The 143,387-nt window shown below is 39.9% G+C and overlaps 11 protein-coding genes across 16 annotated transcripts in view; 8 read left to right on the top strand and 3 right to left on the bottom strand.

Annotated features, from left to right (window-relative positions):
* The window catches only part of mast3a (microtubule associated serine/threonine kinase 3a), a 23,417-nt gene extending 21,317 nt beyond the window's left edge, over positions 1-2,100 (bottom strand). For all 4 annotated transcript variants that reach the window (XM_054622947.1, XM_054622956.1, XM_054622962.1 and 1 more), the window contains exon 1: positions 1,697-2,100. In XM_054622947.1, the coding sequence (XP_054478922.1) occupies positions 1,697-1,782 (86 nt within the window). In that variant the 5' untranslated portion in view covers positions 1,783-2,100. The remainder of the gene's footprint in view (positions 1-1,696) is intronic.
* An 8,905-nt stretch (positions 2,101-11,005) lies between these two features.
* On the top strand, positions 11,006-13,098 carry LOC129089184 (growth/differentiation factor 15). The gene is made up of 2 exons (XM_054596567.1): positions 11,006-11,393; positions 11,940-13,098. The coding sequence occupies exons 1-2, from the start codon at positions 11,045-11,047 to the stop codon at positions 12,737-12,739; spliced, it is 1,149 nt and encodes a 382-aa protein (XP_054452542.1). The 5' UTR covers positions 11,006-11,044; the 3' UTR covers positions 12,740-13,098.
* A 9,812-nt stretch (positions 13,099-22,910) lies between these two features.
* On the top strand, positions 22,911-42,736 carry crtc1a (CREB regulated transcription coactivator 1a). Its single transcript, XM_054596498.1, has 15 exons — positions 22,911-23,036; positions 25,240-25,356; positions 26,487-26,612; positions 27,512-27,573; positions 28,314-28,408; positions 29,108-29,193; positions 29,279-29,319; positions 29,742-29,932; positions 30,406-30,551; positions 30,840-30,932; positions 32,023-32,121; positions 33,604-33,708; positions 36,193-36,276; positions 36,397-36,574; positions 37,267-42,736. Exons 1-15 carry the CDS (start codon positions 22,911-22,913, stop codon positions 37,470-37,472), a joined length of 1,755 nt encoding a protein of 584 aa, XP_054452473.1. The 3' UTR covers positions 37,473-42,736.
* Positions 42,737-44,585: 1,849 nt separating this feature from the next.
* Positions 44,586-50,119, top strand: crsp7 (cofactor required for Sp1 transcriptional activation, subunit 7). The gene is made up of 3 exons (XM_054626932.1): positions 44,586-44,983; positions 45,947-46,021; positions 46,104-50,119. Exons 1-3 carry the CDS (start codon positions 44,912-44,914, stop codon positions 47,820-47,822), a joined length of 1,866 nt encoding a protein of 621 aa, XP_054482907.1. The 5' UTR covers positions 44,586-44,911; the 3' UTR covers positions 47,823-50,119.
* Positions 50,120-52,820: 2,701 nt separating this feature from the next.
* Positions 52,821-59,214, top strand: cnn2 (calponin 2). Its single transcript, XM_054596423.1, has 7 exons — positions 52,821-53,020; positions 55,509-55,630; positions 55,742-55,805; positions 56,247-56,384; positions 56,529-56,645; positions 57,387-57,533; positions 57,816-59,214. The coding sequence occupies exons 1-7, from the start codon at positions 52,967-52,969 to the stop codon at positions 58,119-58,121; spliced, it is 948 nt and encodes a 315-aa protein (XP_054452398.1). The 5' UTR covers positions 52,821-52,966; the 3' UTR covers positions 58,122-59,214.
* Positions 59,215-60,543: 1,329 nt separating this feature from the next.
* Positions 60,544-63,079, top strand: rps15 (ribosomal protein S15). Its single transcript, XM_054596040.1, has 4 exons — positions 60,544-60,630; positions 61,023-61,108; positions 61,556-61,790; positions 62,919-63,079. Exons 1-4 carry the CDS (start codon positions 60,628-60,630, stop codon positions 63,030-63,032), a joined length of 438 nt encoding a protein of 145 aa, XP_054452015.1. The 5' UTR covers positions 60,544-60,627; the 3' UTR covers positions 63,033-63,079.
* Positions 63,080-63,666: 587 nt separating this feature from the next.
* On the top strand, positions 63,667-75,643 carry LOC129112293 (dipeptidyl peptidase 9-like). Of its 3 annotated transcripts, none has more exons than XM_054624347.1 (21): positions 63,667-63,825; positions 65,108-65,198; positions 65,355-65,593; positions 65,824-65,936; positions 66,282-66,455; positions 67,276-67,447; positions 67,768-67,878; positions 68,033-68,161; positions 68,272-68,333; positions 68,426-68,526; positions 69,333-69,510; positions 69,607-69,766; positions 69,875-69,954; positions 70,485-70,637; positions 70,926-71,061; positions 72,114-72,259; positions 72,400-72,546; positions 72,666-72,818; positions 73,309-73,451; positions 74,076-74,187; positions 74,522-75,643. In XM_054624347.1, exons 2-21 carry the CDS (start codon positions 65,143-65,145, stop codon positions 74,612-74,614), a joined length of 2,658 nt encoding a protein of 885 aa, XP_054480322.1. In that variant the 5' UTR covers positions 63,667-63,825; positions 65,108-65,142; the 3' UTR covers positions 74,615-75,643. The 3 variants fall into 3 exon arrangements, with proteins under 3 accessions (XP_054480322.1, XP_054480310.1, XP_054480302.1); XM_054624335.1 differs by having other exon boundaries at positions 65,108-65,210; positions 67,279-67,447; XM_054624327.1 differs by having other exon boundaries at positions 65,108-65,210.
* Positions 75,644-78,584: 2,941 nt separating this feature from the next.
* On the bottom strand, positions 78,585-83,632 carry angptl4 (angiopoietin-like 4). The gene is made up of 7 exons (XM_054626861.1): positions 83,017-83,632; positions 82,163-82,273; positions 81,969-82,044; positions 79,688-79,801; positions 79,469-79,564; positions 78,919-79,203; positions 78,585-78,811 (listed from the first exon to the last, which is right to left on the bottom strand). The coding sequence occupies exons 1-7, from the start codon at positions 83,542-83,544 to the stop codon at positions 78,627-78,629; spliced, it is 1,395 nt and encodes a 464-aa protein (XP_054482836.1). The 5' UTR covers positions 83,545-83,632; the 3' UTR covers positions 78,585-78,626.
* Positions 83,633-100,939: 17,307 nt separating this feature from the next.
* On the bottom strand, positions 100,940-103,510 carry rps28 (ribosomal protein S28). Its single transcript, XM_054596341.1, has 4 exons — positions 103,422-103,510; positions 103,103-103,150; positions 102,271-102,393; positions 100,940-101,059 (listed from the first exon to the last, which is right to left on the bottom strand). The coding sequence occupies exons 1-3, from the start codon at positions 103,458-103,460 to the stop codon at positions 102,271-102,273; spliced, it is 210 nt and encodes a 69-aa protein (XP_054452316.1). The 5' UTR covers positions 103,461-103,510; the 3' UTR covers positions 100,940-101,059.
* Positions 103,511-105,336: 1,826 nt separating this feature from the next.
* Positions 105,337-110,148, top strand: si:rp71-39b20.4 (potassium voltage-gated channel subfamily V member 2). Its single transcript, XM_054596757.1, has 4 exons — positions 105,337-105,875; positions 105,993-106,626; positions 107,119-107,244; positions 109,819-110,148. The coding sequence occupies exons 1-4, from the start codon at positions 105,337-105,339 to the stop codon at positions 110,146-110,148; spliced, it is 1,629 nt and encodes a 542-aa protein (XP_054452732.1).
* A 4,252-nt stretch (positions 110,149-114,400) lies between these two features.
* insl3 (insulin-like 3 (Leydig cell)) lies at positions 114,401-115,170 on the top strand. The gene is made up of 2 exons (XM_054622665.1): positions 114,401-114,605; positions 114,980-115,170. The coding sequence occupies exons 1-2, from the start codon at positions 114,413-114,415 to the stop codon at positions 115,168-115,170; spliced, it is 384 nt and encodes a 127-aa protein (XP_054478640.1). The 5' UTR covers positions 114,401-114,412.
* The last annotated feature ends 28,217 nt before the right edge of the window (positions 115,171-143,387 follow it).

Raw genomic sequence — 143,387 nt, 5'->3', positions numbered from 1 at the left:
CAGCCTTTCTGATGAATGCAAACATCAGACAATCACTCTTTGGAGCTCCTGCTAGGAAACATTTTCCTTAAAAGATGTCCTGGATAAAAGTGATGACTAGCAGACCTGTTTAACAGCTGGCAGACACTGCTAGGTGGCATTTCTCTGAGCATGAGTCACCCAAACACATGCCAGTGTAATTAGGATGTTGTTACTTTTATTTTTGAAGGATATTTTTCTCCATTTCCTGTATAAGTGTGCATATATGGTGTCTGGAGGCCGTTGCATGCCTGGTGCTCACTATATATGTGCCAAAGTCTTCATACAGAATAGAATTGGGCTCTGTTTTTCTATTTACTTTTCCCTTCCCCACTAAACTGGATGTAATCCCATCATGCTCTCCGTTTCATCCAAATGATGTTGATGCCATCTCTCTTTATCTCTGGCAATGACCTAAAATAATCGAGGGTTTGAGACAACAACAAAGCCTGACGTTTCTGGGTCAATGCGAGGCAGATTCAAACAGTATATGGCCCCCAACCCAAAAAGACTCAAAGTAGCAGCGACTGCACAGCAACAGAGAGAGAAGGGAGAGCCAATAAATGCTTGACTTTGGCTTCAACTACACAACAACCACCCAAAGATATTTTTCCTATACGAAAATAAATAAACAGACACCCTTTTCATACTAAAGAGCCCGGGCAAAAAACAAATTTGCATGAAATTTAAGCACCAATTCATCACACCATGACCACGAGGGAACTTTATCAACACTTGGCAGTGATCAGGCCACTCATATTTGGGACCAACAATAGTGGTTTGTAGGGACCGTGCAGGCAGCCGTGTAGCATGATGAATGTAGGCCACTGAGATGCAGGCCTGCATGTTTCACATGGCTGCTGATGGTGAAGGGCTGCATTTATACACTGAGCTCCATTTAAAGTCACGTTGTGTTGAATGAGTTACATGACTGAACCAAAGCTACATGGAAAAAGTGGACAGTCTGCTACTCCACTGAATGTCGTTAATGGTAAGAACAAATATATGGCATACATTTAAAAGATGAGGTTTTTCTTACAATTTAGCTGCAGTGTATTGTCATTGACAGCAGCTACACAAGACACACATTGTACTATGCAGTAGAATATTGAGATTATGACAAAGGGAATAAAGGAATCCATAAATCACCATTAAGTCACTGTGAACGCATTGATTGCCAAAGACACATTGAGTCCTTACAGGGCATGAAAGGCTAATGATACAGCCCCACTATGTGAGGGCTGATTCAATTAATCTCGCAGATAAAAAGCACATCTACAACACCACAGTCCCACTGAGCACATCATGGCTTTATGCGACAGCTGGTAGCAGACAATGCGGTCTCTGCCCATACACAACACTCTGCAATGGCCACGTTTCTCTGTCGGAAACAAAAACTAGGGCGGATGTAGCAGCAGACACACACACACAGTAACGTACGGCCATCACAGACACCACACTGCTGTACGATGGTGGTGTGACCACACACACACTGTGTCAGGGGGATTTGAACACACTGTGTCAGGGGGATTTGAACACACAGATCAACACATTGCTGTTTGTCAGACAGTGGATGTCTCAGCTGGTGTCAACTCATTGCAGGCGGAGCAGACGTCTTCGCTTTGCGGCAGACAGGACTCATGCAGCCACAGATTCATCCAGACAACGTTGTCTTTACCTTTTCGATCTTTTCATCATGGCCCCGGTCACAAAACTAGTTTTGTAGCTCGGCAGCACGGTCCAGTAGTAGTTCTGGTCGGACATGTTGATGGCTGATAGATCCAATCCAGATGTGAGAGTCGTCCTCTTGCTAGAGAGGCAGCATCATGTCAAACAGGCTGTCTTGGGGTTGTTATCATTGGTGGCGGCTAGGCCAGTACGCAGCGTCCAACGGCTGAAACTCCATTTAGCTCGGGTACAATCTGACCCCAGACCCTCTGCAAGGCAGCTCCATGATGCTGAGCGACCTCATTGACCATGTCCACCCGGCACCCTTCTCCCCGTTACCAGCAGGATGTCCGAGACCGTCCGTGCACCGCGGGATATGACATTATCGAGTGATATCTTCGCCAAAATAGAGAGTGATACAAACTTTCCAGTCGCACCAGCAGCGCTGTACTGCGCAGGCGCGTCAGCGAGAGCCGGAGGGAGGAGGGGCTAGTGATGCGTTCACGCACTACCGGAAATATAGGTGTTAACGACTAAAACACAAATAAACCATCCGGGGAAAAACAGAAAGAGGACTGAGGAATTGTGTCATTCCAGCGATGTCGGCATTCAAACACCGAAAACATAACTGCAGCTTAATATCTTTCACAACATCTATTCCTGTAAAACTTGTTTTGAAAGTTGTGTCTAGGCTACAATTTCACGAGTAGTCATGAAGGACACATTTTTGTAATCAGGTAATAGTGAGATCCTGAAATTCTAAAATTGTAAAACACAGACACTGTTTGTGATAAAACTGAATCATCTTTTTTTCTGGGTCACGGTGGCAGCAGGCTAAGCATTACATTACATTACATTACAGTCATTTAGCAGACGCTTTTCTCCAAAGCGACTTACAGTCAGTAGTATATTACATATCATTCACCCATTCACACACTGATGACAGGCTACCATGCAAGGTGCCACCATCAGACTCTAACTAACATTCATGCAACATCCAGTCCACACCGATGGCAAGCCTTCAGGAGCAACTTGGTAAGCAAGTTGGTCTAGACGTCCTTCACTTTGCATCTCCTCCTGGGGGCCAAGAGGCGTTCCTTGTGATCCCAAATCACAAGGGATAAACAATCTCTCCAGCTTGTTCTGGGTCTCCAACCAGTTGGACTTGCCTAGAAAACCTCCAAATGGAATGCACCCAGAAGTCAAACCACCTCAACTAGCTGCTATTGATGTGAGGGGGCAGCGGCTCCGCTCAACCACATCATCTGCAAAGAGCAGAAAAGCCATTCTGAGGCCCAAACCAGACACTGTTTTCCATAGGCTTGCGCCTTGAGATCCTATCCGTGAAAATCACAACAGAATTGGTGACAAGGGACAAACTTGGCAGAGCACAAAATGCCTTAAAAATGTGTCTGACTTCCTGCCGAGATTACGGACACAGCTCTCAGTCCAGTTTTATAAGAACAAACGGCTCATTGCAACGGCCCCAGTAACCCATACTTCCGTACCCCGGCCCAACAGGAATCCCCAGGGAACACGGATGTAAGCCCTCTCCAAGTCCACAAAATACACGTAGACTGGATGGGCAAACTGCGATGACCCCTCTAGTAACCTTTTAGGGTAAAGAGCTGGTCCACTTTTTCATGACCAGGACAGAATCTGCATTGCTTCTCCTTGATCTGAGCTTCGACAATATGTCAAAGCCTTTCAAGCTCCAAACCATAGAAAGAAACTGAAATGAACAGTTTTACAAGCAGGGCTTTTACTAGTTTTTTTAAACTTAATTAATACAAACAGGGGGTCAAAGGGGGCACACAGCTGATTTAGCCCCCTAGTGAGCGAATGCAGTCCTGGTAGGCTATTATAGCCACATTATATAGCAGTTTAATACACAATCCTAGCAACTCACTTAGACCATAAACCTTCTCCAGAAACACTAAAAGTCCCTACAGAACTATTCAAGTGATTTGTTCTTAGAGAAACCATTCACCTTTATAAATGATATATTAATGAAGTAAGATATTTAAAATCAATTACATTTTTGATCACACAAACATAAAGGGTGCAACACAGAAATACTGGCCTTGATACAACTAAATTAACATTTCCCTTGTTGGTTTTGGACACCTTGACTGGCAGAAGTAAAACAGTATGTGAGCGGCACAAACGTATGTTTATTTTTTAAATCCATAACCTGTAATCTGCTGTTATTATTTCCAGTGATTGCAATTATTCCATCTGACTCACAGATGGTGAAACTACACTAGAATGTCTTCGTCTCTTGTCTAAAGATTGGGGGAAGTCCCTGAACAGGTTAGAGACAGGGAAGAGATTTATCTGCTGACTGGGGAGCCTCCTATTTTAGCAGGAAATTAACAAGCAAACTCCATATGAACCCTCACTATTGTGTAAAAAAGTCCAATTAATCATCAAACTTTTACCTCTGATTCCTGGACAGGAAATAGATTTAGAAAAAAACAAACAAACACCGCTGAGCAGTTTATAGCTGGCCCAGCTTCTCTTAATTCAGACATTAAATGTATATTCACAATAAGCATGATTTTTTTTAGCTGGAACATTCATGCATAAAGTAACTCTTCCACTGTCGTCAGATCAGAGAGTTGTGCAGATTATCTCTATCTCTGCTCTCCCTCTCTAAATTCAGGTAAAACCTGTCTGAGCGGTGAGACGGCTCTGACTTCAGGATAATCCTCATTGACAGTTTCAAATGTTCCTACCTCTCAGGAAAGAGTCAAGTAAAGGTACACTGGTGTCAAATGTGGCATGCATGCACAATACAGCTGACAAGTGACAGGCACCTGGCTGGTCTGCAGGTTTGAGGAGGAGGAAGAGAGGTGGATTATTAAATCATACTTACACGTTTCCCCTGCGAGGAAGACTCAGTTCTTTCTAGAAAAGAAAAGATGGGAAATATTGAAATGAGAATATCTTCTTCTTTATTTTCTTTTTCTGTTCATGGTAACAATGCTTTGAAATGCAGATATAAGCCATATTGCTGCTTGAGCAGAAAGGGTTTCAAAAGACTTCTTCACAAATCAATATTATTTTCTTTTAAGGGTACAGTTCTAATTTTGAATATCCTTGTATGTGACAGCTGTTATGAAAGCACATTCATCAGAATAAACAAGCAGGAATGGGAAGATGTTTAGCTGTCTCAAAACAGCACTTTACATTAATTAAATGTTTTTAACATCAAGGCTACAGCAGTTATTTAGATGGTTTTCCCTAAATACTAAAGATTCTCCCTCACTCCTACACATCGTCCATTCAATGCAGAGTGAATCTCATTAGATGCAGTATGGCCTGGTTTCTTGCATGACAAGTGGGTCTACAAGTCATTTCATGGCAATGTTACAAATCCCTACTGGCCCATGGCTATTGCTCTTGAGCTCAGGCAACTGCAAGACTACAATTTGCTAATCAGGATTTAAATGACAGGGAAGGGTGGCACTCTGTTAGACTGAGAGAAGACTGGTTAATGTCACAGACACATTTAAAAACAAGGTGGGTAAAAACAGACATAATCAACGACAGAGAAAATGTGTTTTAATTACTGTACTATAAGCTTCAGCACTAATCAGAACATATACATTTGTGGGCTTAACGAATACCAACACAATGTTGATGTTTTTTCACAACATAGTGGATTTAAGGGGAATAATTTCACCATAACCATCACTATCATTGTTAGTATAATGAAAGGGCTGCAATTACATTTAAATTGCAGATCAATGTAGGGCGGGAAAGAAACTAATAACAACAACTGAATGGGAACACCCAGTTTGGAGTCTTTTATCACAAACCCACCAACATCTCTTCCATAATACAAAAGGACTAGAAACAATGCAGCGTTTACTACTTCATTCATGCAAAAAAACATATACACATGCCACTAGCAGGAGAGAACATATAAATTATTATCATTGTTGTCATTCCTGAGTAATAAACATAGCAACCAGGAGAAGGGATGTTTCTGACAATCATACAGGCACCCCTTGGGTTTTGAGCGCCTATCACCAAGGCAACCAGCTTCAGAAAAGAACCAATGGACGGCTCCAAAATAAACACATAAAACCTACATTAACTAATTGCATTATGTGCACCAATGGTGTGCCACAATGCATTCATTCATTCATTCTTGTTTTAAAGAATGGAGACTAGACATGAGGGGAAATTATCAGTGGTTACAGATGATAAACATTGTCATATATTATATATATATATATATATACATATTTATCAGGAAGAACAAAGAATAATTTGAATGGAGAATAAAAACTGCTACACCCAAAGCAATTCCTGGTGGAATATCCTGCATCGTCTCCAATGGCTCATCATCATCACCAACATCATCCTCATCATCATATCATCCTGTTTGCCTGGAAACAGCCACATATCCGAGCTGACAGTCTCCATTAAGCCTACCTGCAGACCGCGACGTCTCAGGATATTCGGCTCATCCATCATTGAAGACGATCAAACCCCAAAGCGGATCTCCGACCAGTTAGCCCATACTGCGCTCCTTCCTCTCCCAAGGAGCATGGATAGAGTACTCCTCACTGCTGCTTCTCCAACACCACCACCACCACCACCACCACCACCAGCACCACCACCCCCTCCTCCGAGCTGCACAACCGGTCCCGAAAAGGTGGCCACTTCATCCAGCTGATGATGCTGATGGGAGGAAGAGGTTGGGTGGCTGGCTGGCTAACCTCGACCTATATTAATTAAGTGAGAAGGCTGGTTGACCCCACCCTTTTATTGATATTCTTTAAACAGTTGTCAAATGCGAAATAGGCTACAGGTTGGGTGCAATAGGCATTTTCAGATCATCAGACACACATATGCACAAAACATCTCGTCAATATCTCATCATTTCACCTTCTCTTAAGCTCCCTGGTTCCCATTTTGGCATCTTCTTCTTCTTCTTAACTGCAACTGTAAAGGCATCCATACATAAACCCTCTGAAAACGCATGCAATCTACTTGTTACCATATGTTGTGGTACATGCAGTTAATCTGAGTGTCTGTCTGGTGGAATAACAGAGAGGATGCAGAACAATTGTGCTTTCAAGTCAAGATGAATAGCAGTGATTGATCCGTCACTCAGTGGTACCATGATGTGTTTTTTTCCATACAGAACAATGGATTGTCTTTTGTCCCGTTATGTCACATGCTATGTGGGCCAGAGGGACGTGAATCCTTCATTGTTCTCTTGTGAAGTTCAGTGTTTATCTGAAGCTGTTTCAAATTTTGGAAATTAAGCATCTGCAGAGTGAGTGTTTTCCCAATTTTAATTGTATTTTATCAATCAAACCAGTTAGATACCAGTGGTTATCTAACTGAGTGACTAATTTGTATGAAATGCATTTGTGACCAAATGTATTTTGAGTATTATGGTAACAATAGGGCTTTGATAGTGGTAAATAATTAAGCCTTTTCCACTGTTTCTCTCCCTGTCTCTGGTTGTGTGTGTGGCCATACTTTATGGATTTATTGAATTACTGCACTGTAGAAATATGAATAAAATAATTTAACTAATATCTTTCTTCATTTTTACATTGCATTTTTGAAATGTGTTTTTTTTTATTGTGTGTTTAAAATACATTATTTATTTTGAATAACTGAAAAATGAAAAACATTTCAATTAATTCAGATAATTTGTTTGCTTGTTGGTTTGAAACATGTGTCTTCAACAATGTAGACTTAATAAAGTAAAATAAGTAAATGTTTTGTCATATTTGAAGCAAGCATGTGTTTATGTTAACGCTCCCTTTATTACATTTTTATGATTCATTTAGCTTGTTTTAGATGGATATTGTCACAAAGTGAGACAAAATTCTTAAAATAAAATGACCATGTGGTACATCTATCTAGAGTTTGCTCTTTACCAGACTGATGGTGGAGTTTGCAGCTACGAAAGGAAACACAGAGTTTCTATGTGTCCTTTTGTCATGCTCCAGAGTGATCCAGTATCGGTCATCTTTAAATTGTCCATGCTCATTTGTGAAACCAGTCAGGCATCAAAGTCAGTCCTCTTTTGGCTGCCCTTTTTAACAGTCATGAGATCCTTTTACCCCATATCTCTGACCTTAAGCTCATTTATCTGTATTGGAAGGCTGAAAGGTAGAAATAAGATTTTTCCAACAGTCCAGCTGCTCAGGATGTTGAACAATTTTTTTGTTCTGTGAACTGCAAATAAAGAACAAAATGAAGCAAATATGATAATGGAAAATAAAAACATACACAAAAACCAACTCTGATTAGAAATACCCCAACGTTACTGTTGTTTATCATTGAAATGATCTATGATTTATTTTGATCTATGATCAACAGCCACTGTTTCATAGTTGAGGGGTTAAATCAAAATCCAAGACCTGCTCTAACAAAATGGGAATCAATCAATCACACTCATACATCTGGCCTTTAATTAAGTTTCTGCAAACAATGGCTTTCCTCTTATTTGCTGCCTGGAGACTTCAGCTCAACTCAATATTTGAGATTCATCCTAATAATATGTTTTTCATGCTATTTCTGACTCTGAATAAAGCTGCCCTTAGCTTATTGAAGTCTGTACTGGAGCTTTGGAGCCACTAGAGGACGCAATTGAGCTATATGTCTGTTTATGTTAACCCTGTACAGGACAAGTTATCTTCTCTTCTGCTATGTGCACCCTGGGAATTGTTCATGCCCTGGCCAATCTGAATGCACTATATTAAAAGTAAAGGAAGTATAAAATGGCAAAAAACAACAACAATATGGTATAGTTTAATGGCAGTAAAACTTGCTTTCTCCATTATTTCCATTAACACGTTCATCTACGTTGGCAGAGAGTAAAAAAAGAAGGAACATGCAAGTAATACTTGTGAACTGTTGCAAGTGACATACACATTTGATTGCTTGTGACCCCTTAATACAAAGTAATGCTAATTGTGAACACTTGTCAAAGATTGCGTGTCGAGTTGTTAGCATTTCAATAAAAATGGGCTTTCAGTTCTTAGATTGTTGCATTTAAATAATTTTTACAGGCCTGGAGAGCGAAAACTAGAAAAAGCACAAAAAAAACTGAATGTGACGTTGCATTTTCTTTCATTGCTTTCCATCCTATCATCTGGTAACCTCTTAGATTCACCTCATAACCTGTTGCAGGGATCCAAACCCCCAGGTTGGAAGCCCCTGCATTATGCCTCGTGAATAGAGCTGTCATTTTCATCTTTATCATGATGTACGTTTATAAGGAAGAACAAACCGCTAGTGTCTCTGTCTGTTAGCAGTGTGCACTATGAAATTCCCTTTACCCAGAAACTTCTCTTTCTCATGGTGTCAGTTTATTTTCCTGTTTATCCCAATAAGGTGAGAAAAGAGATGATAAGAGAAGGAGAAAGAGCCAGGAGAAGAGAGTGAGAGTCTTGCGTGACAGTTTAAACAACAGTTCCAGTTTGCACAAGTTACTTTACACCTTTCACACACTTTCAACTTGCAAGGTGGGTTCACCTGCCAAAGCACATGATTGTTTCATCACCTCAGTGACTCACTGCTCAGAAATGCACACACATCTTCTTTGGTTCCTTCTCCACATGCTCAAATAATGCCCTGTCTCTTAATTTAATTTTCAACCCCCCAACACATGTTACATTATGTCTATGGCTCAACAAAAGATTTTGTTTCATTTAGTCCAAAAGAGGAAGTCTCCAGCATGTCACATGTAAAGAGAGAAAAGTCAGTAAAAATAACCATACTTCTGTGTAGCAGATATCATTTCTTTTTCATTTGTTCCTTTTTTGTTGGTCAACTCACTAATCCTCACATTTGTCTTGTGACCCCTCTACAGATTGTATTACAAGAGCTTTAAATGATGACATTTAATGTGAATTCAAATTTACATTGCTATTCACATTATAAATGTTGTAGCTGTGTGGCACTCATTTTTATTGTTTAATATAATGTAACTATTAGCATTTAGTACGATTTTTATTAAACCTTTAATGACTTCACAGTTTTACTATCTGGTTCTTCCATGCTAACAATTTTCAGAAAAAGTCCATAAATGCACTTTTAGATATATAGATATTTCCCATAAAACCTAATCTTTATCTGTCTTCAGGAAAGAAGGCATTCCTGCCTCTCTGTAATTTATCAGGGCACTGACCCTATTTATTGATAGAGGTGAGGGTTTTCACAAACTGATAACTGCTTGGCAACGCCCTGCAGACTGAAGAGCTATGTTTAGCTCTTCAGTCTGTCCCAACAACTGCAGATGAAAAAGCAGGAATGCTGCTCTTTTATCCAACCGTAGAGGACAGTAGCGTCTGAGATCAGATATGTTTTCAGTCTATTTTAATCATCAGAGAGCACAATCACAGGGCATCATTGTTGACAAGCTCCTAACATCACATTCATGAGGTGGTTACTGTAACAGATGACTGAGAGAGTTGACTCAGGACAGTTCCCTCTTTCAAAAGACAACTTCTTTGTTTGTTTATCTCTTTTTTTAACCTTGAGGCATTTCCTCTGTGGGTTTATTTCAGGAAGGAGCAGTAATACAGATAATTACTTCTCCATCTCTTTTTGTCTTTGCTTATTGTATGTTGTCAGAGAAAGCTGATGGAAAGCGAGGATGGACTGTTCTTATAGTGGCTTGCAGTAAATGGCTGGAAGATAGTCTATAGCATTTGGAGATAGGCCCTCAGGTTTCAGTGTCTATTCAGCGCCTGAACGAGACTCTAAACGCCTCTTTGGTCTGAACCTGTTCCTGACATCTGACCATATCTGTCAGAGTTGCAAGGGAACAGAGAGACGCAGCCTTATAGGGATCAATAAACTGTCACATTATCATTATTAGCCCTGGAGCAGCTAATGTAATTGCCCATTGTCCTCATCTTAAGGTTACTGTAAAACATATGATCATTTATTTGATTAAGTGACGCATTACTGAACAATCAGGGTGACGTACCATGCTGAGGTGCACACCATATACTTGTGAAGTAACCAAATCTCATTGAGAAACTCCTCAATTTCATGCCTCGCCTATCTCCAATCTGGATAATATCCAACGGATGTGCTAAAACATAAACAAAAAAAGCTATAAATGTTGAAATAAATTTACGGGTTTCTCCTTTCATTAGTCACATGTTGTTAACGCATAACACACTGCTTTCAAAATGTTGCCACATAATGACATTTGGCCCTAGCTGAGCCCATCATAGGCTCACCTGACTAACCAGGGGTGTGGCAACACAGAAGCTCTATAAATAAAAGCATGTCAAGAATTTCATTCATAACATGGACAAGCCCCAGCTGTGGCAGACTCAAACCAAACATACCTGTCGGGCTCACCATGCTCAGATCACGCACACTCCACCAACCCATCTCCTGCGTGCTGCTGCTCCTCGTCTCCATCTCAAGCTCAGCGGAGAGCCGGCCTCACGTGGCCCACGAAGCCACACCTGATGTGGACAGAACACACAGCCAGAGGGTGCTGCTTCTGGAGGCGGTGAAGACCGGGATCCTCGGCTCGCTGGGCATCGACAGGGAGCCAAGTCCGACCCGGAAAGCCTCGGAGGAAGAACTGAGGAGGATGTATCAGCTCTACAGGGAAAAAGTGAGCGAGATGAGAGGAAATTCCAGCCAGCTGATGAAGGAAACCTGGCAATCCACTATGTCTACTGTGCTCTTTCCAGCTACAGGTGAGGTATTTGTTAGACATCCCCTTAGGCCTAATTTAGTCATTGTCACAATTGATGTGAAAAGCCATTTTGGAAAGTTAGAGCGAGAGTAGCAAAGAACGTTAAATGACTAGTTCAAGAAATCTACCTCTGCAGATGCAGACAAAAGGTGTTGTACCAGTGTGGTTGTGAATAATCCCTATAGTTCATGCTCCAGGTAAAGAATCCGACTTCCTGGAAACTAGCCGTTCAAAGTTTGAACATATGTGAATGGCTGGAAATATGATCAAAGAGTCCTGTAGAGAAAGCAAACACATTCCTGCAAGCTTTTGGGAACCACAAGCATGACAGGCACGCCTTGTTCATGATGTTACACTTTGAGCACACGTTTCTTATCAATATCATCAATGATAAGTCAATCAATTTCAACAGAGCACTGGATTTCAAAGTAAAAGTCTATGATCCGTTTTTGCACTCTCAGTTGTTCCAAATCATTAAGTTTCCCAAATGTCAAATGTTGCCAACTTTGGCTCTAATTAAGCTTTTCTTTATTTATGTGTTTTTCAGTGGAGTCAATAAAGGTGGTTCGGAGGGGAGAACACCCACATCCACATCCAGGTCAACGCATGCAGTGGTACAGAGCTGTTTTCCACAAAAAAACCAATATCCAGACTGAACTGACACTAGCTCGAGCTGAGCTGAGGATTTCCAGGCAGATTTTAGATAAACCATCTTCAGTTCAGCTCGGGGCAAGACGAGAGATTAAAGTTAAAGTCAGCAGAATGACACAGATGAATTCTGCTGCATGGACACACATAAAGACTCGTGCCAATGTGTCAAGCACTGGAGATTTGATGCTGGACATCAGCCGTGAGGTGGAGAGGTGGTTCAGGACTGATGTTGGAGAGGCACTAGTTGTGGTTGTGGGGATCGCCATCGATGTAAAAGATGCCCCCATGGCAAACCCAACCATTTCTCTGGAGTTAGGCCTCACACAGCCCAAACCGGCCCGGAAGACGAGGCTGCCTCGCTCTAACAAGGAAGACATCTGCAGTGAACAAGGATGGTGCTGCCGGAAGTCTGTCACTGTGTCCTTCAAAGACATCGGCTGGACTGATTGGGTGGTGGCCCCGGCTGAGTACACAATGCATTTCTGCGACGGCACCTGCCCCCATAACTACAAGCCTGCAAGCATGCATACGCAGGTGAAGTCTCGGCTGCATCAGATTACCAAAGGAGGGTCACCCAACCCCTGCTGCGTGCCGGCGGCCTACGAGCCAATGGTCCTAATGCACTATGACAGTGGGGGAAAGTTGAAGCTGACTCCTTTCGATGACTTGATTGTCAGTAAATGTCACTGTGCCTGAGGAACTGTGTCTTTTTAAAGTTAAACCTTTGGGAGAGTTTAGCCACTAAAAAATATGTTACATGCTGATTGTGTTGTCTTAGAAACATTGTACATCAGCTGCATACTTATTGTATTTTACTGGTTAACAATATAAAAATTGCAATGATCCACTTTACTTTGAAGAAAGACATGTTACTGCTGCGCAGAGCCACTGTTTTGTTTCTGCATTGTGGATCAAGCAGTAGACCTGTTCATTCATGGTTTTATTTATGTTTATTTATGACCTAAACTTATATTATTGTCGTTGTTTTATGTTACAGCATATTTTGGTACTATTTAATTTTATTGTCATTGTCATTATTTGAAGTACTGTATTGTTTTATGAGGCACTTTGTTTTAATATTAAGTTTGTTGTCTTGTACATTTCAATAATGATATGAAAACATCAATAAATGTTTTGATTTATTTACACTAAACTGTTGCACTTGTATATTTCCACCTGTACATTTGATAATAAACACATGAGCATGATACTTTCTCACATTTGTCATCCATCCAGAAACATACAATCATCTGTAGATTACAAACGTCACTGAGTGACAGAGAAATAGGCCTGTAAAGATATGATAACTTCTATCTCCCATTAATGACCTTGAATTTGTGCTCAGTTGTGGCCTTGACCAGCTAATTAAGGGACAAAGCTTTGGTTTGATTTGAAAGGGAAAATAAGAAAAAACTTGCTGTGTAAACTCCAGACTGCTCAGATTACATATCAATGACGATACTGTAAATGCATTTTCATTACAGATTATCAAAGCTTCTTGTTGTAATATTTACTTTCAAGGGCTGTTGAGATAAGTTATTAGAAAAAGAACAAACGATTATGTGTGATATCCTTCGATAAGTATGATCGCCGTGACAAGAAAACCTAATTCACATTAGAAAAAGAAGCTCATAAATGGAGCTTGAAACGTGCCAAAGTGCAGCTCAAGATTTTGGTAATAAACGGATCACCATGATGAGAAGTGTGTTATTGAGTGAGTGAACTGAAGTGAACTGAAATTAGTGGCAAGCGTCTCTGGCATGCTTATAATTTTATTAGTCCAAGTAGTTGGGGTAAAGGTCACTTATATGAGCATGTGTTGTTTTACAATTAATAAAGTAGATGCATTAAAGAGTGGGGCGTATTGAGTGACCCTGGACGACTGAATAAATAGGCAGACGGATAAATAGGTGATTAATCATAGCTGCAGACACAAATGCTGAGTGTAGTTACACTTTTCTTATGGTAAATTCAGACCTGTGCCCAGAAACGGCTCACTCACTTCTTTGTTTCTATCCTGTTACTATTTGTTTCAGGGATGACATCCTCCATTATTACATAACTGTGGGTGGATGTAATGGTCCTCAATCTTAGATTCTGAAAGGTTCTGAGTTACAGTACCACCCAAAGTATACAAGTATAAAATAATTAGGGACAGTATTTATCAAGGACCTTCTTTGTGTGACAGCATGAACTCATTAGCCGCTATTTGGCTTTCTCCTGGTTTTAATTCTCACGTAGCCTTACTGGAAAACTATTGTTGGAAAAATTATGACAAAGAAAATGTCATGGCCTGCAAACCTCCCTGTCAGTCTCTTGTTATCACTCATCCAGAGAAGCATAACCTCTAATTTTGTAACATTTGGACAAAGCTTAATCTCTCTTCCCCTTTAAGATCTTTTAAGGAAAGAGACAGTAAAGGTTTTCAGATCCTCTCTCATGTCTGTTCTCAAAAACTAACGACAAAACCCATAAAGTGTTGCTGACATTGGATGTTTTACAATTCTTGATTGTGAAATTGTTAAACATGTTTGTGTGCAAGTACCACACAATTGTTTTTGCCATATTGTATATATAACCATATGGATATTTGCGGTGTTCATGTTGTTTGCATTTGCATTATTTGATTGAAAGTGATTTGATTGAAAGTGAGCAAGTAAATCATTTTTCTCTATTCTCACATTTCTTTTTTTAAAAACCTATAGACACACAGAACAGGGTGCTATTAGTTAAAGCCTTTAAAATGAACGGGATAGTTGAAATTAAAATGCACATGCAAATGTTATAAATATTGTGTTATTTGTTTTTCATCTTTATAAACTTGTGTAAATAATAAACCCTTGCTAATAGTCCATAACTATTCTGTAATTCTAATAGATGTATATTATTTGCGTAGTGGCTGGTAATAAAAAACAAGAACATGTCTAATGAGAGATCAAACAGAATTAATTTAATGAAATAATTGAAAAATGTATCAGTGATGCAGCTGGATTCCTACAACTTTTGATGCTGATAGTTATTATAAATGTGCTTATGGAAGAAGTATATAGGCCACATAAAGGAGATCTGTCACTTTTATATAAAACATAATGAATACTACAAATAAAAAAACCCACCTACTTAGACATGCATGCATGTGGAGCATTTCATATTGACATATAACCCTTCAATGCATCAAAAAAGTAATTAGTTTTTATAGATTTAATCAGTTAACTAGGAAAATAACTATACTTAAATATGAATTGTCCAAGCAGCTAAAATGTTTCTCAGTGTGAATCGGTAATTCTAGACGTATCAAGCGGAAGCCATAAAACAATCAAACCATATTTGGAAAGTTATTAAGTTGAATTGTTGTCAAAATGTGGTAATTTGCAGTACAGTGCGTTCAATATAACAGTGCCAAAAACAGTAGCAGTAAAATACCACAGTAAGCAGAATATACACAACAGCTTCTACATGAAATTCCATTCCTAACTTAAAACCTAAACAACATAAGATATAGCGATACAATTCATCTGTACATTATCTATACGCTAAAGGAACTACAGTATTTTTTGTTTGCTTACAGGCCAGCTCTATCAAAAAGTAGCAGCACCCTTGCAAAAATGCACATTCATAGCCTGAGAAAAAAAGAGATGTGTCCTATAATGAGTCTGGTACAATATACACGTCTTCTTCCTGGGAGTCTGGGAGAATGGAGAGGTTACACGCCGGATCATTGCTGTATATTGCATCATCTGGTGAATCACACTGCAGGTACACGTCCTCTTCAATTGGGCTGGGCAACCTGCAGAGAAACGATTAAGATGATAATGGAGCCTCTTTTCTGATGTAAAACCTAATGTGACACAAGGCAAATATTATGTAAACTGTTTGGATTTCTTCTCCCTGTTTCTATTCTTGCTCAGAGAACAAAACTCCAGCATTGAGTCATCAGCTGGAATGTTTGATCATTTGACTCTAAATTATAGGAAACTACAGGGGAAGCGATCACATCCAGACGGCAGCTGAATAATGGTCAAACATGATTGTGCAAAATGGGGAAATTCAAACCGCACACATGTTTCTTCATCTGTTTCCGTTCTTTGAAACGCTGCAGTTTCATTAATGTATTTTCCGCCTCAACATTTTTTTATAAAAATGGTGTAAAATGATCCTGCCTGTTAAGAAGTAAAAAAGTCAATTTATTGTGTGGGGAGAAATTTGTTTGGATCTGGGCAAAGCTGCATCACATCAGTATGAAACAACATACAACATACAACATACAATCAGTTCATCACATGGGCAAGTGCAAAATTGTTGTACATAGTATTGGCAAATAAGAAAAGTTTGACTTAAATTATAAAAACACTTCAAGCACAGCTTACTTGTTTACTGTTTACCTGTTGTGTCCAGTAGTTCGAGTTGTCAGGTTTTCATAAATAGGGGTATGTCCTGTTGACTGTTCTCTGATCATACTGATGTACTGATGGGAATCTTCTGGTGGCGTCTCTGTACAGTCCTGCTTTTTCTGGCTTCTCCTTTGTCCAAACTGCAACATACTCCTCATTTTACTTTGGTATTTGTACACGATCACACCAGCTACGATCAGCAGCAGTACAAAGAAGAACGTCAGTCCAACAGCCAGACCTGTGCGGGAGCTGCTGTCGGCCGAACATGTGACGGTGACATTTCCATGGAGACAAGTGGTATTGAGAATCATGATCTGCAAGTATAAAAGTTAAAGAATGAAACTGAGTGACTACATGGCCTTGCTCAAACTATTATATATAGTAATTTTAAACAATAAACATTTCTTGAAAAACTATTCAATAGTTTTTTTTAAATAATTCAATTTAAATAAAAAATGATTAACTTCACAATGAATTCCAGGAAATGATGAAAAAAAAACTAAATGTACTTTAAGCCAAGTCTAACAGTTTTCTGTCCAAGTGTAGGTCAATAAAAACAGTGAACGTACCATACAAGGCTTCAACGTTGTGGGTCAAGGTCTGAGTGGAGAATGAAGTCATGTAGTTTGTCTTTAACACCTCACACTTGCAACAGTGTAGTTCCCTTTTTTCAAAATCGTGGAAATAGACAATGAAAGCGCTAAAACCAGAAGATTTCCTGTAAAAACTCTTTCTGAAAATAGACAGATGCTGACAGGAGCTAAATTACTATTATATTAAACCCTATGACATATTTCCAGTCTGAGTAATGATCAAATCTGCCAACAGACAATGTTAATGGTCAAATAATCGATTATGAACCTAAACTGTATATATTACTTTCTCTGGTTGAAAGGTCTCAGATTAACCAAACAGAGAGTTACTTTTTTAAAGAATTTTGAAATGATACTCATTCTTGTGTGTGTCATAGTGCTAAGTAGTAAGTTTATAGCACACACACACACTCACTTTCTCACACACACACACACGCTCACGCACACACACACCAACACACAGATTAGTGTGGCGTCCCCCGGGGACACGATTCGGACCATGTCTTTTTCTATATATCTATTAATCATATGCCACTTGTTATAGATAAAGTCAATATTTGCTAACGATACGACTGTGTATATATTGTAAACTATAATTTTGCTGATTTAAATAATATGCTGAAGAATAGATCAGTTATGTCTCTCAGGTCATTGAGGTTAAACTATAGGGGGTCACGCTTGATGATCAACTGTCCTGGGGACGTCACATAAACAAAGTAGCTGAGAAAATTTGGAAGAGGGATATCTATTATAAGAAGGTGCTCTTCATGTCTTAGTCCAATTTGCACCTTGCAGGTGATACAGGCCATAGTTGTCTTATCTTTATTCCTGATCAGTAATCTGGTGAAGTGCTTCCAAAAAAGATCAAGCAAAGATTCAGTAGAGCAGCATGATTATCACTTTGCTGTTCAGTAAAAGCAAGTATACATGAAATTCAAACTGATCTCACTTTGTAGGTATTAACTTAGTTAAGATGTTTCATAGTTTTGAAAAAAACACACAAAGTTTTTAAGAAGCCAGTAAAGAGGTGATTGAAGACAGCACTGAAAAATAGATCAATAAAATATAGGCTTCCTTTGATTTTCTCTTTTGCAATATTGATGTTTAGATAAACTGACATTCATGTTGGTGTTTTGTTTTAGTCAATAAGATGTAATTTTATGATTGGACACAATGTTAAATGTAAATTATCTGATGTTTAATATCCCAATAAACACATAGGGATCAAAACAAGCTTAAATTAATCCAAAATTAAAGTAGCGTTATGTTTCATCTGCATGTCCATAAAGCTAAATTAATAAACTATATGAGAAACTGACAAGAAGCTATTAAAAGTGAAACTGCAGTATACTGAGCTGCTCACACACAAAGACATAAACAGAACTAAGCTTTCTGGTTGTTCAACTGGGACTTTACCTCCCCCTGCTGTCACTTTCACAGGCCACATGCAAGAATACGCCAAGTTATATTGTTAGATAACTTTTGGACTATTATTCCCCTCATATATGTTTTGCAGAATTTGGATAAAGGGGATTAATTAATGGTTGAAAGTTGTTTTCTCACTGCTGGTTAACAAAAGTCACACATCCGAGGGGTCAGGTGGTGTGACAGTTTTGATCTTGTTAAAGCGGTATCTCACACCACTAAACAGAATTAAAGTAGCTTGATGTGCAGGCATCCTGTATGGTGGGTCCATCTGTTACTTTTGCTCTTCACTAATCCTTCAAATAATGCCAAGACTAGAAGAGAGATGAGTCCTCTTTTGCTGAGGTTTTCCTCATGTATTTATTTTTTTACTGATATTGTTTTTATATGTATTATTGTATTTAGTGTTTTCTCTTATCCTTTTCCCGTATAGTGTATAGATAAACTTGACTTGACTCAATCCTATTTCAATTTTTTATTTACTTAGAACATAATTCATATTTGTATCTCTTGTATGTTATTAGTAGACTCAACGTAACATTATGATGATTAGCGAGAGAGAACAAAGTCAGCTATTGTTGATGACAAAAACATGTTTAGGAGAAAAGCATCTGGGTTTTCTGAACAAAGAAGGAAGGTGTGTCATGAAAATGAAAACGGTAACATTATGGGCTCATAGTGAAGAGTGTAATTCAAATGATGAAGATCTCACCAATGAACTTTCTTCCCTTTATACCACAAACAGCCACTATTGTTCCAACAACTTTCTGTCCACCGCCAATAACATTTTGTAAAAGCAAAGTGGCTAAAAACTGTGGTTTAGTGGTGCAAAAAGAAATATAAAGAACCAAGAGGGGAAAACCTTACAGGTTTACCTGAGAAAGTGAAGTGAAAGCTTCTCTCTCTGCTGCTAACTAACTGAAGCCTCTCAGCTGTTGCTGCTAATGTTAGCGCAGGATGTTTGCATATGAGATAAACATAAAAAAATATGTGGTGAAGGACAGCTGCAGAAGTGGTTTTCCTTATTTTTTACAGGGCGTTACAAACAAGCTCAACTTCAAGGATCCCCCCTCCCCCGAAGGCTTATTCAGCAATAGCAGAATGTGCACAGACTCCTTCCCTCCACCTGCCCTCGCTTGTTCTTCTATGTTACCTTGGTAACCTTACAACCAAATTACACTCCCCTGGATGGCAGGTTAAAAAGCTCCACTGTGCCTTCAGTGCCTGTGAGGACAACGAAAAAGAAACAATCATTGTAGGCGTGGCGTTTGGACTCCCTGCAAAACAAATTTTCATACATGTGTGTTGTTTTTACTGAGCTTGATAAATTATCATATATCAACCATATATTATCATATATAGAGCTCACTGGCCTCTTTCTGTCGTGCGTACAGCTGTTTTCATGGCTGACAAGCTGCTGCTGAAAGTGAAATTCTCACTGCAGTGAGGAAACAAGAACGGAGACACGAAGGCCTATTTCTCCCAATTGATTTATCATATAATTCATTAGGGGAAATGCTTATAAAATATGTGACAGAAATACCTCTTTCTCAATCATCTAAGAGCTCATCTGTCTCCAGTAAGTCTCTAACAGGGAGTCCGTTTACTTTTTGAATTTATTTATCTGGAAAGCAGTGGGAGACACTGTTGTGACAGTTTTTAATCTTCAGTCAGCAGTGGTGCACAAACAACTCCAGAGGAGGCAGACATTGCCACTTTCTGGCCTAAAACAGGGGGCCAACCCTTACAAGGGTTCAAAAATATAAAGGCAAGTAAACTGAATAAAGGTTATTTCTTAAACACATCCCTGAATTCCTCACAACCCGTGTTTAGGTGTTAAAAAAGTTTGACTGGATCCACCATCTGGTGACACTAATAACCATGTTAGACTTGTCACACTGGGTGAAGATGTCACCTCAGTGACTAAAAATACCTTCAATTTAAATGCTTCTACCAGTAATAATTAAAAATGAATACAGATAACAACAACAACAACAACAACAACAATAATAATAATAATAATAATAATAATAATAATAATAATAATAATAATGTTTATTCTGCTGTGGTGTGTGAACTAATTGCTATAAAATAAAAAAAAAAAAAAAACGCACACAAAAAAGTGAAATTTGCGGTTGTTCCGCAGCCCAGATGTGCAGTGCGCCTCCACTACACCCCCGCGCAGCAACGTGAGCACGCAAAGCCGAGGCAGCTGCGTCAAGTCGGCCAGAGACAACCTCGTAGATACAGGAAACTAAACGATTTAGCCTTCAAAATAAAAGAATGCCATGTTGCCGGAAAAAGTTGTTCAGTTTTAGGCAAAAATTTAGGCAAAAAAATGTAGGCAAAAAATGCTATCAGCTATTAGTTGACTAAATAATAACACAACCGACAGTCAACTGATCAGGTGCAGTGTTGATAGGTCTAGATATTTCATTATTGTATCAATATCTTCTGTATCAATCTATTGTATTGTATCACCTCTTCAAGAAGTACTACCCTGAGCCTTCCTCGTAGCACTTATTGCATTCGTATTAGTTGTTGCACTTACTGTATTTGTATCAGTTCGCTGCACTTATTGAATTTGTATTTGTTTATTGCACTTATCCTATTTGTAGTAGTTTGTAGCACTTATTATATTCGTATTAGTCTGTTGCAATTATTGTTTTCGTAGTAACTTGCCTCTGCACTATACTTTTGCTCTGGTTTATGCTTTAAGATGCTTGTTTAAGAAAGGAGATGCACTTATGACTTCTGGTGACTAGTAGTTCTCTTGAATACCTATGTTGAATACACTTCCTGTAAGTCGCTTTGGATAAAAGCGTCTGCTAAATGACTGTAATGTAATGTAATGTAATATCTGCATTTGCTGGTCACAGCTTCACTACTAAGTGTTGTAAAGGGCTGAAGGTTGCTTATGAATGAGCAAGCTAAACTATAAAAATATATTTGTCCCATAAAAGAAGGACAGGCCTACTGGGGAGAGTGCCTTCTCTTTTTATGCAACTCAATTTTGGAAAACACTGGCAAGCTGTCTCTTAAAAGGAAATTAAATATTTTTTTGTATCTGTATTTTGATTTTGAGCAATATAGCCTGAGTTATTTTTTTGAAGTGTTAAATTATTTTTTATTTTATTCTATTGAGTTTTATTTATTTTCAACATTTTATTGTTGTAATTGTCAGTCTTACAACATTGTATCTCTTGTTGTCTTTTTTTCATTCGTGTGTGTTGTTTTAATCTTGCTATATAAAGACCTTGGGGCTACATCTTTATCTGAAAGGTGTAATATAAAAGGTATAATAGAGCAAAGGCAAAGCATGTCAATGTTTCCTAGCAGCATTTTATGCACAACAACAATCCTGTCAGCATGGTCTGTCCCTCTATGGTGGTCAACAACCTTAAAACTTTAAATCACAACCACTGCTCCCAGCAGACCACATGACACATGACAATAAAAACACTGTGCAATAATAGTTAAAATAGTTTTTTTCTGTCTGTAAATATTATATTTCAGTTATTGTGTTTTTCTACTGTTTTTATTGCTTATTTATAATACTTGTTTTTTTATTTTTATTTTTTTAAATCACAACCACTGCTCCCAGCAGACCACATGACACATGACAATAAAAACACTGTGCAATAATAGTTAAAATTTCTGTCTGTAAATATTATATTTCAGTTATTGTGTTTTTCTACTGTTTTTATTGCTTATTTATAATACTTGTTTTTTTATTTTTATTTTTTTAAATCACAACCACTGCTCCCAGCAGACCACATGACACATGACAATAAAAACACTGTGCAATAATAGTTAAAATAGTTTTTTTCTGTCTGTAAATATTATATTTCAGTTATTGTGTTTTTCTACTGTTTTTATTGCTTATTTATAATACTTGTTTTTTTATTTTTTTTTTATTTTTTTAAATCACAACCACTGCTCCCAGCAGACCACATGACACATGACAATAAAAACACTGTGCAATAATAGTTAAAATAGTTTTTTTCTGTCTGTAAATATTATATTTCAGTTATTGTGTTTTTCTACTGTTTTTATTGCTTATTTATAATACTTGTTTTTTTATTTTTATTTTTTTAAATCACAACCACTGCTCCCAGCAGACCACATGACACATGACAATAAAAACACTGTGCAATAATAGTTATTGTGTTTTTCTACTGTTTTTATTGCTTAAAATTTTTTAAAATATTTGTTTTTTTTATAATACTATTTTTAGTTAATTTTTATTTTTATCTTGTCTTTCTTCTACTATGTCTCTTGTGTGCACTTTAACTCTATGCTGCTGTAATAAAGAATTATCTTATCTTATCTTATCTTATCTACTCTGTGCTGTTTTGTTCCACTTATTTTTACCCTCTCCAAACCGGAAGTGGTCCGTCCTCGTCCCGTGTGTCTTGACGCTGACCGTTGAAGGAAAACGGAGCAGACGAGCGAAACATGGCGACTTCGAACAATCCGCGGAAATTCAGCGAGAAAATCGCTTTGCATAACCAGAAGCAGGCGGAGGAGACGGCGGCGTTTGAAGAAGTGATGAAAGACCTCAGCATTACCCGGGCAGCGAGGGTAACGACGCCGCATCCCGTGTTTCCCCCCTTTTACCTCCCACCTCTTCTTCGTTTGTTTTCATCGAGCTGTCAAATATGCATTTGTAGCGCGGAGCCGCACGCAGCCTGGGCAGCGTAGGTAAACAATAACAAACGACCCTTCCTGCCAGCTGGAGCCGGTTTTTTACACCACAACTGCCCACCAACAGAGCTGGCAGGAGGTGACAGGCCTGTAATGTAGATATGGATGTTAGGATCCCTCTTCCGAAAAAGTTATTACATTATTTTGTCCCACTGCAGCGATGGTTTTTCCTCCTCATCTCGTTCTTTTAGAGATAAAGCCGATTAATACAGATGTTCCCCACTGTAATGTGAACGTATATATATGTGTAATGTCAAATACTTGGCTGTGTTTGTGGTGTGTACGGTAGTGATATGCGGTGAAGTGAACTTGTCTGACAGGTCTTCAGGCCTGTGTGCACTGCAACGTGACGATAGACATTTACACCAAAGATGAAGCTGGCAGATTATGTCGAAATTTAAGCCACATACAGTGCAGGCCTCCAAAATAAATCCTTCCGAGGCAGGGATTCAGTGCTGACTAGCTGCTGGGTGAAAGCACGATGGGTAGACAGATTATAACTCCACAGCAGACATGGAGCTATCGCAGTGCTTGTTGTGTGTTTTTTTAACTGTCAATATGTAGAAGAGGAATGTGCAAAAACATATCAGAATACATCTTATTGCCATCTTATGTTACCTTACTGCTACAGGGTTATTTTATTCTATTTCTATGTCTTAAAACTGCACATTTACTCTGACCAAAAGGCTAAAAATCTAATAAAAGTACATTCTTCCTCTGAGTCTTTTCCACAGAAAACATTTTGAATATCATAGTAGGAAATGCGCAGGTGTAAATAATACAATCAGTGATGGCTGGATTCCATTTAGCTGCTTTGGTGTCAGTGTCCTGGTGTGGTGCATGCCAGTGTGTTGTTGTTATTAGTGCCACCTGTGCCTTTTCCTACTATGACAAGTCAAAATGTCCTTCTAGTGAAGCTTCAGCAGATGTGTGGATTTCTTCCAGGTATACGACTACAACTATAAAATTGCAAAATTGTAGTTTATTTGTTTAATTTTCAACAAACTAACTGATGACTCAGTTACGTCAGAATGACCATGTATTTCAGGATACACGTCTTGTCAGAGAGTTCATATAGATTTAATTTTAATTGAATGCATTGTCAAATAGAAGGAAGCTCTTGTCTGTTCGACCTGTTGGAAGTGGGCTTCTGGTTTAGAGTTCTCATAATTTTCATACTGTCCCCTGCCTCTCCCCTCCACCTTCTCCCTGTCTTTCTTCTCTCTGTTCCTGTCTCGCTGTGGTTGAAAATATTTGCATTGTCCTCTTCCTGATCCCGAAATGTTACAATAATTAATAATTTGTCCTCAGAGTAGGTACAACTTGGCTAAAGAGATGCACTCTAAGGTCAAAGGCTTATCAAACTACACCAGTTATGCAGGTGTAGTAATTGTTATTATTTGATTTTCTGCCCTGCAAACAGTGAGCAGTGGGCTTGCGTGAGAAAATGTAATTGACCAGTTCTGAGTTCTCAAATGGGAAATGGAACTGGATGTTGCTTTAGGATAAGAACACTGTTGAAAGGCATGAGAACACTTTTGGAAATTCAACCATGTGCGTGTTTGGTCCATGTTGAATTATCTCTGACAAGCTTTGCTTCTGCCTAAAGAATCTCATATGTAGATGTAAAATGTATTCAATTCCCATTGCACCGCTGTGATGACTGCTGCAACTGTAGCATCCTGCATCAAACTTTGCCAGAAGATGTCTAGCAAAACAGAAAACATCAATAAGATAAGATAAGATAAGATAATCCTTTATTAGTCCCGCAGCGGGGAAATTCTCAAGCATGGTGGTTTCAGTTTTGCCGGCTGTAAAACACATCACACAATTATAAGACATGTGATTGAGGTTGGATTAATACAAAGGTGTATAAATGTCCCCCTCTGCAACATTTAGCTTAAGTTTTCCTGTCGTTATTAGTTATATTATTCACTTCATCTTGTTGATGTAGGCCTGTTGTGTGTTTCAAGCCAGTTTGTTGTTTTTCTGTCACTGGAGCCTGAACTTGCCTGAGAAACTGAATTTTTTCTTTTTTTAAAGTTCACACTTGTCTTACCTGGTGTTGCTCTGATTCCAGCTACAGTTGCAGAAAACTCAGTACTTGCAGCTGGGACCGAACCGTGTGCAGTACTATGGAGGATCTTTGCCAAATGTCAATCAGATTGGAAACAGCACTATGGATATGGCTTTTCAGGTGAGGGATTACTTGTGTTTTCTTTATTATTTTCCATCTTTTCAGCAGCTGCTGTGTTGGTGCAGAGTAATAGATTTGCATTGAATGTTGTCAAATGAACATTTAATTTGTACCAGGATTTGTTTTACAGTAATCACCCACAGCTGTGCCATATAAATGAATACCCATTCTGCCCATCTCTGTGGCTTAGTAATATCCTGCTTTATTTATTCAGCCCCGTGGCCGCTCTATAAAAATGTTTACATTTGCTTTTTTAAACAGCTGGTTAATGAGATTCTTGTTTCCTGGGTTAAGCACTCTACACAGGAAGTGACATACTTAATGTTTACATATGTAAGCAGCAAGAGCACTCTGTTTAGAATAAATGGCCGAAGGCAGAGTAAATATACAAACACACAGTCTACACTATATGTGTCTGTTTTACAAAAGAGCTCTATGTCAAAATAACACAGCATTTTTAATAAACATTGTGTCCAAAGTCTTGAAAAAGAGAATGTAACCATAACTATGAACTTCATATATTGCTTTCACAATCCACTTCCACTTATCAACCATGGATGATGCTGGTGTTACTATTTATGAAATAAAGGGTTGTTTTTTTTTTAACACAAAATGTTAATATTTCATGTGAAAGGGGCCACAGGTTTGTGCTTGTCTTCATTGTCTCTAAGCCACATTAAATGAACAAACAGCAGTTAAGATAATAGAAATACAGTTTTTTTTCTTTAGTGTTTTTTATTGTAGTTTCAAAGACAGAAGGAACAGTTAGCAAAATATATTTTTATCAAGTTTGTCAAGAAAAATAAAAAAAGAATAAGGATTTCAAGGTTGTATGTAATGACAATAATATGTATTATTTCATGGAAAAAAATAATGCAAACTGCTTTTCGTGATAAAATCCTCGTTATAGTGTTGCTGCATAATTTCCACATTTTTTTTAATTTTTACTCTATGTAATTATTACTCAAGAAATGTATCCTTTTTTAATAAAAAGGATTAAGTTGTGTTTGATTTCATATTCAGTACTGTCCAATACAGCGGACTGATGTTATTATGTACACGCAAAAAAAGGTGACTTGGAACTGGAATGTTATGCTGTTACGTATCATTTTTCTTTGTTTGTTTGTTAGAATTCAGGGCTGGACACGAACAGGTCGACGCGACACCACGGGCTGGTGGACAGAGTCTACCGGGACAGGAGCCGCATCACATCACCCCACCAGAAGCCCCTTTCTATTGACAAACATGGACGCCAGATATCCTTTAATACCGTCTGTTTATTATGCTGTTTATGAAGATACTGAGGTTAGATGCAGTATTTTAGGCAGAAAACTGTCCATGGTTCTGATTATTCTGGTTGAATAGACCTTTAATGTCACTCTTTCTTATAGTAAGAATAACAATGTTGTAAGTTGTACCGCCCTAAAATTAGCTTTAAGGAGATGTTAACCAAACTCAGTCTGTTCAAACCCACACAGTCTATAGAAGGGCTCTAATCAGGCAGCATAAGTGAAAACACCTGTGTGAATGTGAAGGATCTTTTGACTCATACCTGTGCTGTAGAACTAGGTTACCAATTAATATGAATATCCAAATATTGATATAGGAACAGTTATATTTAGATTTTGTCTGTGGATTGAATATGTTAAATTTAATCTAGTTAATGAGCAGGTGCTCCTTGTTTCTGCATAGGATTACTGGGCTAATATGAGATTATATAACTTTAGAAGATATAATATGTTGTTATGTAGGATTTCTTAACTCCAATCACACGCGTGCCTAAATGTTGCTCACAGATTACAGTATATATATACTGTATTATATGTTACAATTGTTTCTATAGCTTTAGAATTATTTAACTTGTGTATTGCCTGCTTGTTAACGACTTCGGCTTGCAATTAATTAAAGCCAAATTCTGACTGTATTTGTAATAAGCAGCATGTACTGAGCCAGTCAGTATTATAGATTAAGCCTCGACAAATATCAGAGCGGGATGTTAAGCTCACTGCTCATTATGTTTCACTTTTACAACTTACTGCTGGTTTATTTTAGAAACCACCAGCACTGTGCTTCTTAATTTCATCGCTTCTGTGAATGGATTGAATGTGCCAAGACTTCCAGTCTCCAGCTGTATTTTCTTAACCTGCGCTCTCACATTGACAGCTGTCCATATGGTTCAGTATATCTGTCACCACCACCTGATACCAGCTGGAGGAGGTAAGACAGCCTCAAGGGATGAAACATGGGGCCAGCCACGACTGTACATCCTATTCTATTCAATTCAATTTTATCTATATAGCCCAATATAACAAAATTGCCCCAGGGGTTTTTATAATCTGTACAACAGACAACATCTTCTGTCCTTGGACCCTCCTATCGGATAAGGAAGAATTCTTGTACTTTAGTGTTTTCTACTAATTATGATCATATTTAAACTTAATAATTCTGATTTGAACCACACTGCTTTGCACTGTTTGTTTATTTTGTTGATTATATGACTTTTGTATTTGCTTAAATTAATCAGCGCATAATATTCAACCTTAATCTGTTCGGTCTATCAAATGTCAGAAAATGGTGAAAAATGTCTATCTTTATGTATATAATGTTTTGTTTGGTCAGTCCGACACAAATCAGTTTAATATGACATAAGTCATACGATTAAAACACTTAAAAACACGCTTAAAACACCAAAAACTACTTGACCAATAAACAAAACAGTTGGTGATATTTTTCTTTCAATCAACTAATCGATTAGTCGACTATTTGTTACAACTCTAGTTTCTACCTGGTTTAAAACTTGAACTCATATAAGATTGTTTTTATGTGCTATTCATCACCCTATTAGTGCTATTCATCACTCTATTAGAGTGATAAATAGAAAGTATGTCTTTCTTAGATTTTACTATACAATGCAGTGTGTGATTTATTTTATTATTATTATTATTCTTGTGCTGCAGGACAAACTCTGACTCAGCACTGCACCAGAGCACATTAACTCCGGCCCAACAGGCCTCTTTCACTGGAGGATCACAGGAGTTCCAGCCAAAAAGAGGTAACTTCCAGGAAGTCTGGATATATAAAAACATGTTCAGTAACATGCTATTGGTGAAATGCAGACCAGTAGCTTGAGATTTGTGTAATGCCGTATTACTACAAGCTCAATAGTATTCAGTTAAAACATATTGTATGAACTGAGTTGTTAATCAGGTCTGTTTCTAAAGAGCCAGGTCTTAACCAGGCGGATCAGGTCTCGTCCTCTTATTATCTGCAGAAGCTGTTGGTGGGTGGGGCTGTTTTGTTGTACGCCTGTTCATTTTTTGTGGTATTTTGCTGCTTTCTCTTGGTGGTTTAGTTGAGTGCACCACCGTTTGTGATGACAGGGTCTGAATGTGGCTAAGAATGCAGAGGAGTAAAAGGAGGAGTTCATCCAAGTGTCGGGTGAATTTTACTACCAATGAATGATATTTCAATATCAGGAGCACTACGATTGACTATGATTTCTTTGGATACGTTTTTTTTCATTATTGCCATTCAATATTTATGTTTTTTATTTTTTTTATCTTTTTGCTATCGTAATATCACATTCATGTCCCTTTCATTTTTCTTCCTTGCTTTCATCTTAGTCCTCTTGTCTTGATCATATTAACCGAGGACATATGGGCTGTGATTATTATAAGCTCAAACAGTCTGGACATCCGTAAACCCAGGAGACTTAAGGAGACTTTTTTTTGTTATTTTTCCATCTCTCCAGTTCTCCTGCTCACTGTACCAGGGGCTGAAGCAATTAAACAAGAGTCTGAAGAAGATGGACAAAACCAGAACTGGGAGTGCAAAAAGGTGGTTGTTCTCCATGCACATACATGTTTTTCTCGATCAGCTTTCATCTATGTTCATCAAAATACTCAATTTATTTTCTCTGTAGAACATTTCAAGGTCCAAACAGTGCAAAGTCCCAGGGATCCAGTGAGTATTTTCTTGTTTTTCCTGTGTGGAACTAGTGTGAGGAAAGGTTTTCCTAAGTTTTTATCATGGATGGCGTAAATGGTGTTTAAGTATGCAAAGGCTGCTTCAAATTAAGATCCGATGAACGCAACCTATGAATACAAAATAGCTTTAAATTGAAACCATCTGACTAATTAAACATCATTTCCATTTACTCCGCCAAAGCAACAACAGCTTGGAGGCAAAGCGTTTGCAAAAAGCACCACTGGCCAAATGCATGATGTCCAAATATCTCTGGAGTTGTTTGTATTGGAAAACATTTCCAAGTGTTGCTCAGTAATAAGATGCTTAGTATTTAGGTTTCTGTGCCTTCATTTCGTCATTGACATCAGCCAGCTGGGTGTATTACCAACAAGATCACGGCAACCGTCTGTTTTCTGCAGCATATTCCCGTCTCCGGACCAGCAGCTGACCAATTCACTAAAACCAGTAGCCCACAACACTGGCGGTTCTCTCCCTGACCTGACCAACATCCAGTTTCCTCCTCCGCTGCCTACCCCGCTCGACTCAGATGATGCAGTTGGCACCACGTTCAGCTCCTCAAACAACACACAGACCATGGCTAGCACGCAAGGTAACAGTACTGACAGTGGTCACATCAGCTCACATTAAGGCTGTGGCGTAGTGGAGAGTAAGGTAGTTCTCCAATCAGAGGGTCGGTGGTTCGATACCCGGCTTCGGCAGTCGATGTGTCCTTGGGCGAGACACTTAACCCCAAGTTGCTCCCGAAGGCTTGCCGTCGGTGTGGACTGGATGTTGCATGAATGTTAGTTAAATGGTGGCACCTTGATGGTAGCCTGTCATCAGTGTGTGAATGGGTGAATGATATGTAATATACTACTGATTGTAAGTCGCTTTGGATAAAAGCATCTGCTAAATGACTGTAATGTAATGTAATTAAGCTATAACATAGAAAACTTTGGATTTTTCCAAAGATATGTACCGGATATGAATTACTTTCGTTTGAACATTTAGCACAATGCCAATGTCTTTATGACTCTTTGTGTGCTTTTAAAAATCTCTTTCCTTTTTCTGTGTGCTGGGTAGGAGTGAACACCTCTCAGCCCACAGTAACCATGGAAATGCAGTCTGGGCAGGACGACATGGTTCCTCTCATCCTGAATGCAGGAGACTCCCACCAGCACCAGAACCTGCAGCTCTCACCAACATCTCCGCCTCTCACTCTCTCTCAGGTACAGCTGAGTGCTCTGTGCCATGACCTCGGCTCTCCTACGAAAACCAATCAGGCACGTCTAATGGATTTCTGATACCATTTAGTTTAGACACTTCCCGGCGATTTACATTCACATTGATTTTGTTGTGTTAGGGTTATGAGGTTAAGTTTGTGCTGTACAAATGCCATGAATAAGCAATTTTTCAATAGGTCTGTATAAAATGAATGATTTTAAAGATAGATTTTTAGCTTATAAAGGGGAAATCAATCAACTGTGCACATCTTATATGTTGCTGTGCTCCCCCAGGCGGCCATCAACGCCATGAACCTTGAGCAGCAGCTGTCCCAGTATGCCTTCTTCAACCAGCAGCCGTCGTCCCAGAGCCACCAGAGCCAGCAAGTGAGTTTCTCTCCGGCACTCAATCATTCAGTTCCTTCATTCTTGCAATCACAACTATTCCGTTCAACTACGTTGTAAATTACATGCAACTACTTACGTGGCATAATTTCCAATTATTGCAGTGTTAATGCATCAACATTGTAGTTACTTTGGAAAGCTAAATTGTAATCACTGCTGTTTAATGCAAAATGGTATAATACAAACACACTGTTTTAAGTGCCAAAAATCATCCTCTTTGCAAATATATTCATGTGTAAGGGATTTTTATAACCCAAATGTAGATCTCAAATCCAAACGCTTTCAATAAATGCTTTTTATAGTTGCATCAACAGCATCCAGATGTGGGCAGATTGTGAATAAACAACAACAAAACAAAACTAAGAAATTGTACCCTACGGTCTTTCTCTCACTGACTACCTGCAGAGTTCCCACAAGAGAAAATTGATGTAGAAAGTAAAAGCAAAAAAATTGATCTGCTCATTAAGATGTAGCACTCAAATCCATCAATTTGCATTGGCGCTGTGGAAGCACTTAACTATCCTCGGATCAACATTTCATGAAAAAAAAAAAGCTTTGATGAAGATTTGCTCTGAAGTACAGCAGCAGCAGTTACATGAATAATAAAATAATGATTCGAAACATGATTTGTTGATTTGGTCGTGAGTTAAAACATGAGGCCTCTATGATGTTTTATTCTGAGTAATGTTATGTTCCCTTTATACAGTTATAAATATTTGAGCTTTAAAAATTCTACTAGTGACACATGTTGACATAAACACATAATGTAAACAACAGTTAAAAACTGGATTCCTCAAGTGTATTTATGAAAGCATTGTAGTCAAACACATGTACAAGATATTTAGGATATTGACACTGATAAACAATAAATTGTCAACAACAACAGTAGGAATACATGTATGATTACCCTGTAGCCATTTATGTATCGCTCATTTATTTTACATGCCTACATACTATAAAAGCAGATAGTGATGAACTTAATCTGTGATAAGCCAATATTAAAACTTTAAAGTCATACTTGATGACTACAACATGTCTGTATCTATTTATAACCCTGCTCTTTATTTCCCAGCAGACAGGTCTGGTCCAGCTGTCGTCCTCCATGAACTCCTGCTCCCCGTCAGACAACCAGACGTCGTCACAAGCCAACATGACCATGGACATGAACACGGTAAGCAGTGAACGCGTCTGTCTGTATCATATCAGTGCAATCAAAGTGATGACTGTTTTTTCCTGGTTGGTTTGCATTTCCTTCCTGAAATTGTGCCCTCTGATGGCATCAATGCGTTGGTCTCGTAGATACACACTGAACTGTCAAGGTATTCAACTGTGGTTCCAGAGTGAATTTATGGTGGAAAGTCGAAGTTGTATATATTTCTTTACTTTGCTTTTGTTTGCCCATATTTCTTTACTTGTTTGCAATGTACAAATTAATTAAATCAAAGCACAAAACAATGTGCAAAACATCAAGGAATCTAAATGCTCTTGCTAGGCACTGCGCGTCCTTCAGATTTTGGCTCGTGCTGCTCTTCTTCTGCTGCAGTGGGAACGTGTTTGGATTACTGCAGAAATAATGAAGTAGCCTACGCTCTCTTGGTCTCACTTACTGCAGCGTGGGGTCAAGTGAAACATTGTGAGAAAACACAGAAAGACACAAGATTAGTTCTGTTCATTTAACCACAAATTCAAAACTCCTCAGCTTTTATTACGTATCACTTTGTTTTTTTTAGAGGCGGGTTTAGATGTTTGACTCCATTTCTAAGATGTAGGTATGAGGTCTAAAGCAAATCCAGTCAGAGCAAGATAATGGAAAATACTTCTTTCAGTTTCATGAGAGTTCAAACAGGTCTGCTCCATAAATGATAATTGCTCTAGTTTATATATGTATCTAGAGGCCTTGAACTACTTTATCACTTCTCTATCACATGCTACAAATATTTTGATATCGTATCTCTATTAATTGATTAGGAATGGGGAGATTTGAACTTCTATTGGCTTTTGAGTGATAAGAGATTATCAATCTTGTTTGTGCATGTCTAAATCTAAGTGATTTGATAGTGTATCTTTTATTTGCTATGATAGTAACTTTATTTTCTTTCCACAGTTATGGTTGTGTATTGCTTAGGTCAAGTTGATATTGTGATGCGAATAGAAATCATTTTTTTAGTATATGCAAATATTATTATTTTGTTTTGTTGGATGAGAAGATTTAAAAGAGCAGACATGACAGAACAGAACAAAAGAGAGTGTTCTCTCTGATCATCCGGTTTTACAATATTCACTCCCTTAACTTGGTTTGTTGGCAACATTTTTCCTCTCCTAATTAATCCCCCGCAGCTTTCGGTGTGTCTCCCAGCTCTTTTTCAGTATTATTAATGCATTAATGTGACATGCGGTACATTGTGCTCATTACTTTAATTATTTTAATTTTGCTGTATATCAGCATTCGATACTAGTATGCTGGGTTACACCCGTTAAAAACAGTGAATCAATATATAAGTGATTCCTCAGGTCAGGCTGGCAAAAGGTATACCGGCTAACCTACAGTAATACAAGCAAAGCTCCATATCCAGTATGAGGACATTGACACACACGGACGCCAATAAAGAACATCCTCCAATGTGAATAACTCCAACGTATCCTCTTGTATCAGGCCTCGTCCCTTCAACAGTACCGCAGTAGGGTCGGATCCTCTGCCAATCAGTCTCCAACCTCCCCTGTCTCCAATCAAGGCTTCTCACCTGGAGGTTCCCCTCAAGTAAGGGCGTGTGAACCAGTGAGCTGCTGGCTCGCTCTGTTTAAACGTCACCGTCCCCTGCATCGTAGTCCTGTGGTTATCGTTGCCGAGTAGGACTCTGTGGCTGCCCTCCTACAGCTGCTTGTATTGTGTTGACATTAGCAGATCTGGGCAAAGAAAAAACCCCAAATCAAAACAGGCAATTTATTTATTTCCTTGTTTTAATTATTTACTTTACTTCTCTAAAAAGGACAATGAGATTTATTAGTATGCTTAACAGTAAACCCTTTTCACAGCTGTCATAGCAAGTAAATCACAGGTGTTTTTCTCAGTGGAAGTTTTGCAACATACATAACACCATAATTATTGTTATTGGTTAAACTATGATAAAAGAAAATCAAGCTTTACATTGTCAAGAATTGCAGGAAACATATCTGGAAGATAAATGATATAGAACAAATTAAAAATGTTTAAAACCATGTCATGCTATGATGACAGTAATAAATGCTATAAACATGAGGAAGTCCCTATTTTGCCCAGATCTGACCCCCAGTCTCTTGAAGCACTCAGTGTCATTGATGTGTTGTTCTGTAGCTGTGTCCCCAACCTTCCTTCTCTGCTGCTTTTGTGGTATTTGCGTTGCATCTCCACTGTTTCCTCCCCAGTTTTGCTTTCTAAGACACTGTATTGGAGTTTTTTTTATGTTCATCAGATCTTTGTGTTTTTTGTGGTTTAGCATCAGCATGGGGATTTAAAGTAGTGTGGGAAGAGAGATGGTAACCCACCCCCTTGAAGTGTTTTTTTTTAGGAGAAGCTGCTAATCATTCTCGTGGTTGAATCTCAACAAACTGAACCTTGCTTGCAGGGTGGTGCTTTAAGATAAACTAAACGCACCCAAGGTAAACATGGATCAGGGCTGTTATTCTGTGTCAGACTCAGTATTAGCATTTGAGATTTGAAACCCTGACATTGTAACTCATTAACTGCTTTCAGTTTAACATTTCCAAAATAAAACCTTGAATTACACGTTAAAATGTATATTATGTAGAGATTTAGATTCTGTGCTCAACCAAAGGGTTAGCTAGCATTTAAAATAAGCATTTTCTTCTACTGAAGTGTGACTTTGTGTGTGTTTGAGATGCAGTAAAAGAGAAATGTGGCGTGTGTGTGTGTGTGTGTGTGTGTGTGCGTGCATTTGTTTTTTACATGTTTGTCCAGTTGTTTGCTTGCCCAGCTCTGACCTGAGCTGAAGTGGCTCACTCGTAGCGCTACGGTTATCCATGGGCTAAACCACAGCTGACAGGCTGTGCGCTCTATTATCCTGCTCTGCCCTGTGGGGACATCTGCAGCACACACAGATAATTTGGTTTTGAACTAGGAGGAGCACGGGCTGAGAATATGATCCAATTACTTATACATTAAGAGGCCACGATGAAATAGGAGGATTTCTGTCGCTGGGTCAGTGAGGACATTGAAATGAGGAACTTGAAGAGAATTAGCTTGCACTGGATGAGTCGGTAGAGGGAGAATAAAGTCACAAAGGGGATTTTATTTTCTCTCCATTTTGGATTTTATTAATTAAAACACCAAGGCCAGAAGGCAGCAGAGGAAACTCATATGGAAGGAGTTGCCTTTTCAAAGTCTGCATCCTTATCTTAAGCTGACAGATTTTAGACATTTGGTGTTGAGTTGTTAGTCTGTACTGACCTTTGGGATGATGCTATGGAATGGTTCTTATTCATATAATTAATCAAGTCCCTTACTTTTTATTCATTTGTTTAGTCATTTATTTAGTCAGTTATTATCCACCAAAATATATATTTTTGCAGGTTTTCAATAATATTCTTATTATATTTAAGTGCAGAGATTGGACAATGCTGCAGAATTGACGCTTATCTTGTAAGTAGCTCTCTTTATGAAATATTCATGCACTACTTCTTGTGATAGTGGATGCCTGCTGATATCACAGCAAATTCTGTAAATACTGCAAGGTTTGCAAATATTGCAGGGACTGATTTAGTCTGCATTTATTATTAAAACAGCAGACTATAAATTCCTCAATGGGTTGTCACATGTTTGTCGTCTGTCTCTTGCTTTAAACACCCATTGAAAATGAAACAATTGAATTATGTGTTTATTACATGTTAACTGCTTCTTCTGTGTGTGTGCCATCGTTTTACATTCAAGCTGTTTTAACGTTTGCACAGCATCTCTGCAAAATATACACAAATATTGTATCGTACACAAACGGACGACTGTGAATTGGTAAACTCAAGCTACTCAACCCAAGGAATTCCATTTCCAGATGTTGTGAGGTGGTACTTGTTGTTCTAGTATTGTTGCTGCTTTGACTGTGTCTTTTACATATTCCCCATTGTATGTTAATTGTATAACTCCTGCAGCCTGGATGAAGTATGTTCATAGTTGATGCTCCACACTGGGAGATTTTTTTATTTTTTTTTATCAGAGTCTAAATAAACATATTTGGCATGTTTGTTGTTGCAGCATAACTCCATACTGGGCAGCGTGTTTGCAGACTTCTACGACCAGCAGCTCCCGTCCATTCAGGCCAGTGCTCTCTCACAACAGGTACAGACTCTGGCCGTGTCAGGCAAAGCCTAAATGTTTAGCTCTGCTCTCAGTCTGATCTTGCTTTGGATCTTTTACATGTGCAGCAGCTGTGATATTTCTTCATGTTTTGATTGCCAGTTGGAGCAGTTCAACATGATGGAAACCCCCATCAGCTCGGACAGCCTGTATAACCAGACCTCCACCCTCAACTACTCCCAGGCGCTTATGATGGGTTTGACTGGCCATTGCAACCTTCAGGACCAGCAGCAGCTGAGCTACAGCAGCCATGGCAACATCCCCAACATCATTCTCACAGGTGCTGCTTGGTCGTTTGATGTAGCTCACTTAAGGTGTACAGCAAGTGGCTTTAGCTTTGTCAAAAACCTTTCGTAGAGATTTCCAAAATCACATCCCAGAATAAAGCTTGTGCTTCATATTTGCTTGTATATCTTAATATAGTGACAGTTTCTCGGACACTGATTCATTGCAGGACTGTTAGAAATGCATTGGATTTTACCGTTATACCCAACAAACTAGCTTCAAATGTTCTGCCATTGTTTTAAATCTGCCTCTCCTTCAATAGGAGAGTAATACATTCGCAGGTAATCTCTAAATAGCTGTCATACTGACATACCCAACACTTGGCTGCATTTACCAGCTTGCTTCTAAGTGGGGGCACATGCAACATTCTGACCGAGCACTCAGTCAATCCACAATCACCCTCCTAAGTAAACAACATATAATAAACCTATTGAAATTGTATGTAAAAGGATTTTTCCCTTCAGTTGTTTGATAAAATTAGCGGCCTGTTGTTAACGGAAATGTGTAATTAAGATGTCGTGGCTCTGACAGAAAATTACAAAAACATTCTGTCTCTTCTTGCTGCCAATCATATCTTCTCTAATTTTAATCAGGAAGCCACCACTGTAACCCTTAGAAACATCAAAGAGATAAAAATAATAATAATGACATAACATTTTTTTTATGTTCTTTCTTGCCTCTGCTCAGTGAGCAGTGAGTCTCCCCCCAGCCTGCCCAAGGACCTGACCGGCTCGTTGTCCACAGATGTCAGCTTCGATATCGACTCCCAGTTCCCACTGGATGATCTTAAAATAGACCCGCTGACGCTTGATGGCCTGCACATGCTAAATGACCCGGACATGGTCCTTGCTGACCCCGCCACAGAGGACGCGTTTCGCCTTGACCGGCTCTAATCACCGCACCACCTCATGCTCAGGTGTGTGAATGCTGCTGCCCTGGGGCGGCGAGGGAGTGGGGGGGGGGCTTAGCATCTGAGAGGATGAAAACCAAGAGGAGCAGCTTTCTGGAGGGTGCTGGTCAAGTCCTCGTCCGGGCAGAGCATCGATTTCACGCCAACCAACTCAATCAAACCCCGCAAGAGAGCATTTAAAAGAAAAAGACTGGAAACCTTGAAAACTGGAAAGATGGGTTACGACTGATGAAAAGTTATGGTATGAATGATCTTCATTGTTGTGTCAACCACAAATGACACTTTGAATTTTGATTTATTTAGGTGTTTAGTTTTCATTTGAGGGAGCTTGATGAAAATATCATGAGGGCAGAGGGAGGCTGGTTTGATATTCTCCATCAATGACTGACTAAACCACGTCTGCAGAGCAAACCCTTAACAATCTGCAGTATCATACACCTGTTAACACAGAGTAGCTTGATGACTCAGAGAAAAACACAAGTTTAACCTCCCTTTGTGCCACACACACTCAGCAGTACACTCAGTTTGGATATCAATTTAGTGCTAATCCCTGTTTAGTTTGTCATAAAAGCCAAAGTAGGGCCTGGTTTGATTTGCTCGAAATTTCCTCTAAAGTTTTGAGTGATGATGAGTCACTATTTTGTTATTTTCAGGAGATGCTGAATTTTGATTTAACCATAGTAAATAGCAACCATCGGTTATGCATGAAATCACAAATCACTGTGCATACTTGTTTTGCCTTAAAAGCTTGACATTTTGGTTTTCATGCAAAGATTACTATTATGTAAATGAGAAAAAAAATAATTGTCAAGTCATTGTAACTGTTTTACAAGTGGTTTGGCTTACATAATTCACAGTTGCATTTTATTTTTGAGGTGCGCTGTTCTTAATCCATCACTTCATACATTGTCACTACCGTATGGTTTTTCATGCATCAGTCAAATCTTAACGACTAAGGAGTTCTTTGTTATGAAATAGATGTTTACATGCTTGTTTCGTTAGATATTTTACATGTACAGAATGTGATTAGATTTTGCGTAATGGTATCTATGCAAAACTACAGCGATTGGTTTAGGACTGTAAAGTGAAAAAGATAAATGAACCCTTTCAAAAGGAAGCCAACGTGCAAGTTTCTTATGGAATGCACAGCGATGGTGCCATGCTATATTTCTTTTGATACTTTTGAAACTCTTTACATTTTCTTTTCAGACCAGTAAGGTGTAGAGAAAATGCTGACAGTGCGTGTGTCATACAGTAGAAGCTCTCCTTGATTACTCCCAAAGATGTGACCTCAGTGTAGTTGAAATATATATATTTTTCCAGAAAATTGAACTGCCTCTATACTAAAACAGCATTGTTGATGCAATGAGAATGTATTTAGGTCACATCTGTACAGCTGTGTTGTTGCCATCTTGTCATCCTCATTGCCTCTTATATCTAGCCTTCATGTACTGAAAAATAATTTTCACCTGTTATTGTTTTCTCCCTGCAAAGGAGACGTGGCATACTGTTTTATATATTACTTTTTTGTTTCTTTGGCACTACAGTGACACTGAGTATCCGTTTTCTTGTCATGCTTGTGTGTGTCTGTGCCCTTTATCCTTCTGTTCCATGTTTCTCTGACCGTTGGTTCTATATTTTTATGGTTTCAAGCATTTGCTCTTTAAAAAACCCTCTTTGTTTTTGAGTGGATCATAGCTGTCTCATCTCTCATATTGCACTTTATGTATTAATTTAAAACACTGATTTATGAGAGTTTATATACCAAACCCCCCTGTGACTGTTATGTGCACTGGACCTGTGTGCCCTGTCTTTGACTAAACTTGCCTTCTTGTTAAAAAAAAAAAAAAAAATATGAAAAAAAGCTCTATTACATTATAGTTATTTTTAAAAAGAGTTTTTACTTAATCAGTGAATATTTTGTTAGTGGTCTACTGTTGCAGTTTTCCTGGATTTTGGAAAACATTTGTATTTTGGAACAGTGGTGATCAGAGGTGTGTCAGTCCAGTGCTGAAGCTCTTTATGCTACTGAGAGCAGGTTTGAGAAAATAGATCTAGAAAAATATGTGTAATTAATCACCGATTTGCAAATAAAAAGTTTATTATTAAAATATTTAAAGATGCAAGTAGAGTATAATGTGATTTCTCAGATGAGTACATTTAAAATGTACATATTATCACAATGTTGTGCCAGATAGGATAAATCAGTCACTGAAAAGCATTTTAAAGAATTTCTATGGTAATTCAGTCTAGATATAATTATTTCTAAAAGGCCCAATATAAGTTCATTTTCATGAATATTCCACACTATGAAAAAGGTAATTCTGTGGCTGCAACATTATTTCTGTCGATGTGCGTCAAGGTCCTCTAGTGCCAGCATATCCCACCATTATTCTCAGATAACGTAAATGTAAATCAAAAACGTCAGTTAACAAATCTGTTCAAATGAAACTTTTTTTTTTTTTTTAGATGAATCACATTTGTGAGTTTTGATCTTTTCTTTCCTCTTCCCCCTATTTAAATAATATTGTGACTGCACGAATAACTATACGTTTTCCCCTTTACAGCTTGGGTTTTATTTTCTTTCAAGGGTGGAGTACTTTGTTTGTCAAAGTGTTTTGTTTTTTCTTGTTTGGTAATGTTGTCCTTTGTTCTATCTTAATTCAGCGTCATGTGTAGGCTAATGTATCCGCTAAGTGAAGCCTAAAGCATCGGAAATATGGTAATCAGCCTTTTATGCACATGTAGGAGCTTTTGTTTGGTACTATGTTTGACACTGCAATATTCTGTATGTGCTTATTTTCTGTGCAACACCAACAGAGTTTTATTATGTCATGGTATATCTAGACTAGCTTTGTATATTGCTGTATGGTAGGCATAATGTTTTTCGTGCTTTATGTGATATGATGTCAAAGTGAGAAAATGCACTGAGAAATACTGTGCTGCAATATGTCATTGTGGCTCGATATTCTCTGCTGGACCTCAGACTTTATAGAGAGCCTGAAATCTTTGTAGGTCCATTTTCTGTTTTTCTAATTTTTTTGTGCTCATGTAGATAGCTCAGATGTGTCGCCTGTTACTGCCACCTTTTTATGCATCAACGTTCAGGCATCCATTGGTATTATACCAGTGTTTACAGTGACAAGAGTTTACAACAGAGCAATGTTTGTTTTACTCTCCATAAAAAAATGTCCGTTAAATACTGTATCTGGAATAACAGACTACATATGAACAACTTGCAGTGTAGAATAGCAAACTTATTTTGCTATTTAGATTTACCAGTGAATCAGTTATGTAATTCCAATACTATGCCCTAAATAATACATTATATTTGATGAGGTTTTGAAGTTATGTGAATTAATTCAATTTTTTTTCTTCATTTATAAGCATTTCGATGCCCTAAAAGCACCTTTTATTTCTCAGAAATTCCACTTTCTATGTACTTACTATGAGCAGCTACATGCTATCAGAGGTTGTTTGGTTTTTTAAACAGAATAGGTACTATTTAGATTTTATTCAATTTAGTTTTATAGTAAATCTGTCATTTGCGCTGTATATTCTTTTCCCTTTTAGTGTTAGTCAACAGTTGAACCAGAAAGCCAAAGTACAAAACAGCCATAAATGAGAGAATACTTAGACATTTTATCCCTCTAACTGTTGAAACACAACCTTTCCTTTTGTCTCCAAAATATTGTATTGGGGTACGAGTTATTTCATATATCAACTATGAACGTATCAATGCATTGTTTACATTGAACATTATTACAGAAACTATTTCAGCATAATTTAAAGAGATGCGACTGACATATCCTACCCACTTACTGGGGAATCTCTTTTCTGCATGATGCTGAATTTCAAAATATCTCAGAAAATACCTTGACATATTGTATTTTGCTTTAAATTAAGTATACAGTTTTGCTTTGTTTTGTTAATCTGCTGTCAAACACTAATTTTAGTGAATACCACTATATACATACTGTCTGCTAAAAGACAGATACAGTAAGACATAAAATGAGAAATATCAGATACAAATACTGTACAGTCAGGCTATATATCTATGTTTATAGATAAAGATATATATTTAGATTGACTTTGTGTCACAACATGTTAAAACATAAACAGAATCAGGAAGCTGAAGCAGAGTCATAGTGGTGCACAGTCACTCAGTGGGTTACCCACTCTATGAATCCTTTGTGTGCATTTTGAGGACAGCCCGCTGCTGGTTCAAGCCTCATACAATGGCAGCTAAATTGTTACACAATGTTTTTTTTGTGTCTGATAACAGTGATACTATTACACACACAGTTTACTGCCGTGAAGGGGTGCACTACGCTCCATTAGTACGCTCGCAGCAACAGGAAACATTATGCTCATAGAATATGCAAAATCTAGCATTCTGCAGCGCAGCTTGGCAAGTTGGTACTTTTTTGACCTGACCCTTTAAAAAATGACGTGGTTGAAACCTTGTTCTTCAAATTGTGTGTTTTCTATTTAAACTGTCAAATCTGACCAAAAGAATCCAAGTTGGCTGTACTGTGCTGTATAAAAGATGAATTACGCTTCTGTTCGAACTGTACCTGATGTATTTTTCTTGTGTGAAGGCTTCTGTCTTTGTATCTTTGCATTATTATTTGTAAATGAAATGAAATAAATATATCTGACAAAGCAACGATGCTTCTTAATCTTATTATTGTCATTGGGTGGACTACTAAAGGCAATAGAAAACAACAAACTAAAACAGTATTTAAATGATGATGATAACAGCCCCCATAACTGGCACAACTCAGACTTTCACACCCACTCCACAGCTTCACGCCCAGCATTTGCCCTGCCTCTCCCACTCTGTCCACACAAACCATTTTAATGAGTTGACACTGGACATTTTGCATGTGGGATGGGTATGACAAAAGCATACCCAAAATGACTGGTGGTAAGATTTCTGTCTTTTCTACACTAGATAGGGTTCATGATTATGTTGCCGTATCTATAACAACAGACAAATCCCAATATGGCTTTCCCCTTTTGCTTTATTGGCACTACTCATATGGCCAGTGACTTTTACCTCAGCAAATAATATGACAAATTGATTCTTTGATTTGCTTTCTCGCTCTGCAGGTTTCCATGAATCGTTGTGGTACCTGGACCGTAGTCGTGCCTCCTGCTGTGAGCCGACTGACACCCACTGCTACTTCCATTATTATTATTAATCACATTACTATCCCTATTTTCATAATTATAATTCTACTATAATAATTGCTGCTGTTATTATAAGTAGTCTTATTATATGAATCATTTATGTCATATACATTGAATGTGTTGTATCTCTGTTATGCTGCTCATTCTGTACACATGACATCTATTGCATTCTGTCCATCCTGGGAGAAGGATCCCTCCTCTGTCGTTCTCCCAGAGGTTTCTTCCTTTTTTCTCCCTGTTAAAGGGGTTTTTAGGGGAGTTTTTCCTGTGCTGATGTGAGGGAAGGACAGAGGATGTCGCATGTGTACAGATTGTAAAGCCCTCTGAGGCAAATTTGTAATTTGTGATTCTGGGCTAAACAAAATAAACTGAATTGAATTGAATTCTTCTTCAGCCACTTGAAAACCTTGCAAAAATATCTGAATGCACTAAAACTAAGCATGACTGATCCCCCCCAAAGAATCCATCCTGATCAAACTTCCCCCCTGCAGTCCACTGACTCAAATCTAAAGCTCCCGGGCTTCACCATCTCTGATGCCCTCAAATGGCTCAATAGTGTCTTACAGCCAATCTGCTCCAATGATGCAGCATCTTCTCTTTTAGTTGTTTTACCCTCTTTTTGGAACTGAATGACTCCATCTGCTGGTGGAATGCTGCAAAATAAAGTCACCAATGTTAAATTATAACAACTTGCATGTTGTGGGAGAAAAACATCTATATCATACTTTAATTTTAATGTCTGCCTCAAAAGTGATCTTTAGTTAGGCTCCAAAATTTGGCAATATGTATGTATAATTGCTGAGAGATTTTGCAAGTTGTGTGTGTGTGTTTTGTCATCCAGTTTAGACCTGAAACAGTTAGTCTACTCATCGATTATTTGATTGATACAAAGTTAATCACTAACATTTTTCATGACTTAAGAATTGTGTAAGTCCTTTAACAAGCAAAAAATGCCAAACAGTATCTTGTTCCAGCTTCTAAAATATGAGGATTTGCAGTTTTTCTGCTTTATGCCATCGTCCATTGAATACCTTTTTGAACGTTTGGTCTTACTTGGACTTTTACATTGCATTCCTCATTTATTTCAAAGGCTGCTTCAAATTCCATAACATACCACCAACACATACAGTACCAGTCAAAAGTTTGGACACACCTTCTCATTCAACTACTTTGAAGAATCTAAAATATAAAACATATTCTGGTTAGTTGAGCATTTGTTTGTTTACCACATAATTCCATATGTGTTCCTTCATAGTGTGGATGTCTTCAATATTAATCTACAATGTATACATTATATTTGGACTTTTACATTGCATTCCTCATTTATTTCAAAGGCTGCTTCAAATTCCATAACATACCACCAACATACAGTACCAGTCAAAAGTTTGGACACACCTTCTCATTCAACTACTTTGAATAATCTAAAATATAAAACATATTCTGGTTTGTTGAGCATTTTACCACATAATTCCATATGTGTTCCTTCATAGTGTGGATGTCTTCAATATTAATCTACAATGTATACATTATATTTGGACTTTTACATTGCATTCCTCATTTATTTCAAAGGCTGCTTCAAATTCCATAACATACCACCAACATACAGTACCAGTCAAAAGTTTGGACACACCTTCTCATTCAACTACTTTGAAGAATCTAAAATATAAAACATATTCTGGTTTGTTGAGCATTTTACCACATAATTCCATATGTGTTCCTTTCATAGTGTGGATGTCTTCAATATTAATCTACAATGTAGAAATAAAAAAATAAAGAAAAACCATTGAATGAGAAGGTGTGTCCAAACATTTGACTGGTACTGTATGATATAGTGACAACAACATCAGATCAGGAGAAAAGCACCAGAAATGACACCCTTAACACAGCACTGGGTTTACCTTGGAGTGTAGGTGAACTGCGGGGATGTTTACTTGGCTACGTGCACACGTCAAAGCGCACACATCGTATCCCGGCATGCAGCAGGAGGCCGTCGAGAGAGCCAGCAGCTGGTAGTGAGTTGCTAGAGCGCCCAGCAGGCAGCAGCCAACGGTCAACACAGAGCACACGTCTCCATGTGAGCAGACCGAGCCGTCCACCTTACAGGCGACAGAGCAGAATGCCGTTCGGACCGACGTGTCACCGCGGCGGCTTCTGAGTCCTCACCGTCACCAGGTTTTCCTTTCGGAGGATTCCTCCCTCCATCCTCCGGATCGCACCGAACAGGCAATGACAACGGTCTCGGCTACCCCGCAGCAGATGAGGGACCGGCTGCTGCAGGCCGTCGACAGTCACAGCAATGTGAGTGGAGCTAGCCGGCTAGGAGGCTAGGAGGCTAGCGTTAGCTTGTTTACCTGAACTCTGGCAAACTACGCCAGGCGGTTCACACATTAGCTGTCAATTAACGCTTTCGTTGTTTTGGAGTAATTGTTATTTTACCACATGTGTGGTCGGCACTGACCTGTCGAAAGGTGGAGAGACGCTGAGCTCACCATTTGACAGCTTGCAAGCTAGCTTAGCTGAAGTGCTACCTTGGTTGTAGCTACACCAGTCTTGCGTTAGCTTGTAGCATGCTAGCTGCTAGCCGTAACGCTAAAGCGGATATAGTGTGAGACTTGAATATAACGTATACATGTGCCCTGACCTTTACCCTGAAATTAACTGTGTTTCCCGCTAGCTGGCCGGGGTTTGGTTGTAGACAGTCTCACGCCGACACCTCATTGTTACTGAAGTGTGGGAGGCAGCTCAGCAACTCTCAGCTTCAATAGCTAGCTTACGTTTTAGGAAATAGTCTGAATGCTAGCGGTAGCCACATTAGCTAACACAAATCTGCCGACACTGAACCGCTGGTTGACTTATTGACAGAATAAGAAACTCGCTCAAATGTAAGCCTGTCGCTGTTGGCTTCAAGTTTTTTGCTCTTATGTTATACTTTTGTTTAAGAGTTTGCAATGATGAAGTTTTCTTGAGTTGACACTTTGCCATCGTTACTTTTTAACGTCGATTTGAAGCATACAGACTGAGCTAAGCTAACTTAGCTTAGTCCTCACACACGTTGCAGGCTCGATTCAGGAGCGTTTCCAGCCGAAACATGAATACATAACCCTTTGTTAATAATGTGAGTGTCCAACATTAACACTGTCTACATCATCATCATTTAAAATGCTGTCAATGGTGATATTAGGCTACCACTAAATATTTGCTTTATGCGAGCAACTGTGTGCATGTTAAGTAATACAAAATGTTTGTTTGTCATCCCTGCAGATATCCAATATGGTGGCTGTATTGGAGGTAATTACCGGTCTTGAAAAGTATCCTATCACCAAAGAAGCACTTGAGGTAAGACCGTGTGAACTGCTACTTCATGTTGAATTATATTGCTAAATTTGTTTCTAACTCTCAAGCATTTTTTTTTATTTAGGAAACTCGACTTGGAAAATTGATAAATGATGTAAGGAAGAAGACCAAGAATGAAGATCTTGCTAAGCGTGCTAAGAAACTCTTAAGGGCATGGCAAAAGCTGATTGAACCTGGGCCAGCGGTGGCTGCCAGTGCCCCTGGCTCTACCAATGGCAGTTCCCATCCCTGCAGAACAGATGCCTCTCCTCCTGACATTTCTGTGTCCGGGAAGGGTGTCCCTGAAGTCAAAATCAGAAACGATGTTCACAACACATACTCGCCAAAAGCAGAGAAATCAGGCAGCCGCAAACGACGAGCAGAGAACAGAGACAGTGGAGTGCACTTACCAGAAAAAATCTCCAAGATGTCTTCTTTCGATGTCTCTGTTTCCCCACCACCCACCAATGGGATTGCAGGCAGTCCTGATGCCCCGCCTGACCAGCAAGTCGTCTCGTCTCCTGACAGATCTCGGATAGAGCATCTTGATAATGATAAAATCAACAGAATTCCGGTTAATGCTGTCAAGCCTCGTCCTAGCTCCCCTGGAGTGGCCAAACTACCTAGCACTTCCTCTATGATTAAGGTTGCTGTGATGCAGCAACAAACCAGGTTGGATGAAGGAGGTGGAGGGGGGTATTATCAAGCCAAAAGTCCGCGTGGCCTCACTTCCAGTCCAAGGAGCGTGAAGCAAGAAACGGTGACCAAGCGCTCTTCAGCATATGCACCAAAAGGAACACCTGTCCCAAGCCCTTCCTGTATGGACTCTCCCCTGTCTCTGTCCCAGCCTGTATCCTCCCCAGCCCAAGCATCATCCGCTGACAAGCTGCCAAACTCTACTCATAGGTCTTCAATGCACTGGACCAGTTTGTCAGAAGTCCCTTCTCATTGTCCACCACAAGACATATCTTCAACACTGGAATCCCCATCCATCTCCCCTTCACCCTCTCATTCACAACATAACTCAGAACTACACAGACCAACATCTGAGGGGGCCATGCCTGTGTCTGAGGACACGGACGCAACAATGGTTCCCAACTTGGAGCATAAAAGGAGGAAGTACAGGTCGAGAGACTACTCTGTCAACCTAGATGGCCAGAAAATAGAGGACACGACTAAACCTGTACGGTTAAAAGAACGTAGATTAACATTTGATCCTGTCACAGGTCAGATCAAACATCTGGTACTTAGAGAGCCTTCTCAAACAGAGGAAGTCTCCACTCCAGACGTTGCTGCGTCTAGGCAGAGAACTGAAATCACTGTACAACAGCCCGCTGCTCCAACCCCAGTCCCATCCTCAGTTCCAACCATGGCCCCAATCCCAACCCAAGCCCCAGGTCCCAGCCCTAATCCTTTCCATCAAACAAACTGGAAGGAACTGTCCAGAAATGAAATCATCCAGTCCTACTTGAACCTTCAGAGTAATGTGCTCACCTCTTCTGGGGTCCAGGGCCATAGTGCACACTTTTTCATGTCAGAGTATCTGAAAAGGGAAGAACAGGATAGCAAGGACTCACGGAAGAAACATGTTCTGCAGACGGACAGCTCAGTAGGGGATCTACCGGGGTTGAGTCGGGAGGTGACGGACGCGGACCTGGACAGAGTTCATACACAGCACTGGCAGGGGGTGAATGGTTGCCATGACACCATGGGCACCTGGTATGATTGGACAGAGTGCATATCATTGGACCCGCATGGGGATGAAAGCAAATTGAACATCCTGCCATATGTTTGCCTAGACTGAGGGGTTTGGGAAGGCTGCTGTCTTGTTCCACTCCTTTCCTTTGTCTCCCCAAAGAGACGAGATGCTTTGTGGTTTGTCCACTGTGAGTTTGGCAAAAACCAGGCCTGCTAAACTCCCTCCCCCATGCCTCCTCCTCTTTCTGTGATAATCTAATTACATTTTGGTATAAAAAGAGTAAAGATTAAAATAATAGTTAAGTTTGTAATACCAAGGGCTGTTTCTGTTTTATTTTTCAAACTGAAAGCCACAGGAATGACGAGGCCCTAGTTGCAGTGTGCTGATACTAACACTGAAGGCCAGAAAGAGAGGACAGAACTATCCCAGACAACTAGAAATGGTGTTATGATGTGAATTTCTGATGTTCTGAATCGTACCTCTATTTCAGTCTTACTGGGATGGTACCGTTATTATTATTCTTTTTTTTTTTTTTTTTTTTTTTTTTTTTTTTAAACCTGTCTAGTTTCGTATGAGGATATTCCAATCTAGGGTTACGTTTGAGGAAAGGCCGGGGTTTAGCTGTCCTGTCCAGACTGCCATGTTGGTGCCCAGTAAGGTGTTGAAAGAGTTCATCTAGCACAGTTAGAGCCGAACATGTCCAGAGTATGAAATACTGGATCATATTTGGAAGTTACAAGAAGCTTTATGTGAGATATAAAGAGTAAATTATAAATTTCTTATCATGTATACATCTATTTATTTTGACCAGTTCATCAATGGGACGTTCAGAAACCATTAGATCTGTTATTTGTTTTTTCCTGTTAGCATCACAATGCTGTCTAATCTTCAATGTTAAAGGGGCATACAAATATTTTTGCTTGGTCTTACTTTAAGACTGGTCAATGCATTTGGTCATTAACATTCCATACTCCACCCTTCATCCTCTTTCTCTCTCTCTCTCACTCAACACACACCTCCTGTGCGACCATCCCATCTCCGTTCTCAATAAGAAATTTATTCAGAAAAATGTTTTGGTTTCAAAATGGTTTAATCATTAATATTGCGGTGCTTATTTAAAAAGAATTAATCTAAAAACTCTTCACAAATTCTCCCCTAAGCTTAAGATATTAAATAATGTCAAATTTGATGGTGCTGATTATTAATTGCATTTAGAGACAAAATCAAGGAGATATTTGAACGCTGGGACTCACTTTGTTTCCTTTCCTTTTTATATCGTTTGCCTTCTAGATTCCCATCACAATGTTTTTGTGAGTCGAACGGCCTTAGTGAATGTACGGGATTGAGACCTCTTATGCACTTGTTCATAAGTTGACAACTTGTTGGTCATTTCATCATTGACCGAATTCAAATGTGAGTAGTGACTGATGCTCCCACAAGCTATTTGCCCACAGTTTATTCAGAGTTTAAGACGCCTTAAAAGTTTTTGCAGCTGATTTCGAGAGTTTACAAAACATTTAGGATGCCGTTTGAGGAGCATTTCTTTTTGCTTCCTTTAATTCAATACATCAAACCTATACTAGTGAGAGAGAGCAAGCTGTGTGCATCAGATATTTCTGGCATTTTCCATGTACCGACTAATACTTACTTTAGATTTCCCTTTATACTTATCAGTCACTACCACTTTTTCTCACATGACTTAATTTGAGATTGGCTTCTGCGCAGCCTCTGTCTATTCATTCTTTCAGTCATTCATCCCTACCAATGTGCCTTGGTAAATGGTTAATCTGGATTTGCTTCCGCATAAATCACGCCTGTCTGTGGAGTTGCAAGAATTGCAAATCCCCAGGATCAATATGACGCTGGTATATGCACCGTTTCTGTTACTTTTTGTATACACTGATCCAGAGAGGGTGAAGCTGCAGACTGAGAAACTGCACAACAACGCAGCTGGCAATAAAGGAAAAGTGCTACAACTGGTTGATTAAAAAAAAAAATCTGTTTTCTGGAGTTTTGACTGGGGCATCCTTATTTGTTCAGTGTTTAACATCTCTACATTGTTTGAAAATAAAATGATCTAAATCTTCAGCGCAGTCGACTAAGTCGTGGGTCTTTTACGGTGCCTCTTGTGTTCAAACACCTTGGATCATGTTGCCCCTTTGAAACTAAATGGTCAGTCTGAGCTCTGTGTACTTCTGCCTTTTGTTTTGAACTTCACTGTTGAAGTTTCATTATGCTGTAATTGCACAGTTCATCCATGTGGGGGTGCGCTTTGTCCATTTGTCTCCTTTGTCTGCATCAGTGTGGGATGGTACGAGTAACTTCAGCTGAGTGTGAATTTATTGATCGGAGTTCTCGTTTTTCAAGGCCCACAAAGAATAAATGGCCCTCTATTTTTTAAATAAAAGAATCCTACTAAATATTAAGTTTGTCCTCCATCGGTGGTAGCCTGTGATTGTCAACGCCAGCGGTAAAGAAATGTGTAAAGTGTGTGTAAAGAAAGTGACTTTTGATATTAGCCCGAGATTACAAATGGTGTCACTATATGTTTGATGGACGCGAGAGGTATCATAACTCTGTCACTCCATGTCGTGATTCCGTGAGCTGATGTAATCTCATCAAAGGTATCCGGATGAGTAACTCCCCTCCCCTCCCTGTGGACCGTTGCTCACCTGTATGATGTAATCACCTGCCAGATGTCTTTTCTGCAGAATCACAGCTGTAGTGAGACTGAGGAGAGACACACCTGGGCTGGCGTCATTATTAGTTACCGAAATGATGCATCTCATCTTGTCTTCTCTTGAAGCTGATGAGTAATACAGACAGAACTGCATCAGGTTTAAGTTAGGCAATTCCAAGAAATCAGAATGATGTCATGATTGGTTGATGTTGGGCCTTATTTTCACGATGTACTAATGGGCTGATGGTTTTCTTGCTAACTCTTTAATTGTTTGTCTATAAGATTTTAAAGAATGGCTCTATATAAGGTCTTCAACTTGCTTTTTTTTTTTTTTTTTTAAATATTTGGCCAACAATATAAAACCCAAAGAAAATAAGTTCACTATCATATATGATCAAAGAAAAAGACCAAAATCTCAAGTTTGAAGAGCTCCATCAAATGTTTGTTTTTGCTTGAAAAGTGCCTGAAAAGATTGATAATTCCCCCAAAAATGCTGATTCATTTTCTGTCAATTAATTATTCAAAGAATCATTTCCGCTTTGGTAAATTATATACAGCACACTTCTGATCATTTGATCATTCTGTAGATCAGCGCTTTGTACATGACACAATACGTCTGTGTGCTTTGATATATGTGTAGGACACGCTTTCAGTGGTTAATTCATTTTCAGCATGAAACCTCTCAATCAGAAGCTCCCCAACCTCAAACATTCTTTTTGCTCATGATGACACCTAACACTAATTAATCCAGGTGTAAGAAAAGTAGCTAAATGCACCATGGAACCAGAGTAGCTGGAGCAAATGTCAATTTTAAGCTAACCAGCGGCATCTTTGGCCAATTAAATTGTCTTTACTGGCCAGTAGTCAATGGCTCTATTTTTGCCGATGGCCATATTGTCCATAATTAGATTATGTCCGGTCTGGAAAAACAACTTGGTATGTGTCACAGGGAGAAGGCCTCCTTTTAGAGAAAATATGTTGCTGGAACTGTTTTTACTTTAATAAGTGATTTGCTATTATAATTTATCAGGGAACAATCTGTAATCTTACACCATAATGGACCTTGTGATTGCATTCTTGCTGTGTGGTAAATTTCATCTTTTTAACACTTATTTAAATAGAAACATAAGTTTCCCTCCTGGAGCACCCAAGTTTAATAGTCTGTTAAAAAGTTGTTGAGGTGCTGTTCCATTTGAAAAGCATTGCTTTTCAATTACAGGAAAAAGAAGAAAAAGCAACATGGTGCAGACCAGACTTTCGGTTTTCTTTGTGGAGCTAAAAAAAGTGAAAAGAAAAAAAGGAAACCCCCTTCTTTTCCAACTCTCAGTCCAGTTAAGTTACACACTGTGTCTTCCATTTGTAAAGAAGGAAGCAAAACTGCCGAGTTCACTGTTTTATATCAGACATTGTTCTAAAGCCCCAAACCCTGGCGTATGGAGGGAAGCTGAATCTGTTATCTAGAACCTCATAGCACCAGCATTACGTCAACCCAGTAGCTCATAAACTTTTTTTTTTGTTCTCCTCGACAGTGACTCAAAAAAAGTGCGATAATTTGTCTGGTCCGCTGCTCGTCTGGTATGCGGGGTGGGACCAGTGGATCACTCCCACCATTCAGGAATTTGGGAAGTTTCCTTCCATATAAGGAGTTTTTGATGTCAATCGCGATCTAAGGAAGAGAAGGAGAAAGGTGGAGCCAAGGTTCGATTAACGAAGAGCATCAGCAAAGAGTAGACAGGATAACAAGAGGAGTCCTGTCTGTGTACTTCCGTGATTGATGAAAGTATAATGTACAAGTTTATACCGTGAATTGATCATTTTTCTGCATGACAAACACTGTGCGTTGGGCATAAATGTATGTGAGGTGACCACTTGAATTTCCTTTTTTTGTTTTGTTTTTGTTGTGTCATTTTGTTTTCATACTAATCAATTTAACTTCCCAACATGAAGGTAAAACTATTGTTTCAATGCCTTATCTATCAACACGGCCATGGATGCAAAATAAAATATGAGGGGGATAAATGAACCATTTGTCATATTGATCATTTTTGTTGGACAAAAAATATAAATATATTTTGTCTAAAAAAAAATACCTATCATGTGTAAGCTTTGAAGTGTAGAATAATAGTTTCTTCAGGTTGCTATAAAACCCTAACTGAAATTAAAATATAATAAGCAATTTAAGTTATAACGCTTTTTTCAACAGCCATGTTGAATAATTTAGACATATTCAAATAGGACTAAATCTTATGTTGCTATTTCAAGCTCGCATAAGAGAGCATGTTGATTATTAAGGACACTGAGCGTCTCCACCCACTCACATCCCTGTCAGCATATCTACGGTTTTTTTGCGCGCTGTTGGTCTTCCGGCGATCTATCTTGACTCTGAATCGACACTCTTTGATAGAAACCGTGGGATCGCTCTAATTGGCGGCCGTAAAAGAGAAAGGAAGTATTTAGTTCACTTCGAGGTTTCATTGGCAGAGAAAGTCGAAGATTATTCAGTACTGTGTTTATCTCCAAGTAGCTGTTTGTTTTTTAACTTGCTTTGAAAACTCGCAACTCTTTGACAATGTCTTTTAACAAGGGTCCTTCTTTCGGATTATCAGCGGAAATCAAAAACAAGGTAGGTGTAAAAAAACATTTTCTTTATCATATTTTTATGAGGTAAGTTGGACTGAAACTTTCTTCCCATCATCCACTCATTGTGCTTTTCTCTCATCGCGAACTTCGGAGTCACCTGGCCTCCATTTTGATACGCGTGTGTCCGTCAGGTATTCTGACAAAGTTATGGAAGAAAAAGATTTAAAAGTGTTATTTAACTGGACTCTATAACTCACACAAAACTTCCGTTCAGTATGAACACTTTGCAAAATGTACATTCATCTTAACTTTTACGTTTTAAAACTATTGATTTTTTTCCCCCTTTTTTTTTCTTGCAGGAGACAAAGTTAAAAGCGGACTATGGGCGTTGTCCCTTTTCACAAAGAAGCGTGTCGTTGTGGCAGAACTGTTATCCCCGTTTCCAGCATGTTCTATTGCCCCTGCAGCTCGTTGTGACCTGCATTAGTCTATTCTAGTCCTAGTGCCGGGTTTGGACGTCATTCAAACTGATGAATCAGCCTTCTCTCTCTCTGTATCTTATTTTTTATTGCTTAATTTTATCTGCAATAATAGTTTCCTACTCCTGCTGCCTTGATAAAACTCGTTTTTCTTTACTTAAATCACGTCAGGTCAGTGATTTTTTTTTTTTTAGTTTGCATCTTGCACAATAAGTCCTTGTATTGACTCTAAAACGACCCCAAACCAAACAGCCTCCAGAATGAGGCCCTCTGTGGTAATGTGTAACCTTTGAGTGCTCACCTTGATGAGGAAAGGACCTTTGTTTATTTGGACCTGCCCACGCACCCGGATCCACTTAAAATACCAGGCCTGATGCTGGAGATTACTTTCCTCTCCCCTTTTATAGTGCATCACACTGAGCTGCTGGATAACCATGGGAACATTCCTGTTAAAACTGTGTTGTTACTTATTAATGCGTTCATTCCTTTTCATTAGGGCCTACAACTAAATGCACAAAGGGACAGACTGTTATCTTGGGCATCATTTTCTTGCCCATTGTTTCCATTCCTTGCTAAAAAAAGCAAAATAGTCTGAGTTGCGGCTAATCTTCGGTGGAGATAAAGGTTTCTCTAACGCTGCTCTCTTTTCTGTACCTTCCAGTGTGTCTCTATCTGTCCTTCAGCTGAATGTTTTCTTTAACAGTAGTCTGCATTCCTTGGCTGTGCCCTTGTACGGGACAGAAAAGGGTCATGCCCCCCCCCCCCCCAAAAAGAAAATCTCCACAGGACAACAAGTGCCAGACGTAAAGAAAACATGTAGATTTCCTCTGTCTGTGACCAGTGTTGTCCTTGAAGGGGGGAGACTTGAGTGGTATTTCCTGTCATTGGTGACGTAGCCTCCTCCGTAAAATGTGGCATACACCTCTTAGCCCCCCTTTGACTTTGGCTGAAAACTAATGCGTGTAGAAAATCAGAATCGTAAATCAAAGTTTAAATCAAAGTTGCCCATTTGCATGAAGCAACGGTCTGACTTCATTCATTCATTGGATCAACGCACAATTTTACAATTTTTATATGGGGATAACTGAATGAAGGGAAATGTAATTAGAAGACATACTTAACTACTCTTATTCCTTAAGAGTACAACCAGCTGTGAGCCGAGTGCGGCCAGCTTCTATGTATGTGGCGGGTTAAACTCTGTGGTTCGCTTCTCCTTGCCCTGCGGACAGAGAGAGATTGTTAGCTGATTGTGGGTTTGCACAGAGCTCAGTCAACACCTTATCCTTTACTGGAGGAGAATGAAATCTATCCAGATTCAGTCACTCGTTCTTTTTTTCTTTTTTTTTTTTCTTCTTCTTTCATTTCTGCCATCCAGTTTTTCACACAACACACTTAACCAGTGTTTAACGTGACCATAAAGGTCTTTCTGAATGACTTCTTTCAGAGCTGGCGTCGCACGTTTCTCACACTTCTGTCGTCAATCAAGGAAAAAAAAAACTCTTAACAACTCAACAGTGATGCCCTTCACAAGAAAATAAATCTTTGTTCCATGTTAAGCCCCTTTAAAACTCCCCCTCCCTCCCACTTTCAGCCCCTGCCTTCCTGTGTTTCAGTGGTGAATTTAGCAAACAGGATGTTCGGGTGTGCTGGGTCATGTCAGTGTCACCTTTTATTTATTATTAAGGGCTAAAAAAAAAGACAAAACCCCTCTGTAGACGTAGCATACTGCACTGGGGCAAAGTGAAATTCAGAGGGTGGCCATGAATCTGACCACATGCAGTCATGATAAACTTTAGAGGACATAATATTTATATGGTGTGTATGCAACTCTGTTATCGGTATTTTGAATGAAAATCTTATAAATCCTAAAGGGGCGCCTGTGGGAGAGATTCATTAAAAAAAAAAATATATATTTTTTTTTTTAAATCTGGTAGTAAAGAAGAAGTCTGTGACAGACTCTTATGAATGCATTTACTGTTTGACAAATCACCTACTGGCTATTACTGCTGCCCAGGGAACATATGTGACCTTTGACCTCTCTGTCCAAACCAGATCGCACAGAAGTATGACCTTCAGAAAGAGGATGAGCTGAGGGTCTGGATTGAAGACCTCACCGGCGCTTCCATCGGCCCCGACTTCCAGAAAGGCCTGAAGAGTGGAGTCATTTTGTGCAAGTAAGCAGAGATCAGATTTGTCTGTTACACCGTGATCATCCTTATTGTATGTTATATGTTCAGTGGTTTGGATGGTAAATTGGTGTATTTTCCCTTTTTTCCTCCTCACAGCCTTATCAACCATATGGTCCCAGGCTCTGTGAAAATCAACAATTCAGCGCTGAACTGGCATCAGGTGAGTTAGTTGATAACACATCACGCTTTAACCAGCTGAGGGAGCGGTGTGATTAGTGATGATGTTGCATGCATTTAGAGACTTGTTTCTGGATATTAATAAATGGCTCCCTGTGCTGCTATTGTGCTCTGTGAGTGTTTTCTATGAGCTAGGATGTCTGTACACTGAATCATACTAGGTCATGGTGCTACTTGTATGTTGAAACTGGCAGCTTCTCTTGCGTTAACAGACACTAATTAGAGATTCTTCTGACACTGGCTTCCTCTACAGAGGTGCAGCCGGTCACTGTAAACACACTCCCTCATTTGAGAATGTTTTTACAGCCACAGGACTGCTTCTTGTTAATGAGAGACATTGCAAAAACCGGTCTAATCAAATCTCCGTTATTTCTTAATCCTGCACACACGTTGTTGATCTTGTTTCAAATTGATGTGGTTTTAGCTGGAAAACCTGACAAACTTCATCCAAGCTGCCAAAAAGTACGGCCTGAAGCCTCATGATATCTTTGAAGCCAACGACCTGTTTGAGAACGGCAACATGACGCAGGTCCAGACAACACTGCTGGCACTCGCCAACTTGGTGAGTCCTCTGACGAGTGGTGGGAGTGATGTTTTCCTTTCCTCTCGGTCGGGGAAAGCTGGATTATCATTCTTATGGTGAATGATTGGATTCTGGTATATCCACCATGACAACAACTTCTTTTATAAATGTTTTTGTTCTCAGGCCAAGACCCGGGGCTGCCATTCCCGGGTGGACATTGGGGTGAGGTACTCTGACAAGCATGAGAGGATGTTTGACGAGGAGAAGATGAAGGCTGGGCAGTGCGTCATCGGCCTACAGGTATAGTTTTGGTTTTTCTTGGGGGATTCCGGAGTGAGCTGCAGGGTTTGAAATGTAAAAAAAGTCAGCAGTTTTGTTTTTGATCTGAAACTTATCACATCCCTTCATTTAAACAACTTCTCCTTTATTTGCTTGTGAAACTGACAACTGGCTTTTCTTTACAGTCAGGGCACCACGTTACAGACATTAATTCAGTTTATTAATGTTGGTGCAGGTCTGACGTTTATACTCACAGGTTTTGAATAAAGGAAAAACATATTTGACATTATTTGAAATCAGATACAGTTTATTCATTTGATATTGTTGGCTGAATCTGACAGAGGTGAGGCACTTAAGCTGCTTGGAAAGCCGAGCTCACTGCTGCATGTGTCGAAACTATTCAAAACCCGTCCTCATCTCTTGTCAAGCTTAAAATACTAAAGAATAAATACTGCTCATTGTTCCAACTCTGTTTTGTCATTGTATCTGACGCCAAGATGGATATGAGTGCCTCCTACTCAGTGAAGCAAACTTGCAATACAACATTTGAGTTTGGTGTAGTCATAGCTGACAGCTGACCGAAACTTTACAGTTATTACATGTTAGCCTAGTGTCGTGATTACGGAGGTGTCACTCACATTCTTGTTGATATTCTGCAATGTTTTAACCACTGTTTGTCATTGTTCTAGTGCAGCAGGTGGATTGAAGCAAACCTTTTGTTATCAAGTCTTTACGATCATTTATTGTGGTGTTTCTCTTTAGATGGGGACCAACAAGTGCGCCAGTCAGGCAGGTATGAACGCATACGGCACCAGGAGGCACTTGTATGACCCCAAAGTTCAAATCCAGCCCCCCCTTGACAACACCACCATCAGCCTGCAGATGGGAACCAACAAAGGGGCGAGCCAGGTACTGCAACGTATTCCTAACTTCTCATGAAATCACAATTGTAGGGCTCTTGTGGAAATAAGCCTCAGGGCGTCAACATTCTACCACTACAATAAACTAGTGCCATGTTTAGTGTTGTAGAAAAACTCCTGGATTGTCTTCAGCAATGCAAAACTTCACACCTGACACGTTGGCTTACTGAAATCAGAACTTTGTTTTGAGCTTTTAATGCCTACATAGGGGTACAAAATGTCTAAATGTTCTTGTGATCCTTATTTTCTTTCTCCCCTGTCTCTACCACAGGCTGGGATGACTGCTCCAGGGACAAGGCGTGCCATTTACGACCAGAAGCTGGGCACAGACAAGTGTGACAACAGCACCATGTCTCTGCAGATGGGCTACAGCCAGGGAGCCAACCAGAGTGGCCAGAACTTTGGCCTGGGTCGGCAGATCTATGACGCCAAGTACTGTCCTAAAGCTGGAGAGGTTGCAGATGATCAAAACGGGGCAGCTGTCGCCCGTGACTTCCTCCCAGAATTCCAAGACGAAGGTTACCAAGGTTACCAGGAAGAAGAGCCGGTGTACCAAGAAGATGGGACAGATTACTAGAAGGAGGGAGCTGAGGAAGGGAAGTAGATGTCTGTCCAAAGGAGGCATGTTCTGCAGAAGGAAAACCCTCAAGGCCCACAGGATGTTGCACCTTTTTTATTTTTTTGGGTCATATCCTTTTTTTTAGAAATGTTTGTGCAAACCCATGTTACACATATCATGATGGACTGTATTTCTGTGATTTTTGTATTTAAAGTGACCACATAAGCCTATATTTTTGGCTTAGCTAGTTTATTATCCCAGGGATTCTTATTAATGTGCCAAAGCCCCACTATTCTCTCTTTGTCCCTGTTTTGCTGACTCATTATTTACATGAAGGGGGATACCTAGGTTTTTGTAAGAGCAACAGAAACTAAAAGTGATACATTAGGGAGTTTTTTAAAAGTGTTTTTTAAGAACGTGCATCCTGGTTTTTTGTTTTTTTTTAATCGAAAACATCAATGCTTGTGTTTTATCTGTATCATCTGTATAAACAACATCATTTTCCTGTGAATGAGAATGTAAACATATTTGTGACTTCAGTATCTTGCTCATTCCCTCAGTATTGGTCATTGACACACAGTAATGAGCACTTTTGGTTGGTCAGACAGATGAGGGAACAATTTTTTTATTTTTATTAATACTAGTCTTTACTTTTTGTCTTTTCTCTCATTCATTTCCCTCGTTTCTTTTTAATGGAGGCAATATTTCCTTTGTTTGAATAACCAGTCCAACTGGAGTCTAGTTTGTTTTCTTTGGACTGGAGATGGAGGGGGAGTGGAGAAATAACACAAGTGAAGTTTTGAACATTCCAAGCAAGAATACTGGATTCTTTTTTTTTTTTTTTTTTTTTTTTTTTTTTTTGTCAGTGAATAAGTCTTAAATATTGGTTGATATGCAAACCAATCACACAATTATATTTGATCATTCAAGATTATTATTTATGCATCTTTTGGGATTTAAATAGGGGTTGTTTTGTACCTTGATTCTGAATAACATTTGGTATTTGACCATTCTTTATCCTCTGGAATTATCCAGAAAGTGGAAAAGGAAATGTTTGTATTGAGAATTATGTGTTTTGTGAATACGGTGTAATAAAGATGTGTATTCATTATCATGTGTTGATTTTGATTATAAAAATACTGTCATGTTTCGCACAAAGGATGGGATTTATTCACTCAATCTGCGACATTCAGTCGTAGTTTGGCACTCTGCTAATAAAAGTAATGCACTTGCATAAGTTAGTAGGTGAACCGAAGAATATTTCAGTGGCTTTTAAAAAATGATAACTGATGAGATGACAAAGCAGTTAACGAGATGATAACTGTAAAACATAACAGGAAGGGTTATGAAACTCTACCTCTTAGTGCAGTCCAGAAGTTGCTGCACTACATTACTGCGCACTAATAATTCCTTTCAAAACAGACATAAGATGTGTTTCTAAAGTGTGGTTTAAAGGGGGAAAAACATACAGGTATCCAGCACTATACATTGTTTGGTTTTTAGTGTCCAGGTTTTGAGATGTGTTTTGAGATTAGAATAATTTAATAATAAGCAATTCTCTAACCCATGTATTAAGGTGGAGGCAGGTAGTATCTCAAAACCTAGTAAATACAATCAAAGCTATTTGAATGGTTTGATGCCAACATAGGAAGTTCATATATGATCCAACAGGTGGATAAGATGTTCAGCTTCACTCTGGTGGATTTACCCAAGTAATAGTTGCTATATGGAAAATACTCTAAAACAAATAAAAGTGAGGATCGCACAGTACAAAATCATTACCAGTTTTTTTACAAATCTAATTATTCTGCACTGTAAGTACTGATACAAGCATTGCATAAATGTGTTATAAGTACAATGTTAATCTGAAATGTGGTGGTGTCTCCCAAAATGGAAATACTGAAGTAAGGTTCCAGTACCTAAATTAAAATATACTGATTAGTCACAGTGGTGGAAGAAGTATTTATAATGTTTAAGTACTGGTACAAACAATATTAAAAAACTCAATAACAAGCAGTCAAAATTGACTTAAGTAAAAGTAAAGATGGATATTCAGCTAAATATACTTAATTATTAAAATTAAAATTGGAAATATTTTGGAGAGATCTTTGAATGAGTCTGGAGGATAAATGTGTATTTAGGGTAAATGCTAAATCCGGCTGTATAAAAAGTATAAATTAGCATCAAATGGAAATACTAAAGTAAACTACCTCCAATTTGTAGGTTACACATGTCTGTAAAAACATTAACATACTTGTTTTATGTTTCGGTTTTCTCTTCTTCTTCCTCTTGATATGTAGAACTAACTGTGCAGCCACATTACTCGACAAGATAATAAAAAAGGGAACACGTTGGTGAGAAACTTGACACTGTACAGAAACTGGTGTTATGGTACAACAGCACCACCTGCTGTTCACACTGCGTACTACCGCCGGAAAACACCACCGGATGTTTGCCTGAAATCGCGCGATATTAGCCCCAACGAGACTTCTGCCCGTTCTTTTCTCCCGGAACTTCAGGCAAGATGGTAGGTGAAGAAGCGATTGTGAAGCTTGCCAAAATACAATCTAAATGCATCTGAACTTTAAAGTGACTAATGAGGATGGCTGACTATGTCACCCGACAGTTACACGCGTTCGCTTGCCATTCAGTCGAAAATCGTTGCTAAGAGACGAATAAATGTGTGCTTAAAGGCACTGCATTAGCCTGAGCTATTAGCGTATGTGGCTAAGCTAACCCGGTGGTTATACGTCTGTTCCAATAACTTAATATTACATAATTCCCGTGTCATTGAGCGAGTATTACTACGCACTTTGGTCGATATTTACCAGGGACAATAAATTCAGTTTCTGTCCAGGCTACTGATAGTGTAACCGTGCGAGCTACATACTTAAGTGGGATGATGTTTCTCTCTTTCAGGCAGATACCGAGATCAAGAAGAAGCGTACCTTCAGGAAGTTCACCTACAGGGGTGTGGACCTGGACCAGCTTCTGGACATGTCCTAGTAAGTGAAACACGTCTGAGCTGGAGCTGTTGATGTTGCATAATGGTCAGCTGGAGCCGGGAAAGGAACTTTTTCCAAGTTTAATTGGCGTGTAAACTGACTGCTTATCAGTGTAAATCTTAGCTTTTCATCTATTGATAGAGTCCCACACCATTGATAAAGTCCCACACATCATCTACTGACTTTTCAGTCAGTAGATGATGTGCTTATCTGGAGATCAGAGAAGGTAACTGCTTGTTGGAGCTGATCAGACATGACACTGAAACAGGAAACCAATTCCTCAATCAGCCTGATGCACAGGCTGAAATTGAATTGAATGTTAGATGACCAAATTCAAAATGCAGTTGCCACTACACTTCTCTGTTCTGCATATTCAAAAGTACTTGACAACTATTTCAAAGATGACAATGGGGCCTCATTGACCGCGCTGTCCTCTTTCCTATGTAGTGAGCAGCTGATGCAGCTGTACTGTGCCCGCCAGCGGAGGAGGCTGAACCGTGGCCTGCGCCGCAAGCAGCAGTCCCTCCTGAAGCGTCTGCGCAAGGCAAAGAAAGAGGCTCCCCCCATGGAGAAACCAGAGGTTGTGAAGACCCATCTGAGGGACATGGTCATCCTGCCTGAGATGGTCGGGTCCATGGTCGGAGTGTACAACGGCAAGACTTTCAACCAGGTTGAAATCAAGGTGAGGTGCTACTGCTGAGATGGTAGAGGTGGTAGGAAGAGCATGTTTGTACTCTTTGAAACCCCAGCTTCCTAGGACCTCCTATCCTTGCAGTTCCAAAAAGGTTGACATGGGGTGGGGGGGCTAATGTAGAACATAATTGCTTTATGCGCTTGGGTTATATTGCATTTGTGTGTCCAGAGCCGGCTGTCACAACTTAAAGCACCAATGCTTTCATTTGGTCTCATTTTGCAGCAGTTCGTTACAGTTCCATGTTGGTTTGTCCTTGTCTGCAAAGACTGTCTACCATTAGTTAATGTCAGCGTAAGAATGCTTTAGGTCGACAATAGGAACCATTTGACAGACCATATCATGCAATTGTTCCACTATACATAATGAACTGTCATGTCGTAGACGAGTTGCTGCAAATGACAGTTTGTAAAGATAAATCTATACGCATCTGAAAATTGAGACATTTCATACAGGGTTTAAACAATGTTTTTCCCTGGAGTCAAAGAACAGAGGATTTCGTATGCTGTACAGATTATAAAGCCCTCTGAGACAGGTTTGTGATATTGGGCTATACAAATAAAATGTAATTGTACAGAATCATTGATGCAAAACTCAGGTTGCTATAACACTCAAAGATAATTTTGGGCAATGGGCTTGCCTCTGTGTTTTGCAAAATTACACAGTAGAACAATCTTGAGTTGATCCATGATGATGATCCACATAGAAGAAATGCCAAACACTCTAGAGTACAAGAAGGGTCTGACATTTTGACCAAATGTTAGTGTTAAATTTGTAAAATGTGTAACCTAGAATTCTACATGTGTTAACAAATGTGTTATGAAGGCCAGATGTTACAGAATAATAATGCTGATAAAACATTGGTTCAGGACCAGACTATCTAATGCCAAGGTGGTGTTGACAGCTGGCACTTCTTTTAGAGCTTCTACACTAGCTCCTCCAGTCAAATGCAAAAAAATCAAAGCTTGTAGTTTTAGATATGCTTTTTTTTGTAAAGTATATTTTGCTTTAAATCTTTTCAGACCTCAGATTTGGATCATCAACTACCACATTTATACATGCAGCTGTAAATGCACCAAAGTTAGTATGTTGTTACTAACACGTTTCTCTTCTCCACAGCCTGAGATGTGCGGTCACTACCTGGGCGAGTTCTCCATCACTTACAAGCCTGTCAAGCACGGTCGCCCTGGTATTGGAGCTACACACTCTTCTCGGTTCATCCCTCTGAAGTAGAATGGCTGTAATCTTTGTATAAATAAAAAACTGGTTGTGCCACAGAACATGTCTGCTTTGCTTTCTTCAGCATAACATTTTGAAATTAAGATGTATTGCTCGTGTATGGGATATAATCTTAGAGTTTGAGCTCCTGTCCTTTTTGAGGTGTCTTGATAAACATGGGTGGCTTCAAGATTATTAAAGAACGCCGAATGGGGTTTTGTTTAATTTGTTATGTCAATGTGAGACCGAAAAAATTCAGTAAACATGGTTTTAATTCACTGAGGGACATCAGTGATTTCAGAAAATTATTTGTATTTATAATCTAAATGTTAAAACTCAAAAGTGGTACAGAGCTACACCAGTGAATTAAACAAAATTGGAAAATACTGATAAGTCTGTAATGACTGGTTTGGTGTCTTTTATCTATCATGGTTTAGTCTTTTTTTCTTGACTTTCCCAATCTGAGTGGGAGCACATAATTGCTATGTTACGGCACAAAGTAGATCATAGGAAATGTTGGAAAAAATGTCTGTACAGTACAGTCAACTTTGAATAAGCAACAGTCCTGCCACACGCAGCGCAGCACTGACCATCACTGACGCCTCCTCAGAGCGGCGGTGCGGCCTTGAAAGAGTACCGGTGGGAACCCCAGCAGGACGAAGGTTCCTCCCCTCCGGTCTGAAGCCAGCTACATTTTGTGTGTGGCCGCTCTGGGCCATGGATTCAACCTCTAGCAGTTGCACAATCTTTTTAATGTCACCAAGCTAATAAAATCCACAACTTGATAAAAGAAACAGTGGCCAGTTTGGTAAGTATTCCTCTTCATTCCAGGCGGTTCAGTGGGGACGGGAGCGTCTGTTTGTACCGCTAGTTAGCGGCTCGCTAGCCTCCAGCTAGCTAGCTAGCTAGCTAACGGTAGTTAGCTTCAGAGCGAAACTGACAGAAGAGGTCTGTCATGTCACAATGTAGCTAACTCAGATATGTCAAACAGACGTAGTTTGTAAATTGCCTTTTTCCAACAACTCAGGGGTGTCTCCATTCCCTGCCCAGTGTAACCAGCGTCACACCGTTACACATGGATTAACCGGTGTTTCTCCCAGTCTGACTGAGAGGTTGAAACCCGAGAACAAAGATCTATTGTAAGCCAGCTAACTGTTCACATCAACGCTGCTGTTTTTAAATATTTCACCCGACTTGTTACTCACACCTAAAATAAAACTGCTATCCACTGTGGAGTAGCCCACAGAGACAAAATGGGGCCTCTCCATGTAACGTTATAACGTTACAGGTCGCAGCGTAATTCTTTCCATTTGACATATTTGACTTAGAAACACAGAGGCCAAGATAAGTTAATGTTTTCTGTGCAGTGGATGGTTTTATCAGAATCAGTCCTATAGACGCTATTCTTCTTGTACAGTCACACAGATCTACTGACATATTGCTTAATCTCCATCACCCCCTCTTCATATAGATATCCCATGTAGGTACCAGGTGACATCTTAACCTTTGATACTGGTTATTGTTCAATTGACTCTGTATCTGTTGTGAGCTCACGGTTTATTAAAAATAGGAGTTAAGGTGCCTCACCACAGTATCAGACCAATGTGCCACTGCTAAAGTCACTCAGTCATATAGAGCATATCTTTTTTTCCCACTGCTGTTTGCGTCATACTAATCCTTTACACCACACAGAAGGATAAAGGAAGGAATGTGGGGTATTCCCTGCACTTCATCCGCAGTGGAGTCGGAGACATATCCATTGAACACATGAGATATTTAACGGGAAATATGATCCTTAATTGTAAATTTGGTCTGTAGTTTTGGCTATATCGCTCCATGTTTCTAAATCAATCAATCAAGTCTTCATGAGTGATTTTTTTCCTTTTGTCCTTGTGGCACATTTTGTTGAAGTCTGAAGACTGATGTTACAGAAAAAAATTGTAAAACTGTCCCCCAATCATGAATGTCTTATCAGTCAAGAATGAAAGAAATGTTTGTATCTACTGTCATTATGAGATTGTTCCCCCGTTTACTCTGTTAGTTTCTATTTTGTAATTTTGAATGATCTTAGTACTGTTCTTTGTTCATAGGTTACGATATTGGAGCTACGTGTGTTGACCGGTGAATGCATAGAGTCAAGAAGGTAAAACGTTGTGACATTAAAGAGGGTATCTGGAAAAGGTACAGTATAAGGTTAATGTTATTTCCTTTAACTACTTTCATGGTTAGGAAGTTTGATGATAAACAATCATACCACTTCCATTAAAGGGATTCATTAGTGCAAGTGTGTCTAGGTTCCTGCACCTCTTACCATTTCTTTCTAATGTCAACATCCAGCTGTGTGACAGTGAGCATGACGGCTGTGGACGGCCTTTCGGACAGCACTGAGGTGGTTGAGATGGAGGATGTCCCATCTCAGTTCTTTGTGGAGAAACACACTTGGGAGGGCCTCCGTGACATTATCCACTGTAGCAGGAAGTACTCTGGCATGATCGCCAACAAGGCTCCCCATGATTTCCAGTTCGTGCAAAAGAAGGATGAGAATGGACCCCACTCCCAACGCTTGTACTACCTCGGTAAGCTGATTGATGCTTGATGATGGGGCACCCTGCATCATCTCTTTATTCTCTATGCCACTACTTTGTACTCTTTTCACTAGACCCAATTCATGTTTTCCTGCTCTAAGCAGCAGAATATGATTGCCTCATGATATTAAAACAATCACTGTGTCAAATGTTTCCTTTCCCAGTTAGCACCAGTTGTTCTTGTTGAAATTGCCTTTGTTTCTTTTCTATGTGCCTAATAGGAATGCCTTATGGAAGCAGAGAGAACTCATTACTCTATTCAGAAATCCCCAAGAAGATCCGGAAAGAGGCCCTCTTAGTGTTGTCATGGAAACAGATGCTGGATCACTTCCAGGTGAATTTCCCTTCTCTTCCCGATTGTTCAGTTCCTGTACCAAATAGCACAACTTTGAGATAAGCAGTCCGAGAAGGTGTGGTGAAATTACAGTTATTAGAAACCTGAGATAGGTTCTGAAACTCGATGGATGAGGCATCCATGGTATAAACTATGAGAGGAACGCTCGCAATGTATGGCCATTGTAATGTTATTGATGTGGGGGGGATGTGTCAGTTGAATGTGGTTCTGTTAGATGTGTGTCACATTAATGAGACACAGTGTACACGCTGCTCTCTAAACACATTTAAATATACATACCTATCAAACTTGTATATGCTTACATTTGGTTTCCTGTTCTTTAAGGCCACACCACACCAGGGGGCCTACTCTCGAGAGGAGGAGCTGCTGAGAGAGCGTAAACGTCTCGGAGCCTTTGGTATCACCTCCTATGACTATCATGCCCAGACTGGCCTTTTCCTCTTTCAGGCCAGCAATAGCCTCTTTTACTGTCAGGACGGAGGCACCAATTGCTTCATAGTGAGTACTCTGCTGTTTTTGTCTTCAATTTGGAATTCTCTCATACTGCTTTAATTCAGAGCAAAGTCAAAATCCACAAGTATTACACAGTGAAGCTGTGAGGTATGTGTTCTGTGAATGGTTCTTTGAAAATGCCAATTGGGCTCCAACTTAAGCAGTCAACCGCAATTCCAAAACAAGAAGGATGTTATTAAGATCTTCTAGGTAGCGATGTGCTGTCCCGATGAATTAATTGGTTTTTTTGTATTTATAATAATTGTGATTGTACATTTTGAATCTGTATTACGGCTGATCTGCTAGTGGTATCATGTTCATAATGCAATGCAAACGATGTTATGGGAGTAAAGATGATCAAAAGAACATATGACCGTTTTCTATAGGTCAGCCTTCCGGCTGTCGCAGAGATGCAATATACGCTTTGAAGGAATATTTTAACCTATAGTCTGTATAGCAAGTGTTTTGTTTGGTTTCTGTTTGTCACGGTTAGTCATGTTAGTCGTCCACTTTAAGCTGTAGGTTTGAAACTGGGAAAGGGATCAAGATTATTTTAAGTGCATTCTTAAATTTGACCCCCTTTGCCTTGTGTTTGTTCCTTCCTGATTGAGCCTTAAGTAACTTTGATAAGCTACTTTAAATTAGTTAAGTTGGCTTTCTCTTTCCGAAGATTTTGTCCACACATTATTTAGGGAGGGCGAGCTCTATTTGTAATCAAGCACCTCACTGTGTTTAGTCTTTCTTTTTCATGTCTTCAATGAAGACACACACACAGGTCTCACATCATCTGTTTGCCTTGGACTAAGATTTTGTTTGTTGCTTTTAGCAGTCTGCTCCTGTAAAGCCCGTGGAGATCAAGACCCAGTGCTCAGGAACCCGCATGGACCCCAAGATCTGCCCTGGAGACCCTGACTTCATAGCCTTCATCAACAATAATGACCTGTGGATAGCCCACATTAAGACTGGCGAGGAAAGGAGACTCACTTACTGCCACAAAGGTCTGAAGGCAATAAAATGTCACGCAATAAGTAGCTTTACATGCCTGAATATGCTCTTTAAATTGCAATAGAGCTGTGAACTATAGAAAACGATTGTTTTGATACTAGACAAAATAAAATTTTCCCTGTATTTTCATCATCATCTTATACTACATGTAGAGAAAATTACATTGAGAAGCCCTTATTTATATTTCCCTAACTTATATTACCATTTAAGACAAAAGGACACAGTGTTGTATAATTTATATGTTTAGCACTTTACCAATAGCACTACATGGATGTTATTTTTTTCCCAGAATTAATTTAGATTTTTTTTCCAGGTGTGGATAATGTAAAGGAGGACCCCAAGTCTGCAGGTGTAGCAACATTTGTCATCCAAGAGGAGTTTGACCGTTTCACTGGTTACTGGTGGAGTCCCTCGGCAGTGGAAGGTATTTCTTATGCCTTTCGCTATTTTTTAAATAAGCAGATTTATTTTAACCATATAGTTTTACCTCTAACTGTAAAATAACTTAATTTTGAGTTTGCATATACTATTTTCTGTATACACTTGCCTCAAAATAATGATTTTTCTCCCCCTGTCAGACCCTAATGGAGGTAAAACAGTGTACCTCCTGTATGAAGAGGTGGATGAGACGGAAGTAGAGATCATTCATGTTCCATCTCCAGCACTGGAGGAGCGGAAAGCGGACGCATACAGATATCCCCGTACAGGTCAGTGAAGTCCACAGCTGCCTAAACTGTGCACACACAAATGCCTGGAGCAGTTCAATGTAAAAATGAATTTCTATCATTTTACATTTCTCCTACGTCCTTACCTACAGGTAGCAAAAATCCCCAGGCTACCCTCAAACTGGCAGAGATCAAGACGGACCACCAAGGAAGAGTAAGTCTTTCACTACCTGTCTTTGTCTTTTTTTTTCTTCTCCAAAATGATATGTAGGCTTTCCTAATGTGTGTTTATGGTTGTACCTACAGATTGTGAGCACACAAGATAAAGAACTGGTCGTCCCCTTCACCTCCTTGTTTCCTGGGACGGAATACATCGCCAGAGTTGGATGGACGAGTGACGGCAAATAGTGAGTGTTGCTGTCAAAGACTCTGTTGACCCCAATTATGCTGTTATTCTCAAAATATACCACCAGAAGGTTTACCGCCTGGTATTGGGGCTAATATAGGAACATGAATTGGGATACATGTGGACACAGATAATAACGGCTGCAATGGTTTGGGTATTTGAACCAAACAGTCACTGTACGGGGGTCACAGACCTGAGTATGAGATGACGGTGTGTTGCTGTTGTGCCAACGTTGGAGGGTATGTGAATGGAACCACATCCAACATACTATTGCAAATTCACATCACCCAGATGTGCAAATCACTGGGATGATGCATGTTTGGGTGCCTTGAATGTTTAAAAATATCTAATTGAAACACTCCACCTAATGCATCAATTTATTTATATGTATTTTGTTTTGGTATTTTCAATCTAATAGCATAGAAGATGCTCTTCAGTTTTATAGCCTACTGTGACCTGTTGCCCTTTGGGAAAGCTTTTGTTCAGTGTTAGAAGTGTAAGAAGTGTCTGTAATGTTTCTTATTTTTATAATGAAAATGGTTTACCGAAGTTGACGGTGGGCAAAATGCTCCCTCAGTCGCCCAGCAAGAGGATTTTGTCTCTCTTTGACATTTACTCTCTGTTCAAACTAAATTAAAATAAATGTATCATATAAGTGGATTGGTTTAGTTTTTTTCTGCTGAACTGAGCTTGCAATGAAACATGTCTCCTAAACTGGGGTATCAGTTGAACCTTGGACTGGATGCTTATGTGTATGATTTCGTATCACGCAATCTTTTGAGTTCTGTCCGCTCTGTGTCCCTCTAGTGGCTGGGCAGTGCTTCTGGACCGCAGTCAGAGAAAACTGCAGCTGGTCCTCCTGCCTCCAGCTCTCTTCATCCCTGTCACAGATGACCCAGCTCAGAGGCAGGAGAGTCTCGAGGCTGTGCCCAGTAACACACAGCCATACATAATCTATGAGGAGACCACAGACGTCTGGATTAATGTAGGTCTTTCCACATGGTGCACTCGGTTGTTAACCTTGTTATGGTTGTTATTGCTTCAAGGATTCAATAACTGACTGTTCTTCTCTTTTTTGCAGGTTCATGATATATTCTATCCTTTTATTCAAACGGCAGAAGATGAGTTTACTTTCATTTGGGTAAATGAGTCAAAAACAGGTTTCAGCCATCTGTATAAAACCACATCCCTGTTACAACCTGGCTGCCACCATTGGACGGCGGACTACCAACAAATAGATGGTAAAAAAAATAGGACATGCTCCTTCATTTCTTTGAAAGTTTCCTATCAAATAATCATGTCAGTGTTTGGGAGGTCAAGGAGTTGATTCTGTTATCTGTTTTCTCCAGGGGACTTCAAATGTGCAATCAAGGAGGAGGTTACATTGACCAGTGGAGAATGGGAAGTGCTGGCAAGACATGGTTCCAAGGTTAGACAAAGTCCGTCAGTGTTGAACATATAAATTCACACCTCTAAAAGAAATGCTGACCTTTTTAAAATGCATCCTGAATTACATACATACATACACATGTATATCGTGTTTACTTTGTACACCAGCTCATTGACTTTAAATAATGATTAGCTGTAATGAGAGGGTGTTAACATCTACAGCAGATGAAAGACTTGTGCTCAGGATCATTGTTTGGCTGCATTGTCCTAAATTGGTCCTAAAAATACTACATTGGTCATTCAGTTTGGATAACAACACCCTCAAACACCGTTAAATCCGAAAGACGCCATGTTTACCTCTTGTAATCCTTAAAAATGTATTTAAATCCAGTGTGTATGTTTTTCCTCCCAACATTCTATGGTTTAACATAAAAATACAAGTAACACAGAACTCAGTTGAGATGATGACGTCAGTGGCTCCATCATATCTTTATAGTATCTCTCAGTATCATGCCTCGGCATCACTGCTATTGTCTTTTCATTGTGCTTTAATGTTTCCCCCTTTTTTAGATTTGGGTGAATGAGGGATCAAAGTTGGTGTACTTCCAGGGCACCAGAGACACTCCTCTGGAGCACCACCTCTACGTGGTCAGCTATGACTCACCTGGTGATGTGGTCAGACTAACCAAGCCTGGCTTCTCTCATAGCTGCTCTGTTAGTCAGGTAAAACCATTCATTTGTTTTTGCTTTGAACCCTGAGGAAAGCTGTCAAAGCCAGGGATTGTTTGGATAATCTGCAGTATACGGGATAAATGTTCTCTGTCAGCAGTATTTTACATCGACGCTAGCTCATGTTGGGCTTTAACTCAGATCCTTGTTGTATGTGGTGTAGCACTGCAATTTTATCCCCTCCCCCCTCAGCGTTTCCATTCCTTCTCTGTCAGATCTATTTTGTACATTGTTCTTTTATTTTTCAATTTTTCTGCAACTCTCTCTTCTCTTATTTCGCAGAACTTTGACTTTTTTGTCAGCCACTACAGTAATGTGGGTACGCCTCCATGTGTTCACGTCTACAAACTGACCAGCTCAGAAGGTGACCCACTACACATGGTACCTGAATTCTGGGCCAGCATGATGGAATCACCAGGTAAACAGGATGTGATGTAACAACCGCCATACAGTAGTTTACTGATTGATTCAATTGGCATTTGTATTTACATTATTCGACTCGCCAAGTTTTTCTGAGCAAGCAGTCTGGCCAAGTTTGAAGGTTGCCCGACTATCTGCGCTTTTATTTTTGTAACAATCAATAGAGTCTAGTCTGTAGGGAAAAGGTGAGGTCTGGCTTTGATTAAATCAAGGACAGTCAGTTCGATCCACAGTTGCGTCCTCCAGACAATCCTGACAGCAATCCGATAATGTGGTGCTCAAACACTTCCGTCATCTAGAACGATTTGTGTCAGAGTTTATTGTCGTTTATGATTCATTAAAAGTACCAGGAGTGAGAAGGTAATTCTTTGCTGTTTTGTTTACAGGTGTTTCTGCTTTGGTAGAAGTTTAGGGGTCAAAGAGTAGATGCCAACCTTATGTTGTGTTCACACTACAAGCGACACAGCAAAAAGTTACAAGTCATTTTCAGTAGAAGCCGATGACATGAAGCTACAAATTGAAGCTCAACACTTTTCATTGTGTGTCGTGTTACGCACAACAAATCAAAGTTGAGCTGATCTCAACTTCTTTCAGCGCGGATTTGCAACCAATTATATGTTATTGTTTCACCCTGTTTACATCTAAGAAGAGCTGTTAGCAAGTTCCCAGTGCTATTTAACCACTTAACTACATTAATGAGCGCTTCAACAACACTTCAGCAACAATGGAGCTGGCCACTGTTGACTGTTTTGTTGCTTTTTTTGCTAGTAGTGTGAACATAGCATGAAATGTCAGCTGTAAAAGAGAAATAATCCTGTACCAACCCCAATACTGCAAGACATATTGCAGTATTTCCAGGAGAAAATGTACCACAATCTAATGCTAAATCACTTATGTTTTTTTTTTTAATATACAAAAAAATTCCACTGCACTTTGCGTGCTTTAGTGTGTGTTTTGCAGACCCATTCCTTTAAAGTTCCACTAGGTGTTGAATCCCTGATAGTTTGAAAACGCGCTAACATATTTAAAACGTGTTAATATGTCTTCCAGGTTGCCCGGGAGATTACAATCCACCTGAGATTTTTGACTTTCCAGGGAAGTCGGGCTTCACGCTTCACGGGATGGTGTACAAGCCTCACAACCTGCAGCCTGGCAGGAAACACCCTACTGTTCTCTTTGTGTATGGAGGCCCACAGGTTCGCAGCTGTATTCAGTTCAATCTTGGATTGTGATGTTAGCATGTTTTTGTGTTCTCAGATTAAAGCTTTAAATCTGTGTTACAGTGTAAATAATGTAAAAAAAAACATTCACAACAGCATTTTGTGTACGTGTTTAGGTGCAGCTGGTGAACAACTCCTTCAAGGGGATGAAGTACCTCCGTCTGAACACGCTGGCGTCTCTGGGCTATGCTGTGGTCGTCATTGATGGGAGGGGTTCCTGCCAGAGGGGCCTTGAATTTGAAGGAGCACTGAAAAACAAAATGGTAAAGTATTAAATCTATTCAGTCTAAGAAAACCTTTTTAATTTAAAATGATGGAATGCAATAAAAACATGCACAAGTGCCAAGTTAGATAACACTCTTATCAACACTTGTCTCTTTAGGGCCAGGTGGAGATCGAAGACCAGGTGGAGGGGCTGCAGTATGTGGCGGAGAAGTTTAACTTTGTGGACCTGAGCCGTGTTGCCATTCACGGCTGGTCCTATGGTGGTTTCCTCTCTCTCATGGGCCTCATCCAGCGACCCAATATCTTCAAGGTTAGGACAATTTTTCTTCCTTCAGCCTTTCATTTCTCCTTAAACCATTCACTCACACACTCTTTCGGTCAGTGAGTATTTGCTGTTGTTGATGAGAAAGCATCACTATGGTTATGCACTTAAAACTGAATTTGTTGCTTAATTCCTGAAGTGTGATGTCTCAAAGTTGAACTTGTGATGTAGTGGCAGCTTACATCCACATGGTGTCTGTGTTGCACAATATGTTGGCTAATAACCTTTATTCAGTAAGTATAGTCACAGATAATTCTGTGAGCTACAGGAATTTAAAGTTAAATATACCACATTTGTTTAGCTTAATATTTATCCAACTGCACCAACAACATCAACAAATATACTGAGCATATACTATAGAATTATACAGTAGAGCGAAGCAACCGCCTTCCTCTAGTGAGATGCTCCCCAGAGTAAGATGAAACATGTTTGTATTCTTTATTCTCTTCCATCTGACTCCTTTGTTCTTCCCTGCCAGTTGGCTATTGCAGGAGCCCCGGTGACTGTGTGGATGGCGTACGACACCGGCTACACTGAGCGTTACATGGATGTGCCTGAGAACAACCAGCAGGGCTATGAGGAAGGATCTGTGGCACTGCACGTGGACAAGCTGCCCAGCGAGTCAGTACACACACTTTTACACTTTTAGTCCTTGAAACGTCAAAATATTTCAGATGTCATGGCTAATTGCATAGATATTTTAAAGTCGAGCTTCACATTCTTTGAAAGTCCCTGACATGTAATTGATGATTTGGCCGTTCTGTTTTAAACATGGGGATGCCATTCTTTCTCCAAATATTTGTGTTGGGGTCATTCTGGTCTTTGACCTTAAATGTGACTTATCTCTTAGGTATGTACATGGTGAATCGCTCCTTGCATTGCTTATTATTAAAAAAAAACATCCCTTCACTCTCTTTATAACAGCGGTTATTAAAATGTAGAAAGGTGAAATTAGGATTTTAAGTGCCAGTATGCCTCAGTTTTAGGAACTGAGGACACCCTGAGGGCCTGACAAACAGCATGTTGGAGCACTGCTCTGTGATGCTGGAATTAAACTAGAGTCTCTGAAGCCCTGCAGCTGCAGCATTTCACCCATCTATACACTTCTATGAATCTGAATCTGCTTTTCCTGTTTTAAAATCATGAAGGGATGGGGAGTCTTTCTCTATTGGGCAACATGTGTTTAATGGTTGTCTTACTATTGAAGTTTATCATATTGTAACCATGTAATCCTTGTCATTCCAGACCCAACCGTTTGCTGATTCTACATGGATTTCTAGATGAGAATGTGCACTTTTTCCACACCAATTTCCTAGTGTCACAGATAATCCGTGCTGGGAAGCCCTATCAGCTCCAGGTAAGCATCAGAAGCCCTATTTCACCCACTTGACACATTTATTTTTTTGAAGTTGCCATATGTATACTTCATACTATGTGGACAGAATTGACATTACTTTTCATCACAAGTGTTTTTGTTATTTATCTCTGCACCACAAAAATGCACAAACCAACAGAATGTGTTTGGTTTATTGCCTTATACCACTACCAATGTTTAAAGGTAGTAAAAAAAAAACTGTAGATAAATCAATATCAGGGTAATATATGAGGAATGCTACTTCTTGTAAGATATCTTCCATTACATGTGACGCATATCAGTATGTCATTTGGTTTCCCTATTTCAATTTTTTCAGGTTTACCCCAACGAGCGACACAGTATCCGCTGCCCTGAGTCTGGAGAGCACTACGAGATAATGCTGCTGCACTTTCTACAACAATACCTATGAAAAGAGACAACAGGGGAGAAGTGAAGTCTAGTGTCCCCTCTGTCCTCCTGTACCCCTCCAGCTCACCGCCCATCTTTACTCTGCATCACCTCTCCACCCAACACCCTAGTCTCCAACTATTCGCCCTGTCATCCAGAGACTATCAGACTCTCTGCAGCCACAAGCCACTCTCTCGTATGAACTAGTCACATGACCTTTCCACTACACACACTACCCTCTTTTGCTCGGTCAGTCTCATGTTCAATTACTCGCTTGCTCGCTCTGTGTCTCTCCCCCCCCTCCCCCCGTGTACAGTCTGGGGTCTGGGTTACGTGAACAGAGATTTGGTGTCTCACCCTGAAAGCTGAACAAAGACAAGGAGAAATGTTAGCAGGCTGTGTCACATTGACTCTTCGCTCACCCACGTCCTCATCTCTGCAACCATGATGGGTTTTTTTGCCAAATCTTGTCGTGTTGTTTTCCCCCTCTGCTCTACCTGTTTTATTCACTTGAGTCAGTGGTAAGGAATGGGATTACATTCACAGATATGAAATGGAATCTACACGCATATTCGCAGACATGAGCTCACACACTATACATATGTAAAATACACACACTCACAAGCACACGCACACAATCGCAATATCCCTACATACTGTGAGTGCGTAACTTGCAGTTTGTGTAATGATGAAGAAAGGAAGAACACTGAGACTCTTCTGCTGTCCACTTGTTTTAAGTGTGTGTTTAAAATAAAATATTTTATGGATTTTTATTCATTTTTTTTTTTATTTTATGAGTGTTGACATGAGCTGGACGCTCATTGATATTTTTGCGCCGTTCTCTCCCCTCACATTACATTGCTCGAGATTGTCTGTTTGCCTTCTTAACACATAATTTATATTTGCCAAAGTACCTCTTGACTCTTGATCATGCTGGTATTTCCTTTTTTTACTGCAATAAAGACAACAGGAGGGTGAGCACTGGAGTCTTACAACAGCTTTGTACCACCGGAATAAAATTTGTACATGATAATGAATAAATGTATGAATCAATCACACGCTCTCTTTTTGTGCAGTTTTCTTATTCAAGTAGCTACAAGTTATGCATGTTATACGATCACGGCATGTTTTGTGTTGTGTTTTCTTATACTGATAGTCCACTCAAACCTTAAGTATTTCCCTCACTTATTCTTATTCTTATTCAAACCAGCAGCAACTGAACAAAGCTCCACTGCTGCACCAACAAGGGCTTTCAAGCACTCCACACCAGCTGAAGCCACAGATGCTTCAGGCTCTTCTGTCGCCTTTCTTTGTTGCCATGGTTACCTCTTAATAATAGGGTACTCCTCGTCGGTGAGTGATGACTAACCTTGATCTAATAGCTCCACAGAGATCAGATAAATCACTTCAGCACAAAGGCCTGCTGCGAAGCTGAAGAATGAACCATCGAAAGAGCAAATGAGCATGTTTTCGAAATTTGGGAATCTATTTCTTTTCAGAGAACTTTGTAAAATGAGGAGAATATGGGATACTAAACTGCTATGCTCTGAATCTTTGTCTGCAGGTAACAGGTGCTGTCCCAATGTTTTTTTAATCACGTATACTGTGGCAGCCTGGTATTGACGGTGTGCTGGAGGGAAAGGTCAGATCGGAGCACTCTCCACCAGATCAGCTGTTACAGAGGTTGATCCTGAGCCCGGCGGGTGAAGCACGTTAACAGTAAGCCCAACAAGGCAGCAGAAAGTGAACAGTGAAAAATCAAACCTGACACCTTGAAGCTCCTGAGGTTTGCTTCCACGTAATATAACTAATCTGCTAAAAAGCAACTAGAGATCTGCCACGTGCGACTCAATGGCATGGCCTGGCTCTACTGTATGGGGTTTGTGACCGCAGGTGGTTTCCAAAGAAAGTCTTGTTATCCAGCCGGATTTGGTTGGAGTGATTAAGAGTGACATGTTCAGTTGAACTGAGAGGATTATTTTACAAATCCTAAAAATAAATCTAATTGAGTTGGCGGGATAAATAAATGAGAATCAAAACACAACTCTTGATTGTTTTACATGTAAAGCAACAATCTGAATAATGAACAATTTAAAAATGCCCTCATTTTAACCACAAATTAAACTAATACTTTGTTATAAAATATATTTTTTCCTCCAGAAATGGGTAACAAATCTGGCAACTGCAACATTTCTCCATTTATGATAAAAAGTTACCTGAGTATGAGCCTATCCACTTATCTTGACTCATCTTGTGATTATATTTTTTCACAATATTATTATGTTACATTTGCAATCTAGGGCTGTGTTTTGGCAAGAATTTGGCGATACGAAACATGATACAAGCGTTATTTAATTAGGCCATTTAATATATGGCAATACTGTAAGTAAGGCGATATATTGAGTGATATTTTAGGAAAACCGTTATAGTATAAAGAAAACAGCAGCATATGCATAACATCTGAGTTTTAAAAAAGTTAGCTTTTTTTAAGAAAATCAGAAACTCAGTGAGATTTACGTATTTTTCATATCCCTGTAAAATCCAAATCATTGCACTACTTTTTCTGAAATATGAGCCACCGTCTACTACTAATTTCTGCATGCAAACTATTAATAAAAAATGTATAGCGTTTTACAGAATTGATACAGTATAAAAAAAATTGTATTGTGACATTCAAGTATACCAATATTTTCTGTGATATTTTTGTGAATTTCTGTTTTAGTTCTGTTGCCAGTTGACTGTTTTATCCTGTAGATAGATGTATAAAGACCTTATGTTGTATTCGTTGCAAACTTGTGGATACACTCAAAGTCACACAGAAGAGACAGACTTAAAAACAATTATAGTTTAAATCAATTTTATTGGCTCACTATGGCCCCAACAATGGTTAAAGTCTCTTAAAAAACAATTTTACATCTGGAAAACACGACAAAGACAATATAAATTACAAACAGGTAGCACCAGAAATATATATATTGATTCTTTAGTATTTAAATAAGGAAAGGGAACATCTACAACAACAAACTCAAGTCACAGAGACAACAGATAATGTCACAACAAATCAGTAACAGTTGTATTTCTGAAAAGACAGATGACATTCCTTCATACACTATGTACAAAACCATGCCTCTCGCATTTAAATAAGTCAATATGACTAAGCATCATCAAAACCTTCACAGAAAAATTTAAGTCAATGAAGAATATGCTTAATTTCATTCAACATTGCAGACAGAAAATATATTGTACAAAAGGCTGGAATGGTTTTCACTGCCCCACCAACATCAGTCTGAACACAGTTTCTGCATCGCAATCCTAGTTTACAGTGATTTATAACTTTACATAATGCTTTTGAACGTGTAACTCTTCATTTTGTGTAAAATGACTCTTTGTTCAAATTAAGTTAATAACTGGTCCGTACCATTGGGTTTTTAATCCACCTGCATTTCACTCCTACATGCATCCTTTAGAAGCAAATCTTACATTTGTTTTTGAGCTGGCAGTGCAGTTTACTTGCTACAAAACCACATTCAAACTCAACAGCAGCCACACAGTTGACACCACATGTCTGGTGATGTGTCTCCACTTGTTGGAAATCTTTTGTGGCTTGGGGCACAGTGGATGGGCAGGGACTCGCCCTGTGACTCCTCCTGACTACGGGGCCCCTGCTTCCCGCCAACAGATGGGATCAACTGCAATGGTACAACATATGAAAAACTTTCCACTGCATGTTTTTATTTTTTTCCCCCATATGTGGCTCTATTTGCAGGGGAGGAATCTGCTCGTCTCTCGGAGAACACAGCAGTGGAAACCTGGAACTCATTTAATGTGAGTGCTTCTATTCTGAGGGCCTTGGCTCTGGTGTAATTCTTCCTCGCAGGGAGACAACCAGGGAAAATGGAAACCTCTACCTCATCACACAAGCATCAACGAAAAGAAAGAATAGTGCACAACATGTACGACTTTCTCCCCCACCCCCACCCCACCCACCCCCGTCTTTGTCTCAACTTTTTTTTCCTTATGTCTCTTTCTGTTCTTTATGACTTGTTCTCGATCACAGCAGGGGCGATCATCATCATGCTGGACTTCAGAGGATAGTAGCGGCCCCTCCAGGTCTTCCAGAAGATGCTCTGCTTCCTCTGGTCTCGCTGCTTTGGGGGAGGAGTCTGGAAGTATCTACCGTTAAGGTTGGAGCGACCGCAGTTACTGAACCACCAGCCACCTAGCAAGACAAAGGACAAAATCAAGTTAGGCGCTCTGTCCCAAACTGGAAACTGGAAAATAAACACACAGAGGCAATTATGATCGTGAATATGATTTACAACTTACCAGAGAGGTGCTTGGCGCAGTTGGTGTCGTTTTTCTGGTCATTGTCTTGGTCATGGGTGGAAAAAGGCAGACCGGAGGTGGCGTCAGTCCCCAGGGAGCTCTCCAAGGAGCTGTAAGCGTCTGTCTTCTGAATCTTAAGCGAGTACTTGGTTTCCTCTCCGCCCAGCTGGAAGGGGAAGCGCACAGATGCTACATCACCACTCCAGTCAGAGAGCTGGATGTTGAGGATGTAGCCAGCATCTTTAGCAATGGCGTGGGTCTTTTCTAACCCCAACCAGAACTCTCCTAAAGAAGAAAACAAAGAGAAGAAGAGAAATGGTGAGAAATGCCAGAGTGGAGACACTGACTTATGCTACTGTGTTTGACTTCTGTTTGCCTTTGATCCACTTTAAGCTTATCAGCGATAAGAGTCTTTTGGGGGACGGATCCTGCCCTCTGATGCAGAGGTTGTAGAAGACAGTAATGCTGTTTGAACTAATCTGACCCTGGCTAGGCCGGCTAACACATGTTTGGTTAGTGAGAGTGAGATCAAAGTCAAAAGAGCATTTACCATTCAAGCTGCCAAAGCCCTTCTCGTAGGCCTGCCAACGCTGGTCAAAGTCCACTGAGCCATCTTGGCGCCTTTGGATCACTGTCCATCCACCATCTGGACAAAAAGACGGAAACAGAATGATCAGAAGAAAGTTGTATCAACCACAACAGCAGCCTCTTGAGATGTCTTGAGAAAGACACTAAAGGGCAAAATGTGACAAAGTTGCACTCCACTTACCGGCTGTCATCTCACAGAACACTTTAAAGGGCTCTGCGTTTATTGGCTGGATGGTGTAGACTCCGCTCAAGCTCTCTCCTCTCAGGAACAGCTCATGGCAGTCTGATGCCATCTCTAGAAGAAGAAGAAGAAGAAAGAGGGGAAAAACAATGTTAAAACAACCAGCTTCAGACAGTGTCACTGTAATGCCCCGTAATCAGAACAGTTATATCACTGTTTTGCCACACTGCTCACCAGGCTATTTACATAACGAATGAAACAGATGGAGGTAAAATAAAATAAAAGATGTGTGTAAAATGAAGGCTGAAAGTTTGCTGGGCCTCTAACTGAACTTGTTTACTCCATCCTGCATTGATAAGTAGGTCATTCACACTTAAGGAACCTCTCAGCGGCACCTTTTTCCTGAACGACTATTGTTGGGAGTGAGCTTATCTGTAAATCTGGAGATATAAATGTTTACCTCACAGAGCCTTTGACCTAGCCTTCACAAGAGGGAGAGATTGAGAACTTGCGTCTCTGTGATAAATATGACCTTTCTCCCAGTTCCCAAACAGACTTCTTTACGGCTGCCATGCCTTCCAAGCTATTGATCTGAACACACTACTACCCTTTACATTCCTCAAACCCCCCACCCCCTCTCCCTGTCACATATCCCCCTCCTCTCTGGCTCGTCACACTTCTCTCATGTGCACAGCAGCCAGTCTGTGACATAGGAGTGCATGGCTGGTGCATGCATGGGGAGTGATCAGAGGGTGGTGGCAGGGCTTTAGGGGATGCTGCTGTAAAGGGATATCTGAGAAGGCGGGAACACATAGCAGGGGACTCCAGAGGCTGTGGTCTGTGGTCTGCCTCGGGGGTCAGGGGTTCTCCTGAACTTTGGCACACTTCTTTTTCATTACAATGTGAGAGAGGGTGGAGATGGAGGTGGGGGGGGGGGGTTGTGTTTAGGGGTTGGGGGAGGAGAAGAGAGGATGACTGAAGAGGAGGAGGAGGAGGAGGAGGAGCAGGGATGTCTGACTCCCTGACAGATCTAGGGGAAAGGTTGCTCATTCTTGAGGGATATACAAATGTTTGTTTGACTGAGACGTCTCAGAAAGGGGGGGAGGAGGCGGGAGTCTTCAAAACAGTGGAGGATATCTGTACAAAGTTCACAGATAAATATAGACCAGTGTTTCCCATTTTCCCCTTATTTTCTTTGGCTCAGGCACATGGACAGTAATCTGAGGAACATTGCATGCTAGATTTGTATAAAGCCTTCCCCGGATGAGAAATCCTGTTGAGCTGTGAGACCTGACTGAACCCTCTCAAGGACTAGCGAACTTTCCCCCAGTTCAAACCTTGCCAGAGAAACTTCATTCTTTCCTCATTTCTCAAATCCTTCTGATGTCAGAGCCCTGAGGCATTATTGTGATTCCTACTGACTGCTGGTCTCAACTCTTGCCTCAGCCATGTTCACCTTTCACCTACTTCCCATCTACGGCCATCAGAAACAGAGGTTTGACTGTATTGTGTAAATTATTTTTGCCATTTCAATTTGCGTACATTTCTTTTTTTATCCAGCATATCCTCCAATCGTCCTTTTCGTTCTCTTTGAGGGCTAAACTGACTTTAGGTGAGACCAATGTGAGGTGGGTAAGAAGCCTGAATGTGTTTTTCAACTCTTCCCCCATTGGTGTGTATCCATTCCAGTAGAGTCTGGATGAAAGCATTCATTATGACTGTAGTCACGTTCAGATGGAAGCAGCAGCTGCTTGGCGTGGCTGCACACACAAGGCATCATTTACTGCCTTTAACGATTACTGTGAGCTACAGTATGAGGGGCATTGACTAGATTGAGTCTCATTCTAACAATGTTAAAAAAAAAACGTTATGTCCTGATGATTGGAATAGGCTAAATTCCGAATAAGGCTTATAAAGGATATATATCTGAGTTTATTGCTCTGAAAAGCAGGATATCTACTTTTTTTTTTTTTTTTTAAACTAATTGTTAAACTCATTAGTAATTGTGCTAATGGTATCCTGTATTAGTTGAATAATGCCTGTAAGAATTCACAGGCTAAAAGGCAAAGCTTCTGCTAAAAGTTCACCACATTTAGGCGTCAGGCTGAGCAGAGAAGCTTGTCCCAAATTGATTAGATTCCTTGATTTTAATTGCTAGTGATTTAAGCTTCTTTACAGCCTTACTAAACAGATGGCCCGCCACTTTGGGCGTCAGATTGTGTCCAGTGGACTTAAGACAGTGTCAGGAGGGGATTTGAGGCGCTTTCCTGGCTTTACTTACCGACTGGTGAGTCGTGCTGCTCGGCGATGCCAGTGTTGCCGCTCCGTGAGGATGGTCTCTGTCGTGTTTGTTGCACCTGAAAAGAAGTCACGAAACATGAGATTGCAGAAGATTTGACAAAAATCTGAAAATTGCTGATGCAGAATGCAGACAGGTGTGTGTTTGCAGGCTGTTTGTTTGCAAGGCTTCCTCACCTGACTCTGCAGGGTCCTGATGCGCACATTCTGCTTGTCGAGCTTCTCCTGCTGGAGTCTGATCCGCTCCATCAGGTCGTCAATGCGTTTGTTCTGGGCCTCCAGCATCAGCTGACAGAAAGAAATGAAACAAGGGAACCACAGTTTTTTTTAGCATTTTATCAACTTTATTCGACACGGTACCTGTGCGTAAAATGAACTTAAGAGAACATCACCAGAATGAACACAAGAAACAGGCCATGTGCAGGGTTTTATTGAACAACCTGAGACATAGACCCATAGGCACGTTTCCATCACCTCAATGACAAACACTTATGGTTATGTAACGCTCACAGCGCGGGGTTTTTCCATTTCAGGCTCACACACTGCATTGTTAACCGAGACCTGCAACATGTCCGCTGTGCCACATGTCCCACAACTCTACAGGCTATAATAACTCCAGCTGTGAACAATTAGTCACACATCCTTGCAGCTGATGCGTGCAGATCTCTTTGTCTGATCGCCTTTAAATGTTCCTGCACGTACTGCACGCTCTCCCTCATCGCCAAACCCACCACCCACTGCTTCCCCTTTGTGCATTTTCATTTAGTGCCTTTGAGCTCCAACAAAAGCCAACGGTCCATGCATACTGTACATCCAGTGCCTGACTTGAGTCATTGTAACCATCTGCTGCAGTAAAGCAACAGTTTGTACTTTGTTGGTGGTTATCTTGAATCTATGAGTATAAGATTATGTTTTGCATACAGAAGGGGAGCCTCATTTAGCAATTTTTTTTTTTTTTACCAAACTTACTAATGTCACTACCCTTATTTAAAAACTGAAAAAAAAACAAAGCCATAAACTGGCATTCTCACCTGGATGCTGCGAGCATCACTGCTGTTCTTGGCTCCAGCGTTGGTGTCAGGCAGCACAGCGTCTCCCTGCAGCATGCTGTCCACCCTCTCCTCCAGCCGGTTCATCCTCTCGCTCATCGCCTTCCTCTCGTGCTGCATCTCCTCCGCCTTCTCCCTCAGCTCGGCTGTGACATTGAGCAGCTGTCCCTCCCGGTCCTCCAGTCCACGGGCTCGAGCCTTCAGGGCATCCCCCTCCACTCGCAGCTTCTGGCTTTCCTTCCCCAGCTCGGTCACCGTGCGGTTGAAGACCTTCAGCTTGGTGGAAATGTCCCTCATCTGGACTTTGGTTTTGTCCACGTGCTCCTTCAGCCCCTGGCCCAGCTGCAGCAGGCCGTGAGCGATGACATTCACATCGTCCCACGCCGCGTACTGTACACGCTTCTCCTTGGCAGCACTGCCGGAGGATGAGCCCCCTTTCTTCTCCAGAGGGAAACCTGTGGCCATGAGCACCACCAGGCACAGAGTCAGAGTTGCCAGTGTTATCTTCATTGCTGCTGTAAACTGTTGAGATTTTGATCTAAATGGTGTATATTGTCCTGCTGCAAAGGTGTGCAGTTGAGTTTAAACTGAGAGCTCCGGCTCCTGGCTGAATAACCAGAGCACCACTATTATATAGTTCCACAGCCCTCAACTCCGAGCTGTAAATAGCCTGCCATTGGCCAGCAGAGGAGAGGGAGGGGTGCAGTTACTCTCAGGTTTCTGTCCCTCCTCCACCTCTCTGTTAACTATTCATGTCAGAGGCGGAGGAGGGACATAATACAATAAAAAGACAGGCATTCATCTCTGCGCTGTGGGAGACAGGGATTATATTATCTAGATTAAACAATTGATACCCCTACCAGTGAAATGTATGTCTTTATTGTGAAGGATTACTGAATTAACACAAAGTGTAACGTGGTTGTGAAGAAGTGAGTTGATCTACTCATCAGCACAGAAACACCCTGACATTGGTTGAAAGTGAATGCCCGATTAAGCTCTTAAAATAAAAAAGCGTGTTGTTTGAAAACTTAATTCAATAATAATAGATAGTCAAAAACATATCACAATACATCTGCAGACCCTTTGTAACCTTTTGCAACACCATTTACAGTAAACTGGTTAGAACTGAAGTCTTAAAATACACTGAGGCAGATTGATTATGAAAGTGAAAGTGGGAAATGCCATAAGTGGACCACACACTGTTGTCAAGGAAAAATGAAGTCCAGACCTTTATAGAGCTGACTCATCCCTATCTGAGGGGAGAATTTCAGCCTCCAAGTCATTAATTCACAAAGCCGTGAAGGGAAGATCTCAACTTCCTGTAACCTCACTTTATAGTTCATATGAGGAAAAAAAGTTTTTTATGAGTCAAAACAGTATTATCAAGGAATCTGCACATTGAAAGACTAAGAAAGAATTCAGGCAAAAATACAGTAGTAAACATGAATTGATCAGCACAACAAAAAAGAAATATTTTTTTTTTTCACAGTGTAAAATGCCCACATTTAGAATAATCCAAGGGACCTTAAATTTGTGTTATTTGATAGATAGATAGATAGATAGATAGATAGATAGATAGATAGATAGATAGATAGATAGATAGATAGATAGATAGATAGATAGATAGATAGATAGATAGATAGATAGATAGATAGATAGATAGATAGATAGATAGATAGATAGATAGATAGATAGATAGATAGATAGATAGATAGATAGATAATAGATAGATGATATTAAAAACAATCTCCAACAGATTTGGCCTGAGATGCTCCTCAGGAAAGATATAGTGCGGGGAAGCTGTGAGGACTGTGAGAATTAGGGGAAAGTTCACAGCACAGAGAGTGCCCACATTACGAGGCTGAAGTTTCTTTTAGTTTTTTTTTTTACAACCTCTGCCGCGGGGCTCGTATAGGCCTTGCGTGATAACTGGTCCTGTGGCCAGACCACAAAGAAAAGGAGCTGCTTTAACCCTCTCCTGTCTGCAGCCTAGACTAAGTAGGTGAAAGGTAACTAGGGACTGCTGACAGTGCTGAGAGGGGAAACTCAGTGCAGAGGAATTACATGGCCCTTACTTATGTGTCTGGAATGTGTGCATTATTTCCCTGAAAGCCTCGGCAGAGAGGGGTTTCCACTTGGACAACCTATTGTTCCCCAGTTAAAATACTTCTTTCTAACTCTTTTCCTTTCAATAGGAGCAACAAATCAGTCAGATTTGATTTTTATTTATTGCAGTGATGATTTGTATCCTTTCAGTTAGCAAGATTATGACTGAATGGGAATACATTTTTCTATATATATGTGCTAAAGTAGGTGAAGTAGGGCAAAGTAGTTGAAATGTATTTGTCTGCTGCAGGTTCTAGCAGGAACAAGGCATCTCAAAAAGACACCTGCTTCTTGAGAGAAATTCAGAAACAGTAAAACTTGATGACTGTCTTGTACACAATCTTCATGATTGTACATGTAAAGCATGTGCATGCCTTATTGCATTTCTTCTCTACATTACAGAACTCAGCAAGTATGTGAGCTGGACGACCAGTACGGGGCTGAAAGAAGAACAGCACCCCTTCACTTTAGGCTTGATGTATTGATTCATCATCTTAATTCATCATAAACAGGCAAATAGAGAATAATTCATAAATATATCTGTGGTGGTTCAGATGAATTACAGCTGTGTGTCCAACAGGACAAGCTGGTTGTTCAGGACCTTGAGATGAAGTTCAGTGTGGGTTCATAAAATGGCCTGAAGCTGTTTGTGATGCTCATTTTGTGATGCAAAGTTGCAGTTGGCTTGAGTCAAACTGTCTACAGGAAATCCAGTTCTGCTTGAAATTGTTTTCATACCCTAATTGTGGGATGAGTCACGCTTGTTTCCATCATGACTGTAAAGACAGAATTGCACAACAACATATTGTCAGTCAGTGTTGTTAACCATTCTGACTCCTGTGTCAGTGGTGGATGAAGAGTTCAGGTCTCTTACTTATATATATAGTAATATCAAAATGTCAAAAATAAACCATTACAAACAAAAGTCCTGCATTGAAAATGTTACTACAGTACAAAGAGCATTGTGTACTTAAAGTGGCAAAAGTAGGCTACAAATGATATCCTCTCATTATATGTATTGTATCATAATTACAGATGAACAGGAACAAGAAGGTCCAACAGGTCAATAGTCACATTGTAGTCACAGTAGACTATATATTTACTGACGACCGACTAAACAAATGGATTCCATAAACATTTGTCTAATCTTTATTTAAATAATGGGCATGTCATGCAAGAATCTGTCTCCCCTATATCCTCGCGTTCGAACTCTCAAGCCATACATTCATATGTCACTGATCATCATGGATCCACACCTCCCCACAGCTGGTTATTCAATTTCCCAAAATGGCCGCTCCCATCCCTTGCCGGCACGGTGACCTTTTACCCAGATTCCGAACACAGAACATCTGTAAATCCCAGTGCAGCCCCAGACTCAGTCTTGTACATGGGGATTGGTAATAGGAAGGAGGACGTAAACCTCTACTTCCCACGGACAAACTGTGATCTGTGATCTTTTCCATTTGGGACTATTTTATGAGATTTTTGAATTTTATATTCACTGATTCATTTTCCGCTTCTGTTTGCCAAAAAGCATAATTTTATATATTCACATGAAGAACAAACCTCCATAAAGATTCAGACAAATTTTGAAGATGAAACTGAAGGAAAAAGGCTACATAAAAATTCATTGAAATTATTTTTTTTATTTGAATCCGATGACATCTCATCTTAGCACAAATATGTCCAAGCGAGACTCAATATTACAACTCATCCATCATCAGAAAGGGCACCAATTACATTATCACACATAAACCATGTCTTGGGGATGTGGCACCTGCTGCCCACCTCACTTTTATTGGATAAAGCCAAATGTCACCTGCCCTACAGTATGTTCCTCATTTCTGATAACATGAGATATTCATGAGCAGCTGACAGGTTTAGTGGATGGAGCTCATGACTGCCTTGTGATCGTGTCGAAAAATCAGTCAGGATGGACTGGAGAGATCAATCTAGAAGAGCTTCAGGGAGGGACACGAGGAGGCTGCTTTTAGGGGTGTCATAACTGATAATCATAATCACAAGTGATGAAGAAATAAGCGGTAAGGGGTGCGGTTAGGAATGTACAATATGTTTGATGCTTTATTAAAAGCCTGATTACAAGTTTTTGGATTTTTGTAGCATGGAAAGCAGAGGTGTTACACTTTAGCAAGGGCTCTGTTACATTAAGTGTCCCAGAAAGCCATGTCAGGGAGTTGTCATGGATGATGCCAGGAACCTCAAACTGGTACACCTCAATGGAATGCAGCCATAGTTAATTATTACATCTGTGCGTCTCCTGCTTATGTAACATTGTTACTGTTTGAGCTGTGTAACTCAAAGTGATGAGTTTAGGGATTCGCAGAGTACATTTTTGGTATTTACATTTAAAGGACATTGACCTCATAAATGATAAAGGAATGAAATCAGATAAACAAGTCCTGATTCCTACCCACCATGCAGAGGAAATCCTTTGCCTTGAACCAGTTCCCATTCTGTAGTGTATTGAGAACATCAGCCAGCCAGGTAAGACACACTACTGCCTCCAAGTGGTGCAAAACGAGAGCTTATCATTTCTGCTTGTACAGCCTCTCCCCCCTGACCATTTTTTACCACTGGGGCCCTTTTGGGGTCTGTTCTGCTATTGTTATCTCAGCAGCCTCATTCTGAATATCAACGGCACCGAAGCAAATTAAAACCTGCAGTTTTTCTTTCAGCCTCCATCAGTCCTGAGAGAGAAGGTTGGATTTATTTCAACTTTGGTTTGGTTCAGAGCAAACAGCAAGCAGGCTGAGAGGATATGACAGATGTCCTGCGAGGACTCAGACTTGCTGTCCTTGGTCAAGGATGGACCCCATTTGGCATCAGTATCTAGAGACTCCCTCAGTTCCCACACAAATGTTTGACTTCTGCCTTTTTCATGACGTCAAAACTGTAAAGATCTTAATGTGCTTAGTTTTTGTAACATCCTGTAGAGTTTGCAAGAAAAAGCACTCTACAATTTCTCCACCCTGAGGTCAAAACCAAATTCACACAAGACAAGATGAAAGACAATGTGCCCCGGTGCCCTGTTTGTGCAGCTGACTTTAATTAACACATATACACACTTCATACCTGCATGTATCTTTCTTGCATGCTTAGATGCACTATCGTCTCCTTTTTCATTCCTTACACATCATGATCAGGACACACATGCACAGAAATGTGTTACATGATACGGATGAATGTGTTTTCATTCTTGCTTCCGCCTGCCTGGTTCAGTTTTTATCTGCCATCAGATTGTTTTACTTCTTAGACTGGTCATGAGGAACAAGCTCCTGCTGATTGACGACCCATATACATCCTCACTTCTAGACCCTCTTCATGCTGTTCCCTCTGTACTTTCACTGCTCATGGTCTCAATGAGTCCCAGCTGGCAGGAAGCAGAAAAGTACAGAATGTACTCATATCCAAATTTGGATAATGTCAATATGTATAGGCCGTGGTTGACTTCAGCAGCTGTGTATGCTATCAGTTCTTTATGGTGCTGCAAATCTAAACTGGTTTACAGTATTTTTGAGGAAGGAACCCAACCTGAACATGGAGCAAATAAATGCCGCCCATGCAAAAACAGTATTACACTTGATCTGCAGGCTGAATCCAGAGACTACTTTAGGGAAGCCAACACTGAAGAAAATATTATTTTTAGTCAGTACGCATATATTTAGTATCAGGGCCAGTTGGGTCACAGATTGCACAGAGAAAATGAGTCTTTCCTGCTTTCTAGCCTTGATCTGGAAGTTAAAACAGTTACACAACTGCTCTAAACTTGTTTAATCTGTTTAACATGCAAGACACCATACAAGCTGATGACTGAACACTGTAGCCTACTGGAGAATTACAGCTGAGGTACAGTAAAAGTTCCAGGAAATACAACTTCGCACATTTCCATTCTTGCCGAGAATTAGATGAGAAAATCGACACCATTCTCATATTCCTTCTTTAAAAGTGCAACTACAGCCAGGAGACGGTTAGCTTAGCTTAGTTAAATATAAAGAGTTGAAACGGGTAAACAGCTAGCCTGTTGGTTTGACAATTAGTTTTTTGTACAAATTAAACAACTGGGACATAACGTGTGGATCATGGGGCTTAAGAGGTGCTTGTATGCTGATTTTGGACTGAGGCAATACGTGGTTCGCCCTGTTTCCACCCTTCACGCTAAGCTAACCGGCTGCTGGCCCCTGGTACATGTGTCCACAGCCGCACGAGGGCAGAGTTCCAGAGAAGACACGCAAACGTTATAAATGTTTGTGTCCATAACCGAGTTCACAGGTCGGGGGGTTAAGCATAATACATTAAGGCTCACATAATGGGGTGTGGTTCAGATTGGCACTATTGAACCTCAGGATAGTTCAAATAAAAAGTTACATCTATCTTAATTAATGACTATAAACAAGCTAGTGACATGCTAAATTCTAACCTCAGTGTGAGGACTTTCTGCTGTTTAAAACTGTTAATCCTTGATGTGATGGTAGCTTTGGGTCGAAATGTTTTGTATTATAGGAGCGCAGTGGGACCAGAGAAACCGAGTGGACTGAGAGCGAACGAGTACAGAGTACAGAAGTTGAACCAGGAGCAGATTGTAGAGGACATAGTGGTTTTGTTCAGACAGGTGAGTACAACAACACACAGCGGAACTTTCCAGATTAGAACACTAACAACAGGGGTCTCGTTGCTGATGTTGACTCCAGTTGAAGTTGAAATTGAATGCAATATATTAAGTAAGTTTACTTGTACTTGAGGAAAAGTTATTTAAAGTAACAGCAATTTTATTTGAAGAGAATAGTACTCTCTCCACATCTGGTAAAAAATGAAGATGCAGCCAGGATTTGCTATAGTTAAGTTTAGCATAAAGACTGGAATTAATATACGATTATGATTAATATACACTAAAATATTGAATGAATTTTGTCGTAGCAACATCAAAAGTATGTATTTATGAACATAATGAGAAACCCTGCAGTGTTACACTGTTTGCTCAGATAGAAATCCCCCATGAGACCAAAACAAGTTACCAAGGTCAAAGATGAATTCCATGCTAAAAGCAGTAACCATAAATAACTCAAACTCATATTTATATTGTCTGGGGATTCTGCTCAAACGAGGCAGCTGTGGGTGCTAAACGAGCTCTCCAGAACCCATCTATTACATGTCATGGACCCAAAGCCGCAGATGTGATAAGCAGTAGCTGTTTAGTCTCCCCAGAGTTTCAGAGGACACATTTTCCCCTGTTTGTCCCCAGAAATGATCCCCTTGGTGGGATGTACACCAGCTATCAAGCCTGATTCCCATGAATTCCTGGCCCCCTGTGAAACAATCAAACACTCATACTGTGTTAACCACAGAGTAAGGAGCACTCGAGGCCACTGGGTGTAGGTTACTGATCACAGTGATACTAATTCAGTGTCCCATTCATTGTAATCAATGGGAGTGAGATGGAGGCAGGTCGGCTGGAGGAGACACTTGAATTTAAGAGTGATCTGACTGTGAATGCCCTGTTGTGGGAAAAATGTGTATTACTGGCAGACAGCCTCTTACTCTCGAGTGCTAAGCAGCTGGTGGTTTGGAGAAGGAAAGGGAAAGAGGGCTTGAATTACAAAGTGTTCTTCTAGAACAGTAGGCGGTCCGACCTATGACTGTGCCACAGCAGCTGTGCACTCTTTAGCACTGATATTGCTGCCAAAATTATACACTTTTGTTTCTTATTTTTCTTCCAAAGAGGACAATGCACTCTATGTTTGTTTGCAAAATCTGCAGCAACGCCAAAGCTGACTAATTAACACATTGTGTCTTGTTTGTTTAAACAGCACGAAAACGGAGGTGAAACAACGGTTTTACCATTCCCTGCCCATAAAACCACAACCAACTAAAGAAATAAGATACAAACAAAACACTTTAATAAGGGAAATTTAAAGGCCTTTTAAATAGATTGTTAGATTTGTTCCCTCCAGACAGAGCCAGGCTAGCTGTTTCCCCCTGTTTACAGTCTTTGAGCTATGCTACGCTAACCGGTGGCTTAGGGTAGCTTAATATTTACCGTACAAACCCAAGAAATACACACTCTGCCAGAGTGTGTATTTCCCTAGATGTCAAACTATTCTTTTAATGATACCTTTATTAGAGGGCGTATAGTGTGTCTGGTTGGTGTTAGACACAAGAGTTTGATAGGGTGTTTTTTTAATTTTTATAACAAGCCATTTATTGGCAAAGCCACCTGTGCACAAAGAATGATCAGACGTCACATTGAGTTAACGACCTCTGACCATCTGCTCTCTGCTGAGTCTCTAATGACTGCCCTGATCCATGTTAATCTCAAATCCCAAACCCTAATTGAAATTGAATGGCCCCACAAAGTGCTTTCAGCTTTGTGTTTTTCTGTGTTTTCACAAGTATGTGTGGCAACAGGTTGTTTTGGAAGGTACCAAAAAAAAACACGTATTTTGACTCCTCAGCAGTCCCGCGATTGGAATTAGTAGACACAGTCTTGTTATTACACTTGCATGTGTAGCAGTCTAAGTCCAGCTAAAATGACCAGCTATTATATTCTTTGTTGTTTTGTTTTACTCCAGAGCCTAATTATCTGATATTTCTTTGTTCATTGGTCGAAAATGCAAAATTGCTAACCAGAGTTGCCCCTCATTTCCCAATGACTCACTGAGTATATACTTTATCACTGGCATAAATGACAGATCAAGGCAAACTTTCATAGCTAGAAGGTTAGAGTAACCTATCATGTAAGATTTTGTAAGTATTTTTGTATAAAATCTCGGATTTTACACTAAAGTTTGTTTCTGTTAAATACTGACCCAGCAGGGCATCCAGATGTGTATCCTACCTGATCTCTCATTAGTTGTGTCAGCTCAGGGTTTAACCACTGTATTTACATTTTCTACCACTGTATCATTTCTGTAAAAGTGTGTCAAATTTCTCCTGGATCCTTACATAAAATAAGAGTGTGAAACTACTAAAACTTAACCCTGCAGTGAGTTTAAATTCTGCTGTATGTATTTCATACTGTGCTTGTATTCAAATTGACAGAATCTCTCCCAGCTGAGAGAACAAACCTGAACACTCAGTAAAGAAACAAAACAGACACAACATCAACACAACCTTTAACACAGATAACATTTTTGTTAATGATACATCCATGTTAAATATCACCATAAGTTAGGGAATATTTAACGAGCAGTCTTGAAGGGCCTGCTGAATATATATTTAGTATTTCTCAATTGCTATACAACACTATGTTAAAGGGATACTGCAACAATTTGGGAAATTAGCTTTCTGGCTGATAGTTCGTGGAAACTTCCTATTTGGTCTGTACTGTAAATATGAAACGATGCCCAGCAGCCGTTGAGCTTAGCTCAGGGTACAGACTGGAAACAGGAGGAAACAGCCAGCCTGGCTCTGTCCAAAGGCAACAAACCCCCCCTGCTAGCACCTCTAAATCTCACTAATTACCATGTTGTTTGTTTACTCTGCGCAAAAATCCAAAGTGTAAAAACAGTCAGATAGCTAAATCCTCCTAATTCCAGCCTTTGTGCTAAGCCAATCAAAGTGTCTGCTGACTGTAGCATCATATTTAACAGACAATAGTATTGATCTTCCTAACCCACTCTTGCAAGAAAAAAAAATGGAAATGCATATTTCCCTTAATGTTGAACTTTTCTTTAAGGACCATGGTTCTCTTACTCAGAAGTGAGTAAACTGCAAGCAAGTACGTAGCCTAGACTCTCAGGTTAAGTTGAACCTGAAGCTACGTTAAAATATCAGGTCTCATCATGTAAAATACTTTTAAAACAAGCCCGATCACACAGTATTTGCCCTCAGTGCCACAGAAGCAGTTTTACCTCTGGAACAATATGTGACTGTGCAATTGCAGCCAGAACGCTGTGCCAGTATTCATGCCAGTCCAGGGAACAGAGTCCACAAAGATTTGTTTTTACAGTGTTTACTTTAGGACGTGTGGCTCATGGCCTTAAAATGTGTCTTTCTGTAACCCTGCCTCTACATTGCCATCCCTCCACAACAGGCCTCTTTATTGTCAACAGCCAAGCATTTGACCCTGTGTTTCAGCCGGCCACTTTGTATGTTTGTCTGCGCACCTGCTGTTTGTGCTTCGACATTGCTGTGCAGGGAATTGTGGGAAGAGATATTTTTTTACAAGCCTCATGCATTGCAGGGGATGGAGGCTTCAAAAATAAATGAATGCACAGTGGAGCCTCCACCTTTTGCACTTTCGCTTACAAAAGTAAATCAAGTCATCCTTCAAGTTGTCTTCTCCTAGTTTTACTCTTTCTGGTCATGTATTCTTTTTTTGTGGCTGTAGCTCTTTGCTCTTACTCAAACAAATAAACGAGTGTTACTTTTTATGCCTACATCCAAAGCTTTTAGTTTCAAAAATGTACCTCTTTCTGTTTTCTGTATTTGAGCCTCCTGGATCAAATGTACTGTTATTTCCTGGACAGCAGTGAATTAAAGCCTTGTGCTTTTGCAGGTAAACATAATTATCATGTTTAAGCTGAGAAAATTTGCCATGCACGCCAGTTTTATAATCTTTAATTTCAGCTTTTTTCCCCCTTTCTAAAGCTCCTGTCATTGCTGCGAGCTGCGAAAACCTCGCTTTCCCTCCTTGACTAGCCTCGATAAATTGCTGGAAACAAGGATAATCTTTGCAGAGGCTGGGTGTACTAAAGTTCAGTGTTTAGAGGGGGGAACAGAGACGGTAAAAAAGTTAGATAGGTTGTGAGAAAGAGAGGGACAGAAACCAAAAGAGGCAAGAGAAGGAGAGAATCAGGGAATGTCTTATAGTTACCTCTGGGGTGAACATCCTCTTGGGATCCCCTCTGCATCCTCTGGGCCCCGTTAGTAAATTATAGGAACGTGACCCAGGTCATAGCCGGGTTCAGAGGGTGTAAATCAGAGGCCTCTCTCCCTCCAACAGCTCTGTGACCTCCCTGCTGAACATCCTGTTAACCAGCATGGGAGAAACAAGGCCCACAGCCTCCTGCCAAGTTCCTCCAATTGCAAAAAGGGCCTCAAACCAGCACAGCAAGATGATCCCCAGTTATCCCAAATGTCACTGTGCCGTACATTTGTCACAGGGATCATAATCTGTGCAGAGATTTAAAAATAGACATGACTAGAGGTAAATTCTAAAGTTTGTCAAACCACTGTCATATAGTGGAAGAACGTAACTAAGTGCATTATGCAACTACTGTACTTATTTTTGAGTACAGTATTTTCATTTCATGCTCTGCAAATGTTGTACTTTTACTCCACTACATTAATTTGACAGCTACAGTCTGTAGTAGCCTTATGGATAAAAAAAATGACATTCAAAAGATAAACAGTTTATAATATGTAATGCAGTAGTTTAAAGTGGTTTTCTCCTTCATTCAACACTTTAACAATCCAGTAAAATGATAATACTCTCAAAGGTAGTATTTTGTTTTTGATAATGAGTACTTTGATTATTTAAGTGCATTTTGCTAATATGACTGTTGTTCTTTTCCTTAAGAAAGGACTTGGAATGCAGGACTTTTACTTTTAAAAAAAAAAAAAAACTTAAAAATACTTTAGTCTCTTTAGCTGTTAGGGCTGCACAATGTTCACCAGCGAGTCACTAACTCTGTCTGTCTGCCATTTGGTGATGGCCAGGTAGCATTGTAGTTGTTATTTATTTCTGCCTTCAGTATTTTAAACACATTAAGTAAGGATCTTAATACTTTTACTACCATAGATGTAAGTGATATTACATGCAAACAAGCAATAAATTCACCTAATTCACCTAAAATTCGCTGTCAGCACTATCATTTAGATTTCTTCACAGCTGTCCCTATGGATCAGTGAGTGAAGGAATATTAACAAAGGTGTGATCCTGGACCAAAAACCAATTTGATTTATTTTTCAATCCCATCATAGATTTCAAAAAGTATAATTTTCAGATTTAGAGACCAAAAAAGGAGTTTAAAAAACTGTTTTTAGTTTTTCAGTTTAAATTGTTCAGTATAAATGTTAAAATCCTAAATGGTTGCATTACTTGTTTTCCCCAGCATTATATGATTACTTGAAAAACAAGCACAAGACTAATTGTATGCACTAATGTCTTGTTCTAGAAAGCAGTAAACACCCAGTCACAAAAACAGTGCTACAATAGCAGCTACTACACTTCCGCACTTTGAGGCACAACGTCCTTGTTCTGATTGATGTTTGAATGTCTGGTATTGTGTTGCAGATCCCAGATACAGACAGACAGACAGACAGACAGACAGACAGACAGACAGACAGACAGACAGACAGACAGACACGTCCACTGCTGTTGTTTTCTCCTGGCTGAGTTAGACCTTGGTTTCATGCAGACAAACAGGGAGTGACCTTGGGATGTTGTAGATGTGTTTATAAACTGCTCTGCTCCTGCTTGAAGAAGAGCAAAAGAGGGAGAGAGAGAGAGAGAGGGAGAGAGAGAGAGAGACGGTAAACAAATACCACTTGTAAGTCTATATGGCTGAGTGAGGCATAGAGATGAAGAGGTGTGAAATGATGGTGACAGGAGATGTAATGTGACTACGTTGTTTTCAAGCTCAGAGTTGTTGTTGTTGTTGACAGTGAAGCCTGCTGAATAACATGGTTGAATCTACCTTTCCCTTTCTCACACTGTTTTTCTATTCTTCCCTCTTACTTTTCTGCTTTACTTTAAGGTCAAAAGTCAGTCAAAGACTGTGAATGTTGTTTATCTGATTTGCCTCAAGATGCAGCATGTCCACCACAGACAGCTTGGCAACTTGTCCACTTGTTTATGCCCAAGAATAGAATAGAATAGGACTCTGCTGCAGGTGAATGCCAACACGTGGGCTGATCTCTGTAAGATAAATGCTGTTTATCCTGTTTTGTAGCCTCTTGTCGTGCTAGATTTGGCAAAAAGATGTCAGCAAGTGTTGCCTTTATCACTGTGTCTATTTCAGGTTCCAGCATGCTTTGTTCTTGCATGTCTTACTTTTATTCAATAAAGACCTGCCAAAAGTTATGTTGTGGCTTGGTGGCATTTTGTTTTCACATTACCTGTTAATCCTCTCTTGGCAAAAGCCACAGTAATTCTTCGAAGTTTTATAGGCCTCAGGAACTGCAACTGCAATACTGTATGCAGTACATGCACTGTATATATGATGGTAAATAATCTGCACCATGAGAGGAAAATGGGTACTGGGCACAAATATATATTGAAAAGAGAAAGCTCGGTTGTTATTTACTGCGTTAGAACCTGCAAATGGTGCAAACCAAAGAAAGGATTTCATCTGTACTGTGTACACAAAGCAGTCAATGTATTTTTGATACATGGGTTTTCAATATGATAAACATTTTACTTATTAATGACTTCACAATGCTGTTAAACAAGTATATGAACTGCTTAATCCAAGCATTGTTTATATGCATATCCAAGAAGTAGGGCGTAGTAGGGTTGTGCCTGGCAAATACACTGCTGTCACATCATACACAGTATTGTTTTTACAACTGATATAAATTATTTTCTCCACTAAAGGGTTAAAGTAGGTCAAACTGAGATGGAAATTTGAGGTCATTAAACCTACAGAATACATAAAGCAGCCACATCCCAACACATAACTCAAACAGTCCTGCTTTCCTGTTCAAACACTGGGCTCCTTCATGAACCTCAAGCTGGAATTCACCCCAAAAAGCCTTCATGTTGAAAAAACAACTTTTTTCAATTCTTCAAATATATAAATGGGACATTAGATACATTATCCAGAGTCCTAGTGTAAAGGCCGAATGGTCTTTAAGGTCTTTGATCCCCTGCGTTTAAACAAAGCAATGCTAGGCCAGGATTACCAGGATCAGATTTGGCCTAATATACTAAATCCAACGAGGGAAATGTAGATTTTGGAGGTACAGGAAAGGAAAACTGCATGAAATATGGTGGGGATTTTTAAGAAATAATGCTCAATAGTTCAAATGCACCACTGTGTTTGCAAGGACACTCATCTTTACTTCATTTTCAGTTTTCTTCTTAAATTCAGGAAGAATTGCAGCAAATTGTCAACACATGAGTCACATGAAACATGCTTTGAAACAGCTTGGTTATTATCAACACTTTGAAATAACAATTCACATAATGTGCCTTAGTTCGTCACCATCTCTGTGGGTTCAGACCCAATCTTTGATGCTGATGCCATAAATTCAGGCAGCGTAAGTGGTTTCAGTCTTGACCCATGAATAGTGGTGGAAAGTTAAGAAATGCTGTCCAAGTTGGCATCAGTTATGAAATTCCTTTAAAGTGTGAAAACGAGTTCAATTTAGGGAAAAGGGGGCTGGGAAAAGGTTCTTCAAGCAGCTTGTTTTTATAAATAATTTATCCTTCAAGACAGACAAAACTGGGAGAGGTGTTTCTGTAACTGAGTGAGATCAGAGGAGTCAACATGAACTCTGGAATGAACAAAGAGTGATGCTGCCCTCTGTTGGACAGAATATAACCTGCACAACCTGAGCCTGGTAATAAAAATGTTATTTTCTCTAGATGTAGATAAATCGAACCAAATTAAGAATATTGCAGAAATGAAAGTACAAAAGTATTTAAAAAATAAGAATTTATTATGTTGATTGACCCATTTCTGAATGTTTGTTGGATTAGATTTGTTGATGTCTTAATGTGTAATTTAATGTTGCAGGTAATATGTAAAATGACTGTAATAAGCCTTTGATGACAGAGGACAGTGTAGAAATAGGACAGGAAGAGAGAGGACTACGACATGTAACAAATGTCCTAAGGCTGGAAATAACCCGGCCGGTTGAGGCTACATGGCCTGTGCTGTAACCGGCTACCAAGACGCTCCAGGTGAGGCTTATGTTAATTACTTTATATACCGCTGAGAAGGAAATGATCAAATGTGACCTGGAAGTTCAAATAGGTTCAAACAAAAGATAGAATGACTGGAAATGGACACATACATTCGTACAAAGATGGCCCTGTTTCACACTGTACTTATGTTAAGTGAGATGGGTTGATGTACTAAACTGTGATATTATGGAGTACCACCAGAAAAGCCATTATGTTCATCTGTAACTGACTCCTGCTAAAATGGGAAATTAAATAAAAAGTTAAAAAATGAATTGGTTGATAGTTTTCATTTAATAACTAACATTGTAAAATAAAGGTGAAGAAAAAATACAATGCTTTTAAGATAAGATAATCCTTTATTAGTCCCGCAGCGGGGAAATTTGCAGGATTACAGCAGCATAGGGTAAAGTGCACACAAGAGACATAGTAAAAGAAAGACAAGATAAAAATAAAATGAAATAAAAAAACAAGTATTATAAATAAGCAATAAAAAAACAGTAAAATCCACAATAATTGAAATATTATATGTACAGACAGAAAAACTATTATAGCTATAATTGCACAGTGTATTTTATTGCACATGTGTCATGTGGTCTGCTGGGAGCAGAGCTGGTTGTGCAGCCTGACAGCAGCTGGAAGGAAGGACCTGCGATACCTCTCCTTCACACACCGGGGGTGAAGCAGCCGGTGGTGAAGGAGCTGCACAGAGCTGCCAGGGTGTCCTGCATGGGGTGGGAGGTGTTGTTCATCAGGGATGATAGCTTGGCCATCATCCTCCTGTCTCCCACCACCTCCACCGTATCCAGTGGACACCCCAGCACACTGCTGGCCTTCCTGACAAGTTTATTCAGTCTCTTCTTGTCAGCTGTCGAACCACTGCATAAAAAAATGGCTGATGCCACCACAGAGTCTTCAGGAGTGCTCCCTGCACTTTTTATTTGAAATATCAAGTGGATGTATAAAAGTAGCATTAAATGTATAAACTCAAGTACCTCAGTCATACAATGCCTATAAAAAGTATTCACCCCCTTGGATGTTTCACCCTTTTGTTGCTTTTATACATGAAATCATGGTCAATATAATTTGGCTTTTTTGACAAGAATTTGCAAAAAAAAACCTCTTTAATATCAAAGTGAAAACAGATTTTTACAAAATAATGTCAATTAATTAAAAATATATAAGGTAAAGTAAATGATTGCATAAATATTCACCCCCTTCAGGTCAGTATTTAGTAGGTGCACCTTTGTCTGTAATCACAGCACTGAGTCTGTGTGGATATGTCTCAATCAGGCTGGCACATCTGGACACTGCCATTTTTCTCCATTCTTCCTTGCAAAACAGCTCAAGCTCTGTCAGGTTGCTCGGGGATCGGGCGTGAACAGCTCTTTTCAAGTCCAGCCACAAATTCTCGATTGGATTGAGGTCTGGGCTTTGACTTGGCCACTCCAGAACATTCACCTTGTTGTCTTTGAACCATTTCTGTGTAGCTTTTGCTGTATGCTTGGGGTCGTTGTCTTGCTGGAAAATAAATCTTCTCCCAAATCGTAGTTCTCTTGCAGATTGAGTCAGATTATCCTCCAGGATTTGGCGATATTTTTCTGCATTCATGTTCCCCTCTACCTTTACAAGCCTTCCAGGGCCTGCTGCTGAGAAGCATCCCCAGAGCATGATGCTGCCACCACCATGCTTCACGTGGAGATGGTGTGTTTGTGTGATGTGCAGTGTTTGGTGCTCGCCAAACATAGCGTCTAGTCTGATGGCCAAAAAGCTCAATTTTTGTCTCATCAGACCAAAGAACCTTCTTCCAATTGACCTTGGAGTCTCCCACATGCCTTTGGGCGAATTCTAGGCGAGATTTCATATGAGCTTTTTTCAACAGCTTTCTCTTTGCCACTCTCCCATACAGCTTCGACTGGTGAAGAACCCGGGCAGCAGTTGTTGTATGTACAGTCTCTCCCATCTGAGCCACTGAAGCTTTTAACTCCTTCAGAGTGGTGTAGGTGTCTTGGTGGCCTCCCTCACCAGTCTTCTTCTTGCCCGGTCACTCAGTTTGTGAGGACGGCCAGCTCTAGGCAGATTTAAACAAGTGCCATACTCCTTCCATTTCTTAATGATGGATTTAACTGAACTCTGTGGGATGTCCAGTGAGTTGGAAATCTTTTTGTAGCCATCTCCTGACTTGTACTTTTCAATGATCTTTTCTCTGAGTTGCTTGGAGTGTTCTTTTGTCTTCATGTTGCAATTGTAGCAGGAATACTGATGAACCAGAGACTGGACCTCCCAGACACAGGTGTTTTTATACTACAATCACTTGTCACACATCAACTGCACTCAGGTGATCTCCATTTCACTAATTGTGACACTGCTGGCATCAACTAGCTGGACCTCTGTTGAATTAGGTCAGTCACTTTAAAGGGGGTGAATATTTATGCACTTATTTTACACTATATATTTTTAATTAATTGACATAAGTTTGTAAAAATCTGACATGAAAGAAGCTTTTTTTTTTGCAAATTCTTGTCAAAAAAGCCAAATTATATTGACCATGATTTCATGCATAAAAGCAACAAAAGGGGAAAACATCCAAGGGGGGTAAATACTTTTTCTAGGCAGTTGTTGTGGTACAGTACTTAGGTTACTTCTTATTAACAGTGCACCACTTAAATAGTTTATGATCAAATTAACTTGATACTTCATTTTGCAGGTATTTTAAATGTTTTTCTTGCTGACAATTACCATCGTAGTGTCTATTGAAATTAAAACTGCTGTGATTTATGCAAATGCTGTGCTTTGTCTAAATCAGTAACTTTAGAATATTTAGTGTCATTAATAAATCCACAATGCATTTAGACATGTGCAGTCACATTGCCTCAGTACCTTGACCATTATTTAAACATCTACTATACACAGTAAACACAGGACATCCACTCATCATAACCAAATTTATTTCAAAGCATCTGAACAAGTGAGAGTGAAGGCCATTTCAACGAAATTGAAGGAATCTTCTGCTTCACAGGATTGGACTGCACCTCACAGCTTCAGCGGGCTCTGTGAAGAGAAGAAATCTGTCAAACACCATCTCAAAAATAACCACATTCAACTCAACCAGCCAAAAACACTTTAAATGCCTCTGTGTAAAACAGGACAGAAGCAGGGTTCTAAGGTCATGTAGTAGACCTACTAAATCTCATCTGCAATATTGTGACTCAGTGACATGTCTGATACTTTTTTTTATTTTTTATTATCTCAGCCACCTGTCGACTGCATTCGTCTGGTGTTCCAGTAGGAAATTGAAAAAAAAAGCAGTCCTGATGACCAGCTCAGAGAAAGAACCACAGAACTAAACTCATGCACGGACACGGCTGAAATGCACTGTTAACCACAAGTCACGCGAGTTAAATTAATTAAACTTGGATTTTCAAAAACAAAAAAACACTAAATTTGTGTTAGGTTGGGCCAAAACTGGTTAGTTTCAACACCGCAATGCAATTTCAGCTGCAAACAGCAACACAAGTAAAAGCATGTAGCAACAAACATGTTCTATTCAGAAGTCATGTGTTAACATACAGTCAACCATGCATATCAGCTGCATTTGTCTGTTGGGTTAAACCCATTTGCGGGTGGTAAGCAATCCTACATCAGGGCTCAGAGTAAGAGTGGGTCAAAAATACACTTCATAAGAAATATGAAGCCGGTTACGTAACACTATACAGGTCAAAATGCTCGGCGATAATCCTCCATTTGAGGAGATTAGTGTTCAGTTTTTGTAGATGCTGTGTCAAGAGCTCTAGATTAAATTCTATGGTCATTTCTGAGGCCACAAACTGGTGGTTTCGTATTGAAATGTATTAAAAGTTTAAAAGATTTAGTTTTGTCCGCCCTATTTACAAACCGAAGACAGGGCATTAGAAAAACATTTCAATACAACTCTGAGTTTAGTCTCAAATTAAGACTTTTCAAATAAAACAATTTTTGCAGAGTTGTAATGTTGAATTGCTTTACATCGTGCTTGGGTTCTAGTTCTTTCTGGTCACTGACCATACACTGATACGTGCTCCTGCAATAAAACATTAAATGAGATGCAACTAATTATTTCTATCAATCAATACTTTATGCATTCCATTAAATTATATATATATAAAGACATGTGCCTTCCTGAAATAACCAGCCCAAACTGATCACCAAACCGACAGTTTGGGTGATGCCAACTGCACTCAAACACCCATTAGTGCATCCAGGCTGAGTTTATGCTTCCTCACCTATCGCAGCCTTCTGGCTTCTCTTTCAGACTCCAGGAGTGTCAGCACATCTCCTTCTCTGACTGGGCCCTTCACGTTCCTGATGATGGAGCGGTTGCTGTCGTCCATGAACTCAACACGGACCTGCAAAACGAGCAGATTACCAGACATGATTAGAAAAGAATAGAGACAGTGGTCCATTCTCACATTTACACAGTGATCAAGTACATTACATTACAGTCATTTAGCAGACGCTTTTATCCAAAGCGACTTACAGAAAGTGTATTCAACATAGGTATTCAAGAGAACTACTAGTCACCAGAAGTCATAAGTGCATCTCCTTTCTTAAACAAGCATCTTAAAGCATAAACCAGAGCAAAAGTATAGTGCAGAGGCACTAAGTATTAATGCTATCATTAATTAAATATTTACAAAGTAAGTAATGTGGGATGTGATATTTAATAATAGTTCATCTGAAATACTGACACTTGAGCCATTTAGTAGATCTCAAACTACCAACTTTAAACATGATATTTCCAAAAGGTAAAGTTTAAGACACGCAGACATTACTTCAAGATGCGTAAAACCTGACGTATTAATCTACAAAGTGAGATTTTTCCGGATCTGCTGCAACATTTCTGCATTTCTATTATAATGCAACGTTTATAGGGAAGGACAGAGGATGTAACATGTGCACAGATTGTAAAGCCCTCTGAGGCAAATTTGTAATTCTGGGCTATACAAAATAAACTGAATTGAATTATAGTATAACTCGACCCACATGTGGAGAGCATCCCTGTATTTAACATGTATAAAACACTACATTTCACACATTTGTATCTGGTAACGTTACCTGTGTACATTGTCCCTGGGAACCAGTTCTTCCGAGCACCTTGGTGACCTGGAAAAACAAAACAATATATGTTACATTCACGCAAAGCTTCGTGTTTTCTGATGATAGTGCTCCAGCAGGCTAACAGTGAGGAGGCTAACAGGTTAGCATGGACGGGCCTCCGCGGTGAGAGCACCAGAGCCGCCGTGCAGTAAGCTAAACGATGTGTAAAAGTACATTCAGCTCCACTGCTCTGGAGCCGTGTGGTGCACTAGTTGTTCCTGTAGACATGTATCCGTTCAGATACGATTATTTTCATCATTATTACTCGTTTTCTTACTCTTGCGAGCTTGATCGGCTGCACGCGGCTGGCGTCCATGTTGTCAGGTTAGACCGGAAAGGACGTCACGTGGTGCACGGCGGCGCTATATGGCAACTGTGATTCTCCTTTTATTTAATTTTTTTTATAATTTAAAATAGACTTATATTAAAAATTAGAGCGACTGATCAAATAAAATATCAAAAAATATACGTGGAATTATTAGTTTTAATTTAAATTTCATTCAAGATTCCTACTTCCTTTTCCGGCAAATGGTCTATACCAGGGGTGTCAAACTCAAATACACAGTGGGCCGAAATAAAGAAATTGATACAAGTCAAGGGCCAGATGGGTTCAACGTTTATTGAAAACTTATTGAAAGAACCTTAGTGCACATATTGAACCTGGAACTAACAAGGCCTATAGAGTATTGCCTATAAAACAACATTAATTATGAAATAAAAATGATAAATAATACATAAATAAATAAAAATAAAAGTAATAAAATCAGTTTCATTAATTGCTTATGGCTCTATCTGCAGTTTTTCCAGAGTAATTTCAAGTGAAAACATTTTCTACAGGCCAAAAATAATTTACTTCAAAGAAAAATCAAATGTCCTGTAGTAGCAAGAGAAAAAAAATGCAAAAATGAAACTACATTAAAAACTGAAATAGTGTCTTCTTATGTTGTATTCTTTCATTACAGCCACACTGTCTCCGCACAGAAGACACACAGCTTTGCCCTTTACACCTTTCGTTTAGCCATTTTTTGGGGAGAGGGATAGTTGAAAGTGGTATGTAATACAGACTCTATACCATTCACACAAACTGTCATAGGTGGAAACAAGGGCCATACCATTAGACATATCACTCATTTTAACTTTACAGTGTGGAATGATAATTGACTCTGTCTGTTGAACCTCTAATTTCCTCCTTTTGTATATTAAATTCTCTCAGAGACTAACAGTGTTCAGTTCTTTGATTGGGATGTCTGTAACACACACAAGATTGTGTTTACCTGCAGGACACTTGAGACCATGAGAAAGTCAAATAGGCTACATGCACATTGTTCTTTTGTTTATCAATCTGGACTTGATTGATTTTGCATCACAGTGATTGATACAGTGTGAGGTGCCATACAATAGCCTGCATGTTTATTTTTGTGGCATGTTCACATACAGTGCATGTTTTACCCCCATTTTAAGATAGATTCAGCAAACTAAATCGTAGTTTGGTCTATACACTCAATAGGCTTTTATCATTCAGTGTCATATAATCCAAATTTGACTTTTTTTTTACTTGCTTGACTATGTTTGGACAAGTTTATTTATTCAATTATAAAAGGATTCATGCCAACATGGATTTGATTCAGAAAATATTTGTTTATAACATGGACAATAACAGGGAAATATTTATACTATATATACAATTCTGGGAATTGAAATACAAAACCAAGCCTATTGTTATTGTTTGGAATAAATTCAGAAGGACTATAGCTGGAGCAAGACGGTGCAATCTACCGGCAGCATTGATATAAACGATACGTGGTAAAGCTCTCCGTAGCCTTGTTAGCAATGCAACACTGTCATCACAACGCTCTGCATTTCCCTCCCTCTCTCAGAACTCAAAGCCTTAAATCACAACACTAATCCTTGTGAACAGTATTTTTAACTTGCGTTTGGATAGAATGAACAGCAATAGGATTAGAGAATCAGTAAAGAGGCTGAATCCCTAACTCATGCAGTTGATCTTCTTGCACGCTGAGAGACAAGCACGGTAGCTTTTTCTTTATCTTCATTTCAGCCTGAAAGCATTCTTTTTAGAGGACAAAATTCTGTCTAAATGGAGATCCTGTGGAATACTATTGTTATTGTTTTTTACTGACTTGATTTACACAACACTTTTTTGTTGCTTTGTCTTCTGAGGAGCTATCAAAATGGAGAACAAAAAGCCCAAGTTAAAAGTACTGAAAAAGCGTCGCTCCAGTCTTTTTGTGACCATAAAACGGGAGATGAGTTTAACACAAAGCCTCGAAGATCAAGAATGTGAATTCCCCTTTTCACAGGACAGCTCTGTGAAAGCATGGACATCTATGGACAACCTTGACGCATCTGATCCGAAAAACAGTGCAAGAAGAAAACAGGAAAAATCCGTAACAAACCCAAGGAAATCAAACATTGTCAACCTCAACATAGGTGGAAAGGTGTTTCATATCCCGAAGCACTTGGTCCTCAAACACCCAAAAACCAGGATTGGAGTCCTTGCCCTCTGTAAAGATCCGGTCAAGCGTCTGACGCTCTGCGACGATTACAATGTTCAGAACGACGAGTTCTTTTTTGACAGGGACCCCATGTTTTTCCACTACATCTTCCACTTTTATTGCAGTAATGTCCTGTGGGTGATGGATAGTCTCTGCCCTATCAACTTTGAGGAGGAGATGTCATTCTGGGGGTTGAAACTGAAGGACACTCCAAGGTATGCTGTAGATACTTAATACCCACTATATGTATTATATAGTCTGTTGCTGTTTGTATATTGTAAGCATTATTTGCTCTGTTTAAAATAGACAATAAATTATATTCTTCTTCTCAGGTGCTGCCGAATTCTGTTTGAGGAGAAAGTGGACGACATCAGAGACCAACTGAAGGTGAACCAGGAGTTGATCGATGAGATCAAGCCTCACCAGGACGGCGAAGGATACAAGGCCATGTTTCTTGGAGGCTTACGGGAGATCCTCTGGGATTTGATGGAGAATCCTTACTCCTCACTGTCAGCCAAAGGCTTTGCTGTGTTTTCCAGTCTCTTTGTGCTCATCTCTATTGTTGCCATGACAATGAATACAGTAAAAGAACTCAGGCAGTACAAACTTGCTGGCAAAACCTACATGGAGTGGATAGAGATATCTTCCATCCTTTTCTTCACCTTGGAGTATTTTTTGCGGTTACTCACAACATCCAACATCAAACATTTTGTGAAAAGTGCCCTCAACTTTGTTGACGTGGTGGCTGTGATGCCCTACTTCCTCCAGATCATTTTTGAGACATTTGTTATGGATTCAGAAGACGTCGGTGCAAAGGAAGATTTGAAGGCTATGGCAAGGGTCAGCAAAGTCAGCAAGGTGCTCAAAGTCGTAAAGTTGATGCGCATCTTCCGTATCTTGAAGCTGGCCCGTCACTCCACAGGCATGAGGGCGTTTGGTTTTACCATCCGACAGTGCTCTGAGCAGGTATGGAGAAGTATGAAACAGCACAAATCTAACAGAAACACAAAAATAGTACATTTATTGACTGCACATACACAAATTAAACAATGGAACTGCAGGTAACTCCCATTTGAGCTAGAGTTAACCTAGCTATAATCAGCACTTTATAAGTGGATCGAATTATAACCCATTTTAGCTTCTTTCAGGTCTTTGTTTTTGTTTTCAGAATGCAACTTTACTGTTTTGGTCTCACTGCTCTAATCAGAGTTGTTTCAGCTGTTTTCAGCTTTGTTCTATCTATAAACTACTAGCTGGTGACATAGTGGAGCATTTAGTGGCTAAAATGGCTAACGGATATAACTCAAGCTTCTTCCTTAAAGGAAAAACCTCAACCTTATCCAAACAATCAAATGTGTCATTATTGTCTCACTGGTTCTTGGTAACTACTGTACTTCTGTTTGAGTTCCTAATATTAATAGGTGTGTTGTTGACATGCACACTTGTGTCGTTATTTAGGTTTGCTGTTTGTTCCTGTTCATTGCCATGGGCATCTTCACCTTCTCTGCTCTGATGCACTCTGTGGAGATGGATCAGCCTGGGACCCCATTCAGCAGCATACCAGATGCCTGGTGGTGGGCTGCGGTGAGTAGCATGAACTTCAACATCCAATTCAGTGAAATTTCTGGTTCTGGAGTGTTATTTTACTAGACTGCATTAGAATTTGGAGCCCAGCATTTAGAGGATTTGACAAGCTCTTATGGCTGCCTCTTAGACTCTTCCGGATCAATTAGTCAACTCTTCCTCTTGACTGTGCTGAAGAGATTGAGGGAAAGCTCAGCAGGAAGTGTGTCAGTACATGATCCAGCAGTGAGGTGCATTTCAGTTGTCAAGGATTAAGCCTAATGATTTATGCTGCCTAGTTAGACAAGACATAGGTGCACACTGCTATACAGAAGCATGTTCTACTTGTATTTTTGTGGCTCCACCAAGCAAAGAACCCATGACGAGAGTGTATTTAACTGGCTGGTGATGGCCATCGAACCCTCCTGTGGTTAAGCACTGCTTTGCTCTTTGGCAAAAATGAGTGAAATTTCACCTACACTGGGCAGTAGATCTCTTACAACAAAAGAAACAAGGTAACCAGATATGTTTTTTCCTCCCAAGCTAATCATTTTGGGATGAAACACTGCTGTTTCTGCGTTCCAAAATGCATTTAATTTTGTTTTACTTTCAGTACATACTGCAGCTGCCCTTACTAAGTACATACTGTTGCATGCAGTATGCTTTCAATTAATATATACTACTTCATCAAAACATTGCACCTTGACCTTTCACCCTCTTGTTTATATACCCACTCTGTAGAGAATTGTGGGTCAGAAAAGCCAGATAAGCATGCTTGCTTGTTCACAGCAAAATTATGTAGTAGTACATTGTGGTATTTTTGGCACACTGCATTTGACATACTATGTATTGGTACATACTAAATCTTTTTCTGGCATATTGAATAGTATGGTACTATTGGTATTGGAACGTTCAGTGGTTGTTCACTCTTTGTCTCTTTGTAATTATGCATCTTCTGCTAAAGAACATCAGTACTCTCTTGTGAGCAGCATTTGTGGCAAAGCATTTGATTTGCTTACCCCATGGCTGTGTCCAGCCTCTACCTCTGCGCCCAGCCAAGATGTAGTAGTGTGTAACCCACTGCAAAACCATCACTTGTTGTTTCTACATTTCTGTTTGTGTATGTAGTAAACAAACAATACATACCATGCTAATTTGTGGCTTTAGAGTTGCTGGTAGGTGGATTTTTAACATTCTGGACTGGGCCAGGCTAGCTGTTTTTCCCTGAATCCATTCTTTATGCTAGCCTGAGCTAACTGACGGCTGGCTTTGCTTCATACCTAACAGACAAACAAGAGAGTGGTATCAATCTTCACATCTGACTCTTGACAAGAAAGTGAATAAACGTATTTCAGAAATTATTCCATTGATTTAGAAAAATAGGGAGTGCTGCACTGGGTCAAGACACACAGTTATTGTACTGTTGAAGTAGAAGATCAGGTACTCTTCAAGGATGGGGCTAGCAATCAAGTACAAATATAAAACAACAGCTGTCCAACTTACATAAGAAAGAAGTTCGTGATACTAGTAGGCAGCCTGAAATTCATCCGAGGCCCTCTGATTTTAAGAGAAAAATACAGGGTATATCATATACCCTGATGAATACTTGTTAAGTTGAAACGCATTGGATTTCCATGATGTAATAAAGGATTTTATACTTATAATCAGAGTGCCCTGGATGATTTCCAGACTTCCTACTAATACCAATGACTCTTTCTTATGCAAGATGGACAGTTATTGTTTTTTATTGATAGCATTTATTATTGTCGAAGAGATATTGGAGAAAACACATTCTGAATACTAAAAAAGTCACCCAATTAATTCTACTGTATAGAATAATGTCTGGTACTTTTCCTGATTGACCATGTAAGCTTATGGTTCAGTATATTTAGCTAATTAGCCATCTAGTATCCAATAGGTATTGTGCATGAAGTCCTTTTCAAAGGTTCCATCACTTCTTTGGATTCTGTTTCTACTTAATTTCACACTGCAAGCTATGATAAGAAATACAATTCAGTATTTATTTCCTCTGAAAATCTGTTGTGTTGTTCAGCATAACAGCAATAACATCCTCAATTCGTTCTGGCTTTGTTTTAATTACTAGAGTTCTTGTACATCATCAGTCTGGTTCCCTGTGTTTCATGCACTCTCATTTAGGGACATGCAGCTTTTATTTATCTGGTGACAGCTGTTAACTTTTATGTGTCTAATCCCCTTCTAATACGTTGTAATGTGTCTTGTTGGTGGTCAGACACACTGATTGCATTCTCGAGATGGAAAGTGTTGCAGGGCATTCTTGGAGGTTTATTTGATCCTGTTCATTCTCAAATTTGCACCAGGCCAACTGGTTAGTACAATAAACATTTTTAATTGTTATACTCTCCATGGCCAAGGGGATGTTTTTTTCAGGAAGACTGAAAGGCACCACGAGGATGAGCCCTTTGTGTTAAATGTAAAAAAACTAAATAAAATCTAAAACAAAAGGCAAATGAGGATTGAGCATGGGCTGCCCTTTGTTTTTGCAGTTTCTTATTGAAATAGTTGGGAAGATATCATGCATGTAGGCTGATCCACTTTACTCTTCTCTTCCTACAGGTGAGCATCTCCACCGTTGGCTATGGAGACGTCGTCCCTATCTCCTATCTCGGCCGCTGTGTGGCGTTTGGCTGCATCTCTTTCGGCATCATCCTCAATGGAATGCCCATCTCCATCCTGTTCAACAAGTTTTCTGACTATTATGCAAAACTGAAGGAACAGGAATACACATTTTCAAACACAGAGCGCACCTTCCAGCTCAAGAAACGTCTGAGGCGCAAGTTTGACAACTGCTTCGAACCCCAGCCAGAGGAGTCTGATGACGAGATGCACTATCGGCCCAGCGGCAGGCAAACTATCCACGAGAGCGAAGATTTAGCTGCCCACTAGCTGCAACCTCGCTCACCCCAAATGGCCTTATAACCCATGGGTCTGGATATCGTAAGACCCCATCTGCCTCCATCTCTGAGCCTGTGTGATTTAAGATGAACTATCTAAAGGAGGGGAGAACGGAGGCAGCAGCAAGTTGAGATAAGCTTTAAGCTTCAGCTTTACAGTAGGTGCTGTTTGCACGCAATGGGTGTTGACTCCTCTGTCAAATGGACAAGATGCTCGCACTGGACAGCTTGTTGGCTGTTTTCCAAGAATAGCTCTCGGCCGCAACTAATACCGGCTAAACTGAAATAGATGTTTGACACAAGATGGTCAAGTAGTAACATTATTAAAGAGGCAAAGTCAATCACTTTAATATGAGTGTGATACTTCTGAAGAACTGTTGTCATTGGAAGTGCTATTAATTAACTTTTTTGGACAACTACATGGTCTGTTACATTTTAATTTAATTTTTATTCTTGATACTCCGCACAACAAACAGTATGACTTGCTTTTAAATACCAACCATTTCAAACACCATGGTGGAATGTAGTCATTTTCTTCCCCTTTGTTAATGTGATGAGATACGATAAAAATCCCTCAGACTAATGTGCTCCTGAGAAATATATATAACTTCCCCAGTGCAAAGCTCATCCATGTGCCATGCTTATGTGTCGGCAAAAGGGTAGCCGGTCAGAAAATAAGCACAGCTATCCTCTGTCCAGTCCCTAAGCCTGCTCTTGAAGGCACCTCAGTGGGAGGAGAGGTACAGTAGTGGGTGTGTCTGTAGCAATCAAACCCATGAGAGTAATTTTTGTTGTCAAGGATTACCGGGATTTGCGCTTGCGCCTCCTGCCTGGTAAAACAAGGGCAAAAGTCAATTATATACTGAGCTATTTTGGTGGCTCAGATAATCTGATCAGGTGTGCACAGTCAGGTTCTGTTTGAATGATGGCAGATCAATTTGATAAAGCAGGAAAATTGAAATCCCTGCTTTTCATGCAAGTGACATGGGCAAAGGCATTTATCAGCGTCATCCAACATGTCGTTATTTGGCATGATCACAGCAGGGAGTGAGAATTGAGCTCTGCGTTCCTGTAGATATCAGGATCATGGCCCTGTCCTGTAGTCAACCGTCCTTGCAGTGTCCTGCTGGCTGTGTTTAGCTCTTTGGCTAAGATCATTAAACCAGCTCCTGTCCTGGGCACCAAACCAGAGAGCTAAAGTAAGACAATTTATTATCTCATCCAGACATATTTAATGTACCATTTTGGCTAATAACTCAATAGTTTTTTTTTTGAAAAACGTTTTTGTAGTAGATCTGCTCAAGACCGTTGTGATGGTTTTGGAAAAGTGGACACATTCAAGGGAACAAAAATAAGTTATTTGTTTGGTCATGACTGATACCAGCCCCTACTATACAACACTGAATCACATCCCCTTTTCAACTGTACTGAAGATGTGTTGTGTGTCTCGTTATGACGAAACAGCCTGTAAGTCCACTGGTCAACCCTGATTTACCAAGACGATGACTTCACCTATATGGAACATAACTACTGTATATTAACATAGACTATACCATGTTCAATGTGATCAGGGGCGATCATCAGACTAGCATGATTAGTGCTTCCGAGTTTTCTGCATGCAGGGCATTTTTGTCCACTAGTGTATCACATTTCTGATTACATTTTTCTGTTTTGACACAAAAGTAGCCTAATACTTGAAATCTGAAGAGCAATTGAAAGCTCTTTTGCATGAACTTGTGTAACTGTATGAATATGGTAAAATTACATTGTGCTATTATTTATGATATGTATTTACTATTAAATACGTTTTAGTTATTTGATTACATTCCTTTCAATAATTAGAGGCCAATCTATTAGTCAGTGGCTATACATTTTTATTTGTTGCAAATTTGTCACGTGTCAATATTTTATTGTGTCATTATTTTTCTTTGATGTGCATAAAATTGCAAGAAAATATAACACCAAACCAAACCACAGACTGGAAAACATAACACAGAAATTATTATATATAACAATAAATGTATGTTCTCAAGGAACTTCGAAATGGAAAAAGAAAAAAGAGTATTCCTTGCTCAATAAAAACATGTTTGTCTGCCTAGATTTCTTGTATCATAACTATTATCATGACCATCATTCCTTTTAGATAGAAGTGTAACTTGAAGTCCATTGCTATTAACAGACACTTGGCTCACTCGTCTCAGAGACGATGCAGCCCGTCTAATAGTATTAGACGGGCCGCAGGATAAGGTAACGGGAAAGATGCCAAGGGTTAAATAGTGTCGTCAGCATCAATTAAAACTCAAGACTCTGGCTGTCTCAAATGACTCAGCCAGGACTGAAAGGACGGGAATAGATGCAGTAAAGAGGGACACCAGGCAAAGGACTGACGCAGACAGACAGAAGGTTTTGCACATAAAAACTGATAATAAATAAATAAATAAATACATATAATCTCGGACACACCAGAGATAGTGTACCATATGTATCTGATACTTTGATAAGCATTTAACTGACTGTTACTGATCTTAACCTTAATCCTACCTTCCTCCCTGTTGACCCCATAGGGTTATTTTTTGTCATATCTTACAGGTGCTTCATGCTATCATTCCAATTATTCATGACTTTCTGTTTTAATTAGTGCTTTTTTAAAATACTGATGTGGTTGGGTCCTGGGGTCCCCCTGTCAAAAGCACCCAATTCCTCATATGCAGTTTATGGAGCTATTTATTGAGTTCATATTTGGCATGTGTCCTAATTTAAAGTATTACATTTTGGTGTTGATGTTTGGAGAGAAAATAAGTTAACATTTTGCTATGATAGTTGTTTTGTCTGTCCCCAGGGACCCCAGTTGGTAGTCTTTATATGATAGATATGATCGATGAGGGTTAAAGCAGTAATAATTGATTTTAAGTAGTAAGTGTCAGCAAACAGGTGGTATTCATAGAGCAGACACAGCAACATTTGATTTTTGTTGAAGTCAAATCCAAGTCCTGTATTCCCCTATCCTTTCAGCTCCAATATGTTCACCAGCAAAAACAACAAAACAGGTAACTCAGAGGCATAGACACAGTAGATATTTCCCTTGAGTCCATTGTGATGTCAGTGGTATGAAAGCCTAATTAGATTGAACAAGTAAGGCTGGAGTTTCCAATTCACTACCCTACTCTGTAATAATCACTGCTTACCAGTGAAGGATATCTCATAAGAGATTAAAATGCCAAGCATTGCCAGAAGTACATTTATGACGTTAAAGTGCCACCTATTATTTTTTTTATCAGTGCTGGAATTATAAAAAAATGTTTTGTTTGGCTGTATATGCAACTACAGTACAGCCCAGGGTAACCATGTGTGTGAATAGTTGCGTCAGTATCCTTGACATCTTTTTTGCTGGTCGCACTTTGTTCCAATTAGCTCCCATCCCTCAAGATGTGTCAAGATAAGGTACAAAAGAAACTCATATTGAAGGGAAATATGGGTGGATTATCGGACAATAGGCCTTTGAGAAAAGACATGCAAAAGGCACAACCACCACTCCTACATAGGAACAAGACACACAGGCGTTATAGTTGTTTAGCATCTTTTTGTTGTTGTTGCTTGTTTCTTTTGTAGTCATTATGCATCTCTCTGTGGTTTTGTGTCTATTTGTGGTCATTTTGAGTCTATTTCTAGTTGATACCGGTCTCTATGAGTGACATTTAGTAGTTGGAGCTAGGATGGCCCCTGACACTTTGGGCCGGTGGGCCTTTGCCCAGCTGGTTGTTAAGTATTCCATCCGTGCACTGTAAAAACAAGTTTGGATAATGTCAATGAAACTATATTCAGATTCCTTGATCAACGTTAAGATCTGTAAGCATGGGTTTATAGCAAATTCAGACTCAGTCTCTGTTGAGACCCAAAATTTTATCAAAATGTCTCACTTAATACCTCTGATGTTTTTAAGACTGAGTCATAGATCACTGTCAGACCGGGTTTTTATCTCAATGAGAGTTTCAGCCTTCGGAAGACTTTGCATCACTTAAGTTGAGCTCTGGATCAGGACATGCTTTTCCTTCACCAAGGCTGAATACATATTTTCAAAGACTCTGTGGCCTCAGCACTTTTTAAACCACCGCTCTGGGTAACACACATTGACTATATAAACCCCCTCAAGCTCACCTCATAAGTTACTGCGCATCTTTATTGCTCTCTGCAAGCCCAACCTCACCTCTCATCTAACCGTCCACTCCAACCAACCGAGGAGCAATAATAATCATACAATGTCTGCTGATAAGTGTTTGGTGTCTCTCATGGTGGTGCTGGTGGCTGCAGTGTGTGTGGTTCATGCACAGGAGAGGATTAAGATGTGTGGGAGAGAGCTGATACGCCTGGCCGTGTCGTCCTGCGGTAACTCTCGGCTGAGGAGAAGCATCCCGGACGTAGAACTTGGGCAACATCAATACAACTTTCACTGTATGTACTTTATGATATATTTTAAAATACTAGGTGCATTGATTGAGAGCCATTGCTCACTTAAACCTTCTGAGTTGTTGATAGGTTTGAGAGATATTTTACATTTTAAACATTTAGAGACAGATTTGAGAGTTCTTGCTGAAGAAACATTACTTTTTTTGTTGAACTTTTTGAATATCTGACCTCTAATCCAGTAATACATTCATACATCTTTTCAAATTGTTAATTTAATAAATACAATATCTTGCTTGAGTTAACTCTAAATCAATCTATTTCTTCTCTTTGGAGTTTCACAAGAAGTTTCTAGCACTAAACTATCAATTTCCAGGGCTAAATCTCTAAATCCTAGATGTCTTTCCCCCTCCCCTGCACAGGGGACCAGGACGCCTCCGCAGAGGAGCAGCACGCTATGGAGACGGTCAGCACCCTTCCCGAATCTGAAGGAGAGAAAGGGGTCTTCTCCTGGTACCCCATGTCCTCTCGCGTTAGACGAGCTGTTGGAAAAATATCTGATATTTGCTGTGAGAAAGGATGCAGCATGAAAGAGTTGATCCAGTTTTGCTAGATGTAGCTCCCTACTTGTCATGCAATAAAAATATTGTCCTCAAATGTTCTAACCTGTGCTGCGAGGAACCTTTGCCAAGTTGCCTTATACTTGAGAAGAATGATTTTGAAATATGTATAATTATGTAGCATTCTGGTGAACACTACACATCAGTAATTATAGATATTTTATGATATTTGATTAATTATTTTCTATGCTATACTGTAGGGCAAACAAATAACATCACAATGAACGCAGGTTTTATAAGCAAAACCTGTTCTATACAAAACATTTTTATTTTGTGTTAATTCAATTTATTTTCTGTATCATTGTAGAAGAAGTTTGCAACCCTCAGACGACACTGTAATAAAGCTTTTGAGGACTATTTATCAGACTATTTATCTCGGCTGTTTTGTGACGTGTTTCCACCCTAATTAAATGCAAAGCAAAACTATTAATGCAAGGTCACAGCATTGCAACCCAAAGTCTTTTGGATAACTGCATCAAAGGGATACTCTAACTATTTAATATTGGAAAAAACACATACACACCCATAATTCAACTCTAATGTGCCTTAAATGTTTAAAATGTGACATTTCTATATGGCACAAACCAAAAATCTATTTCAATAAGGCCTAAACCCCTATATTGGATGAGTCAGGGGGCGTTGGTGCCTGGACAACTTATGTAAGTCAATGATCACTATGTACTTCCCATACTTGAACAAAATCCGTATTTATATATTTTAAAATATTGCCAGTTAGTTTATTCATCACATCTTGATTAAATAAATTAAGCAGCGATGCACCAATCAACATTAAGTAACTCTGTGGTTTTCCATTGTTAATTAAAAAAATTGAACCTGCAGAGAAATTAACCTTGAAATTGCAAATGAGTCAATTAAACTGGATTGCAAGTAGAAACATGTTCACACACACACATACACTTATGAGACCCACACTTGAGTAATGCGACAGTGTGAGTGCAGTTTACGACACTGGTGCTCTCTACGATTGAGCTAAATCGGATTGAGGCCTTTGGCCGAGCCATTTAGCTCCATAATAACAGAAATAATCTCTGTAAACCGGCTAGTTCATCACGCTGAGCAGTGTATAATTCTCTCAATGGATAATCAAATGTGGTGCTGATTATCTGCCACTCTATACTGCAGCCTTCACTAAATGAAGCTTAATAGCAAATTAAATCAGCCTACAGTGACTGATTGGTTAATTGGTTTTATTTGAGGAGGGGAAGGATTGCGTTGTGCATACAATTGTGTTTTGTGTAATTGGTTTTAGCTGCATTATCAGACAAAACATCCCAGAATTAATTGTAAATTTAGATCAAGTTATAAGAAGATAATTTATTGTGGAAGGTTTTTAATTGCAAATACTTGGAGAGTAAAACACTCTGATAATGTTTATAAAAATTGGCTACATCTAGCAAACTGCTTCCATGGAGTAGATTCAACTATAATAAACGATATGAATGTTTTTTTGTTTTTTTTAACAATATACCAATTTCTTGAGATGTGCCCTTAAACCTGCATTAAGCAAAAAAAGTAAATAAATAAATAAATGTTATGACATCTAATCTGAGAGAAATGAGAGAGAGAAAAAAAATATATATATAAATTAACACTTTATATTACAGGTCTGTAATTTCCTGATAATTTTCCAGGATAAATATTTAATATTTATATATTATATAATTAAAGGGGAAAAATGAAATTGTTTACTTGGTACGCTTCCAATTACCGATTAATTCATTGCTCGTATAACTTAGAAAGGTCTTTTAGTCAGCTGAACATGCAAAAATGGGAAGTTTTTCTTGATCATTTTACATAAATGGAGAATCAAGTTTTAAAAAACAAAATAATATTTAATAAATATTTTTAGGTAAATTACTCTGGAAATCAAAGCCTGTATAAAAACAGTTTACCCTTTTAATAAACCAAAACAAATAATTAAAATGATTAGAAAAGTATCTTTAATCATACACAAATAAAGTGTAACCAAAAATACATATAAAACATGCATCCCTTTTTTAATATAGCGTGCATGCAAGAGAGAGCACGGAGTGATTTAATGGAGACATTTTATGCAGTGCCTCCTGTTAACCAGCAGAGTGAGACAGATATCTGATTTGATTTACTTTCTGCACTGCTTTTCCTCATCTGACAGTAGCACTTACCTCTCACAGTTGACACTAGTGATGAGCTGGTTAATTCTGCCAACTCAGGGGGTGTTACCGTTAAATGTTAATGTTACTGTATCATGCTCAGTCATTACAGCCACATTTCCCCTCCTGCTGTAATGATCAGTCCCTCAAAGCTCATTATTGTAAAATGCTCAATCACTTCAAGTGATCCTTAATCTCCTTGTGACAAGAAGAGAACTCTGATCAGAGGACACTTCTAGGCCTCATCCCATGATTACTCAGAGCTAAAGGGAGATGACAAACTCCAGGCTGCATGGGGCCTCTTTGATGGCTCCTGTTTATGGCTGTTTTGCCAATTAAAAAGCTGCTAAACTGAATAGGGAGGATGAAATCAGAGCCTCCATCTCTTCCTCTGTCTTTCTTTCTCTTTGTGTCTAGTTTCATTGAGCAGGAAAAGCAGCAGGACAGAATTGCACCTTCACTGATGCCAGCAGAGCAGCTACACCGCTCACACACATGCATAAACACACAAACACACAGGCACACACACACACACACACACACACACACACACACACACACACACACACACACACACACACACACACACACACACACACACACACACACACACACACACACACACACACACACACACACATGCATGCTAGGCAGGAGATTGTGCGTGTGGTGGACTGGTGGGTGTCAATTTGTATGTAAATGAAATGGCTCTCAGTCCTCTTGTTTCCAACAGTGAAAGTGTCGTAGCAAAAGATTCTATATTTGGTGTATGTGTGTGTATTCATGTTTTTACATTCATACTCTGCATGTGTTCATGTTTAGACATGATTGTGTGTGTGTGTGTTGTGTGTGTGTGTGTGTGTGTGTGTGTGTGTGTGTGGGGGGGGGGGGGTTCAATCCCGGAAACCCATTTAAAGTCCATGTGTATACTCTTCTATTAAAGCACACTTTTGAGTTTTATTCTGTGTGTGGGAGCAGAAGTAAAGACTATGACTGGCGTATCCGTTTGTGTTCATTATTTTTAGTGCTCGAGGCATGTTTCTACGTAACACAATCTGTCAGATGTTGTGTCAAACAAATCCACAGCAACAGGGTCTTTGTCTTGTCTTGCATGCACTGTCTCAATCTTTACTGAGACTTAAAAACTCTAAAATGAGATGCACACTGCAAGCTTGTTTAATTCATCCTGCTGTGTATGACAACAGTAGACCTGCTCCACTCTGCTTATGTGAGAAATAAATGAAGCAACAACTTTAAATAACAGTCTGAAAGTCTGAAATCTAACCAGATTGTATTTTGTAGGGTGCACATTTATTCGCATTCATATACATTTCTGTTCTCCAAAACCTTTAAAAAGGTTCGTATTTGAAGTAACATTTCAGATTCCAAAGTTTGAACTTTCATTCAACTTTCACATGACTTTATTTACATTGTTTCCATCTTCCGTGTCTGGCCTTCTGGAAAAGCTCTGCAAAGGAAGAAACTCTTTTTTTTCAGAGCAGAGCTTTTTGATAGCAGCAAAAGCACAGGTGTAACTAATAACGATGACTCCATTTCAGTTAAATCTCCCAAACCAGTGAGCTAGCATGCACACAGATGACACATTTAAAAAGTAATGCATACAGGAGTGAATTACATTTACTCTTTTACGGCTTGACAACACATTTATGGTCACTTCTTTTTATAATTGTTTATTTACCTGTTCTAAAGAAGGCCTGCTTAAACAAAAATGACAAGTAGCTGGGACGGGCGGGTGTAGTACATCGGTACATCACTAGATCCACGTACCATGCGCGCTTCATCGTAAATAGACACATAAAAATGATAGCAGACAACAAACCAAGATGGAGGAAATAAGGACATTATTACAATAGCATGTATGTTGATTAAACTCCTAGCAAGCTAGCTGGCTTTCGTAAGATCGAGTTGGCATAAATGCGTTTTAATTAATTAGCTTAGTTTGCCCCACATGTCTTATCCAAATAATGGTAAAATTAGTTCATAATTTGACAAAAAGTGAGTTAAATTGTACTTAGAACCAAATGCATAGCCAGTGTTTCATTGACACCAACAGGACATGAGTAACAAGGCAAAAAACAGGCTTTCCTGTTCTGCATTAAAAACATGTATACATCTGCGTAATAAACCAATTACCCACGTGGGCCTGCGATCAGACCCGTCTCCATAAATCCGTTTCTGCAGCAGAGAGTAAGCTGCAGGTGTGTCTTCCTCAATGAATCACTGATTTATTGCACCACCTGGCGAGCACCACGTATCGAGCGCGCCAAGTGACCCAAATCAAACACACCCAATTCGTTTGTGGGGACTTTCTGCACTACAGAGCCTTTTTTTTGTTGTTGATCAAAATGTTTGGGAACTTGAGGAGCTAAGTGGGACAGAGGGACTGGGACTGGTTATACTGGGACCAGAGAGGCTGTCTAGACTTTTGCTTTGAGGATCGAGGAGCAGAGAAGTTGAACCTGCAGCAGATTGTGGAGGACTTGTTGCTCAAGACTCGAGTTCAGGCAGTTGAGGACAACAAACGTTGTGTGTGCGCTTAAAACCATTCGGCTCTGGTTATTTGCTTTGATATGTGTGTGTTTGCTTTGGCTGCAGCCGCTGCAGAGTTTATAATGTTTTATTATAGGACATTCATTTCTGTGTTGTCTGCTTTGGTGACATCTCATTCTGCTGTTGAGTCTATGTGTCATGCTGTTTCATTTATCTATACACAGCGGCTATAATATTATCTCTTATTATTATTATTATTATTATTTAGTGATGGTCAATGGTGATTAATTGTTGGAGTTTTGTCCTCGTTTTCTGATAATACAATTGTTTGTAACAAAGACTTGGGCTGCTGCTGGGTTCCATCTTTATAAATGACATAGGTTGTTGGTTTGGCACAATTGACATGTAATGCAATTTATTATGTAGCCTTAAGGAGCATGTTTTAAAAACACGTTTAATGTATGCCTACTTTTAATTTTACTTGAATATCTTTCATCTGAGTATCTCGTACTCTTTCCATCCCTGACTTTATGTCAACTTGTAAACCTGCAACATATATACTAGAAACTTAAGGCACTAAATGTGCTACTGTGTCTCTGTGTCCTTTGCTGCCCCGCTTCATGGCTTTATATTGATCACCTTTGAACACATGATGAGGCCATTTCGACTCTATAATCCAATGGACACACCATCAACTGAATATATGTGGTCCTGCTTGTGAACCTGAAAGCTCTTAAACAGACAAACTCCACTGATGCACACTTTACAGTCGAGGCCTAAACCCTTAATCTATGTCTAGTAAACCGGCCCCCCTAACATTGTCCAATATATTTTGCAATCTGGTTGTCTTTCTATTCGCACCATCCTCCATCTTATACAGTGATGAGACAGGTCTGTCCTCTGTCTTGCATGACAACATTTAGCGGGCCTGACCAGCAGCGGCAGCTTCAGGAGCATTGTGTGATTAGACATTACTCCCAGGGGACGAGGGAGAGGAAGACGGAGCCACCAAAAGAGCTCTTTGGTTGTCTCTGATCTCCCCTCATGTACCTAGCTGCATGCCTAGGGAACGTTTTTCACTATCTTAAGCTTTGTTACTATGATATACTGCAAATAAACAGGGAAATCAAAACCGTTGTGAGGTAATACATGTATGGTTTTATTAGTTGACAAAACGCAGCTTCATATCTTCATATTGTCCCATATTCAGCCCTGTTTTTGCAGATGATGCACACGTTTACATGTTTTAATAGCCATGTCCTGATTGAATAAACACACAGTTTATTATCTAATAGATCACAGGCTGTCAGGAAAAAAAACATTTTATGTATACATATAAATTAGGATATTATAATATAGCTGTATTAGAGCTATGTCAAAAACTCTGTACTCAGTCTGTATGTTTAACTCTGAAGACTGATGCTGTGGTACAGAAAAGAGAAGAAATCGTTGGAGAGCATCGGTTGTATCATATCATACTCATCATTCTCTGTGATTGTGGTAACGTCAAATATTTGGCTCCTCAGAAGTATTTTCCCATTTTTGTCACTAACATTTATGGTTTGGGGGGGGCCTCATTAATATTTAGTAAATTATTTTCTAAAAGGCCATGAGTACAATGTCATTTTTCTGTTTGATTCTTCTGCTACTTAAATGTCCCCAGATTCCCATAGCGGGTGGCCTCTGAACCAAAGCCAATTATTACCTCAACTTCCTTAATTAGTTTCTCCCCATATACAGTCTTCCATATGCATGTCATTATAGCCACTTAATCTGTCCAGAGAAAGAATAGAAGCACATGCAGCAAACACACACACATACACACACACACACACACACACAGACACACACACACACACACACACACACACATGCACACACACACACACACACACACACACACACACACACACACATAGAGAGACATTAACTACCGCTCGGTCACAACCTTGGGGCCACGGGGAGGTGGTGAAGCTGAACTAATAGAGCTGAGCTGGTAGAGGGCAGTGTGGCAGCAGCAGCCGCTAAACCGACTGCAGGCGAGTTTTTCTGCAGCTGCAGAGCTGAATGCCGCCGCGCAGCACAGATAATGTGACACTGCTGCTCACAGACAAATCTCATGGCATTGCATGCTGAATAAATGAGACTCTATGGTTTGTTTTGCATTTGAGATACTAAGCAAGAAAACTATAGCAATACATTTAAACATCGTTCTATAGTGTCACAATAGTGTCTGCCTAGTCTGATTTAACAGGTGATATTTCATTTTCAGTTGCTTGCTCTGTGATCTGCATTAGATTAAAATAAAACTAAATGTATATATATCCTTTCTTAAATATCCTCCATGTACCATTCAGAAGTCTCACCTTTGCCCTCTGCCTACCTTTTGTGTGTGAGCTGGTACTAAGTGAGTGAATCATGTACTTCCCGATTATTTTTATGCTGAATAAACAAACTATATTATTCTCTAGAGGTGGGGTACAAAATTGAGCGTGCATGGCATTGCGTTATATCAAACTTATAGGGTATAAGTTATGAATATTGCAAATACAAATCAAACCTTTTGGTAACAATTGCGTTTTCACTCCACTAGATGGTGCTAAGTTGTTTCTGGTAAAGTCAACGGGATTGGCAGGAGGATGGTCAAAAAAGTGAGATGAACCAAGAGAAAAACGGACAAACCCCACAATTTGTAGATGAAAAAAAGGTAATAAATCGCGATGTATCACAATATGTTAAAGCAATACTTGAATTGTAACTTAAGTATCGTGATTATATGGTATCGTGGGGCCTTTGGTGATTTCCACCCGTAATATTCTCAGAAGCTGTGTAAGATTACACATTTTATACCTTCTTGCACCATTTCCATTTATCAATATACTGCTTACTCCCTCTGAAGTAACCCTTGAGCTGTCTTGACCATACCGGCGACGTGATACCACTTCACCCGGCTGTCAAACGTCATGCTCTTACTCTGATGCTGGTGGTAATGGAGTAACCACCCAGACACAGCTGGATTGTGCATCTGTACATGCATGTCTTTGACATACAAAGAGGCATTCTGTATTTCAGAGCCTCACACACACACACACACACACACACACACACACACACACACACACACACACACACACACACACACACACACACACACACACACACACACGTAGAAAGTGTGTGAGTGAGGAGGAAAACCTGACAGGAGAGAGAGAGAGAGAGAGAGAAGGAGGGTAGGAGAAAGCGGTGGGCAGGCCCAGAAAAATGATTACTCCAGCTGCTCTTTCACAGCTGCTCCCAATTGCTCTATTGCACCTCTTTCTCTCCGTCCATCTCTCTCCCTCCGTCTCATCCCTCCATTACACTCTTGTGTGACTGGCCTGTTTGTAGCTGATGTAATGTTGACAAAATACTCCTGAGTGGGAGTACTTGAGCAGGTGTGGTGCAATGTTTCAATGATGTACGGTTTCTAAAGACGTAGGAGATGATTATACTTGATGTGATTGTAAAACACTGTTAAATAATGGAGTGGAGGAATCATTGCCTTTATGGCCGGCTATCACTTTTTGTTAAATGCGTTGCAGTATTAAAATATGTAGTCATTATTTCTGGCAAATAAAGAAATGTCTTTAAGTGTGTTGTATATTGACACACACACGCGCACACACACACACACACACACACACACACACACTGCATCATTGGCTTGCCTCCTTCGATATTCCTGTCACTGTTATCAGCCGGGTCCATCTCAGGCGGGGAGGCTGCTGTTAAAACATGAGCAGTCCGTTCAATACACTTTACCTAATCAAAGCTAAGCTGCTTGTGTAGCTTCCAGTTCTCCACCCCATCAGGGTGTGTGATGGAGACGGAACGAGAGTACATGGGGGTCTCCTGGCAAGCCGAGGTGTGTATGTGCATGTCTGTGCATGTTGAGTGTGTTTCCGTGTAGCACACTTTGGGCTTTTCCTGCCTGTGTTGGTGTGTGTTAGTGTGTGTGTATGTATATGAGTGACTCAGTGGGATACCTAAACCCAGAAGAATAGAGCAACAGCAGGTACAGTATCTTAGTACAGTGAGGTAGCTTTTTAAGAAATTGAAACACAGCCTCTCTGTCACTTCCAGTAAGTGGTCCCATTAATAAATACAGAGGCTTAATGGTTCTGGGTTCGGCCCCTCGTTGCCATTAAAGAGGGTTCACCTGAACCTGAGGGTGTGTGGACACAAGCTGGTCATATTGTTTTTCTGCTTTACAAAAAACATACAATTACCAATAGTTAGTCTTTAGTCTCAAATCGACCTTCAAATGTTAATCTTAAGTAAACATACTTGGAAAATTCTGATTATGAATTTTGTTTTGTAAACCCAGATACTGCTAAGCTTTAAGGCCGATTTCTGCACTGGTTGATAATTGTCAATATAAATGTTTCTATCTTTGTTTTTTGGATGGTGATTTCTTGTCTTTGCCATGATTATTTGCCTTTATTTGACATTTTTGTCACTTATTATCTGTTGCTGAGCATGCGTCTACACGTCCTGATAGATGGCGCTGTGTTTATGTGAAGATGGCTGTCTGCGTCCTTGTAAAAAAAATGCTGAATAATGACTGTTGTTTATTTTTTTATGTTCGCTCATAATGCCCTTCTTTGATCAGACTAGATTTACCGATCATTAGAATCACCTGCAGCTTAGTCGACACAATGGGCAAACACCCCCTCACCCCCCACCTGTTACTCATTTTATCTCCTCTGCCCTTCCTACTCCCCCTCCTCTCCACCTGCCCCCCATCCCTCTGCGTAGGTGGGTCCTCTCCTCTCCTCTTTTAATCTCCATCCATCTCCCTTCCTCTCTTTGGCTCTAGCTGCCCTGCCATGCATAATTAAGTTTCAAGTGGAAGTGCGCCCTCCCTCCCTCCCTCCCTCTTTCCTCCTCTGTTTCTCTCCCTTCCTTCCTTCTCTTACCTCCTGCTCTCCTTGGACCTACTCTTGGGCCGAGTGCCAGGCCTGTCTTGTTAAGTGATAATGTTAAAATGCTAAATCACACCGCCACAGCCACCACTGTCGCCGCCTCCCCTCACCGTCTCATTCTGCGAAGGGTCTCTGGTTTCACTTCGCCCTGTCATCCTATCCAGTCCCACTCATCAATACGCAATGCAGGAGCTCCATCAGCCTGTGTATTTCTCTTCCAGCGTGAGACAAGGTGATGTTTGGGGCCTGACCAACTCCATGTTAATGTGCATGTTAATGAGTTTGAAGTTTCGGACTTCCTCCTTCCTTCAGTTTCATGTCTTTTTCATTTATTCAGCAAGTAAAAACATCGGGTCAAATCCAGGGTCTCTCATTTTCACTCCCACATCTTGTCTCCACTATAAAGCAGAATACAGTATTTTAAGAATCTGTAAGATTATCTATTCATCTGGTATAAAGCCAGTTTGTGTGAAAAGCCTATTCACCACGCTGTCCCAAAGCTAAATTTCACTGATTTAAGACATGAACCAGGGATTTTGTTAGAATTTCCAATCTTGAGCTGTTGAAAGATTTAATCTTCCACCTCACGTTTTAAAGCACATGTCGTGCACATAAACCATTTAAAACCAAGCTGCCTGCTAATGGTTTACGGTAAGGACTGAATGATTGGTTTTAAATGATGGTATTAGGGTTAGGGTTATTTATAAAAAAGTAAGAGCTTAAAAGGTTAATTGACTACTTTCCTTTAGCAGCAGTTATACTGAAAGTAGAGGTTTACATGCAGTATCTTACCCAGTAACTGACATTTACTGGTGTCAGCTTATTCACTGGTTTACCGAGAGTTTAATGGAGGATTGATATCAGTTTAGTCTTTCTGCGTTCAGTGGGCAGACTGCTGTACAATGTGTTAGCTTAAGGGAAATGCAGACATAAGCCAAATGTTTCATTGTCTTAATTTCTCTCAGCAGTGAAGCTGTTTAAACTGATACTTTATCACATTTGCTCTCGGGTTCAGTCCCCATCCCTTCAAATCGGCGGGTGACTCCCTTGTTAATCTATACTGTTTTAGTACTGTTACACCAGGTAGTCCATCTTATCATCTAATGCACTCTCCGGCAGCTACTGTACCACTGACCCACTGGTGGCCCTGTCGCCAGCTTTACGACTTTACAGGATTTAGGTAATGATCCTGGCTGGTGGCTCAGCCGTAGCCGATTAGGGAAGGATATTGCTGATTCATTACATAGGCATGAAGTATTTCAAAATGTCTGGATTGTATAAAAATGTTTAAAATTGTTGGCAAATGCTTGGACACTACCCTCTCTGAGTCACTGCAGACAGAATGATTCAGTGTTAAATCATCCTTTTCATCAGAACACAAACATACTCAAAGTTAACTGTTAGCTTGCCTCTACTGGAGGGAGTCCAAAGAAAACCTTTCCTGGAGATCAGTTAAGTGTCTATTCATGATTATTACATGTATCTAGTAGCCATGAGCACACAGAGAGGCAGTTCCTGTGTCAGACATTTCCATCGCACTAACTTGAGCCAAGCCTTGAATATAATCCAAGGCCATCTGTTGGGTAGATCCTTCGATATGCTAATTAGGTTGTGCCAATCTTTTCTTTTTACAGTTGAGGCCTGACAGTGTCTTTGAATAGGGGAGTTCTACTATGTCACAGATGCATTTGAATATAAATTAAGTTTAAAATGAACCTGTGGTAAACTCCTTCATTGAGAGGCAATGTTACAGATATGTGAATGCACTGTTAATTGTTAAATTATCGTTTTTTGTTTTTTTAATTGATTGAAGAAGTTTACTTGTGAAGGTAAGAGTAATATAGATAGGGTGATTCTTACAGTGATGATGAATATGTACATTTGGCGTCACCAAAGACCTTCTCAGCAAACATTGATGGTGGATGCTCGTTTAAGACCTGTATAAGTGTTTCTTTAAATTCCTTCCAGATTGTTGTTCAGTAGGATATATTATCCTTTTTTTTTGGTAGCTGCTTGTGAAAAATCGTCGAGAGTGAACCTAAACTGTAAAGTTGTGGGTGGCCAAAATACACTATAAAGATCAGTACAGCTGGTTGGAATGGCAGAGATGGGGAATAGTAATCTGTAGATACTTTGAGGTTTATAATGTAACACCACTAGCATTACGTTGTTGCTTTGGTTGTGAGCTGTGTGTTTAAGGCATTTTATAAATGACTAACTGTTGTTATTTTTTGTTTCCTGTCATTAAATACCATGTGAATATGTCTGAACCCACTTTGCTGTTTTCAATTGAGAATGTGACTTGTTGAATGCATAGTGTTTTTATTTGAGACTGCCAGTAAATTCATCAACGTCTTTCACTCAGAAAATGAAACGTTTATCTTTAGAGAAGTGCCTGTGTACTAAAAATGTATTCCCTTATTTGCAAAAGGAAATTAAGGATTTGGAACAGAAAATGAAATTATAAAGGAGGCTAAACAAACAAAAAAATGACATCTATATCAGTAAAACAGGAACATTCTTGAAACAAAATGTGTTTTACGTTGAACATAGGAACAAACCAAAGTAGCAGTTTTACCAAGTGTGCTGCAGCTCCCAACAGGCTCAAAACAAGAGGAGTTAGCAGACACAGAACAAACACAATGTAACCACAAGGGTTTTCCTCCGGCTGTGTGTGGAGTAAAGATTTGAATAAGGATTGCTTGATGATGTCACACTTTACAGTCTTACAGTCGGGAGAAACCTTCTCCTGTGCTTATCGCTATGTGTTGGTACTCCTGCACCGTTCCTCAGGAGAGTGTCCCCTACAAAAGCTTCTACGTTAGCATCATTAGTTTTACATTAGTCTTCTCATCTTAACTCTCTGCAAGAGATAACATAAGAAAATGTTTCAACCTGTTCCTTTTAATAAGACTTCATCACAGATCAGCTAGAAAAGCATATAGAGTGCACACGTTATGTTGCCTGATTGTTCCTCTAATGTAGGTGAAACACAATTTAATGAATCCTGACTGAATCCAAGTATCATAATATTAAAGTATTGAATAGTAAAGTATATTGATTACTCTCCAATATATGCAAATAATATGCAAAGAGAAAATAAATATCAATAAGATGACTTTTATTTACACTTGAGTACTTGTGTTGATATGTGTTTTTTAAGGCCCATTTTATTTTAAGCAATCAATGTTTGGGAAAGCGCTGCAAGATTTTTCGCCACCAGGTAGTGCCTGTGAGTAAATAACGAGGTTAAAAGTAGAAGTTGGAGAAGTACTATTCTTCCTCTATCGTTGTAGTTACCTGCCACTGTAAGAAGATTTGAGGTTTATCGACAGCAGAGAAAACGTGTAGGCAGACATGAGAGTGGGAATATATGCTGGTTTGTTTGGTTAGGTACAGAAATATAATTGCTAAAAGTTAAACTACATCCCAGCGTTCGCCTGTGTCTCTGGCTGTAACTAAAAACCCCCCCCCCCCAAAAAAAAAAACCACACACACCTTAAACTACATCCCAGCGTTCGCCTGTGTCTCTGGCTGTAACATTATTATGAGCATACAGAGAACTGAACCAGGACTTCATAGGATGGTGCCGGAATCATACCACAATAAAACTCACGGAACCGCCTCCAGATCAACTCTGGTAAAACCAAAGAGCTGGTGGTGGACTTCCAGGACTTCATAGGGGTGCCGGCGGAACCGCCTCCAACACTGTCCTCCTCCGGAACCAGTGAACATCCAGGGAAAAGACATTGAGATTGTGAAATCTTATAAGTACCTGGGTGTTCACTTGAACAATAAACTGGACTGGACTAATCATTCAAAGGCCCTTTACAAAAAGGGTCAGAGCAGACTGTATCTGCTGAGGAGACTGAGGTCCTTTGGAGTGCAGGGAGCACTCCTGAGGACCTTTTTCGACTCTGTGGTGGCATCAGCCATTTTTTATGCAGTGGTCTGCTGGAGCAGCAGCATCTCAACAGCCGACAGGAAGAGACTAAATAAACTTGTCAGGAAGGCCAGCAGTGTGCTGGGGTGTCCACTGGATATGGTGGAGGTGGTGGGAGACAGGAGGATGATGGCCAAGCTATCATCCCTGATGAACAACACCTCCCACCCCATGCAGGACACCCTGGCAGCTCTGTGCAGCTCCTTCAGCCACCGGCTGCTTCACCCCCGGTGTGTGAAGGAGAGGTATCGCAGGTCCTTCCTTCCTGCTGCTGTCAGGTTGCACAACCAGCTCTGCTCCCAGCAGACCACATGACACGTGCAATACAATACACTGTGCAATTATAGCTATAATAGTTTTTTCTGTCTGTAAATATAATATTTCAGTTATTGTTGATTTTCTACTGTTTTTTATTGCTTATTTATAATACTTGTTTTTTATTTCATTTTTATTTTTATCTTGTCTTTCTTTTACTATGTCTCTTGTGTGCACTTTACCCTATGCTGCTGTAATCCTGCAAATTTCCCCGCTGCGGGACTAATAAAGGATTATCTTATCTTATCTTATCTTATCTTATCTTATGAAACGTTACTTTGTTAAGCAGCCAATGCTATTCACACTTGAGACATATTTTGACATGGTGGAAGGCATACTTGTACTGTGATGTTATTCCATCGTTCCGCTTTACATACAAAATATATGATGTAATTTCTTCAGAGTGAATGCATTTTTTTTAACTAACGTTGTATCATACATTGCTATGTAGATCATGTCAGTCATGTAAAATCAAACAGTCCAGCGTCAATTACTCAAGTCCAGTTCTTTTTTATCTCAAAATAAATGAAAGCAAGGATGTCAACAAATCAAAATTTAACTACACAGTGTTGAATAAATGATATGGAGTATGTGGATTCTGTTTCATTCCATGTTGTCTCTCAGTTTAACCGCTCTGCTTATTCAAATCTCCAGCTAGAGCTTTAGTCAGTTTCTAAAAAAAGGACCGACTTGACGTAATGGGAACATTGTCAAAACAACCTCAATCTTTAACTCTTCTCTTAAAGGCCCAATCAGTAATTCTTTTGACTATAAACACTGAGGAATTTCCACAAACATTATTGAAATGTTTGCGTTACAGATAAAAGTCTACATTTTTGTGTTTTCATAATTGATCAGAATATACAATAAAAGCAGCTTTACAAGCATTTCTCTTGTAATCAAACCTTTTTAGAGTGTCTTAAAATATTAAATAAAATAAATATGGAAATATGTCTCAAATCAATCTATACAAAAGATTTTTGCAAAATTGCTTTTTTGGCTATAAGAAGTGGGCAGACTGGAGAAAGAAGCTTTCTTGTGACAAATATATGCTGAGTAATTCAATATTCAATTATTCATCCTCATATGCACAGCTGCATGTGTGCCCAAACAGTCAGCCAATTACATGCATGGAGTGTATTTCAAGGCCACACATCCATATGTATATACAAAATCTCTGACATACAGCTTTTCACCCCTCCTTGTCCTTCTCACACATAACAAAAAAAAAAAAAAGTAAGCCTTGAAATCCTCCTCTGACAGCTGGGGCTTTGGAATACAATCCATCGCAGTTCATGATGAAGAGGCAACTGCTCTGAAATCCAATTGGAGACTTTATGGAGATGGATGGAGATGAACACCTCTCTTTCGTCATCCCTGTCTCTTTCTCTCAGCCGTAAAAATGCACAAATATGGACCAGCACACACACACAAACATGGACACACACACACAAACATGGACACACACCCTCTCACTCTCAGAGTTACAGGAAATCTGCCCACAATTATACAGCGTCCCGCACACAACTGCAAGGGAATCTTTCAGCAGCGCCTGGGTTTGGTCTCAGCAGGCAGAGCTTCACTGCTGAGTGTGCAGCCTCTCTTTCCGTGGTGGGGGGAGGCCTCCTCCGTCGAGGTATTATCCACCCCCATCTAATATTCATCAGCTACTGGGAGATTCGTGACGACAAGTCAGTTTGATAGGCTAACAATGCACCGAGGTGGTTGGTGTTGATGTGTGCACATGCAGATATGTGAGTCCACGTTAACGAGGTATAAACAGTATTCACATGGGAGGGCATGTGCATGGAGGACGGGGTGCGTCATGAGAATAAATATAGACTTTTTCAGTGATTATTTATAATCTGTCTATTATTTTATACAAAACTTGTTTGAAATTATTTTTACTAAGATTTGAATTAATAATGAATATTATATCAACTATTTAAAAGACACAATTGTAAAATGAAATAATTTATTTTAATTTGAATCATTTTGTGACACATTTATTTTAACTGAGCCATTTTAATGCAAATGTAGTAAATTACTTTTAATGGATTTTTTTTATAAAGAAAATGATGCTGATGATTCACCACCATTTTGAAAAAAAAAAATGGATCTGTCAGTGCATGTGTTTGGGAGAGTATGACATGTGGTCGGTCATGTAACAGCACACACCTGCACTTTGTGATTCAAGTGTTTATGGATGGCCAAGTGTTTTCATACATGGATCACAGTTTGCTGTTAACATGTGATACAAATCATGAGGTGAACTTACATATATGACACTGAACCATGGTGGGCACTTAAACTTACTGATCCATTGGAAAAGCTGCAAATACATGCATAAACCGTCTAGTAAATAATATAAAATGTAGTGTACGGCATGATATAATATACTTATAGAAGTCTTAATAAAGGTAAATGTTCTCAGAAAAAAGGCTATTTATTGATAAAACAGATCAATGCACACTGGCAGTGCAAAAAACACTTTTCATAGTCTCTATACATATTTTTTGAGACCTGCATAAGTGCCAAAAACAAAAAACACAGCTACAACCATTCAACAGCGGATGTTCCCTCTGAATCCCACAGTGTGTCTACACGCACACACACACAACTGAATCACCCCTCGTCCCCTCATCTCTCTCCTCTCTCCCTCTCTTTCTTTTTGGCATCGATCACTGTCCGCGGCAATGGACTGCGAAACAAATTTCTATCACTATACATTACAGGTTAAGAAAAGGGAGCCGGGAATGTGTTATATATGCCTGGTTCGATTTTTATGTAGCGTCTACAGGCTCGTCCATCATTGCTCTGCAAAGGCACCCTTGTGCACCGGGCCCCCGACGAGATCTTGTCTTGGCACCGCTATCAATCACCCCACGCTTGCCCGAGCCCCGTGCCCGATGTGCAGGAGGGGGCATGTGTTGTAGCTGCGGGACTCCCTGCCTCCCGCCTCCCTCTGCCTCTCTGTGATGGTGACGCCAACACACTCAATCATTCGTCATTTGAATGGCGCGGTTATATGTGTTTTTTATATTTGGGCTCTTTGTCCAAGCGTGACCTCTGTCGGTCTTCCTCTCTGTCGGTCTTCCTCTCTGTCGGTCTTCCTCTCTGTCTCAATACTGCAGAGGACTCTATGCTATTAATGACGGAAGGCAATTGGGTCATAATCGTGCAGACTTGAGGGAATACTAGGTTGGTTTTGATCCACCTGGCGCCACTCACCTGTGCAGTGATACTTGGGTCAGAGCCATTAAGAAAACACGAGTTCAAGCCTTCATATGAAATATATGTAAACCCTGACTAATGGCCAGCAAAGGGAGCATCATGAACTGACAACAGACTGCCTTATACAGTCTGTAAGGGGGTTGGATGCAGTGCAGTGCTTTGATTTCTGGCTTTCATCGCTTGATATAACTTCAGTCCATCAAGACCATGGAGGAATAAGCCTTCACCGCTCTGATGGCTTAATATGTCCATTTACTGATGACGTAAAGGGTTAAACAGACGCAGGATGCTGAAGCGTGTGTCATTGCATGGCTGCTCTGCCTACCGCTAGACTAATCCTTTTTCTCCCAAAGTCAGGCGGATTATAATTTGAGGAGTTCTCCTTCGCCCTTCACACTCCACGGTGAAAGTAACGACCTATCAGAGAGCATGGAGGGGATTGAAGGGGGAGTAAGGCGGGTGGGGTGGGAGTGAAGGTGGAGGAGCGGGGGAGAAGGAGGGAGATGGGGAGAGGGGCTAAATTAGGCCGGATCACTGCCGCTCTCCACCACCACCACCATCCCCAGTCCCCACACTATTCCCTTAGATACCATCCACTTAATGTTCTGTGAAATCATATTCCACTCCCCAGAGAAGAGAGAGAAATCAGAACAATAAAATGACACATTTTTAAAAAGAGGCAGCACCACAGGGAAATAGACTGTTAGTGACACATGGAGGATATTGTGGGCTGATGGATAGCGAGCACATCTGTCTGGCCCATTACCAACAAACAGCATCAGGCCCAAAACACAGCAGTCTGGAGGAGGCTCCTCCACTAAAGACAAGTTGTCCACATTTTTTTTAAATGTCCAGTTATATCGCTGATATAGTTATAGTGTCTAGGAAACACATTTTCTTTAATAAAGGACATCCTAACAAATGAAATGTCCTCACATGCATTTCTATTCGAATAAAAGACCAGTAGATCAAATAGCTACATATTTTGAAGTTGAGAAGAAAGGGTTTAAAGTTTCAGGCTGGCTGGGAAACTGCATAACAAATAAAAAAAGTAATGCCATCCTAATAAGCCTTTTTAGGCGGATTATTCTACCTCTAGTCATCATTGCCATAGAACCACCTTAAAAAAGCAGATATTCTTCTACACTAACATAACAGATCACAATAGAATTTAATAAATTTAAGTATGTGTTTTATAGGTAGCGTAACTATATTGCATAAATTGGAGTCAGCTTGCTTTCACTTGATATAGCTTTGAGAGTGACAGAAAGTGCAAAAGCAGCTTCCAGATTCCTGAAATTACCCATAAGCAGTTACTTTGGCTTGGCTCCATTTTGTAGCTACTGAAATGTACAGAAATTGTACATTTCTATGCAGAATCAAAAAATCAAAAAGTGAACAAAATATGACAAAATATGTAGTTACTATGTTTTGTGTTTGCAGTTTGGACTCTTATGCCCGGAAATGAACCACCCGACAAAACGTAAAAAAAAAAAAAAAAAAAAAGATCAACACATGAAGCCATGTGTGCAGGTCTAAAATCATTAATACCTTCCTTCATTTAGCCTGTATGCACATTTTCAAGTGGAAAAAAGATGAAATCCTGGTGGTCACAGTGAATCTCCAGAGTGGTTGTCTGCTAAAAATACTCCGTAGCCTTAAGGGCTCCGTGAAAAAATACAACAGAGCAAAATTGGAAATGCCACTGTGTCCCCTTGAAGGTTAAAACAATGCTGCTAATGGCTAATAGTTGTTCCAACATACTAAAAGTTTATGAAGATGACGTCAGCTGTGAATCAGAGCTGCATCCTACAACGATTCTATGTATGTACGAGTTAAATTCTCTGATGATAGGACCTTGTTACAAATTAAACCTAAGCTGCTTTAATTCCTTAATTAGAACTGTGTCTGTGTCATTGTTCTGTGTCTCCCTCAGCTCCATTTTAAATTAGCCACAGCTACCCAAATGCAGAACAGTCAAAATGTAAACTTATTGTAGAAAGGTTGCATCGTGAATAACATAGTAACGTCCTTCTTTCTCTACACTTTTTGTTTTTCTGAGGCAGTGAAGCAGACACGAGCGAGCAGCGGAGATGTCCAGCAAAATGGAGGTATTCAAACAGAGAGAGAGGAACCCAGCGTCAACATACAGACAGACATGAGAGGGAGGCTGTCGGAGAAGATACACAAAGATACACATGGAATATAAATAATATACAGACTGGACAAACAGCTGGCTGCACAAAGACGGACAGGCGAGTTGACACACACACACACACACACACACACACACACACACACACACACACACACACACACACACACACACACACACACACACACACACACACAGACTAACTGATAAGAAGACATGCAGGCAGGCGGGCAGAGTGGAGGAAATCCAGACATCCATGCAGAGTAGATGGAGGACAACCAGACGGGGACAGACCGAGCTGCCTGTCTGCACCTCGAGGACAGTGTGCCAGTAAAGAGGAGCTAAAGCTAATCCCCTGCTGTGCGTTGCCAGTTAGGGCCCTTACAGAGGAGAGAAAGTGGCTTTACACCCCACCAAGGAGAGAGAGAGAAAGGGCAGGGGGGAGTTCCAGCATTTTCCAGAAGACCGATAACATCTTTTCTTTTTCTCATTAGGACACAAGGCAGCATTATCTCACAGAACATCTGAATTTACCCCCCCGTCCACTATATGCTCTTTCTATTGCTACCCTCCAATAATTTCTAATGCACTATGTCGCCCTCCTTCCCCTCTCCCTCCCACGTCTCCCACTTAATCGCACAACCATGTTTTTATCCCCTACTTCCTCAGAGTCCCCTATTGTTCTTAATTTCCATCTTCATCTATTTTGCTTTATTCTTCTCTTGCTCTTGTTTCCTCTCTTTATTCTCCTATTGAGGCACCATTCAGTGTACCTTTCAAGATCCTTTCAGCTATGTTCTTCACACCAATGTTGGCCTAACGTCTCTATGGTGAGAACTGAAGATAATTCCTTGTTACTGGATGTTACTCTAATTATTTTTGTAGAAATACAGCAAGGTAACTGTTTGTATCCAGAAAAGGTTGTATCAAAAGCACTTGGTAAAAGCAATGAACCTGAAGTTTAAGCAATTGTATAGGCTAAATGATGCAAAAGCAGATAGTATACCATGTGTTTCTAATTCAGCTGTGGCTTGATTTTATACGCAACCAAAAACAATAAAGACGTTGTATGAATTTTTCCTTAAAGTCCACTTAAAATGCCAGACAACAAGCAAGGACAATAAAAACTTGCCTCTAGATGTTCAAGTTAATTAGTGATTCAACAATATCTAAAAGATGAGGTTGTGGTAAACAACATTTAAATAGCCTATTGCATGAGTGGCTGTAATGTCCTGTTCTCATTAACTGTTATGCAGTCACAGGTGTGCTTTCTGTCAGACGACCTGCGGCTAGCTTTAAGGTTTCGGGACAATCTGGTTTGTAATTTTAGTTTCTCCGTCACATGGACCACTATATATATCCGCCCCCTCTGCAGCAGTTTGGCTGCTCGTGTTTCTCTCAGTAATTATACGCCTCTGATTAAGTGCGTGAGTGAATAATTCAACCAGCTGGAGTCCTCTCTGATGCCTGCGTTGTTTTTTTCCCTCTTCTCTCTTTCTGCGGTACAGTTTGCCCGGGTCTCCCCCCGCCGTGTGACCTGCGGGCGACAGGGAAACCTGCCACCAATGTGCCCGGAAACCCTTGACGCCAACACGCCAGCATGAGCTAAAAATAGTCAGCTGGTGATAAATAATAAAATAAAAAAAACTCCCCATATGCCAAGCATCCCTTTACTTCCCTCCTGAGTTCAGTGTGTGCGCCTAATTGCACGACTTCATTTGAATTGTGTAGAGAAATGTAAGTGTTCAGGCTGTTTGTGGTCTGCATTGTGCTGTTACAGGATGAGAAAAATAGACCTAAAAGCTTTGATAAATCTGGAATAATTTGATCATATTATATATTAAAATAATAAAAAAATATATTTGATATAATGATAGACACATGGGGTATACCTCATAAGATGTGTTTAAATTCAGTTATCGATAAAAATGTATATATTTCTCTCAAGGGGTGTGGACATAACAGGTCTAAAATCAGACATTTAAAGAAAAAGAGCTATGACATATAGGTGGGTATTACTAATATTAGCTGTGAAAATACTGTGTATTATAAAACTAAAAGCCATGAGAGGTTCATTACTGAATGCTCTGTCTGATCAGCCTCCTCATGTCCCTCTCATTTTCTACAATAGAATTATACTCCATCATTTCCCCACCATCTTTTACAAAGAGCTGTGTTATTTAAGACTGGTGTTTAAAAAAAAAAAAAATCATGCTAAATCAATGAAAGCGGTACCGTCCTGTTTGGAGAAAATGACACGGCGCTCCCTTTTCTGTTTTTCCTGGCTGTCTGGTCACGATTCAAAGCCCTCACAGTGGGGAGCTTCGTGTTGATGCTGCTGCAGTCCGTATGGGAACCCCCCCCCCCCATGCAAATCCCCCCCCTCCTCCTCCTCTTTCTCTTCTCCTCTTCCAGCTCTTCCTCCTCTTCCTTCTCCTCCTGCCTCTCTTTCTCTCCTCCACCCACGCACGGCTCTCCACGACCAAGAGTCTAAAAATAGCATCAGGAATCCCCGCATCAATTCAGAGGGAGGAGGAAGGGGGACGTCAGCACACACACAAGGTCATAAACCCCCCCTCCAGTGCTTTTCTTGATTTGTCACAGCTCCCATCAGTTGTTTTCTTTTGTCCAGGAGACCCACACCGTGTCCGATTTTTATTTTATCGTCCTGATTTGATAAAGATTTGTATCGATTCCACTGTAAATCATATTAAATGCCCCTCAAATGATTCATTTCATGACACAGAGTTGGGAATTAGAATTCACTGCGGACTAAAAATAATACAAAATAAAATAGACTTTACATAGCCAGGTTTTTATCAGAGCACCAACAGTTGGATGACATGGGGAGGAAAATACACAAAGAAATAAGAGGGAGCAGCCAATAGCTGTAACAATGAGCTGAGCATGTGCTTGCAAGAATTCAGAGCGTGTATCCCCGTTATTCCAAGCTGCAAGCGACGGGAGACTGCAATGACTGGGAGAGCCCCTATTCTTAGTAGGAGACTATTGATTTTCTTGCTGTCATTTCTAATCAGGTTGATGTGTCTTCTGCTCGGAGAGAGAGCCTGCATGTGCAACCTCCATCAGATAAAAGGTATGCCTTCTCTTTTCTCTTCATTCTCTTTTCTATCAGTATTAGTTAAAGAAAAAGGGGTGTGAAAAGATTGCATGATGAAAATGCAATTACAGGCTCTAATATCTGTAGCTAATAACCTTTTATAGCCCAACTCATTTGCATTTTCACACCTAACAGCACTAGAGCACGACTTTCTTTTTTGCAGGATGAATTTTCTTATCTGACATAGCTACACCTTCAGGACACAGAAATGAACCATTTCTGTGTTACTGGTGTGCAGTGTGGAATATAAAGGGATATTCCGCATCAAATTACGCTGGAAGGTTACCTGTGGTTACAGCAATTCAAACTTTTTTGTGAGGTGATCACATTTAAGAGTGTGGTCTTCTGGAAACTGTTTCTGAGGGATGTTTCTTAATGCTTTTCATAGAAGAGTGTACAGTCCACCTCTGCCTGCTGGTGGTGAATACGGGGGGTCATTTGGTCATCTCCTTTGTGTTTGTTGCGGCTCTGATGATGAGACGGTGGCCGAGTCTTTGAACCTTTTGCATTAGTGATGCGCTTTCTCCTCTCTTTATCTCTCATCACCATATTTTACAACTGGGCAAACCTCTCCGAGCCTCTCTTGTCAAACGCTGGTCCCATCCGCCCACACAGGTATGCGCATGTGTTCACATGTGCACGTTGATGCACAAACAAACGCACCTCGAGGCATAATGCTTACGTGTTAAACACGCACGTAAGCATGATGCCGTAGCCACCTCTACCTCACACACATCACATCAGGCTGCATTATAAATGGACCTTGCCCTGTTTGTATGTCTTTCTCTTTGTCCTCTTCACTTCCCCTCATCATCTACTGCTCCATTTAATGCAGCGACATCACTGGGCTCTGTGAACAGAAGTTGATGGTCCAATGCTTTTGCCAAGGCCATGCCGGAGAAAAAACAAGGCAGGTGTTTGTTGTGCTAGCAAAGAAGACGTCATGTGTAACCAGCAGAGACCTCTCCGTCATTGCTGCATTAACACTGCCAGACCGAGATTAGAGGTAGGAAAGAGTATGACGTATAAAACAAGTGAGATAATGTCTCACACAGAGATAAACGAGGAGCCATCAGGTGAAAAACAAATTATTGAAGACGCTTTGAATCTCTCCGTAACCCTCTTTTTAACAGTCTGTATTAAGATTTAAATTTTTCTCTGTATTACAGTTGTCTTCTTCTTTCTTCTTGTGGAAATAGTTGCTGCTGACAATAAGATTTTCCTCGTAATGCCATTTCTAATATCAAAATTTAAAAACCAGAGAAATCTAATACTGGCGTAAATTAATAGAACTGTGCTATGATAGCCTTTTCTTTTGCGTGCGAGCGAGGAAACCGCCATAACAAGGTGGTGGTATCTGTGTGTGTCGGAGGTTGTTTCGTGTGAATGATGGTGACTAATTGCCCTCTTGTTCATCCCTCCAAGATAAATGAGAACACTCAACCCTCTGCTCCTTTTAAGCTTATGGCACGCGTGTCAGGATTACCCAGGATGCTTCTTGAGTATCCCCCTTATTCCTTCAATGGGATCTCATCTCATCTCAGATGTTACCTGACTTGCCCGTGCATTACAGCTGCTGCCTTCACGGGCCACTTTATCATTCCCTGCACCTTGGCTTTGCTTGTGGCGGCAATAGAAAACACTTCATCACAGTTGTACGCCTTTTACGCAGGCCCCTCCACTCATTTATGGGACTTTGGGATGCTAACATGTCAGCTGATATTTAACAAGGACTCTCCCTATACCTGCCTCATACCCTGAATGGTGGCCAAGCTGCTTATTCATTGGAGCAGCCTGAGCAAATCTAACTAATGATCTTAGCTGTCGGAGATAAATTCCACCACTGGGCACAGGGCCCTGCGGTGGCTGGCAGCATGTATCTCTCAGACACTCGGTCTCAAGCAGGCCCTCTGTATCATCTCACACTGGCTGCCCCCGAGCGTTCAATGATGCTGCAGCCCCGGGTTGAGTCACGACTCCTCTCTTATCTCTGGGATCGCAGGTTGTTTATCATGTGCGGAGCATATCAGCGTTTACGCAGGCCAGCCACATCTGTCCAGCTGAATATGTGTCACATTATTCACTGGTCTTAACACTGGTTCAAGGCTCGCCGTGGCTCCCAGCGGAACCAAACTCTCTATCCTTGAAGTATCGCTTGAGTTAGTCATAGTGGAGTGAGATGACAGCCATAGCCATGACATGCAGTGAATCCACAGACTAATTCAAGATGGCTGCCTCACACTCAGCTATCATGGATGGCACATTCAGGGCCAATAGGAAGTGTTTCTGAAAACCTCCATGTTGTCTTTTTTAGACAAAGCAAAGTCCTCTCTTCACTCTCTATTTCTTTCTTCTTCGTCTCTCTATCATACGTATGTGTCTTCAGAGCAACTGTTGGATTCACCTCTGCAGAGATTCAGCAGTAAATATTTACTTGTATCTGTAATGTAGGAGGTAAAAGAGTTAAGCTCTTTGTCTCTAAATTGAATACTGGAAACCATGATTTATTTTACATAACGCTATTTTATGATGTAAGTAAGCAAATGTACAGTATCATCGGTTTCTTAGCTCAAAGTTGATGGTTTGGAGATAAATGGTTCTCAAAGGACAGTGATGATAACCATTTTTGATCATAGATAGGTTCCAGAGAGATTTAAAATCTGTACAACGTATGACACCCTCTATCCTTAGATCATCCTTTTGGAAACCCTTGAGCAGGAACTACATAGATAAAAAAAACAAAAAAAAAACACCGGATATATTTCGAAAGGTAAATGTGGGTCTGTCTTTGTGGAGGAAGGTCACCTGGGTTATTGCAACAGGACATGGACTCACTTATATGACTGGGATCACTATAACGAGAGCAAACAAACATGAACTGCTGTTCATTGTAAGAGGAGCACAAACTTGTATCCTAATATCATCAGGACAGTCAGGTGGTCTGGCAGTTACAGAGACTATCCAATAAGCGGATGGACTCTAGTTTGAACCCCCAAAGCAGCCATGTGATCTGTCAAAGCAAATGTCAAACTGCTCAGTCTAACAGTCATTAAAACCAGGTGCATTACACACTATACAGTCAAGATGCCAAGAACAATGGAATACGACTCTGAGGCTTACCTAAGTATCTGTAAGAGTAGTGATTATAGAAACACATATGACTTATCTTTGAGCGTAGATGATTCTGTGCTAAGATAATAGGCTAATCTCTGTACCTGTGTGTAATTATTTTTGGTTCACTTCACAGTACAACACATTTTCTGTCTTCCTCTTCTTTCAATTGAACTCTTTTGATCTATTCTGTGTTGGCGCACCTGCTCTTTTTAGATATCTCTCCCACTCGGTCCGGTTTCTCTTTCTCACACACACACAGAGCACACTATCAGTTTCTCTCTCTCTCTTTCCTCTCTCTCTCTCTCTCTCTCTCTCTCTCTCTCACACACACACACACACACACACACACACACGCATACTTGCACATCTCTCTGCTTCGCCCTGGTTGGTTTTCTCTTTCTCTGTAATTACAGGCTTCTTATCTACTTCCTATGTTACGTGCTGCAGCCATTGGCCTCCTCCATGTTTCCTCCTCTACCATTTTAGTGTCACTGATCTTCCGCTGCTTCTCCCTCCAGGAGCCAACAAGGCAGAGAAGCACAATATGCTTTGACATGGCTGGATTGGCCACGTTTGACGGCTGTATGGGACAAATCCAAGAGGCACTAAATTCTGATGGCAGCTTTTGCTAGAAAGAGGCCGTTTGAGTGAAATATTGTGACGTTGTAATGGTTGTGTGTGTGTGTGAGAGAGAGAGAGAGAGAGCGGGAGGGAGGGGGAAAGGGGGAAAAACAAGACTGTGGGCTTTGGCGCTCATAGCCTTTGCTGAGTGAGTGTTTGTGTGTGTCCAGGAGTTGTAAAGTTTGATTTAATTATTAATGTGGAAGCAGTAACATTGCTTCCCAAACTAGCAAATGAAACTCCATCTTGCCAAGGAACTCGCACAGGTCACAGTGATCAATTACTTAATGAAAATGATCAGGTTTCTAAGAGCTCTCCAAATTCCTGCAGTACTTCACGTAGCTATAAAACAGAGTGTACCTCAGCTTTCTTCCAGTGGTTAGGCAAAGTGTGCCACCACTGCAGTCTTTAGACCCATCAAAACTCCAAATGGCTGAACCAGCTTTAAGGGAAAGGATTATTACTTATTAAGAATGGCTAATGTATGATCTAAAAGTTGGCTCCCTCGCCGTCTCTATCCTCTCCTGTCTCTTTGGCTCAGCCTCAACTTCTCTCTCCTGCACTAAAATGTGTATTGTGCGTGTGTGTATTTCATTTGTCTATGCTCATATTTTTTAAAATACTAACCTATTCTTATGGAGCATGAAAGAAGCAAGGATGTAAAAGTCTATCTTAAAACAATATTTAAATGACTACCTTATAAGCATTATAGGTTGAAATAATTTATCTTCTTAACACTCGCAGTTTGTTCCGCAAAGGAGGACCAAAGTATCTGAAAGCATCTACGCTTCACCTGGATCTTATTCCAGGTTGAGTTACAAAGTGGTTGTATATTATAGATTTTCAAATTCCATTTTCTGCCCCAAGATCTGTAATTTGATCAACTGCTGTTAGAAGTTGCACATTCCAAGCTCATAACTGTGGAACACACTACCTGTCAGTACATCAGGGGAAGTTTTTAAATATGCTTTCGATATAAAGTTCACTTACTTAGAAAAACCACCATGTGATGACCTGAGAGGTCTGAATGAAAATTGAGCTGAAGCCACAGAATTTGAGCAGCTTCAGCAGTCTGAGTTTACTAAATCAATGGGAGGTCTTTTAGTTAGTCTTTTTTTGTGAATCTTTAATATCCCTCCACATTCAGCTCAGCAAGGAAACAGTGCCCAAAGAAACAGAAGGATTATTGATGAAGACTTCTCCTACATGGCCAGTATTGATAGGAAGCATGTTTGAAACCACAAATAACTTCTTTAATGTATTAATGGACATTTTAGTATCCTAAACCAATTAGATAGACTTGAAAAAACACAGAATGTATCCTTTTTAATCCACGTTCTATATTTTCTAATTCTCATAGCTGCTAGTAATTTCTGACCGACATTTGATTGACAGTTGTCCATCCTTGACAACTTGACAACACGACCGAGTCTATTTTAGTGGTGTGCGTCCTAACTCCTTCAGCACCACGTCCAGCACCGTCTGTTCCCAGCCTCTCTCTCCTCTCTGTCTCCATCTAGCCGGGTTCCTCTCCCATGTTATACAGAGAGCATGCAGCAGCAGCAGCACACACACACACACACACACACACACACACACACACACACACACACACACACACACTTGCATGCAGCACCCATTCTGAATATTTCTGCCTGGTAATACAAAACCAACCAAATTCTGCTAAATTATTAAATACCAGACTGCCAGGCTCAGGCTATAAGGCATGATGAGGTAATCATTGGATCATTGATGCGTTCCTGTGAGCCAACAAGTGGAAATGTGTTTTGGAAATATAGATCTCAAGTCATGTGTTTACTGTGGCTCTCATGATTTATGAAACAGTGACACTTTTTTGGCATCGAAGGGGCAATCACTTAGAGTTAATCATGAACTAAAGTGACGTTAAGGACATATCTTGACAAAGCATAATGTTTGACAGGCCTGTGGATCTGTTTGGGTGACGTAGCAGTAAAAGTGATTTCTTATAATGGGTGGTTATGGCAACATTGACAAAGTCGATATATTGGGTCCACAGTGGATTAATGTGATCGATCAGGATTTAAGCATCCTTCTACG

This window comes from Anoplopoma fimbria, chromosome 3 (genome assembly GCF_027596085.1).
Source record: "Anoplopoma fimbria isolate UVic2021 breed Golden Eagle Sablefish chromosome 3, Afim_UVic_2022, whole genome shotgun sequence".
NCBI classification, from domain to species: domain Eukaryota; kingdom Metazoa; phylum Chordata; class Actinopteri; order Perciformes; family Anoplopomatidae; genus Anoplopoma; species Anoplopoma fimbria.
Note: the sequence above shows the minus strand (reverse complement) of the source record. Positions and strands in the feature narration are given on the sequence as shown.

Coding starts and splice junctions, on each gene's coding strand:
- LOC129089184 (XM_054596567.1), top strand. CDS start 11,045: ATGCTCAGATCACGCACACTCCACCAACCCATCTCCTGCGTGCTGCTG. Junction 11,394..11,939: donor TGTGCTCTTTCCAGCTACAG/GTGAGGTATTTG, acceptor TGTGTTTTTCAG/TGGAGTCAATAAAGGTGGTT.
- crtc1a (XM_054596498.1), top strand. CDS start 22,911: ATGGCGACTTCGAACAATCCGCGGAAATTCAGCGAGAAAATCGCTTTG. Junction 23,037..25,239: donor GCATTACCCGGGCAGCGAGG/GTAACGACGCCG, acceptor CTCTGATTCCAG/CTACAGTTGCAGAAAACTCA. Junction 32,122..33,603: donor TGACCATGGACATGAACACG/GTAAGCAGTGAA, acceptor CTCTTGTATCAG/GCCTCGTCCCTTCAACAGTA.
- crsp7 (XM_054626932.1), top strand. CDS start 44,912: ATGACAACGGTCTCGGCTACCCCGCAGCAGATGAGGGACCGGCTGCTG. Junction 44,984..45,946: donor CCGTCGACAGTCACAGCAAT/GTGAGTGGAGCT, acceptor TCATCCCTGCAG/ATATCCAATATGGTGGCTGT. Junction 46,022..46,103: donor TCACCAAAGAAGCACTTGAG/GTAAGACCGTGT, acceptor TTTTTTATTTAG/GAAACTCGACTTGGAAAATT.
- cnn2 (XM_054596423.1), top strand. CDS start 52,967: ATGTCTTTTAACAAGGGTCCTTCTTTCGGATTATCAGCGGAAATCAAA. Junction 55,806..56,246: donor CAGCGCTGAACTGGCATCAG/GTGAGTTAGTTG, acceptor ATGTGGTTTTAG/CTGGAAAACCTGACAAACTT. Junction 56,385..56,528: donor TGCTGGCACTCGCCAACTTG/GTGAGTCCTCTG, acceptor TTTTGTTCTCAG/GCCAAGACCCGGGGCTGCCA.
- rps15 (XM_054596040.1), top strand. Junction 61,109..61,555: donor CAGCTTCTGGACATGTCCTA/GTAAGTGAAACA, acceptor TTTCCTATGTAG/TGAGCAGCTGATGCAGCTGT. Junction 61,791..62,918: donor TCAACCAGGTTGAAATCAAG/GTGAGGTGCTAC, acceptor TCTTCTCCACAG/CCTGAGATGTGCGGTCACTA.
- LOC129112293 (XM_054624327.1), top strand. CDS start 65,143: ATGCATAGAGTCAAGAAGGTAAAACGTTGTGACATTAAAGAGGGTATC. Junction 65,211..65,354: donor TGGAAAAGGTACAGTATAAG/GTTAATGTTATT, acceptor GTCAACATCCAG/CTGTGTGACAGTGAGCATGA. Junction 71,062..72,113: donor CAGCATGATGGAATCACCAG/GTAAACAGGATG, acceptor TATGTCTTCCAG/GTTGCCCGGGAGATTACAAT.
- angptl4 (XM_054626861.1), bottom strand. CDS start 83,544: ATGAAGATAACACTGGCAACTCTGACTCTGTGCCTGGTGGTGCTCATG. Junction 82,274..83,016: donor GTGATGCTCGCAGCATCCAG/GTGAGAATGCCA, acceptor TCTTTCTGTCAG/CTGATGCTGGAGGCCCAGAA. Junction 79,204..79,468: donor GGGCTTTGGCAGCTTGAATG/GTAAATGCTCTT, acceptor TTTCTTCTTTAG/GAGAGTTCTGGTTGGGGTTA.
- rps28 (XM_054596341.1), bottom strand. CDS start 103,460: ATGGACGCCAGCCGCGTGCAGCCGATCAAGCTCGCAAGA. Junction 103,151..103,421: donor AGCCGATCAAGCTCGCAAGA/GTAAGAAAACGA, acceptor TTGTTTTTCCAG/GTCACCAAGGTGCTCGGAAG. Junction 102,394..103,102: donor CCCAGGGACAATGTACACAG/GTAACGTTACCA, acceptor CTCGTTTTGCAG/GTCCGTGTTGAGTTCATGGA.
- si:rp71-39b20.4 (XM_054596757.1), top strand. CDS start 105,337: ATGGAGAACAAAAAGCCCAAGTTAAAAGTACTGAAAAAGCGTCGCTCC. Junction 105,876..105,992: donor AAACTGAAGGACACTCCAAG/GTATGCTGTAGA, acceptor TCTTCTTCTCAG/GTGCTGCCGAATTCTGTTTG. Junction 106,627..107,118: donor TCCGACAGTGCTCTGAGCAG/GTATGGAGAAGT, acceptor GTCGTTATTTAG/GTTTGCTGTTTGTTCCTGTT.
- insl3 (XM_054622665.1), top strand. CDS start 114,413: ATGTCTGCTGATAAGTGTTTGGTGTCTCTCATGGTGGTGCTGGTGGCT. Junction 114,606..114,979: donor ACATCAATACAACTTTCACT/GTATGTACTTTA, acceptor TCCCCTGCACAG/GGGACCAGGACGCCTCCGCA.